The following is a 144179-nucleotide window of genomic DNA, read 5'->3' as shown; positions in this document are numbered from 1 at the left end:
TAGAAGAATTTGGCCATTTTTGAAAAATTTCATGACCCCGGACCTGCAAAAAAGTTCAAAAAAGATGAAATTTTTCAAAAAAAATTTTCTACTCGAAACATTCTAGAAAGTCTTAATACACGCTCCGAACAACATTTTGGGTGGTTTCGTTGAATTTCAGACTGTTATTTTGAAAATAAGGACTTAGCCATTTTTGAAAAATTTCATGACCCCGGACCTACAAAAAAGTTCAAAAAACTTGAAATTTTAAAAAAAATTTTTTTTAGTCAAAAGAACCTAGAAAGTCTTAATACACGTATCGAACAACATTTCGGGTGGTTTCGTTGAATTTCAGACTCTTATTTTGAAAATAAGGACTTAGCCATTTTTTAAAAATTTCATGACCCTGGACCTACAAAAAAGTTCAAAAAAGTTGAAATTTCTCAAAAATTTTTTTTTACTCGAAACAACCTAGAAAGTCTTAATACACGTTCCGAACAACATTTCGGGTGGTTTCGTTGAATTTCAGACACTTATTTTGATAATAAGGACTTAGCCATTTTTGAAAAATTTCATGACCCCGGACCTGCAAAAAAGTTCAAAAACTCTTATTTTGATAATAAGGACTTAGCCATTTTTGAAAAATTTCATGACACCGGACCTGCAAAAAAGTTCGAAAAAGATGAAATTTTTCAAAATAATTTTTCTACTCGAAACAACCTAGAAAGTCTTAATACACTGTCAAAACAACATTTTGGGTGGTTTCGTTGAATTTCAGACTCTTATTTTGAAAATAAGGACTTGGCCATTTTGGAAAAATTTCATGAAAAATTTTAATGAATTTTAGGCTTTTTTTTTGATGAGAAGAATTTGGCCATTTTTGAAAAATTTCATGACCCTGGACCTGCAAAAAAGTTCAAAAAATTTGAAATTTTTCAAAAAATGTATTTTAGTCAAAACAACCTAGAAGGTCTTAATACACGTTCCGAACAACATTTCGGGTGGTTTCGTTGAATTTCAGACTCTTATTTTGAAAATAAGGACTTAGCCATTTTTGAAAAATTTCATGACCCCGGACCTACAAAAAAGTTCAAAAAAGTTGAAATTTTTCAAAAACTTTTTTTTACTCGAAACAATCTAGAAAGTCTTAATACACGTTCCGAACAACATTTCGGCTGGTTTCGTTGAATTTCAGACACTTATTTTGATAATAAGGACTTAGCCATTTTTGAAAAATTTCATGACCCCGGTCCTGCAAAAAAGTTCAAAAACTCTTATTTTGAAAATAAGGACTTAGCCATTTTTGAAAAATGTCATGACCCCGGACCTACAAAAAAGTTCAAAAAAGTTGAAATTTCTCAAAAATTTTTTTTTACTCGAAACAAACTAGAAAGTCTTAATACACGTTCCGAACAACATTTCGGGTGGTTTCGTTGAATTTCAGACTCTTATTTTGATAATAAGGACTTAGCCATTTTTGAAAAATTTCATGACACCGGACCTGCAAAAAAGTTCAAAAAAGTTGAAAATTTTCAAAAAATTGTTTCTGCTCGAAACAACCTAGAAAGTCTTAATACACGTTCCGAACAACATTTCGGGTAGTTTCGATGAATTTTAGGCTTTTATCTTGATTAGAAGAATTTGGCCATTTTTGAAAAATTTGATGACCCCGGACCTGCAAAAAAGTTCAAAAACGATGAAATTTTTCAAAAAAAATTTTCTACTCGAAACATTCTAGAAAGTCTTAATACACGCTCCGAACAACATTTTGGGTGGATTCGTTGAATTTCAGACTCTTATTTTGAAAATAAGGACTTAGCCATTTTTGAAAAATTTCATGACCCCGGACCTACAAAAAAGTTCAAAAAAGTTGAAATTTTTCAAAAATTTTTTTTTACTCGAAACAATCTAGAAAGTCTTAATACACGTTCCGAACAACATTTCGGGTGGTTTCGTTGAATTTCAGACTCTTATTTTGAAAATAAGGATTTAGCCATTTTTGAAAAATTTCATGACCCCGGACCTACAAAAAAGTTGAAATTTTTCAAAAAAATTTTTTTACTCGAAACAACCTAGAAAGTCTTAATACACGTTCCGAACAACATTTCGGGTAGTTTCGATGAATTTTAGGCTTTTATTTTGATTAGAAGAATTTGGCCATTTTTGAAAAATTTCATGACCCCGGACCTGCAAAAAAGTTCAAAAAAGTTGAAATTTTTCAAAAAATTGTTTCTACTCGAAACATTCTAGAAAGTCTTAATACACGCTCCGAACAACATTTCGGGTGGTTTCGTTGAATTTCAGACTCTTATTTTGAAAATAAGGACTTAGCCATTTGTTAAAAATTTCATGACCCCGGACCTACAAAAAAGTTCAAAAAAGTTGAAATTTCTCAAAAATTTTTTTTTACTCGAAACAACCTAGAAAGTCTTAATACACGTTCCGAACAACATTTCGGGTGGTTTCGTTGAATTTCAGACACTTATTTTGATAATAAGGACTTAGCCATTTTTGAAAAATTTCATGACCCCGGACCTACAAAAAAGTTCAAAAAAGTTGAAATTTTTCAAAAACTTTTTTTTACTCAAAACAATCTAGAAAGTCTTAATACACGTTCCGAACAACATTTCGGGTGGTTTCGTTGAATTTCAGACACTTATTTTGATAATAAGGACTTAGCCATTTTTGAAAAATTTCATGACCCCGGTCCTGCAAAAAAGTTCAAAAACTCTTATTTTGAAAATAAGGACTTAGCCATTTTTGAAAAATTTCATGACCCCGGACCTACAAAAAAGTTCAAAAAAGTTGAAATTTCTCAAAAATTTTTTTTTACTCGAAACAAACTAGAAAGTCTTAATACACGTTCCGAACAACATTTCGGGTGGTTTCGTTGAATTTTAGACTCTTATTTTGATAATAAGGACTTAGCCATTTTTGAAAAATTTCATGACACCGGACCTGCAAAAAAGTTCAAAAAAGTTGAAAATTTTCAAAAAATTGTTTCTGCTCGAAACAACCTATAAAGTCTTAATACACGTTCCGAACAACATTTCGGGTAGTTTCGATGAATTTTAGGCTTTTATCTTGATTAGAAGAATTTGGCCATTTTTGAAAAATTTCATGACCCCGGACCTGCAAAAAAGTTCAAAAAAGATGAAATTTTTCAAAAAAAATTTTTCTACTCGAAACATTCTAGAAAGTCTTAATACACGCTCCGAACAACATTTTGGGTGGTTTCGTTGAATTTCAGACTCTTATTTTGAAAATAAGGACTTAGCCATTTTTGAAAAATTTCATGACCCCGGACCTACAAAAAAGTTCAAAAAAGTTGAAATTTTTCAAAAATTTTTTTTTACTCGAAACAATCTAGAAAGTCTTAATACACGTTCCGAACAACATTTCGGGTGGTTTCGTTGAATTTCAGACTCTTATTTTGAAAATAAGGACTTAGCCATTTTTGAAAAATTTCATGACCCCGGACCTACAAAAAAGTTCAAAAAAGTTGAAATTTTTCAAAAAATTTTTTTTACCTGAAACAACCTAGAAAGTCTTAATACACGTTCCGAACAACATTTCGGGTAGTTTCGATGAATTTTAGGCTTTTATTTTGATTAGAAGAATTTGGCCATTTTTGAAAAATTTCATGACCCCGGACCTGCAAAAAAGTTCAAAAAAGTTGAAATTTTTCAAAAAATTGTTTCTACTCGAAACAACCTAGAAAGTCTTAATACACGCTCAAAACAACATTTTGGGTGGTTTCGTTGAATTTCAGACTCTTATTTTGAAAATAAGGACTTTGCCATTTTGGAAAAATTTCATGAAAAATTTTAATGAATTTTAGGCTTTTTTTTTGATGAGAAGAATTTGGCCATTTTTGAAAAATTTCATGACCCTGGACCTGCAAAAAAGTTCAAAAAATTTGAAATTTTTCAAAAAATGTATTTTAGTCAAAACAACCTAGAAGGTCTTAATACACGTTCCGAACAACATTTCGGGTGGTTTCGTTGAATTTCAGACTCTTATTTTGAAAATAAGGACTTAGCCATTTTTGAAAAATTTCATGACCCCGGACCTACAAAAAAGTTCAAAAAAGTTGAAATTTTTCAAAAACTTTTTTTTACTCGAAACAATCTAGAAAGTCTTAATACACGTTCCGAACAACATTTCGGGTGGTTTCGTTGAATTTCAGACTCTTATTTTGAAAATAAGGACTTAGCCATTTTTGAAAAATTTCATGACCCCGGACCTGCAAAAAAGTTCAAAAAAGTTGAAATTTTTCAAAAAGTTTTTTTTACTCAAAACAACCTAGAAAGTCTTAGTACACGTTCCGAACAACATTTCGGGTGGTTTCGTTGAATTTCAGACTCTTTTTTTGAAAATAAGAACTTAGCCATTTTTGAAAAATTTCATGACCCCGGACCTGCAAAAAAGTTCAAAAAAGTTTAATTTTTTCAAAAAGTTTTTTTACTCAAAACAACCTAGAAAGTCTTAATAGCTGTTCCGAACAACATTTCGGGTAGTTTCGATGAATTTCAGGCTTTTATTTTGATTACAAGAATTTGGCCATTTTTGAAAAATTTCATGACCCCGGACCTGCAAAAAAGTTCAAAAAAGATGAAATTTTTCAAAAACTTTTTTTTACTCGAAACAATCTAGAAAGTCTTAATACACGTTCCGAACAACATTTCGGGTGGTTTCGTTGAATTTCAGACTCTTATTTTGAAAATAAGGACTTAGCCATTTTTGAAAAATTTCATGACCCCGGACCTGCAAAAAAGTTCAAAAAAGTTGAAATTTTTCAAAAAGTTTTTTTTACTCAAAACAACCTAGAAAGTCTTAGTACACGTTCCGAACAACATTTCGGGTGGTTTCGTTGAATTTCAGACTCTTATTTTGAAAATAAGAACTTAGCCATTTTTGAAAAATTTCATGACCCCGGACCTGCAAAAAAGTTCAAAAAAGTTTAATTTTTTCAAAAAGTTTTTTTACTCAAAACAACCTAGAAAGTCTTAATACCTGTTCCGAACAACATTTCGGGTAGTTTCGATGAATTTCAGGCTTTTATTTTGATTAGAAGAATTTGGCCATTTTTGAAAAATTTCATGACCCCGGACCTGGAAAAAAGTTCAAAAAAGATGAAATTTTTCAAAATAATTTTTCTACTCGAAACAACCTAGAAAGTCTTAATACACGCTCCGAACAACATTTTGGGTGGTTTCGTTGAATTTCAGACTCTTATTTTGAAAATAAGGACTTGGCCATTTTGGAAAAATTTCTTGAAAAATTTTAATGAGTTTTAGGCTTTTTTTTGATGAGAAGAATTTGGCCATTTTTGAAAAATTTCATGACCCTGGACCTGCAAAAAAGTTCAAAAAATTTGAAATTTTTCAAAAAATGTATTTTAGTCAAAACAACCTAGAAAGTCTTAATACACGTTCCGAACAACATTTCGGGTGGTTTTGTTGAATTTCAGACTCTTATTTTGAAAATAAGGACTTAGCCATTTTTGAAAAATTTCATGACCCCGGACCTGCAAAAAAGTTCAAAAAAGTTGAAATTTTTCAAAAAATTTTTTTTACTCGAAACAACCTAGAAAGTCTTTATACACGTTCCGAACACCATTTCGGGTGGTTTCGTTGAAATTTCAGACTCTTATTTTGAAAATAAGGACTTAGCCATTTTTGAAAAATTTCATGACCCCGGACCTGCAAAAAAGTTCAAAAAAGTTGAAATTTTTCAAAAAATTTTTTTTACTCGAAACAACCTAGAAAGTCTTAATACACGTTCCGAACAACATTTCTGCTAGATTCGTTGAATTTTAGGCTCTTTTTTTGATAACAAGAACTTGGCCATTTCTGTGGAGGACGAAATTCATTTTTTATTAGTTTGTCCCCTTTACGAGACTGCTAGGAATTCTATGTTATCTATGATTTATTCAAAATTTCCCAGAATATCATCCCTTGACCTTTGTGATAAGTTTATTTGGTTGATGAGTCAAGAAGATACGGATTGTCTGATATCGATAGCCAATTTTATATCGCTGGCTTTTGAGTCACGGGAATCTTTTGGGAAGTCCTCTACGTGCATATCCTCCTAACGTAAACTTTCCAGCTCGTCATCATTTTTTTATCTGTTTATCTTTGTATTAGCTGTTTGCTGTTTTCTGAGATTTATTGTTAATTTGTAATTATGTTAACTTTTAAGTATAGTAATTCTGTTTGCCGTTTTCTGAAATTTATTGTTTATTTGTACTTATGTTCTGAGATTTATTAGTAATTTGTAATTAGGTCAACTTGTATGTATGGTAATTGTGTTGGCGATGGGCCATTTCGGCCTACAAGCCTTATATAAAAAAAAAAAAAAAAAAAAAAATTTCTGAAAAATTTCATGACCCCGGACCTGCAAAAGAGTTGAAATTTTTCAAAAATATTTTTCTACTCTAAACAACCTAGAAAGTCTTAATATACGTTCCGAACAACATTTCGCGTAGTTTCGATGAATTTTAGGCTTTTATTTTGATGAGAAGAGTTTGACCATTTTTGAAAAATTTCATGACCCGGGACCTGCAAAAAAGGTCAAAAAATTTGAAATTTTTCAAAAAATTGTTTCTACTCGAAACGACCTAGAAAGTCTTAATACACGTTCCGAACAACATTTCGGGTAGTTTCGATGAATTTTAGGCTTTTATTTTGATTAGAAGAATTGGGCCATTTTTGAAAACTTTCATGACCCCGGACCTGCAAAAAAGTTGAAATTTTTAAAAAAATTTTTTTTACTCGAGACAACCTAGAAAGTATTAATACACGTTCCGAACAACATTTCGGGTGGTTTCGTTGAATTTCAGACTCTTATTTTGAAAATAAGGACTTAGCCATTTTTGAAAAATTTCATGACCCCGGACCTGCAAAAAAGTTCAAAAAAGTTGAAATTTTTCAAAAAGTTTTTTTTACTCAAAACAACCTAGAAAGTCTTAGTACACGTTCCGAACAACATTTCGGGTGGTTTCGTTGAATTTCAGACTCTTATTTTGAAAATAAGAACTTAGCCATTTTTGAAAAATTTCATGACCCCGGACCTGCAAAAAAGTTCAAAAAAGTTTAATTTTTTCAAAAAGTTTTTTTACTCAAAACAACCTAGAAAGTCTTAATACCTGTTCCGAACAACATTTCGGCTAGTTTCGATGAATTTCAGGCTTTTATTTTGATTAGAAGAATTTGGCCATTTTGGAAAAATTTCATGACCCCGGACCTGCAAAAAAGTTCAAAAAAGTTGAAATTTTTCAAAAAATTTTTTTTACTCGAAACAACCTAGAAAGTCTTAATACACGTTCCGAACAACATTTCGGGTAGTTTCGATGAATTTTAGGCTTTCATTTTGATTAGAAGAATTTGGCCATTTTTGAAAAATTTCATGACCCCAGACCTACAAAAAAGTTCAAAAAAGTTGAAATTTTGCAAAAAAATTTTTTTCTTGAATTAACATAGAAAGTCTTAATACACGTTCCGAACGACATTTCGGGTGGTTTTGTTGAATTTCAGACCCTTTTTTTGAAAAAAAGGATTTAGCCATTTTTGAAAAATTTCATGACCCTGGACCTGGAAAAAAGTTGAATTTTTTCAAAAAAATTTTTCTACTCTAAACAACCTAGGAAGTCTAAATACACGTTCCGAACACCATTTCGGGTGGTTTCGTTGAAATTTCAGACTCTTATTTTGATGAGAAGAATTTGAGTATTTTTGAAAAATTTCATGACCCCGGACCTGCAAAAAAGTTCAAAAAAGTTGAAATTTTTCAAAAAGTTTTTTTTACTCAAAACAACCTAGAAAGTCTTAGTACACGTTCCGAACAACATTTCGGGTGGTTTCGTTGAATTTCAGACTCTTATTTTGAAAATAAGAACTTAGCCATTTTTGAAAAATTTCATGACCCCGGACCTGCAAAAAAGTTCAAAAAAGTTTAATTTTTTCAAAAGGTTTTTTTACTCAAAACAACCTAGAAAGTCTTAATACCTGTTCCGAACAACATTTCGGGTAGTTTCGATGAATTTCAGGCTTTTATTTTGATTAGAAGAATTTGGCCATTTTGGAAAAATTTCATGACCCCGGACCTGCAAAAAAGTTCAAAAAAGTTGAAATTTTTCAAAAAATTTTTTTTACTCGAAACAACCTAGAAAGTCTTAATACACGTTCCGAACAACATTTCGGGTAGTTTCGATGAATTTTAGGCTTTCATTTTGATTAGAAGAATTTGGCCATTTTTGAAAAATTTCATGACCCCAGACCTACAAAAAAGTTCAAAAAAGTTGAAATTTTGCAAAAAAATTTTTTTCTTGAATTAACATAGAAAGTCTTAATACACGTTCCGAACGACATTTCGGGTGGTTTTGTTGAATTTCAGACCCTTTTTTTGAAAAAAAGGATTTAGCCATTTTTGAAAAATTTCATGACCCTGGACCTGCAAAAAAGTTGAATTTTTTCAAAAAAATTTTTCTACTCTAAACAACCTAGGAAGTCTAAATACACGTTCCCAACACCATTTCGGGTGGTTTCGTTGAAATTTCAGACTCTTATTTTGATGAGAAGAATTTGACCATTTTTGAAAAATTTCATGACCCCGGACCTGCAAAAAAGTTCAAAAAAGTTGAAATTTTTCAAAAAATTGTTTCTACTCGAAACGACCTAGAAAGTCTTAATACACGTTCCGAACAACATTTCGGGTAGTTTCGATGAATTTTAGGCTTTTATTTTGATTAGAAGATTTTGGCCTTTTTCGAAAAATTTCATGACCCTGGACCTGCAAAAAAGTTCAAAAAATTTGAAATTTTTCAAAAAATGTATTTTAGTCAAAACAACCTAGAAAGTCTTAATACACGTTCCGAAAAACATTTTGCGTAGTTTCGATGAATTTTAGGCTTTTATTTTGATGAGAAGAGTTTGACCATTTTTGAAAAATTTCATGACCCCGGACCTGCAAAAAAGTTCAAAAAAGTTGAAATTTTTAAAAAAATTTTTTTACTCGAAACAACCAAAAATGCTGAGAAAATACCTTTCTGAAATCTCTTGATGACATTTGGTTTAACTCCAAGTGATATCTGAAAAAAAGTAAGAAATAATATACCTAGAATGTTTAAGACTAAAACTTGAAAAAACACCAAAAGAGTTGAAATTTTTCAAAAAATGTATTTTAGTCAAAACAACCTAAAAAGTCTTAATACACGTGCCGAACAATATTTCGGCTAGTTTCGTTGAATTTTAGGCTCTTATTTTGATGAGAAGAATTTGACCATTTTTGAAAAATTTCATGACCCCGGACCTGCAAAAAAGTTCAAAAAAGTTGAAATTTTTAAAAAAATTTTTTTACTCGAAACAACCAAAAATGCTGAGAAAATACCTTTCTGAAATCTCTTGATGACATTTGGTTTAACTCCAAGTGATATCTGAAAAAAAGTAAGAAATAATATACCTAGAATGTTTAAGACTAAAACTTGAAAAAACACCAAAAGAGTTGAAATTTTTCAAAAAATGTATTTTAGTCAAAACAACCTAAAAAGTCTTAATACACGTGCCGAACAATATTTCGGCTAGTTTCGTTGAATTTTAGGCTCTTATTTTGATGAGAAGAATTTGACCATTTTTGAAAAATTTCATGACCCCGGACCTGCAAAAAAGTTCAAAAAAGTTGAAATTTTTAAAAAAATTTTTTTACTCGAAACAACCAAAAATGCTGAGAAAATACCTTTCTGAAATCTCTTGATGGCATTTGGTTTAACTCCAAATGATATCTGAAAAAAAGTAAGAAATAATATACCTAGAATGTTCAAGACCAAAACTTGAAAAAACACTTAAAAAGTTGAAATTTTTCAAAAAAAATATTTTTGTCAAAACAAGCTAGAAAGTCTTAATACACGTTCCGAACAACATTTCGGGAGGTTTCGATGAATTTCAGGCTTTTATTTTCATGTGAAGAACTTGGCCATTTTTGAAAAATTTCATGACCCCGGACCTGCAAAAAAGTTCCAAAAATTTGAAATTTTTGAACAACTTTTTTTTAGTCAAAACAACCTAGAAAGTCTTAATACACGTTCCGAACAACATTTCGGGTGGTTTCGTTGAATTTCAGACTCTTATTTTGAAAATAAGGACTTAGCCATTTTTGAAAAATTTCATGACCCCGGACCTGCAAAAAAGTTCAAAAAAGTTGAAATTTTTCAAAAAGTTTTTTTTACTCAAAACAACCTAGAAAGTCTTAATACACGTTCCGAACAACATTTTGGGTGGTTTCGTTGAATTTCAGACTCTTATTTTGAAAATAAGGACTTAGCCATTTTTGAAAAATTTCATGACCCCGGACCTGCAAAAAAGTTCAAAAAAGTGGAAATTTTTCAAAAAGTTTTTTTTACTCAAAACAACCTAGAAAGTCTTAATACACGTTCCGAACAACATTTCGGGTGGTTTCGATGAATTTTAGGCTTTTATTTTGATGAGAAGAATTTGGCCATTTTTGAAAAATTTCATGACCCCGGACCTGCAAAAAAGTTCAAAAAATTTGAAATTTTTCAAAAAATGTATTTTAGTCAAAACAACCTAGAAAGTCTTAACACACGTTTCAAACAACATTTCGGGTGGTTTCGTTGAATTCCAGACTCTTATTTTGAAAATAAGGACTTAGCCATTTTTGAAAAATTTCATGACCCCGGACCTGCAAAAAAGTTCAAAAAAGTTGAAATTTTTCAATAAATGTATTTTAGTCAAAACAACCTAGAAAGTCTTAATACACGTTCTAAACAACATTTCGGGTGGTTTCGTTGAATTTCAGACTCTTATTTTGATAACAAGAACTTGGCCATTTTTGAAAAATTTCATGACCCCGGACCTGCAAAAAAGTTCAAAAAAGTTGAAATTTTTCAAAAAGTTTTTTTACTCAAAACAACCTAGAAAGTCTTAATACACGTTCCGAACAACATTTCGGGTAGTTTCGATGAATTTTAGGCTTTTATTTTGATTAGAAGAATTTGGCCATTTTGGAAAAATTTCATGACCCCGGACCTGCAAAAAAGTTCAAAAAAGTTGAAATTTTTCAAAAATTTTTTTACTCAAAACAACCAAAAATGCTGAGAAAATACCTTTCTGAAATCTCTTCATGACATTTGGTTGAAACTCCAAGTGATATCTGAAAAAAAGTAAGAAATAATATACCTAGAATGTTTAAGACTAAAACTTGAAAAAACACTAAAAAAGTTGAAATTTTTCAAAAAAAATTTTTTAGTCAAAACAAGCTAGAAAGTCCTAATAGACGTTCCGAACAACATTTCGGGTGGTTTCGTTGAATTCCAGACTCTTAATTTGAAAATAAGGACTTAGCCATTTTTGAAAAATTTCATTACCCCGGACCTGCAAAAAAGTTCAAAAAAGTTGAAATTTTTCAAAAAGTTTTTTTTACTCAAAACAACCTAGAAAGTTTTAATACACGTTCCGAACAACATTTCGAGTGGTTTCGTTGAATTTCAGACTCTTATTTTGAAAAAAAGGACTTAGCCATTTTTGAAAAAATTCATGACCCCGGACCTGCAAAAAAGTTCAAAAAAGTTGAAATTTTTCAAAAAATATTTTTTACTCGAAACAACCTAGAAAGTTTAAATACACGTTCCGAACAACATTTCGGCTAGATTCGTTGAATTTCAGACTCTTATTTTGATAACAAGAACTTGGCCATTTTTGAAAAATTTCATGACCCCGGACCTGCAGAAAAGTTCAAAAAAGTTGAAATTTTTCAAAAAAAATTTTCTACTCGAAAAAACCTAGAACACGTTCCGCACAACATTTTGGGTGATTTCGTTGAATTTTAGGCTTTTATTTTGATCAGAAGAATTTGGCCATTTTTGAAAAATTTCATGACCCCGCACCTGCAAAAAAGTTCAAAAAAGTTGAGATTTTTCAAAAAATTGTTTCTACTCGAAACAACCTAGAAAGTCTTAATACACGTTCCGAACAACATTTTGGGTGGTTTCGTTGAATTTCAGACTCTTATTTTGAAAATAAGGACTTAGCCATTTTTGAAAAATTTCATGACCCCGGACCTGCAAAAAAGTTGAAATTTTTCAAAAAATTTGTTTTACTTGAAACAACCTAGAAAGTCTTATTACACGTGCCGAACAACATTTCGGCTAGTTTCGTTGAATTTTAGGCTCTTATTTTGATAAGAAGAATTTGACCATTTTTGAAAAATTTCATGACCCCGGTCCTGCAAAAAAGTTCAAAAAATTTGAAATTTTTCAAAAAATGGTTTTTAGTCAAAACAACCTAGAAAGTCTTAATACACGTTCCGAGCGACATTTTAGGTAGTTTCGATGAATTTTAGGCTTTTATTTTGATGAGAAGAATTTGGCCATTTTTGAAAAATTTCATGACCCCGGACCTGCAAAAAAGTTCAAAAAATTTGAAATTTTTCAAAAAATGTATTTTAGTCAAAACAACCTAGAAAGTCTTAACACACGTTTCAAACAACATTTCGGGTGGTTTTGTTGAATTTCAGACCCTTTTTTTGAAAAAAAGGATTTAGCCATTTTTGAAAAATTTCATGACCCTGGACCTGGAAAAAAGTTGAATTTTTTCAAAAAAATTTTTCTACTCTAAACAACCTAGGAAGTCTAAATACACGTTCCGAACACCATTTCGGGTGGTTTCGTTGAAATTTCAGACTCTTATTTTGATGAGAAGAATTTGAGTATTTTTGAAAAATTTCATGACCCCGGACCTGCAAAAAAGTTCAAAAAAGTTGAAATTTTTCAAAAAGTTTTTTTTACTCAAAACAACCTAGAAAGTCTTAGTACACGTTCCGAACAACATTTCGGGTGGTTTCGTTGAATTTCAGACTCTTATTTTGAAAATAAGAACTTAGCCATTTTTGAAAAATTTCATGACCCCGGACCTGCAAAAAAGTTCAAAAAAGTTTAATTTTTTCAAAAGGTTTTTTTACTCAAAACAACCTAGAAAGTCTTAATACCTGTTCCGAACAACATTTCGGGTAGTTTCGATGAATTTCAGGCTTTTATTTTGATTAGAAGAATTTGGCCATTTTGGAAAAATTTCATGACCCCGGACCTGCAAAAAAGTTCAAAAAAGTTGAAATTTTTCAAAAAATTTTTTTTACTCGAAACAACCTAGAAAGTCTTAATACACGTTCCGAACAACATTTCGGGTAGTTTCGATGAATTTTAGGCTTTCATTTTGATTAGAAGAATTTGGCCATTTTTGAAAAATTTCATGACCCCAGACCTACAAAAAAGTTCAAAAAAGTTGAAATTTTGCAAAAAAATTTTTTTCTTGAATTAACATAGAAAGTCTTAATACACGTTCCCAACGACATTTCGGGTGGTTTTGTTGAATTTCAGACCCTTTTTTTGAAAAAAAGGATTTAGCCATTTTTGAAAAATTTCATGACCCTGGACCTGCAAAAAAGTTGAATTTTTTCAAAAAAATTTTTCTACTCTAAACAACCTAGGAAGTCTAAATACACGTTCCGAACACCATTTCGGGTGGTTTCGTTGAAATTTCAGACTCTTATTTTGATGAGAAGAATTTGACCATTTTTGAAAAATTTCATGACCCCGGACCTGCAAAAAAGTTCAAAAAAGTTGAAATTTTTCAAAAAATTGTTTCTACTCGAAACGACCTAGAAAGTCTTAATACACGTTCCGAACAACATTTCGGGTAGTTTCGATGAATTTTAGGCTTTTATTTTGATTAGAAGATTTTGGCCTTTTTCGAAAAATTTCATGACCCTGGACCTGCAAAAAAGTTCAAAAAATTTGAAATTTTTCAAAAAATGTATTTTAGTCAAAACAACCTAGAAAGTCTTAATACACGTTCCGAAAAACATTTTGCGTAGTTTCGATGAATTTTAGGCTTTTATTTTGATGAGAAGAGTTTGACCATTTTTGAAAAATTTCATGACCCCGGACCTGCAAAAAAGTTCAAAAAAGTTGAAATTTTTAAAAAAATTTTTTTACTCGAAACAACCAAAAATGCTGAGAAAATACCTTTCTGAAATCTCTTGATGACATTTGGTTTAACTCCAAGTGATATCTGAAAAAAAGTAAGAAATAATATACCTAGAATGTTTAAGACTAAAACTTGAAAAAACACCAAAAGAGTTGAAATTTTTCAAAAAATGTATTTTAGTCAAAACAACCTAAAAAGTCTTAATACACGTGCCGAACAATATTTCGGCTAGTTTCGTTGAATTTTAGGCTCTTATTTTGATGAGAAGAATTTGACCATTTTTGAAAAATTTCATGACCCCGGACCTGCAAAAAAGTTCAAAAAAGTTGAAATTTTTAAAAAAATTTTTTTACTCGAAACAACCAAAAATGCTGAGAAAATACCTTTCTGAAATCTCTTGATGACATTTGGTTTAACTCCAAGTGATATCTGAAAAAAAGTAAGAAATAATATACCTAGAATGTTTAAGACTAAAACTTGAAAAAACACCAAAAGAGTTGAAATTTTTCAAAAAATGTATTTTAGTCAAAACAACCTAAAAAGTCTTAATACACGTGCCGAACAATATTTCGGCTAGTTTCGTTGAATTTTAGGCTCTTATTTTGATGAGAAGAATTTGACCATTTTTGAAAAATTTCATGACCCCGGACCTGCAAAAAAGTTCAAAAAAGTTGAAATTTTTAAAAAAATTTTTTTACTCGAAACAACCAAAAATGCTGAGAAAATACCTTTCTGAAATCTCTTGATGGCATTTGGTTTAACTCCAAATGATATCTGAAAAAAAGTAAGAAATAATATACCTAGAATGTTCAAGACCAAAACTTGAAAAAACACTTAAAAAGTTGAAATTTTTCAAAAAAAATATTTTTGTCAAAACAAGCTAGAAAGTCTTAATACACGTTCCGAACAACATTTCGGGAGGTTTCGATGAATTTTAGGCTTTTATTTTCATGTGAAGAACTTGGCCATTTTTGAAAAATTTCATGACCCCGGACCTGCAAAAAAGTTCCAAAAATTTGAAATTTTTCAACAACTTTTTTTTAGTCAAAACAACCTAGAAAGTCTTAATACACGTTCCGAACAACATTTCGGCTAGTTTCGTTGAATTTTAGGCTCTTATTTTGATGAGAAGAATTTGACCATTTTTGAAAAATTTCATGACCCCGGACCTGCAAAAAAGTTCAAAAAAGTTGAAATTTTTAAAAAAATTTTTTTACTCGAAACAACCAAAAATGCTGAGAAAATACCTTTCTGAAATCTCTTGATGGCATTTGGTTTAACTCCAAATGATATCTGAAAAAAAGTAAGAAATAATATACCTAAAATGTTCAAGACCAAAACTTGAAAAAACACTTAAAAAGTTGAAATTTTTCAAAAAAAATATTTTTGTCAAAACAAGCTAGAAAGTCTTAATACACGTTCCGAACAACATTTCGGGAGGTTTCGATGAATTTTAGGCTTTTATTTTCATGTGAAGAACTTGGCCATTTTTGAAAAATTTCATGACCCCGGACCTGCAAAAAAGTTCCAAAAATTTGAAATTTTTGAACAACTTTTTTTTAGTCAAAACAACCTAGAAAGTCTTAATACACGTTCCGAACAACATTTCGGGTGGTTTCGTTGAATTTCAGACTCTTATTTTGAAAATAAGGACTTAGCCATTTTTGAAAAATTTCATGACCCCGGACCTGCAAAAAAGTTCAAAAAAGTTGAAATTTTTCAAAAAGTTTTTTTTACTCAAAACAACCTAGAAAGTCTTAATACACGTTCCGAACAACATTTTGGGTAGTTTCGTTGAATTTCAGACTCTTATTTTGAAAATAAGGACTTAGCCATTTTTGAAAAATTTCATGACCCCGGACCTGCAAAAAAGTTCAAAAAAGTGGAAATTTTTCAAAAAGTTTTTTTTACTCAAAACAACCTAGAAAGTCTTAATACACGTTCCGAACAACATTTCGGGGGGTTTCGATGAATTTTAGGCTTTTATTTTGATGAGAAGAATTTGGCCATTTTTGAAAAATTTCATGACCCCGGACCTGCAAAAAAGTTCAAAAAATTTGAAATTTTTCAAAAAATGTATTTTAGTCAAAACAACCTAGAAAGTCTTAACACACGTTTCAAACAACATTTCGGGTGGTTTCGTTGAATTCCAGACTCTTATTTTGAAAATAAGGACTTAGCCATTTTTGAAAAATTTCATGACCCCGGACCTGCAAAAAAGTTCAAAAAAGTTGAAATTTTTCAATAAATGTATTTTAGTCAAAACAACCTAGAAAGTCTTAATTCACGTTCTAAACAACATTTCGGGTGGTTTCGTTGAATTTCAGACTCTTATTTTGATAACAAGAACTTGGCCATTTTTGAAAAATTTCATGACCCCGGACCTGCAAAAAAGTTCAAAAAAGTTGAAATTTTTCAAAAAGTTTTTTTACTCAAAACAACCTAGAAAGTCTTAATACACGTTCCGAACAACATTTCGGGTAGTTTCGATGAATTTTAGGCTTTTATTTTGATTAGAAGAATTTGGCCATTTTGGAAAAATTTCATGACCCCGGACCTGCAAAAAAGTTCAAAAAAGTTGAAATTTTTCAAAAATTTTTTTACTCAAAACAACCAAAAATGCTGAGAAAATACCTTTCTGAAATCTCTTCATGACATTTGGTTGAAACTCCAAGTGATATCTGAAAAAAAGTAAGAAATAATATACCTAGAATGTTTAAGACTAAAACTTGAAAAAACACTAAAAAAGTTGAAATTTTTCAAAAAAAATTTTTTAGTCAAAACAAGCTAGAAAGTCCTAATAGACGTTCCGAACAACATTTCGGGTGGTTTCGTTGAATTCCAGACTCTTAATTTGAAAATAAGGACTTAGCCATTTTTGAAAAATTTCATTACCCCGGACCTGCAAAAAAGTTCAAAAAAGTTGAAATTTTTCAAAAAGTTTTTTTTACTCAAAACAACCTAGAAAGTTTTAATACACGTTCCGAACAACATTTCGAGTGGTTTCGTTGAATTTCAGACTCTTATTTTGAAAAAAAGGACTTAGCCATTTTTGAAAAAATTCATGACCCCGGACCTGCAAAAAAGTTCAAAAAAGTTGAAATTTTTCAAAAAATATTTTTTACTCGAAACAACCTAGAAAGTTTAAATACACGTTCCGAACAACATTTCGGCTAGATTCGTTGAATTTCAGACTCTTATTTTGATAACAAGAACTTGGCCATTTTTGAAAAATTTCATGACCCCGGACCTGCAGAAAAGTTCAAAAAAGTTGAAATTTTTCAAAAAAAATTTTCTACTCGAAAAAACCTAGAACACGTTCCGAACTACATTTCGGGTAGTTTTGATGAATTTTAGGCTCTTATTTCATTAGAAGAATTTGGCCATTTTGGAAAAATTTCATGACCCTGGACCTGGAAAAAAGTTCAAAAAAGTTGAAATTTTTCAAAAAATTTTTTTACTGGAAACAACCAAAAATGCTGAGAAAATACTTTTCTGCAATCTCTTGATGACATTTGGTTGAAACTCCAAGTGATATCTGATAAAAGTAAGAAATAATATACCTAGAATGTTTAAGACTAAAACTTGAAAAAACACTAAAAAAGTTGAAATTTTTCAAAAAAAATATTTTAGTCAAAACAAGCTAGAAAGTCTTAATACACGTTCCGCACAACATTTTGGGTGATTTCGTTGAATTTTAGGCTTTTATTTTGATCAGAAGAATTTGGCCATTTTTGAAAAATTTCATGACCCCGCACCTGCAAAAAAGTTCAAAAAAGTTGAGATTTTTCAAAAAATTGTTTCTACTCGAAACAACCTAGAAAGTCTTAATACACGTTCCGAACAACATTTTGGGTGGTTTCGTTGAATTTCAGACTCTTATTTTGAAAATAAGGACTTAGCCATTTTTGAAAAATTTCATTACCCCGGACCTGCAAAAAAGTTCAAAAAAGTTGAAATTTTTCAAAAAGTTTTTTTTACTCAAAACAACCTAGAAAGTTTTAATACACGTTCCGAACAACATTTCGGGTGGTTTCGTTGAATTTCAGACTCTTATTTTGAAAAAAAGGACTTAGCCATTTTTGAAAAAATTCATGACCCCGGACCTGCAAAAAAGTTCAAAAAAGTTGAAATTTTTCAAAAAATATTTTTTACTCGAAACAACCTAGAAAGTTTAAATACACGTTCCGAACAACATTTCGGCTAGATTCGTTGAATTTCAGACTCTTATTTTGATAACAAGAACTTGGCCATTTTTGAAAAATTTCATGACCCCGGACCTGCAGAAAAGTTCAAAAAAGTTGAAATTTTTCAAAAAAAATTTTCTACTCGAAAAAACCTAGAACACGTTCCGAACTACATTTCGGGTAGTTTTGATGAATTTTAGGCTCTTATTTCATTAGAAGAATTTGGCCATTTTGGAAAAATTTCATGACCCTGGACCTGGAAAAAAGTTCAAAAAAGTTGAAATTTTTCAAAAAATTTTTTTACTGGAAACAACCAAAAATGCTGAGAAAATACTTTTCTGCAATCTCTTGATGACATTTGGTTGAAACTCCAAGTGATATCTGATAAAAGTAAGAAATAATACACCTAGAATGTTTAAGACTAAAACTTGAAAAAACACTAAAAAAGTTGAAATTTTTCAAAAAAAAATATTTTAGTCAAAACAAGCTAGAAAGTCTTAATACACGTTCCGCACAACATTTTGGGTGATTTCGTTGAATTTTAGGCTTTTATTTTGATCAGAAGAATTTGGCCATTTTTGAAAAATTTCATGACCCCGCACCTGCAAAAAAGTTCAAAAAAGTTGAGATTTTTCAAAAAATTGTTTCTACTCGAAACAACCTAGAAAGTCTTAATACACGTTCCGAACAACATTTTGGGTGGTTTCGTTGAATTTCAGACTCTTATTTTGAAAATAAGGACTTAGCCATTTTTGAAAAATTTCATGACCCCGGACCTGCAAAAAAGTTGAAATTTTTCAAAAAATTTGTTTTACTTGAAACAACCTAGAAAGTCTTATTACACGTGCCGAACAACATTTCGGCTAGTTTCGTTGAATTTTAGGCTCTTATTTTGATAAGAAGAATTTGACCATTTTTGAAAAATTTCATGACCCCGGTCCTGCAAAAAAGTTCAAAAAATTTGAAATTTTTCAAAAAATGGTTTTTAGTCAAAACAACCTAGAAAGTCTTAATACACGTTCCGAGCGACATTTTAGGTAGTTTCGATGAATTTTAGGCTTTTATTTTGATGAGAAGAATTTGGCCATTTTTGAAAAATTTCATGACCCCGGACCTGCAAAAAAGTTCAAAAAATTTGAAATTTTTCAAAAAATGTATTTTAGTCAAAACAACCTAGAAAGTCTTAACACACGTTTCAAACAACATTTCGGGTGGTTTCGTTGAATTCCAGACTCTTATTTTGAAAATAAGGACTTAGCCATTTTTGAAAAATTTCATGACCCCGGACCTGCAAAAAAGTTCAAAAAAGTTGAAATTTTTCAATAAATGTATTTTAGTCAAAACAACCTAGAAAGTCTTAATACACGTTCCGAACAACATTTCGGGTGGTTTCGTTGAATTTCAGACTCTTATTTTGATAACAAGAACTTGGCCATTTTTGAAAAATTTCATGACCCCGGACCTGCAAAAAAGTTCAAAAAAGTTGAAATTTTTCAAAAAGTTTTTTTACTCAAAACAACCTAGAAAGTCTTAATACACGTTCCGAACAACATTTCGGGTAGTTTCGATGAATTTTAGGCTTTTATTTTGATTAGAAGAATTTGGCCATTTTGGAAAAATTTCATGACCCCGGACCTGCAGAAAAGTTCAAAAAAGTTGAAATTTTTCAAAAATTTTTTTTACTCAAAACAACCAAAAATGCTGAGAAAATACCTTTCTGAAATCTCTTCATGACATTTGGTTGAAACTCCAAGTGATATCTGAAAAAAAGTAAGAAATAATATACCTAGAATGTTTAAGACTAAAACTTGAAAAAGCACTAAAAAAGTTGAAATTTTTCAAAAAAAATTTTTTAGTCAAAACAAGCTAGAAAGTCCTAATAGACGTTTCGAACAACATTTCGGGTGGTTTCGTTGAATTCCAGACTCTTAATTTGAAAATAAGGACTTAGCCATTTTTGAAAAATTTCATTACCCCGGACCTGCAAAAAAGTTCAAAAAAGTTGAAATTTTTCAAAAAGTTTTTTTTCACTCAAAACAACCTAGAAAGTCTTAATACACGTTCCGAACAACATTTCGGGTGGTTTCGTTGAATTTCAGACTCTTATTTTGAAAAAAAGGACTTAGCCATTTTTGAAAAAATTCATGACCCCGGACCTGCAAAAAAGTTCAAAAAAGTTGAAATTTTTCAAAAAATATTTTTTACTCGAAACAACCTAGAAAGTTTAAATACACGTTCCGAACAACATTTCGGGTGGTTTCGTTGAATTTCAGACTCTTATTTTGAAAATAAGGACTTAGCCATTTTTGAAAAATTTCATGACCCCGGACCTGCAAAAAAGTTCAAAAAAGTTGAAATTTTTCAAAAAATATTTTTTACTCGAAACAACCTAGAAAGTTTAAATACACGTTCCGAACAACATTTCGGCTAGATTCGTTGAATTTCAGACTCTTATTTTGATAACAAGAACTTGGCCATTTTTGGAAAATTTCATGACCCCGGACCTGCAAAAAAGTTCAAAAAAGTTGAAATTTATCAAAAAGTTTTTTTTACTCAAAACAACCTAGAAAGTCTTAATACACGTTCCGAACAACATTTCGGGTGGTTTCGTTGAATTTCAGACTCTTATTTTGAAAATAAGGACTTAGCCATTTTTGAAAAATTTCATGACCCCGGACCTGCAAAAAAATTCAAAATAGTTGAAATTTTTCAAAAAGTTTTTTTTACTCAAAACAACCTAGAAAGTCTTAATACACGTTCCAAACAACATTTCGGGTGGTTTCGTTGAATTTTAGGCTTTTATTTTGATTAGAAGAATTTGGCCATTTTGGAAAAATTTCATGACCCCGGACCTGCAAAAAAGTTCAAAAAAGTTGAAATTTTTCAAAAAATTTTTTTACTCGAAACAACCAAAAATGCTGAGAAAATACCTTTCTGAAATCTCTTGATGACATTTGGTTGAAACTCCAAGTGATATCTGAAAAAAAGTAAGAAATAATATACCTAGAATGTTTAAGACTAAAACTTGAAAAAACACTAAAAAAGTTGAAATTTTTCAAAAAAAATATTTTAGTCAAAACAAGCTAGAAAGTCTTAATACACGTTCCGAACAACATTTCGGGTAGTTTCGTTGAATTTCAGACTCTTATTTTGAAAATAAGGACTTAGCCATTTTTGAAAAATTTCATGACCCCGGACCTGCAAAAAAGTTAAAAAAAGTTGAAATTTTTCAAAAAGTTTTTTTTACTCAAAACAACCTAGAAAGTCTTAATACACGTTCCGAACAACATTTCGGGTGGTTTCGTTGAATTTCAGACTCTTATTTTGAAAATAAGGACTTAGCCATTTTTCAAAAATTTCATGACCCCGGACCTGCAAAAAAGTTCAAAAAAGTTGAAATTTTTCAAAAAGTTTTTTTTACTCGAAACAACCTAGAAAGTTTTAATACACGTTCCGAACAACATTTCGGCTAGATTCGTTGGATTTCAGACTCTTATTTTGATAACAAGAACTTGGCCATTTTTGAAAAATTTCATGACCCCGGACCTGCAAAAAAGTTCAAAAAAGTTGAAATTTATCAAAAAGTTTCTTTTACTCAAAACAACCTAGAAAGTCTTAATAAACGTTCCAAACAACATTTCGGGTGGTTTCGTTGCATTTTAGGCTTTTATTTTGATTAGAAGAATTTGGCCATTTTTGAAAAATTTCATGACCCCGGACCTGCAAAAAAGTTCAAAAAAGTTGAAATTTTTCAAAAAGTTTTTTTTACTCAAAACAACCTAGAAAGTCTTAATAAACGTTCCAAACAACATTTCGGGTGGTTTCGTTGAATTTTAGGCTTTTATTTTGATTAGAAGAATTTGGCCATTTTGGAAAAATTTCATGACCCCGGACCTGCAAAAAAGTTCAAAAAAGTTGAAATTTTTCAAAAAATTTTTTTTACTCGAAACAACCTAGAAAGTCTTAATACACGTTCCGAACAACATTTCGGGTAGTTTCGATGAATTTTAGGCTTTCATTTTGATTAGAAGAATTTGGCCATTTTTGAAAAATTTCATGACCCCGGACCTGCAAAAAAGTTGAAAAAAATTGAAATTTTTCAAAAAGTTTTTTTTACTCAAAACAACATAAAAAGTCTTAATACACGTTCCGAACAACATTTCGGGTGGTTTCGTTTAATTTCAGACTCTTATTTTGAAAATAAGGACTTAGCCATTTTTGAAAAATTTCATGACCCAGGACCTGCAAAAAAGTTCAAAAAAGTTGAAATTTTTCAAAAAGTTTTTTTTACTCAAAACAACCTAGAAAGTCTTAATACACGTTCCGAACAACATTTCGGGTGGTTTCGTTGAATTTCAGACTCTTATTTTGAAAATAAGAACTAAGCCATTTTTGAAAAATTTCATGACCCCGGACCTGCAAAAAGTTCAAAAAAGTTGAAATTTTTCAAAAAGTTTTTTTTACTCAAAACAACCTAGAAAGTCTTAATACACGTTCCGAACAACATTTCGGGTGGTTTCGTTGAATTTCAGACTCTTATTTTGAAAATAAGGACTTAGCCATTTTTGAAAAATTTCATGACCCCGACCCTGCAAAAAAGTTCAAAAAAGTTGAAATTTTTCAAAAAGTTTTTTTTACTCAAAACAACCTAGAAAGTCTTAATACACGTTCCAAACAACATTTCGGGTGGTTTCGTTGAATTTCAGACTCTTATTTTGAAAAAAAGGACTTAGCCATTTTTGAAAAATTTCATGACCCCGGACCTGCAAAAAAGTTCAAAAAAGTTGAAATTTTTCAAAAAATTTTTTTTACTCAAAACAACCTAGAAAGTCTTAATACACGTTCCGAACAACATTTCGGGTGGTTTCGTTGAATTTCAGACTCTTATTTCGAAAATAAGAACTTAGCCATTTTTGAAAAAATTCATGACCCCGGACCTGCAAAAAAGTTCAAAAAAGTTGAAATTTTTCAAAAAGTTTTTTTTACTCAAAACAACCTAGAAAGTCTTAATACACGTTCCGAACAACATTTCGGCTAGTTTCATTGAATTTTAGGCTCTTATTTTGAAAATAAGGACTTAGCCATTTTTGAAAAATTTCATGACCCCGGACCTACAAAAAAGTTCAAAAAAGTTGAAATTTTTCAAAAAAATTTTTTTACTCTAAACAACCTAGAAAGTCTTAATACACGTTCCGGGCAAGATTTCGGGTGGTTTCGTTGAATTTCAGACTCTTATTTTGAAAATAAGGATTTAGCTTTTTTGAAAAATTTCATGACCCCGGACCTGCAAAAAAGTTCAAAAAAGTTGAAATTTTTCAAAAAGTTTTTTTTACTCAAAACAACCTAGAAAGTCTTAATACACGTTCCGAACAACATTTCGGGTGGTTTCGTTGAATTTCAGACTCTTATTTTGAAAATAAGAACTTAGCCATTTTTGAAAAATTTCATGACCCCGGACCTGCAAAAAAGTTCAAAAAAGTTGCAATTTTTCAAAAAGTTTTTTTTACTCAAAACAACCTAGAAAGTCTTAATACACGTTCCGAACAACATTTCGGGTGGTTTCGTTGAATTTCAGACTCTTATTTTGAAAATAAGGACTTAGCCATTTTTGAAAAATTTCATGACCCCGACCCTTCAAAAAAGTTCAAAAAAGTGGAAATTTTTCAAAAAGTTTTTTTTACTCAAAACAACCTAGAAAGTCTTAATACACGTTCCGAACAACATTTCGGGTGGTTTCGTTGAATTTCAGACTCTTATTTTGAAAAAAAGGACTTAGCCATTTTTGAAAAATTTCATGACCCCGGACCTGCAAAAAAGTTCAAAAAAGTTGAAATTTTTCAAAAAGTTTTTTTTACTCAAAACAACCTAGAAAGTCTTAATACACGTTCTGAACAACATTTCGGGTGGTTTCGTTGAATTTCAGACTCTTATTTTGAAAATAAGAACTTAGCCATTTTTGAAAAAATTCATGACCCCGGACCTGCAAAAAACTTCAAAAAAGTTGAAATTTTTCAAAAAGTTTTTTTTACTCAAAACAACCTAGAAAGTCTTAATACACGTTCCGAACAACATTTCGGCTAGATTCGTTGGATTTCAGACTCTTATTTTGAAAATAAGGACTTAGCCATTTTTGAAAAAATTCATGACCCCGGGCCTGCAAAAAAGTTCAAAAAAGTTGAAATTTTTCAAAAAATTTTTTTTACTCGAAACAACCTAGAAAGTTTTAATACACGTTCCGAACAACATTTCGGCTAGATTCGTTGGATTTCAGACTCTTATTTTGATAACAAGAACTTGGCCATTTTTGAAAAATTTCATGACCCCGGACCTGCAAAAAAGTTCAAAAAAGTTGAAATTTATCAAAAAGGTTTTTTTTACTCAAAACAACCTAGAAAGTCTTAATAAACGTTCCAAACAACATTTCGTTTGGTTTCGTTGAATTTTAGGCTTTTATTTTGATTAGAAGAATTTGGCCATTTTTGAAAAATTTCATGACCCCGGACCTGCAAAAAAGTTCAAAAAAGTTGAAATTTTTCAAAAAGTTTTTTTTACTCGAAACAACTTAGAAAGTCTTAATACACGTTCCGAACAACATTTCGGGTAGTTTCGATGAATTTTAGGCTTTCATTTTGATTAGAAGAATTTGGCAATTTTTGAAAAATTTCATGACCCCGGACCTGCAAAAAAGTTCAAAAAAATTGAAATTTTTCAAAAAGTTTTTTTTACTCAAAACAACATAGAAAGTCTTAATACACGTTCCGAACAACATTTCGGGTGGTTTCGTTTAATTTCAGACTCTTATTTTGAAAATAAGGACTTAGCCATTTTTGAAAAATTTCATGACCCAGGACCTGCAAAAAAGTTCAAAAAAGTTGAAATTTTTCAAAAAGTTTTTTTTACTCAAAACAACCTAGAAAGTCTTAATACACGTTCCGAACAACATTTCGGGTGGTTTCGTTGAATTTCAGACTCTTATTTTGAAAATAAGAACTTAGCCATTTTTGAAAAATTTCATGACCCCGGACCTGCAAAAAAGTTCAAAAAAGTTGAAATTTTTCAAAAAGTTTTTTTTACTCAAAACAACCTAGAAAGTCTTAATACACGTTCCGAACAACATTTCGGGTAGTTTCGATGAATTTTAGGCTTTTATTTTGATTAGAAGAATTTGGCCATTTTTGAAAAATATCATGACCCCGGACCTACAAAAAAGTTCAAAAAAGTTGAAATTTTTCAAAAAAATTTTTTTACTCGAAACAACCTAGAAAGTTTTAATACACGTTCCGAACAACATTTCGGCTAGATTCGTTGAATTTCAGACTCTTATTTTGATAACAAGAACTTGGCCATTTTTGAAAAATTTCATGACCCCGGACCTGCAAAAAAGTTCAAAAAAGTTGAAATTTTTCAAAAAGTTTTTTTTACTCAAAACAACCTAGAAAGTCTTAATACACGTTCCGAACAACATTTCGGGTAGTTTCGATGAATTTTAGGCTTTCATTTTGATTAGAAGAATTTGGCCATTTTTGAAAAATTTCATGACCCCGGACCTGCAAAAAAGTTCAAAAAAATTGAAATTTTTCAAAAAGTTGTTTTTACTTAAAACAACATAGAAAGTCTTAATACACGTTCCGAACAACATTTTGGGTGGTTTCGTTGAATTTCAGACTCTTATTTAGAAAATAAGGACTTAGCCATTTTTGAAAAATTTCATGACCCCGGACCTGCAAAAAAGTTCAAAAAAGTTGAAATTTTTCAAAAAGTTTTTTTTACTCAAAACAACCTAGAAAGTCTTAATACACGTTCCGAACAACATTTCGGGTGGCTTTGTTGAATTTCAGACTCTTATTTTGAAAATAAGGACTTAGCTATTTTTGAAAAATTTCATGACCCCGGACCTGCAAAAAAGTTCAAAAAAGTTGAAATTTTTCAAAAAAATTTTTTTACTCGAAACAACCTAGAAAGTCTTAATACACGTTCCGAACAACATTTCGGGTAGTTTCGATGAATTTTAGGCTTTTATTTTGATTAGAAGAATTTGGCCATTTTTTAAAAATTTCATGACCCCGGACCTGCAAAAAGTTCAAAAAAGTTGAAATTTTTCAGAAAAATTGTTTCTACTCGAAACAACCTAGAAAGTCTTAATACACGTTCCGAACAACATTTTGGGTGGTTTCGTTGAATTTCAGACTCTTATTTAGAAAATAAGGATTTAGCCATTTTTGAAAAATTTCATGACCCCGGACCTGCAAAAAAGTTCAAAAAAGTTGAAATTTTTCAGAAAAATTGTTTCTACTCGAAACAACCTAGAAAGTCTTAATACACGTTCCGAACAACATTTTGGGTGGTTTCGTTGAATTTCAGACTCTTATTTAGAAAATAAGGATTTAGCCATTTTTGAAAAATTTCATGACCCCGACCCTGCAAAAAAGTTCAAAAAAGTTGAAATTTTTCAAAAAGTTTTTTTTACTCAAAACAACCTAGAAAGTTTTAATACACGTTCCGAACAACATTTCGGGTAGTTTCGATGAATTTTAGGCTTTCATTTTGATTAGAAGAATTTGGCCATTTTTGAAAAATTTCATGACCCCGGACCTGCAAAAAAGTTCAAAAAAGTTGAAATTTTTCAAAAAAATTTTTTTACTCGAAACAACCTAGAAAGTCTTAATACACGTTCCGAACAACATTTCGGGTAGTTTCGATGAATTTTAGGCTTTTATTTTGATTAGAAGAATTTGGCCATTTTTTAAAAATTTCATGACCCCGGACCTGCAAAAAAGTTCAAAAAAGTTGAAATTTTTCAGAAAAATTGTTTCTACTCGAAACAACCTAGAAAGTCTTAATACACGTTCCGAACAACATTTTGGGTGGTTTCGTTGAATTTCAGACTCTTATTTAGAAAATAAGGATTTAGCCATTTTTGAAAAATTTCATGACCCCGACCCTGCAAAAAAGTTCAAAAAAGTTGAAATTTTTCAAAAAGTTTTTTTTACTCAAAACAACCTAGAAAGTTTTAATACACGTTCCGAACAACATTTCGGGTGGCTTTGTTGAATTTCAGACTCTTATTTTGAAAATAAGGACTTAGCTATTTTTGAAAAATTTCATGACCCTGGACCTGCAAAAAAGTTCAAAAAAGTTGAAATTTTTCAAAAAAATTTTTTTACTCGAAACAACCTAGAAAGTCTTAATACACGTTCCGAACAACATTTCGGGTAGTTTCGATGAATTTTAGGCTTTCATTTTGATTAGAAGAATTTGGCCATTTTTGAAAAATTTCATGACCCCGGACCTGCAAAAAAGTTCAAAAAAATTGAAATTTTTCAAAAAGTTGTTTTTACTCAAAACAACATAGAAAGTCTTATTACACGTTCCGAACAACATTTTGGGTGGTTTCGTTGAATTTCAGACTCTTATTTTGAAAATAAGGACTTAGCTATTTTTGAAAAATTTCATGACCCCGGACCTGCAAAAAAGTTCAAAAAAGTTGAAATTTTTCAAAAAAATTTTTTTACTCGAAACAACCTAGAAAGTCTTAATACACGTTCCGAACAACATTTCGGGTAGTTTCGAAGAATTTTAGGCTTTTATTTTGATTAGAAGAATTCGGCCATTTTTGAAAAATTTCATGACCCCGGACCTGCAAAAAAGTTCAAAAAAGTTGAAATTTTTCAGAAAAATTGTTTCTACTCGAAACAACATAGAAAGTCTTAATACACGTTCCGAACAACATTTTGGGTGGTTTCCTTGAATTTCAGACTCTTATTTAGAAAATATGGATTTAGCCATTTTTGAAAAATTTCATGACCCCGACCCTGCAAAAAAGTTCAAAAAAGTTGAAATTTTTCAAAAAGTTCTTTTTACTCAAAACAACCTAGAAAGTTTTAATACACGTTCCGAACAACATTTCGGGTGGTTTCGTTGAATTTCAGACTCTTATTTTGAAAATAAGGACTTGGCCATTTTTGAAAAATTTCATGACCCCGGACCTGCAAAAAAGTTCAAAAAAGTTGAAATTTTTCAAAAAAATTTTTTTACTCGAAACAACCTAGAAAGTCTTAATACACGTTCCGAACAACATTTCGGGTAGTTTCGATGAATTTTAGGCTTTTATTTTGATAAGAAGAATTTGGCCATTTTTGAAAAATATCATGACCCCGGACCTACAAAAAAGTTCAAAAAAGTTGAAATTTTTCAAAAAAATTTTTTTACTCGAAACAACCTAGAAAGTTTTAATACACGTTCCGAACAACATTTCGGCTAGATTCGTTGAATTTCAGACTCTTATTTTGATAACAAGAACTTGGCCATTTTTGAAAAATTTCATGACCCCGGACCTGCAAAAAAGTTCAAAAAAGTTGAAATTTTTCAAAAAGTTTTTTTTACTCAAAACAACCTAGAAAGTCTTAATAAACGTTCCAAACAACATTTCGGGTGGTTTCGTTGAATTTTAGGCTTTTATTTTGATTAGAAGAATTTGGCCATTTTGGAAAAATTTCATGACCCCGGACCTGCAAAAAAGTTCAAAAAAGTTGAAATTTTTCAAAAAAATTTTTTTACTTGAAACAACCTAGAAAGTCTTAATACACGTTCCGAACAACATTTCGGGTAGTTTCGATGAATTTTAGGCTTTTATTTTGATTAGAAGAATTTGGCCATTTTTGAAAAATTTCATGACCCCGGACCTGCAAAAAAGTTGAAATTTTTCAAAAAAATTTTTCTACTCGAAACAACCTAGAAAGTCTTAATACACGTTCCGAAAAACATTTCGGGTAGTTTCGATGAATTTTAGGCTTTTATTTTGATGAGAAGAGTTTGGCCATTTTTGAAAAATTTCATGACCCCGGACCTGCAAAAATGTTCAAAAAAGTTGAAATTCTTTAAAAATTTTTTTTTACTCGAAACAACCTAGAAAGTCTTAATACACGTTCCGAACAACATTTCGGGTAGTTTCGATGAATTTTAGGCTTTTATTTTGATTAGAAGAATTTGGCCATTTTTGAAAAATTTCATGACCCCGGACCTGCAAAAAAGTTCAAAAAAATTGAAATTTTTCAAAAAGTTGTTTTTACTCAAAACAACATAGAAAGTCTTAATACACGTTCCGAACAACATTTCGGGTAGTTTCGATGAATTTTAGGCTTTTATTTTGATTAGAAGAATTTGGCCATTTTTTAAAAATTTCATGACCCCGGACCTGCAAAAAAGTTCAAAAAAGTTGAAATTTTTCAGAAAAATTGTTTCTACTCGAAACAACCTAGAAAGTCTTAATACACGTTCCGAACAACATTTTGGGTGGTTTCGTTGAATTTCAGACTCTTATTTAGAAAATAAGGATTTAGCCATTTTTGAAAAATTTCATGACCCCGACCCTGCAAAAAAGTTCAAAAAAGTTGAAATTTTTCAAAAAGTTTTTTTTACTCAAAACAACCTAGAAAGTTTTAATACACGTTCCGAACAACATTTCGGGTGGCTTTGTTGAATTTCAGACTCTTATTTTGAAAATAAGGACTTAGCTATTTTTGAAAAATTTCATGACCCCGGACCTGCAAAAAAGTTCAAAAAAGTTGAAATTTTTCAAAAAAATTTTTTTACTCGAAACAACCTAGAAAGTCTTAATACACGTTCCGAACAACATTTCGGGTAGTTTCGATGAATTTTAAGCTTTTATTTTGATTAGAAGAATTTGGCCATTTTTGAAAAATTTCATGACCCCGGACCTGCAAAAAAGTTCAAAAAAGTTGAAATTTTTCAAAAAAATTTTTTTACTCGAAACAACCTAGAAAGTCTTAATACACGTTCCGAACAACATTTCAGGTAGTTTCGATGAATTTTAGGCTTTTGTTTTGATTAGAAGAATTTGGCCATTTTTGAAAAATTTCATGACCCCGGACCTGCAAAAGAGTTCAAAAAAGTTGAAATTTTTCAAAAAAATTTTTTTACTTGAAACAAGCTAGAAAGTCTTAATACACGTTCCGAACAACATTTCGGGTGGTTTCGTTGAATTTCAGACTCTTATTTTGAAAATAACGACTTAGCTTTTTTTGAAAAATTTCATGACCCTGGACCTGCGAAAAAGTTCAAAAAAGTTGAAATTTTTCAAAAAGTTTTTTTTACTCAAAACAACCTAGAAAGTCTTAATACACGTTCCAAACAACATATCGGGTGGTTTCGTTGAATTTTAGGCTTTTATTTTAATTACAAGAATTTGGCCATTTTGGAAAAATTTCATGACCCCGGACCTGCCAAAAAGTTCAAAAAAGTTGAAATTTTTCAAAAAAATTTTTTTACTCGAAACAACCTAGGAAGTCTTAATACACGTTCCGAACAACATTTCGGGTAGTTTCGATGAATTTTAGGCTTTTATTTTGTTTAGAAGAATTTGGCCATTTTTGAAAAATTTCATGACCCCGGACCTACAAAAAAGTTCAAAAAAGTTGAAATTTTTCAAAAAGTTTTTTTTACTCAAAACAACCTAGAAAGTCTTAATACACGTTCCGAACAACATTTCGGGTGGTTTCGTTGAATTTCAGACTCTTATTTTGAAAATAAGGACTTAGCCATTTTTGAAAAATTTCATGACCCAGGACCTGCAAAAAAGTTCAAAAAAGTTGAAATTTTTCAAAAAGTTTTTTTTACTCGAAACAACCTAGAAAGTTTTAATACACGTTCCGAACAACATTTCGGGTGGTTTCGTTGAATTTCAGACTGTTATTTTGAAAATAAGGACTTAGCCATTTTTGAAAAATTTCATGACCCAGGACCTGCAAAAAAGTTCAAAAAAGTTGAAATTTTTCAAAAAGTTCTTTTTACTCGAAACAACCTAGAAAGTTTTAATACACGTTCCGAACAACATTTCGGGTGGTTTCGTTGAATTTTAGGCTTTTATTTTGATTAGAAGAATTTGGCCATTTTGGAAAAATTTCATGACCCCGGACCTGCAAAAAAGTTCAAAAAAGTTGAAATTTTTCAAAAAAATTTTTTTACTCGAAACAACCTAGAAAGTTTTAATACACGTTCCGAACAACATTTCGGCTAGATTCGTTGAATTTCAGACTCTTATTTTGATAACAAGAACTTGGCCATTTTTGAAAAATTTCATGACCCCAGACCTGCAAAAAAGTTCAAAAAAGTTGAAATTCTTCAAAAAGTTTTTTTTACTCAAAACAACCTAGAAAGTCTTAATAAACGTTCCAAACAACATTTCGGATGGTTTCGTTGAATTTTAGGCTTTTATTTTGATTAGAAGAATTTCGCCATTTTGGAAAAATTTCATGACCCCGGACCTGCAAAAAAGTTCAAAAAAGTTGAAATTTTTCAAAAAATTTTTTTACTCGAAACAACCAAAAATGCTGAGAAAATACCTTTCTGAAATCTCTTGATGACATTTGGTTGAAACTCCAAGTGATATCTGAAAAAAAGGAAGAAATAATATACCTAGAATGTTTAAGACTAAAACTTGAAAAAACACTAAAAAAGTTGAAATTTTTCAAAAAAAATATTTTAGTCAAAACAGGCTAGAAAGTCTTAATACACGTTCCGAACAACATTTCGGGTGCTTTCGTTGAATTTCAGACTCTTATTTTGAAAAAAAAGATTTAGCCATTTTTGAAAAATTTCATGACCCCGGACCTGCAAAAAAGTTGAAATTTTCAAAAAAATTTTTCTACTCGAAACAACCTAGAAAGTCTTAATACACGTTCCGAAAAACATTTCGGGTAGTTTCGATGAATTTTAGGCTTTTATTTTGATGAGAAGAGTTTGGCCATTTTTGAAAAATTTCATGACCCCGGACCTGCAAAAAAGTTCAAAAAAGTTGAAATTTTTCAAAAAAAATTTTTTACTCGAAACAACCTAGAAAGTCTTAATACACGTTTCGAACAACATTTCGGGTAGTTTCGATGAATTTTAGGCTTTTATTTTGATTAGAAGAATTTGGCCATTTTTGAAAAATTTCATGACCCTGGACCTGCAAAAAAGTTCAAAAAAGTTGAAATTTTTCAAAAAATTGTTTCTACTCGAAACAACCTAGAAAGTCTTAATACACGTTCCGAACAACATTTTGGGTAGTTTCGTTGAATTTCAGACTCTTATTTAGAAAATAAGGACTTAGCCATTTTTGAAAAATTTCATGACCCCGGACCTGCAAAAAAGTTCAAAAAAGTTGAAATTTTTCAAAAAGTTTTTTTTACTCAAAACAACCTAGAAAGTCTTAATACACGTTCCGAACAACATTTCGTGTGGTTTCGTTCAATTTCAGACTCTTATTTTGAAAATAAGGACTTAGCTATTTTTGAAAAATTTCATGACCTCGGACCTGCGAAAAAGTTCAAAAAAGTTGAAATTTTTCAAAAAGTTTTTTTTACTCAAAACAACCTAGAAAGTCTTAATACACGTTTCAAACAACATTTCGGGTGGTTTCGTTGAATTTTAGGCTTTTATTTTGATTAGAAGAATTTGGCCATTTTTGAAAAATTTCATGACCCTGGACCTGCAAAAAAGTTCAAAAAAGTTGAAATTTTTCAAAAAATTGTTTCTACTCGAAACAACCTAGAAAGTCTTAATACACGTTCCGAACAACATTTTGGGTAGTTTCGTTGAATTTCAGACTCTTATTTAGAAAATAAGGACTTAGCCATTTTTGAAAAATTTCATGACCCCAGACCTGCAAAAAAGTTCAAAAAAGTTGAAATTTTTCAAAAAGTTTTTTTTACTCAAAACAACCTAGAAAGTCTTAATACACGTTCCGAACAACATTTCGTGTGGTTTCGTTCAATTTCAGACTCTTATTTTGAAAATAAGGACTTAGCTATTTTTGAAAAATTTCATGACCTCGGACCTGCGAAAAAGTTCAAAAAAGTTGAAATTTTTCAAAAAGTTTTTTTTACTCAAAACAACCTAGAAAGTCTTAATACACGTTCCAAACAACATTTCGGGTGGTTTCGTTGAATTTTAGGCTTTTATTTTGATTAGAAGATTTTGGCCATTTTGGAAAAATTTCATGACCCCAGACCTGCAAAAAAGTTCAAAAAAGTTGAAATTTTTCAAAAAATTTTTTTACTCGAAACAACCAAAAATGCTGAGAAAATACCTTTCTGAAATCTCTTGATGACATTTGGTTGAAACTCCAAGTGATATCTGAAAAAAAGGAAGAAATAATATACCTAGAATGTTTAAGACTAAAACTTGAAAAAACACTAAAAAAGTTGAAATTTTTCAAAAAAAATATTTTAGTCAAAACAAGCTAGAAAGTCTTAGGACACGTTCCGAACAACAGTTCGGGTGCTTTCATTGAATTTCAGACTCTTATTTTGAAAAAAAAGATTTAGCCATTTTTGAAAAATTTCATGACCCCGGACATGCAAAAAAGTTGAAATTTTTCAGAAAAATTTTTCTACTCGAAACAACCTAGAAAGTCTTAATACATGTTCCGAAAAACATTTCGGGTAGTTTCGATGAATTTTAGGCTTTTATTTTGATGAGAAGAGTTTGGCCTTTTTTGAAAAATTTCATGACCCAGGACCTGCAAAAAAGTTCAAAAAAGTTGAAATTTTTCAAAAAAAATTTTTTACTCGAAACAACCTAGAAAGTCTTAATACACGTTTCGAACAACATTTCGGGTAGTTTCGATGAATTTTAGGCTTTTATTTTGATTAGAAGAATTTGGCCATTTTTGAAAAATTTCATGACCCTGGACCTGCAAAAAAGTTCAAAAAAGTTGAAATTTTTCAAAAAATTGTTTCTACTCGAAACAACCTAGAAAGTCTTAATACACGTTCCGAACAACATTTTGGGTGGTTTCGTTGAATTTCAGACTCTTATTTAGAAAATAAGGACTTAGCCATTTTTGAAAAATTTCATGACCCCGGACCTGCAAAAAAGTTCAAAAAAGTTGAAATTTTTCAAAAAGTTTTTTTTACTCGAAACAACCTAGAAAGTTTTAATACACGTTCCGAACAACATTTCGGGTAGTTTCGATGAATTTTAGGCTTTTATTTTGATGAGAAGAGTTTGGCCATTTTTGAAAAATTTCATGACCCCGGACCTGCGAAAAAGTTCAAAAAAGTTGAAATTTTTCAAAAAGTTTTTTTTACTCAAAACAACCTAGAAAGTCTTAATACACGTTCCAAACAACATTTCGGGTGGTTTCGTTGAATTTTAGGCTTTTATTTTGATTAGAAGAATTTGGCCATTTTGGAAAAATTTCATGACCCCGGACCTGCACAAAAGTTCAAAAAAGTTGAAATTTTTCAAAAAATTTTTTTACTCGAGACAACCAAAATTGCTGAGAAAATACCTTTCTGTAATCTCTTGATGACATTTGGTTGAAACTCCAAGTGATATCTGAAAAAAAGGAAGAAATAATATACCTAGAATGTTTAAGACTAAAACTTGAAAAAACACTAAAAAAGTTGAAATTTTTCAAAAAAAATATTTTAGTCAAAACAAGCTAGAAAGTCTTAGGACACGTTCCGAACAACAGTTCGGGTGCTTTCTTTGAATTTCAGACTCTTATTTTGAAAAAAAAGATTTAGCCATTTTTGAAAAATTTCATGACCCCGGACATGCAAAAAAGTTGAAATTTTTCAGAAAAATTTTTCTACTCGAAACAACCTAGAAAGTCTTAATACATGTTCCGAAAAACATTTCGGGTAGTTTCGATGAATTTTAGGCTTTTATTTTGATGAGAAGAGTTTGGCCTTTTTTGAAAAATTTCATGACCCAGGACCTGCAAAAAAGTTCAAAAAAGTTGAAATTTTTCAAAAAAAATTTTTTACTCGAAACAACCTAGAAAGTCTTAATACACGTTTCGAACAACATTTCGGGTAGTTTCGATGAATTTTAGGCTTTTATTTTGATTAGAAGAATTTGGCCATTTTTGAAAAATTTCATGACCCTGGACCTGCAAAAAAGTTCAAAAAAGTTGAAATTTTTCAAAAAATTGTTTCTACTCGAAACAACCTAGAAAGTCTTAATACACGTTCCGAACAACATTTTGGGTGGTTTTGTTGAATTTCAGACTCTTATTTAGAAAATAAGGACTTAGCCATTTTTGAAAAATTTCATGACCCCGGACCTGCAAAAAAGTTCAAAAAAGTTGAAATTTTTCAAAAAGTTTTTTTTACTCGAAACAACCTAGAAAGTTTTAATACACGTTCCGAACAACATTTCGGGTAGTTTCGATGAATTTTAGGCTTTTATTTTGATGAGAAGAGTTTGGCCATTTTTGAAAAATTTCATGACCCCGGACCTGCGAAAAAGTTCAAAAAAGTTGAAATTTTTCAAAAAGTTTTTTTTACTCAAAACAACCTAGAAAGTCTTAATACACGTTCCAAACAACATTTCGGGTGGTTTCGTTGAATTTTAGGCTTTTATTTTGATTAGAAGAATTTGGCCATTTTGGAAAAATTTCATGACCCCGGACCTGCACAAAAGTTCAAAAAAGTTGAAATTTTTCAAAAAATTTTTTTACTCGAGACAACCAAAATTGCTGAGAAAATACCTTTCTGTAATCTCTTGATGACATTTGGTTGAAACTCTAAGTGATATCTGAAAAAAGGAAGAAATAATATACCTAGAATGTTTAAGACTAAAACTTGAAAAAACACTAAAAAAGTTGAAATTTTTCAAAAAAAATATTTTAGTCAAAACAAGCTAGAAAGTCTTAACACACGTTTCAAACAACATTTCAGGTGGTTTCGTTGAATTCCAGACTCTTATTTTGAAAATAAGGACTTAGCCATTTTTGAAAAATTTCATGACCCCGGACCTGCAAAAAAGTTCAAAAAAGTTGAAATTTTTCAAAAAATTTTTTACTCGAAACAACCTAGAAAGTCTTAATACACGTTCCGAACAACATTTTGGGTGGTTTCGTTGAATTTCAGACTCTTATTTAGAAAATAAGGACTTAGCCATTTTTGAAAAATTTCATGACCCCGGACCTGCAGAAAAGTTCAAAAAAGTTGAAATTTTTCAAAAAGTTTTTTTTACTCAAAACAACCTAGAAAGTCTTAATACACGTTCCGAACAACATTTCGGATGGTTTCGTTCAATTTCAGACTCTTATTTTGAAAATAAGGACTTAGCTCTTTTTGAAAAATTTCATGACCCCGGACCTGCGAAAAAGTTCAAAAAAGTTTAAATTTTTCAAAAAATTTTTTTACTCGAAACAACCAAAAATGCTGAGAAAATACCTTTCTGAAATCTCTTGATGACATTTGGTTGAAACTCCAAGTGATATCTGAAAAAAAGGAAGAAATAATATACCTAGAATGTTTAAGACTAAAACTTGAAAAAACACTAAAAAAGTTGAAATTTTTCAAAAAAAATATTTTAGTCAAAACAAGCTAGAAAGTCTTAGGACACGTTCCGAACAACAGTTCGGGTGCTTTCATTGAATTTCAGACTCTTATTTTGAAAAAAAAGATTTAGCCATTTTTGAAAAATTTCATGACCCCGGACCTGCAAAAAAGTTGAAATTTTTCAGAAAAATTTTTCTACTCGAAACAACCTAGAAAGTCTTAATACATGTTCCGAAAAACATTTCGGGTAGTTTCGATGAATTTTAGGCTTTTATTTTGATGAGAAGAGTTTGGCCTTTTTTGAAAAATTTCATGCAAAAAAGTTCAAAAAAGTTGAAATTTTTCAAAAAAAATTTTTTACTCGAAACAACCTAGAAAGTCTTAATACACGTTCCGAACAACATTTCGGGAGGTTTCGATGAGTTTTAGGCTTTTATTTTGATTAGAAGAATTTGGCCATTTTTGAAAAATTTCATGACCCCCCCGGACCTGTAAAAAAGTTCAAAAAAGTTGAAATTTTTCAAAAAATTGTTTCTACTCGAAACAACCTAGAAAGTCTTAATACACGTTCCGAACAACATTTTGGGTGGTTTCGTTGAATTTCAGACTCTTATTTAGAAAATAAGGACTTAGCCATTTTTGAAAAATTTCATGACCCCGGACCTGCAAAAAAGTTCAAAAAAGTTGAAATTTTTCAAAAAGTTTTTTTTACTCAAAACAACCTAGAAAGTCTTAATACACGTTCCGAACAACATTTCGGATGGTTTCGTTCAATTTCAGACTCTTATTTTGAAAATAAGGACTTAGCTATTTTTGAAAAATTTCATGACCCCGGACCTGCAAAAAAGTTGAAATTTTTCAGAAAAATTTTTCTACTCGAAACAACCTAGAAAGTCTTAATACACGTTCCGAAAAACATTTCGGGTAGTTTCGATGAATTTTAGGCTTTTATTTTGATGAGAAGAGTTTGGCCATTTTTGAAAAATTTCATGACCCCGGACCTGCAAATAAGTTCAAAAAAGTTGAAATTTTTCAAAAAGTTTTTTTTACTCAAAACAACCTAGAAAGTCTTAATACACGTTCCGAACAACATTTCGGGTGGTTTCGTTCAATTTCAGACTCTTATTTTGAAAATAAGGACTTAGCTATTTTTGAAAAATTTCATGACCCCGGACCTGCGAAAAAGTTCAAAAAAGTTGAAATTTTTCAAAAAGTTTTTTTTACTCAAAACAACCTAGAAAGTCTTAATACACGTTCCAAACAACATTTCGGGTGGTTTCGTTGAAATTTAGGCTTTTATTTTGATTATAAGAATTTGGCCATTTTGGAAAAATTTCATGACCCCGGACCTGCAAAAAAGTTCAAAAAAGTTGAAATTTTTCAAAAAAAATTTTTTACTCGAAACAACCTAGAAAGTCTTAATACACGTTTCGAACAACATTTCGGGTAGTTTCGATGAATTTTCGGCTTTTATTTTGATTAGAAGAATTTGGCCATTTTTGAAAAATTTCATGACCCCGGACCTGCAAAAAAGTTCAAAAAAGTTGAAATTTTTCAAAAAATTGTTTCTACTCGAAACAACCTAGAAAGTCTTAATACACGTTCTGAACAACATTTCGGGTGGTTTCGTTGAATTTCAGACTCTTATTTAGAAAATAAGGACTTAGCCATTTTTGAAAAATTTCATGACCCCGGACCTGCAAAAAAGTTCAAAAAAGTTGAAATTTTTCAAAAAGTTTTTTTTACTCAAAACAACCTAGAAAGTCTTAATACACGTTCCGAACAACATTTCGGGTGGTTTCGTTCAATTTCAGACTCTTATTTTGAAAATAAGGACTTAGCTATTTTTGAAAAATTTCATGACCCCGGACCTGCAAAAAAGTTGAAATTTTTCAGAAAAATTTTTCTACTTGAAACAACCTAGAAAGTCTTAATACACGTTCCGAAAAACATTTCGGGTAGTTTCGATGAATTTTAGGCTTTTATTTTGATGAGAAGAGTTTGGCCATTTTTGAAAAATTTCATGACCCCGGACCTGCAAAAAAGTTCAAAAAAGTTGAAATTTTTCAAAAAAAATTTTTTACTCGAAACAACCTAGAAAGTCTTAATACACGTTTCGAACAACATTTCGGGTAGTTTCGATGAATTTTAGGCTTTTATTTTGATTAGAAGAATTTGGCCATTTTTGAAAAATTTCATGACCCCGGACCTGTAAAAAAGTTCAAAAAAGTTGAAATTTTTCAAAAAATTGTTTCTACTCGAAACAACCTAGAAAGTCTTAATACACGTTCCGAACAACATTTTGGGTGGTTTCGTTGAATTTCAGACTCTTATTTAGAAAATAAGGACTTAGCCATTTTTGAAAAATTTCATGACCCCAGACCTGCAAAAAAGTTGAAATTTTTCAAAAAGTTTTTTTTACTCAAAACAACCTAGAAAGTCTTAATACACGTTTCGAACAACATTTCGGGTAGTTTCGATGAATTTTAGGCTTTTATTTTGATTAGAAGAATTTGGCCATTTTTGAAAAATTTCATGACCCCGGACCTGCAAAAAAGTTCAAAAAAGTTGAAATTTTTCAAAAAATTGTTTCTACTCGAAACAACCTAGAAAGTCTTAATACACGTTCCGAACAACATTTTGGGTGGTTTCGTTGAATTTCAGACTCTTATTTAGAAAATAAGGACTTAGCCATTTTTGAAAAATTTCATGACCCCGGACCTGCAAAAAAGTTCAAAAAAGTTGAAATTTTTCAAAAAGTTTTTTTTACTCAAAACAACCTAGAAAGTCTTAATACACGTTCCGAACAACATTTCGGGTGGTTTCGTTCAATTTCAGACTCTTATTTTGAAAATAAGGACTTAGCTATTTTTGAAAAATTTCATGACCCCGGACCTGCGAAAAAGTTCAAAAAAGTTGAAATTTTTCAAAAAGTTTTTTTTACTCAAAACAACCTAGAAAGTCTTAATACACGTTCCAAACAACATTTCGGGTGGTTTCGTTGAATTTTAGGCTTTTATTTTGATTAGAAGAATTTGGCCATTTTGGAAAAATTTCATGACCCCGGACCTGCACAAAAGTTCAAAAAAGTTGAAATTTTTCAAAAAATTGTTTCTACTCGAAACAACCTAGAAAGTCTTAATACACGTTCCGAACAACATTTTGGGTGGTTTCGTTGAATTTCAGACTCTTATTTAGAAAATAAGGACTTAGCCATTTTTGAAAAATTTCATGACCCCGGACCTGCAAAAAAGTTCAAAAAATTTGAAATTTTTCAAAAAATGTATTTTAGTCAAAACAACCTAGAAAGTCTTAACACACGTTTCAAACAACATTTTGGGTGGTTTCGTTGAATTTCAGACTCTTATTTAGAAAATAAGGACTTAGCCATTTTTGAAAAATTTCATGACCCCGGACCTGCAAAAAAGTTCAAAAAAGTTGAAATTTTTCAAAAAGTTTTTTTTACTCAAAACAACCTAGAAAGTCTTAATACACGTTCCGAACAACATTTCGGGTGGTTTCGTTCAATTTCAGACTCTTATTTTGAAAATAAGGACTTAGCTATTTTTGAAAAATTTCATGACCCCGGACCTGCGAAAAAGTTCAAAAAAGTTGAAATTTTTCAAAAAGTTTTTTTTACTCAAAACAACCTAGAAAGTCTTAATACACGTTCCAAACAACATTTCGGGTGGTTTCGTTGAAATTTAGGCTTTTATTTTGATTATAAGAATTTGGCCATTTTGGAAAAATTTCATGACCCCGGACCTGCAAAAAAGTTCAAAAAAGTTGAAATTTTTCAAAAAAAATTTTTTACTCGAAACAACCTAGAAAGTCTTAATACACGTTTCGAACAACATTTCGGGTAGTTTCGATGAATTTTCGGCTTTTATTTTGATTAGAAGAATTTGGCCATTTTTGAAAAATTTCATGACCCCGGACCTGCAAAAAAGTTCAAAAAAGTTGAAATTTTTCAAAAAATTGTTTCTACTCGAAACAACCTAGAAAGTCTTAATACACGTTCTGAACAACATTTCGGGTGGTTTCGTTGAATTTCAGACTCTTATTTAGAAAATAAGGACTTAGCCATTTTTGAAAAATTTCATGACCCCGGACCTGCAAAAAAGTTCAAAAAAGTTGAAATTTTTCAAAAAGTTTTTTTTACTCAAAACAACCTAGAAAGTCTTAATACACGTTCCGAACAACATTTCGGGTGGTTTCGTTCAATTTCAGACTCTTATTTTGAAAATAAGGACTTAGCTATTTTTGAAAAATTTCATGACCCCGGACCTGCAAAAAAGTTGAAATTTTTCAGAAAAATTTTTCTACTCGAAACAACCTAGAAAGTCTTAATACACGTTCCGAAAAACATTTCGGGTAGTTTCGATGAATTTTAGGCTTTTATTTTGATGAGAAGAGTTTGGCCATTTTTGAAAAATTTCATGACCCCGGACCTGCAAAAAAGTTCAAAAAAGTTGAAATTTTTCAAAAAAAATTTTTTACTCGAAACAACCTAGAAAGTCTTAATACACGTTTCGAACAACATTTCGGGTAGTTTCGATGAATTTTAGGCTTTTATTTTGATTAGAAGAATCTGGCCATTTTTGAAAAATTTCATGACCCCGGACCTGCAAAAAAGTTGAAAAAAGTTGAAATTTTTCAAAAAATTTTTTTACTCGAAACAACCAAAAATGCTGAGAAAATACCTTTCTGAAATCTCTTCATGACATTTGGTTGAAACTCCAAGTGATATCTGAAAAAAAGTAAGAAATAATATACCTAGAATGTTTAAGACCAAAACTTGAAAAAACACTAAAAAAGTTGAAATTTTTCAAAAAAAATATTTTAGTCAAAACAAGCTAGAAAGTCTTAATACACGTTCCAAACAACATTTCGGGTGGTTTCGTTGAATTTTAGGCTTTTATTTTGATGAGAAGAATTTGGCCATTTTTGAAAAATTTCATGACCCCGGACCTGTAAAAAAGTTCAAAAAAGTTGAAATTTTTCAAAAAATTGTTTCTACTCGAAACAACCTAGAAAGTCTTAATACACGTTCCGAACAACATTTTGGGTGGTTTCGTTGAATTTCAGACTCTTATTTAGAAAATAAGGACTTAGCCATTTTTGAAAAATTTCATGACCCCAGACCTGCAAAAAAGTTCAAAAAAGTTGAAATTTTTCAAAAAGTTTTTTTTACTCAAAACAACCTAGAAAGTCTTAATACACGTTTCGAACAACATTTCGGGTAGTTTCGATGAATTTTAGGCTTTTATTTTGATTAGAAGAATTTGGCCATTTTTGAAAAATTTCATGACCCCGGACCTGCAAAAAAGTTCAAAAAAGTTGAAATTTTTCAAAAAATTGTTTCTACTCGAAACAACCTAGAAAGTCTTAATACACGTTCCGAACAACATTTTGGGTGGTTTCGTTGAATTTCAGACTCTTATTTAGAAAATAAGGACTTAGCCATTTTTGAAAAATTTCATGACCCCGGACCTGCAAAAAAGTTCAAAAAAGTTGAAATTTTTCAAAAAGTTTTTTTTACTCAAAACAACCTAGAAAGTCTTAATACACGTTCCGAACAACATTTCGGGTGGTTTCGTTCAATTTCAGACTCTTATTTTGAAAATAAGGACTTAGCTATTTTTGAAAAATTTCATGACCCCGGACCTGCGAAAAAGTTCAAAAAAGTTGAAATTTTTCAAAAAGTTTTTTTTACTCAAAACAACCTAGAAAGTCTTAATACACGTTCCAAACAACATTTCGGGTGGTTTCGTTGAATTTTAGGCTTTTATTTTGATTAGAAGAATTTGGCCATTTTGGAAAAATTTCATGACCCCGGACCTGCACAAAAGTTCAAAAAAGTTGAAATTTTTCAAAAAATTTTTTTACTCGAGACAACCAAAAATGCTGAGAAAATACCTTTCTGTAATCTCTTGATGACATTTGGTTGAAACTCTAAGTGATAGCTGAGAAAAGGAAGAAATAATAAACCTAGAATGTTTAAGTCTAAAACTTGAAAAAACACTGAAAAAGTTGAAATTTTTCAAAAAAAATATTTTAGTCAAAACAAGCTAGAAAGTCTTAATACACGTTCCGAACAACATTTCGGGTGCTTTCGTTGAATTTCAGACTCTTATTTTGAAAAAAAAGATTTAGCCATTTTTGAAAAATTTCATGACCCCGGACCTGCAAAAAAGTTCAAAAAAGTTGAAATTTTTCAAAAAATTGTTTCTACTCGAAACAACCTAGAAAGTCTTAATACACGTTCCGAACAACATTTTGGGTGGTTTCGTTGAATTTCAGACTCTTATTTTGAAAATAAGGACTTAGCCATTTTTGAAAAATTTCATGACCCCGGACCTGCAAAAAAGTTCAAAAATTTTGAAATTTTTCAAAAAATGGTTTTTAGTCAAAACAACCTAGAAAGTCTTAATACGCGTTCCGAACAACATTTCGGGTAGTTTCGATGAATTTTAGGCTTTTATTGTGATGAGAAGAATTTGGCCATTTTTGAAAAATTTCATGACCCCGGACCTGCAAAAAAGTTCAAAAAATTTGAAATTTTTCAAAAAATGTATTTTAGTCAAAACAACCTAGAAAGTCTTAACACACGTTTCAAACAACATTTCGGGTGGTTTCGTTGAATTTCAGACTCTTATTTTGAAAATAAGGACTTAGCCATTTTTGAAAAATTTCATGACCCCGGACCTGCAAAAAAGTTCAAAAAATTTGAAATTTTTCAAAAAATGGTTTTTAGTCAAAACAACCTAGAAAGTCTTAATACACGTTCCGAACAACATTTCGGGTAGTTTCGATGAATTTTAGGCTTTTATTTTGATGAGAAGAATTTGGCCATTTTTGAAAAATTTCATGACCCCGGACCTGCAAAAAAGTTGAAATTTTTCAAAAAATTGTTTCTACTCGAAACAACCTAGAAAGTCTTAATACACGTTCCGAACAACATTTTGGGTGGTTTCGTTGAATTTCAGACTCTTATTTAGAAAATAAGGACTTAGCCATTTTTGAAAAATTTCATGACCCCGCACCTGCAAAAAAGTTCAAAAAAGTTGAAATTTTTCAAAAAGTTTTTTTTACTCAAAACAACCTAGAAAGTCTTAATACACGTTCGGAACAACATTTCGGGTGGTTTCGTTGAATTTCAGACTCTTATTTTGAAAATAAGGACTTAGCTATTTTTGAAAAATTTCATGACCCCGGACCTGCGAAAAAGTTCAAAAAAGTTGAAATTTTTCAAAAAGTTTTTTTTACTCAAAACAACCTAGAAAGTCTTAATACACGTTCCAAACAACATTTCGAGTGGTTTCGTTGAATTTTAGGCTTTTATTTTGATTAGAAGAATTTGGCCATTTTGGAAAAATTTCATGACCCCGGACCTGCAAAAAAGTTCAAAAAAGTTGAAATTTTTCAAAAAGTTTTTTTTACTCAAAACAACCTAGATAGTCTTAATACACGTTCCGAACAACATTTCGGGTGGTTTCGTTGAATTGCAGACTCTTAATTTGCAAATAAGGACTTAGCCATTTTTGAAAAATTTCATGACCCCCGACCTGCAAAAAAGTTGAAAAAAGTTGAAATTTTTCAAAAAAAATTTTTTCCTCGAAACAACCTAGAAAGTCTTAATACACGTGCCGAACAACATTGCGGCTAGTTTTGATGAATTTTAGGCTTTTATTTTGATGAGAAGAATTTGGCCATTTTTGAAAAATTTCATGACCCCGGACCTGCAAAAAAGTTCAAAAAATTTGAAATTTTTCAAAAAATGTATTTTAGTCAAAACAACCTAGAAAGTCTTATCACACGTTTCAAACAACATTTCGGGTGGTTTCGTTGAATTTCAGACTCTTATTTTGAAAATAAGGACTTAGCCATTTTTGAAAAATTTCATGACCCCGGACCTGCAAAAAAGTTCAAAAAATTTGAAATTTTTCAAAAAATGGTTTTTAGTCAAAACAACCTAGAAAGTCTTAATACACGTTCCGAACAACATTTCGGGTAGTTTCGATGAATTTTAGGCTTTTATTTTGATTAGAAGAATTTGGCCATTTTTGAAAAATTTCATGACCCCGGACCTGCAAAAAAGTTCAAAAAAGTTGAAATTTTTCAAAAAATTGTTTCTACTCGAAACAACCTAGAAAGTCTTAATACACGTTCCGAACAACATTTTGGGTGGTTTCGTTGAATTTCAGACTCTTATTTAGAAAATAAGGACTTAGCCATTTTTGAAAAATTTCATGACCCTGGACCTGCAAAAAAGTTCAAAAAAGTTGAAATTTTTCAAAAAGTTTTTTTTACTCAAAACAACCTAGAAAGTCTTAATACACGTTCCGAACAACATTTCGGGTGGTTTCGTTCAATTTCAGACTCTCATTTTGAAAATAAGGACTTAGCTATTTTTGAAAAATTTCATGACCCCGGACCTGCGAAAAAGTTCAAAAAAGTTGAAATTTTTCAAAAAGTTTTTTTTACTCAAAACAACCTAGAAAGTCTTAATACACGTTCCAAACAACATTTCGGGTGGTTTCGTTGAATTTTAGGCTTTTATTTTGATTAGAAGAATTTGGCCATTTTGGAAAAATTTCATGACCCCGGACCTGCACAAAAGTTCAAAAAAGTTGAAATTTTTCAAAAAATTTTTTTACTCGAGACAACCAAAAATGCTGAGAAAATACCTTTCTGTAATCTCTTGATGACATTTGGTTGAAACTCTAAGTGATATCTGAGAAAAGGAAGAAATAATAAACCTAGAATGTTTGAGACTAAAACTTGAAAAAACACTAAAGAAGTTGAAATTTTTCAAAAAAAATATTTTAGTCAAAACAAGCTAGAAAGTCTTAATACACGTTCCGAACAACATTTCGGGTGCTTTCGTTGAATTTCAGACTCTTATTTTGAAAAAAAAGATTTAGCCATTTTTGAAAAATTTCATGACCCCGGACCTGCAAAAAAGTTCAAAAAAGTTGAAATTTTTCAAAAAATTGTTTCTACTCGAAACAACCTAGAAAGTCTTAATACACGTTCCGAACAACATTTTGGGTGGTTTCGTTGAATTTCAGACTCTTATTTTGAAAATAAGGACTTAGCCATTTTTGAAAAATTTCATGACCCCGGACCTGCAAAAAAGTTCAAAAATTTTGAAATTTTTCAAAAAATGGTTTTTAGTCAAAACAACCTAGAAAGTCTTAATACGCGTTCCGAACAACATTTCGGGTAGTTTCGATGAATTTTAGGCTTTTATTTTGATGAGAAGAATTTGGCCATTTTTGAAAAATTTCATGACCCCGGACCTGCAAAAAAGTTCAAAAAATTTGAAATTTTTCAAAAAATGTATTTAAGTCAAAACAACCTAGAAAGTCTTAACACACGTTTCAAACAACATTTCGGGTGGTTTCGTTGAATTTCAGACTCTTATTTTGAAAATAAGGACTTAGCCATTTTTGAAAAATTTCATGACCCCGGACCTGCAAAAAAGTTCAAAAAATTTGAAATTTTTCAAAAAATGGTTTTTAGTCAAAACAACCTAGAAAGTCTTAATACACGTTCCGAACAACATTTCGGGTAGTTTCGATGAATTTTAGGCTTTTATTTTGATGAGAAGAATTTGGCCATTTTTGAAAAATTTCATGACCCCGGACCTGCAAAAAAGTTCAAAAAATTTGAAATTTTTCAAAAAATGTATTTTAGTCAAAACAACCTAGAAAGTCTTAACACACGTTTCAAACAACATTTCAGGTGGTTTCGTTGAATTCCAGACTTTTATTTTGAAAATAAGGACTTAGCCATTTTTGAAAAATTTCATGACCCCGGACCTGCAAAAAAGTTCAAAAAAGTTGAAATTTTTCAAAAAATTGTTTCTACTCGAAACAACCTAGAAAGTCTTAATACACGTTCCGAACAACATTTTGGGTGGTTTCGATGAATTTTAGGCTTTTATTTTGATGAGAAGAGTTTGGCCATTTTTGAAAAATTTCATGACCCCGGACCTGCAAAAAAGTTCAAAAAAGTTGAAATTTTTCAAAAAAAATTTTTTACTCGAAACAACCTAGAAAGTCTTAATACACGTTTCGAACAACATTTCGGGTAGTTTCGATGAATTTTAGGCTTTTATTTTGATTAGAAGAATTTGGCCATTTTTGAAAAATTTCATGACCCCGGACCTGCAAAAAAGTTGAAATTTTTCAAAAAATTGTTTCTACTCGAAACAACCTAGAAAGTCTTAATACACGTTCCGAACAACATTTTGGGTGGTTTCGTTGAATTTCAGACTCTTATTTAGAAAATAAGGACTTAGCCATTTTTGAAAAATTTCATGACCCCGCACCTGCAAAAAAGTTCAAAAAAGTTGAAATTTTTCAAAAAGTTTTTTTTACTCAAAACAACCTAGAAAGTCTTAATACACGTTCGGAACAACATTTCGGGTGGTTTCGTTGAATTTCAGACTCTTATTTTGAAAATAAGGACTTAGCTATTTTTGAAAAATTTCATGACCCCGGACCTGCGAAAAAGTTCAAAAAAGTTGAAATTTTTCAAAAAGTTTTTTTTACTCAAAACAACCTAGAAAGTCTTAATACACGTTCCAAACAACATTTCGAGTGGTTTCGTTGAATTTTAGGCTTTTATTTTGATTAGAAGAATTTGGCCATTTTGGAAAAATTTCATGACCCCGGACCTGCAAAAAAGTTCAAAAAAGTTGAAATTTTTCAAAAAGTTTTTTTTACTCAAAACAACCTAGATAGTCTTAATACACGTTCCGAACAACATTTCGGGTGGTTTCGTTGAATTGCAGACTCTTAATTTGCAAATAAGGACTTAGCCATTTTTGAAAAATTTCATGACCCCCGACCTGCAAAAAAGTTGAAAAAAGTTGAAATTTTTCAAAAAAAATTTTTTCCTCGAAACAACCTAGAAAGTCTTAATACACGTGCCGAACAACATTGCGGCTAGTTTCGTTGAATTTTAGGCTCTTATTTTGATTAGAAGAATTTGGCTATTTTTGAAAAATTTCATGACCCCGGACCTTCAAAAAAGTTCAAAAAATTTGAAATTTTTCAAAAAATTGTTTCTACTCGAAACAACCTAGAAAGTCTTAATACACGTTCCAAACAACATTTCGGGTAGTTTCGATGAATTTTAGGCTTTTATTTTGATTAGAAGAATTTGGCCATTTTTGAAAAAATTCATGACCCCGGACCTGCAAAAAAGTTCAAAAAATTTGAAATTTTTCAAAAAATGGTTTTTAGTCAAAACAACCTAGAAAGTCTTAATACACGTTCCGAACAACATTTTGGGTGGTTTCGTTGAATTTCAGACTCTTATTTAGAAAATAAGGACTTAGCCATTTTTGAAAATTTCATGACCCTGGACCTGCAAAAAAGTTCAAAAAAGTTGAAATTTTTCAAAAAGTTTTTTTTACTCAAAACAACCTAGAAAGTCTTAATACACGTTCCGAACAACATTTCGGGTGGTTTCGTTCAATTTCAGACTCTTATTTTGAAAATAAGGACTTAGCTATTTTTGAAAAATTTCATGACCCCGGACCTGCGAAAAAGTTCAAAAAAGTTGAAATTTTTCAAAAAGTTTTTTTTACTCAAAACAACCTAGAAAGTCTTAATACACGTTCCAAACAACATTTCGGGTGGTTTCGTTGAATTTTAGGCTTTTATTTTGATTAGAAGAATTTGGCCATTTTGGAAAAATTTCATGACCCCGGACCTGAACAAAAGTTCAAAAAAGTTGAAATTTTTCAAAAAATTTTTTTACTCGAGACAACCAAAAATGCTGAGAAAATACCTTTCTGTAATCTCTTGATGACATTTGGTTGAAACTCTAAGTGATATCTGAAAAAAGGAAGAAATAATATACCTAGAATGTTTAAGACTAAAACTTGAAAAAACACTAAAAAAGTTGAAATTTTTCAAAAAAAATATTTTAGTCAAAACAAGCTAGAAAGTCTTAATACACGTTCCGAACAACATTTCGGGTGCTTTCGTTGAATTTCAGACTCTTATTTTGAAAAAAAAGATTTAGCCATTTTTGAAAAATTTCATGACCCCGGACCTGCAAAAAAGTTCAAAAAAGTTGAAATTTTTCAAAAAATGGTTTTTAGTCAAAACAACCTAGAAAGTCTTAATACGCGTTCCGAACAACATTTCGGGTAGTTTCGATGAATTTTAGGCTTTTATTTTGATGAGAAGAATTTGGCCATTTTTGAAAAATTTCATGACCCCGGACCTGCAAAAAAGTTCAAAAAATTTGAAATTTTTCAAAAAATGTATTTTAGTCAAAACAACCTAGAAAGTCTTAACACACAATTCAAACAACATTTCGGGTGGTTTCGTTGAATTTCAGACTCTTATTTTGAAAATAAGGACTTAGCCATTTTTGAAAAATTTCATGACCCCGGACCTGCAAAAAAGTTCAAAAAAGTTGAAATTTTTCAAAAAATTGTTTCTACTCGAAACAACCTAGAAAGTCTTAATACACGTTCCGAACAACATTTTGGGTGGTTTCGTTGAATTTCAGACTCTTATTTTGAAAATAAGGACTTAGCCATTTTTGAAAAATTTCATGACCCCGGACCTGCAAAAAAGTTCAAAAAAGTTGAAATTTTTCAAAAAGTTTTTTTTACTCAAAACAACCTAGAAAGTCTTAATACACGTTCCGAACAACATTTCGGGTGGTTTCGTTGAATTTCAGACTCTTATTTTGAAAATAAGGACTTAGCTCTTTTTGAAAAATTTCATGACCCCGGACCTGCGAAAAAGTTCAAAAAAGTTGAAATTTTTCAAAAAATTGTTTCTACTCGAAACAACCTAGAAAGTCTTAATACACGTGCCGAACAACATTGCGGCTAGTTTCGTTGAATTTTAGGCTCTTATTTTGATTAGAAGAATTTGGCTATTTTTGAAAAATTTCATGACCCCGGACCTTCAAAAAAGTTCAAAAAATTTGAAATTTTTCAAAAAATTGTTTCTACTCGAAACAACCTAGAAAGTCTTAATACACGTTCCAAACAACATTTCGGGTAGTTTCGATGAATTTTAGGCTTTTATTTTGATTAGAAGAATTTGGCCATTTTTGAAAAAATTCATGACCCCGGACCTGCAAAAAAGTTCAAAAAATTTGAAATTTTTCAAAAAATGGTTTTTAGTCAAAACAACCTAGAAAGTCTTAATACACGTTCCGAACAACATTTTGGGTGGTTTCGTTGAATTTCAGACTCTTATTTAGAAAATAAGGACTTAGCCATTTTTGAAAATTTCATGACCCTGGACCTGCAAAAAAGTTCAAAAAAGTTGAAGTTTTTCAAAAAGTTTTTTTTACTCAAAACAACCTAGAAAGTCTTAATACACGTTCCGAACAACATTTCGGGTGGTTTCGTTCAATTTCAGACTCTTATTTTGAAAATAAGGACTTAGCTATTTTTGAAAAATTTCATGACCCCGGACCTGCGAAAAAGTTCAAAAAAGTTGAAATTTTTCAAAAAGTTTTTTTTACTCAAAACAACCTAGAAAGTCTTAATACACGTTCCAAACAACATTTCGGGTGGTTTCGTTGAATTTTAGGCTTTTATTTTGATTAGAAGAATTTGGCCATTTTGGAAAAATTTCATGACCCCGGACCTGAACAAAAGTTCAAAAAAGTTGAAATTTTTCAAAAAATTTTTTTACTCGAGACAACCAAAAATGCTGAGAAAATACCTTTCTGTAATCTCTTGATGACATTTGGTTGAAACTCTAAGTGATATCTGAAAAAAGGAAGAAATAATATACCTAGAATGTTTAAGACTAAAACTTGAAAAAACACTAAAAAAGTTGAAATTTTTCAAAAAAAATATTTTAGTCAAAACAAGCTAGAAAGTCTTAATACACGTTCCGAACAACATTTCGGGTGCTTTCGTTGAATTTCAGACTCTTATTTTGAAAAAAAAGATTTAGCCATTTTTGAAAAATTTCATGACCCCGGACCTTCAAAAAAGTTCAAAAAATTTGAAATTTTTCAAAAAATTGTTTCTACTCGAAACAACCTAGAAAGTCTTAATACACGTTCCAAACAACATTTCGGGTAGTTTCGATGAATTTTAGGCTTTTATTTTGATTAGAAGAATTTGGCCATTTTTGAAAAAATTCATGACCCCGGACCTGCAAAAAAGTTCAAAAAATTTGAAATTTTTCAAAAAATGGTTTTTAGTCAAAACAACCTAGAAAGTCTTAATACACGTTCCGAACAACATTTTGGGTGGTTTCGTTGAATTTCAGACTCTTATTTAGAAAATAAGGACTTAGCCATTTTTGAAAATTTCATGACCCTGGACCTGCAAAAAAGTTCAAAAAAGTTGAAATTTTTCAAAAAGTTTTTTTTACTCAAAACAACCTAGAAAGTCTTAATACACGTTCCGAACAACATTTCGGGTGGTTTCGTTCAATTTCAGACTCTTATTTTGAAAATAAGGACTTAGCTATTTTTGAAAAATTTCATGACCCCGGACCTGCGAAAAAGTTCAAAAAAGTTGAAATTTTTCAAAAAGTTTTTTTTACTCAAAACAACCTAGAAAGTCTTAATACACGTTCCAAACAACATTTCGGGTGGTTTCGTTGAATTTTAGGCTTTTATTTTGATTAGAAGAATTTGGCCATTTTGGAAAAATTTCATGACCCCGGACCTGAACAAAAGTTCAAAAAAGTTGAAATTTTTCAAAAAATTTTTTTACTCGAGACAACCAAAAATGCTGAGAAAATACCTTTCTGTAATCTCTTGATGACATTTGGTTGAAACTCTAAGTGATATCTGAAAAAAGGAAGAAATAATATACCTAGAATGTTTAAGACTAAAACTTGAAAAAACACTAAAAAAGTTGAAATTTTTCAAAAAAAATATTTTAGTCAAAACAAGCTAGAAAGTCTTAATACACGTTCCGAACAACATTTCGGGTGCTTTCGTTGAATTTCAGACTCTTATTTTGAAAAAAAAGATTTAGACATTTTTGAAAAATTTCATGACCCCGGACCTGCAAAAAAGTTCAAAAAAGTTGAAATTTTTCAAAAAATGGTTTTTAGTCAAAACAACCTAGAAAGTCTTAATACGCGTTCCGAACAACATTTCGGGTAGTTTCGATGAATTTTAGGCTTTTATTTTGATGAGAAGAATTTGGCCATTTTTGAAAAATTTCATGACCCCGGACCTGCAAAAAAGTTCAAAAAATTTGAAATTTTTCAAAAAATGTATTTTAGTCAAAACAACCTAGAAAGTCTTAACACACGTTTCAAACAACATTTCGGGTGGTTTCGTTGAATTTCAGACTCTTATTTTGAAAATAAGGACTTAGCCATTTTTGAAAAATTTCATGACCCCGGACCTGCAAAAAAGTTCAAAAAAGTTGAAATTTTTCAAAAAATTGTTTCTACTCGAAACAACCTAGAAAGTCTTAATACACGTTCCGAACAACATTTTGGGTGGTTTCGTTGAATTTCAGACTCTTATTTTGAAAATAAGGACTTAGCCATTTTTGAAAAATTTCATGACCCCGGACCTGCAAAAAAGTTCAAAAAAGTTGAAATTTTTCAAAAAGTTTTTTTTACTCAAAACAACCTAGAAAGTCTTAATACACGTTCCGAACAACATTTCGGGTGGTTTCGTTGAATTTCAGACTCTTATTTTGAAAATAAGGACTTAGCTCTTTTTGAAAAATTTCATGACCCCGGACCTGCGAAAAGTTCAAAAAAGTTGAAATTTTTCAAAAAGTTTTTTTTACTCAAAACAACCTAGAAGGTCTTAATACACGTTCCAAACAACATTTCGGGTGGTTTCGTTGAATTTTAGGCTTTTATTTTGATTAGAAGAATTTGGCCATTTTGGAAAAATTTCATGACCCCGGACCTGCAAAAAAGTTCAAAAAAGTTGAAATTTTTCAAAAAATTTTTTTACTCGAAACAACCAAAAATGCTGAGAAAATACCTTTCTGAAATCTTTTGATGACATTTGGTTGAAACTCCAAGTGATATCTGAAAAAAAGGAAGAAATAATATACCTAGAATGTTTAAGACTAAAACTTGAAAAAACACTAAAAAAGTTGAAATTTTTCAAAAAAAATATTTTAGTCAAAACAAGCTAGAAAGTCTTAATACACGTTCCGAACAACATTTCGGCTAGTTTCGTTGAATTTTAGGCTCTTATTTTGAAAATAAGGAATTAGCCATTTTTGAAAAATTTCATGACCCCGGACCTACAAAAAAATTCAAAAAAGTTTTGTCAAAAAAATTTTTTTTACTCGAAACAACCTAGAAAGACTTAATACACGTTCCGAACAACATTTCGGGTGGTTTCGTTGAATTTCAGACTCTTATTTTGAAAATAAGGACTTAGCTTTTTTGAAAAATTTCATGACCCCGGACCTGCAAAAAAGTTGAAAAAAGTTGAAATTTTTCAAAAAGTTTTTTTTACTCAAAACAACCTAGAAAGTCTTAATACACGTTCCGAACAACATTTCGGGTGGTTTCGTTGAATTTCAGACTCTTAATTTGCAAATAAGGACTTAGCCATTTTTGAAAAATTTCATGACCCCGGACCTGCAAAAAAGTTGAAAAAAGTTGAAATTTTTCAAAAAAAAATTTTTCCTCGAAACAACCTAGAAAGTCTTAATACACGTGCCGAACAACATTGCGGCTAGTTTCGTTGAATTTTAGGCTCTTATTTTGATTAGAAGAATTTGGCTATTTTTGAAAAATTTCATGACCCCGGACCTTCAAAAAAGTTCAAAAAATTTGAAATTTTTCAAAAAATTGTTTCTACTCGAAACAACCTAGAAAGTCCTAATACACGTTCCGAACAACATTTCGGGTAGTTTCGATGAATTTCAGACTCTTATTTTGAAAATAAGGACTAAGCTTTTTTGAAAAATTTCATGACCCCGGACCTGCGAAAAAGTTCAAAAAAGTTGAAATTTTTCAAAAAGTTTTTTTTACTCAAAACAACCTAGAAGGTCTTAATACACGTTCCAAACAACATTTCGGGTGGTTTCGTTGAATTTTAGGCTTTTATTTTGATTAGAAGAATTTGGCCATTTTGGAAAAATTTCATGACCCCGGACCTGCAAAAAAGTTCAAAAAAGTTGAAATTTTTCAAAAAAATTTTTTACTCGAAACAACCAAAAATGCTGAGAAAATACCTTTCTGAAATCTTTTGATGACATTTGGTTGAAACTCCAAGTGATATCTGAAAAAAAGGAAGAAATAATATACCTAGAATGTTTAAGACTAAAACTTGAAAAAACACTAAAAAAGTTGAAATTTTTCAAAAAAAATATTTTAGTCAAAACAAGCTAGAAAGTCTTAATACACGTTCCGAACAACATTTCGGCTAGTTTCGTTGAATTTTAGGCTCTTATTTTGAAAATAAGGAATTAGCCATTTTTGAAAAATTTCATGACCCCGGACCTGCAAAAAAGTTCAAAAAAGTTGAAATTTTTCAAAAAGTTTTTTTTACTCAAAACAACCTAGAAAGTCTTAATACACGTTCCGAACAACATTTCGGGTGGTTTCGTTGAATTTCAGACTCTTATTTTGAAAATAAGGACTTAGCTCTTTTTGAAAAATTTCATGACCCCGGACCTGCGAAAAAGTTCAAAAAAGTTGAAATTTTTCAAAAAGTTTTTTTTACTCAAAACAACCTAGAAGGTCTTAATACACGTTCCAAACAACATTTCGGGTGGTTTCGTTGAATTTTAGGCTTTTATTTTGATTAGAAGAATTTGGCCATTTTGGAAAAATTTCATGACCCCGGACCTGCAAAAAAGTTCAAAAAAGTTGAAATTTTTCAAAAAATTGTTTCTACTCGAAACAACCTAGAAAGTCCTAATACACGTTCCGAACAACATTTCGGGTAGTTTCGATGAATTTTAGGCTTTTATTTTGATTAGAAGAATTTGGCCATTTTTGAAAAATTTCATGACCCCGGACCTGCAAAAAAGTTCAAAAAAGTTGAAATTTTTCAAAAAATTGTTTCTACTCGAAACAACCTAGAAAGTCTTAATACACGTTCCGAACAACATTTTGGGTGGTTTCGTTGAATTTCAGACTCTTATTTTGAAAATAAGGACTTAGCCATTTTTGAAAAATTTCATGACCCCGGACCTGCAAAAAAGTTCAAAAAAGTTGAAATTTTTCAAAAAATTTTTTTTACTCGAAACAACCTAGAAAGTCTTAATACACGTGCCAAACAACATTTCGGCTAGTTTCGTTGAATTTTAGGCTCTTATTTTGATAAGAAGAATTTGACCATTTTTGAAAAATTTCATGACCCCGGTCCTGCAAAAAAGTTCAAAAAATTTGAAATTTTTCAAAAAATGGTTTTTAGTCAAAACAACCTAGAAAGTCTTAATACACGTTCCGAACAACATTTCGGGTAGTTTCGATGAATTTTAGGCTTTTATTTTGATTAGAAGAATTTGGCCATTTTTGAAAAATTTCATGACCCCGGACCTGCAAAAAAGTTCAAAAAATTTGAAATTTTTCAAAAAATGTATTTTAGTCAAAACAACCTAGAAAGTCTGAACACACGTTTCAAACAACATTTCGGGTGGTTTCGTTGAATTCCAGACTCTTATTTTGAAAATAAGGACTTAGCCATTTTTGAAAAATTTCATGACCCCGGACCTGCAAAAAAGTTCAAAAAAGTTGAAATTTTTCAATAAATGTATTTTAGTCAAAACAACCTAGAAAGTCTTAATACACGTTCCGAACAACATTTCGGGTGGTTTCGTTGAATTCCAGACTCTTATTTTGATAACAAGAACTTGGCCATTTTTGAAAAATTTCATGATCCCGGACCTGCAAAAAAGTTCAAAAAATTTGAAATTTTTCAAAAAATTGTTTCTACTCGAAACAACCTAGAAAGTCTTAAGACACGTTCCGAACAACATTTCGGGTAGTTTCGATGAATTTTAGGCTTTTATTTTGATGAGAAGAATTTGGCCATTTTTGAAAAATTTCATGACCCTGGACCTGCAAAAAAGTTCAAAAAAGTTGAAATTTTTCAATAAATGTATTTTAGTCAAAACAACCAAGAAAGTCTTAATACACATTTCGAACAACATTTCGGGTGGTTTCGTTGAATTTCAGATTCTTATTTTGAAAATAAGGACTTAGCCATTTTTGAAAAATTTCATGACCCCGGACATGCAAAAAAGTTCAAAAAAGTTGAAATTTTTCAAAAAATTGTTTCTACTCGAAACAACCTAGAAAGTCTTAATACACGTTCCGAACAACATTTCGGGTAGTTTCGATGAATTTTAGGCTTTTATTTTGATGAGAAGAATTTGGCCATTTTTGAAAAATTTCATGACCCTGGACCTGCAAAAAAGTTCAAAAAATTTGAAATTTTTCAAAAAATGTATTTTAGTCAAAACAACCTAGAAAGTCTTAATACACGTTCCGAAAAACATTTTGCGTAGTTTCGATGAATTTTAGGCTTTTATTTTGATGAGAAGAGTTTGACCATTTTTGAAAAATTTCATGACCCCGGACCTGCAAAAAAGTTCAAAAAAGTTGAAATTTTTAAAAAAATTTTTTTACTCGAAACAACCAAAAATGCTGAGAAAATACCTTTCTGAAATCTCTTGATGACATTTGGTTTAACTCCAAGTGATATCTGAAAAAAAGTAAGAAATAATATACCTAGAATGTTCAAGACCAAAACTTGAAAAAAACTTAAAAAGTTGAAATTTTTCAAAAAAAATATTTTTGTCAAAACAAGCTAGAAAGTCTTAATACACGTTCCGAACAACATTTCGGGAGGTTTCGATGAATTTTAGGCTTTTATTTTCATGTGAAGAACTTGGCCATTTTTGAAAAATTTCATGACCCCGGACCTGCAAAAAAGTTCCAAAAATTTGAAATTTTTCAACAACTTTTTTTTAGTCAAAACAACCTAGAAAGTCTTAATACACGTTCCGAACAACATTTCGGGTGGTTTCGTTGAATTTCAGACTCTTATTTTGAAAAAAAGGACTTAGCCATTTTTGAAAAATTTCATGACCCCGGACCTGCAAAAAAGTTCAAAAAAGTTGAAATTTTTCAAAAAAAATTTTCTACTCGAAACAACTAGAACACGTTCCGAACAAAATTTCGGGTAGTTTTGATGAATTTTAGGCTCTTATTTCATTAAAAGAATTTGGCCATTTTGGAAAAATTTCATGACCCTGGACCTGCAAAAAAGTTCAAAAAAGTTGAGATTTTTCAAAAAATTTTTTTACTGGAAACAACCAAAAATGCTGAGAAAATACCTTTCTGCAATCTCTTGATGACATTTGGTTTAACTCCAAGTGTTATCTGAAAAAAAGTAAGAAATAATATACCTAGAATGTTTAAGACTAAAACTTGAAAAAACACCAAAAAAGTTGAAATTTTTCAAAAAACGTATTTTAGTCAAAACAACCTAGAGAGTCTTAATACACGTTCCAAACAACATTTCGGGAGGTTTCGATGAGTTTTAGGCTTTTATTTTGATGAGAAGAATTTGGCCATTTTTGAAAAATTTCATGACCCCGGACCTGCAAAAAAGTTCCAAAAATTTGAAATTTTTCAAAAAATTTTTTTTAGTCAAAACAACCTAGAAAGTCTTAATACACGTTCCGAACAACATTTCGGGTGGTTTCGTTGAATTTTAGGCTCTTATTTTGATAAGAAGAATTTGACCATTTTTGAAAAATTTCATGACCCCGGACCTGCAAAAAAGTTCAAAAAATTTGAAATTTTTCAACAACTTTTTTTTAGTCAAAACAACCTAGAAAGTCTTAATACACTTTCCGAACAACATTTCGGGTGGTTTCGCTGAATTTCAGACTCTTATTTTGAAATTAAGGACTTAGCCATTTTTGAAAAATTTCATGACCCCGGACCTGCAAAAAAGTTCAAAAAAGTTGAAATTTTTCAAAAAAAATTTTCTACTCGAAAAAACCTAGAACACGTTCCGAACTACATTTCGGGTAGTTTTGATGAATTTTAGGTTCTTATTTCATTAGAAGAATTTGGCCATTTTGGAAAAATTTCATGACCCTGGACCTGGAAAAAAGTTCAAAAAAGTTGAAATTTTTCAAAAAATTTTTTTACTGGAAACAACCAAAAATGCTGAGAAAATACTTTTCTGCAATCTCTTGATGACATTTGGTTGAAACTCCAAGTGATATCTGAAAAAAAGTAAGAAATAATATACCTAGAATGTTTAAGACTAAAACTTGAAAAAACACTAAAAAAGTTGAAATTTTTCAAAAAAAATATTTTAGTCAAAACAAGCTAGAAAGTCTTAATACACGTTCCGAACAACATTTTGGGTGATTTCGTTGAATTTTAGGCTTTTATTTTGATCAGAAGAATTTGGCCATTTTTGAAAAATTTCATGACCCCGCACCTGCAAAAAAGTTCAAAAAAGTTGAGATTTTTCAAAAAATTTTTTTACTGGAAACAACCAAAAATGCTGAGAAAATACCTTTCTGCAATCTCTTGATGACATTTGGTTTAACTCCAAGTGTTATCTGAAAAAAAGTAAGAAATAATATACCTAGAATGTTTAAGACTAAAACTTGAAAAAACACCAAAAAAGTTGAAATTTTTCAAAAAATGTATTTTAGTCAAAACAACCTAGAAAGTCTTAATACACGTTCCGAACAACATTTCGGGAGGTTTCGATGAGTTTTAGGCTTTTATTTTGATGAGAAGAATTTGGCCATTTTTGAAAAATTTCATGACCCCGGACCTGCAAAAAAGTTGAAATTTTTCAAAAAATGTATTTTAGTCAAAACAACCTAGAAAGTCTTAATACACGTTCCGAACAACATTTCGGGAGGTTTCGATGAGTTTTAGGCTTTTATTTTGATGAGAAGAATTTGGCCATTTTTGAAAAATTTCATGACCCCGGACCTGCAAAAAAGTTCCAAAAATTTGAAATTTTTCAAAAAATTTTTTTTAGTCAAAACAACCTAGAAAGTCTTAATACACGTTCCGAACAACATTTCGGGTGGTTTCGTTGAATTTCAGACTCTTATTTTGAAAAAAAGGATTTAGCCATTTTTGAAAAATTTCATGACCCCGGACCTGCAAAAAAGTTGAAATTTTTCAAAAAATGTATTTTAGTCAAAACAACCTAGAAAGTCTTAATACACGTTCCGAACAACATTTCGGGAGGTTTCGATGAGTTTTAGGCTTTTATTTTGATGAGAAGAATTTGGCCATTTTTGAAAAATTTCATGACCCCGGACCTGCAAAAAAGTTCCAAAAATTTGAAATTTTTCAAAAAATTTTTTTTAGTCAAAACAACCTAGAAAGTCTTAATACACGTTCCGAACAACAATTCGGGTGGTTTCGTTGAATTTCAGACTCTTATTTTGAAAAAAAGGATTTAGCCATTTTTGAAAAATTTCATGACCCCGGACCTGCAAAAAAGTTGAAATTTTTCAAAAAAATTTGTTTACTCGAAAGAACCTAGAAAGTCTTAATACACGTTCCGAACAACATTTCGGCTAGTTTCGTTGAATTTTAGGCTCTTATTTTGATAAGAAGAATTTGACCATTTTTGAAAAATTTCATGACCCCGGACCTGCAAAAAAGTTCAAAAAATTTGAAATTTTTCAACAACTTTTTTTTAGTCAAAACAACCTAGAAAGTCTTAATACACGTTTCGAACAACATTTCGGGTGGTTTCGCTGAATTTCAGACTCTTATTTTGAAAATAAGGACTTAGCCATTTTTGAAAAATTTCATGACCCCTGACCTGCAAAAAAGTTCAAAAAAGTTGAAATTTTTCAAAAAAAATTTTCTACTCGAAAAAACCTAGAACACGTTCCGAACTACATTTCGGGTAGTTTTGATGAATTTTAGGCTCTTATTTCATTAGAAGAATTTGGCCATTTTGGAAAAATTTCATGACCCTGGACCTGGAAAAAAGTTCAAAAAAGTTGAAATTTTTCAAAAATTTTTTTTACTGGAAACAACCAAAAATGCTGAGAAAATACTTTTCTGCAATCTCTTGATGACATTTGGTTGAAACTCCAAGTGATATCTGAAAAAAAGTAAGAAATAATATACCTAGAATGTTTAAGACTAAAACTTGAAAAAACACTAAAAAAGTTGAAATTTTTCAAAAAAAATATTTTAGTCAAAACAAGCTAGAAAGTCTTAATACACGTTCCGAACAACATTTTGGGTGATTTCGTTGAATTTTAGGCTTTTATTTTGATCAGAAGAATTTGGCCATTTTTGAAAAATTTCATGACCCCGCACCTGCAAAAAAGTTCAAAAAAGTTGAGATTTTTCAAAAAATTGTTTCTACTCGAAACAACCTAGAAAGTCTTAATACACGTTCCGAACAACATTTTGGGTGGTTTCGTTGAATTTCAGACTCTTATTTTGAAAATAAGGACTTAGCCATTTTTGAAAAATTTCATGACCCCGGACCTGCAAAAAAGTTCAAAAAAGTGGAAATTTTTCAAAAAGTTTTTTTTAAACACAACAACCTAGAAAGTCTTAATACACGTTCCGAACAACATTTCGGGTGGTTTCGTTGAATTTCAGATTCTTATTTTGAAAATAAGGACTTAGCCATTTTTGAAAAATTTCATGACCCCGGACCTGCAAAAAAGTTGAAATTTTTCAAAAAATTTTTTTTACTTGAAACAACCTAGAAAGTCTTAATACACGTGCCGAACAACATTTCGGCTAGTTTCGTTGAATTTTAGGCTCTTATTTTGATAAGAAGAATTTGACCATTTTTGAAAAATTTCATGACCCCGGTCCTGCAAAAAAGTTCAAAAAATTTGAAATTTTTCAAAGAATGGTTTTTAGTCAAAACAACCTAGAAAGTCTTAATACACGTTCCGAGCAACATTTCGGGTAGTTTCGATGAATTTTAGGCTTTTATTTTGATGAGAAGAATTTGGCCATTTTTGAAAAATTTCATGACCCTGGACATGCAAAAAAGTTCAAAAAATTTGAAATTTTTCAAAAAATGTATTTTAGTCAAAACAACCTAGAAAGTCTTAACACACGTTTCAAACAACATTTCGGGTGGTTTCGTTGAATTCCAGACTCTTATTTTGAAAATAAGGACTTGGCCATTTTTGAAAAATTTCATGACCCCGGACCTGCAAAAAAGTTCAAAAAAGTTGAAATTTTTCAAAAAGTTTTTTTTACTCAAAACAACCTAGAAAGTCTTAATACACGTTCCGAACAACATTTCGGGTGGTTTCGTTGAATTTCAGACTCTTATTTTGAAAATAAGAACTTAGCCATTTTTGAAAAATTTCATGACCCCGGACCTGCAAAAAAGTTCAAAAAAGTTGAAATTTTTCAAAAAAATTTTTTTACTCGAAACAACCTAGAAAGTCTTAATACACGTTCCGAACAACATTTTGGGTGGTTTCGTTGAATTTCAGACTCTTATTTAGAAAATAAGGATTTAGCCATTTTTGAAAAATTTCATGACCCCGACTCTGCAAAAAAGTTCAAAAAAGTTGAAATTTTTCAAAAAGTTTTTTTTACTCAAAACAACATAGAAAGTCTTAATACACGTTCCGAACAACATTTTGGGTGGTTTCGTTGAATTTCAGACTCTTATTTAGAAAATAAGGACTTAGCCATTTTTGAAAAATTTCATGACCCCGGACCTGCAAAAAAGTTCAAAAAAGTTGAAATTTTTCAAAAAGTTTTTTTTACTCAAAACAACCTAGAAAGTCTTAATACACGTTCCGAACAACATTTCGGGTGGCTTTGTTGAATTTCAGACTCTTATTTTGAAAATAAGGACTTAGCTATTTTTGAAAAATTTCATGACCCCGGACCTGCAAAAAAGTTCAAAAAAGTTGAAATTTTTCAAAAAAATTTTTTTACTCGAAACAACCTAGAAAGTCTTAATACACGTTCCGAACAACATTTCGGGTAGTTTCGATGAATTTTAGGCTTTTATTTTGATTAGAAGAATTTGGCCATTTTTGAAAAATATCATGACCCCGGACCTACAAAAAAGTTCAAAAAAGTTGAAATTTTTCAAAAAAATTTTTTTACTCGAAACAACCTAGAAAGTTTTAATACACGTTCCGAACAACATTTCGGCTAGATTCGTTGAATTTCAGACTCTTATTTTGATAACAAGAACTTGGCCATTTTTGAAAAATTTCATGACCCCGGACCTGCAAAAAAGTTCAAAAAAGTTGAAATTTTTCAAAAAGTTTTTTTTACTCAAAACAACCTAGAAAGTCTTAATACACGTTCCGAACAACATTTCGGGTAGTTTCGATGAATTTTAGGCTTTCATTTTGATTAGAAGAATTTGGCCATTTTTGAAAAATTTCATGACCCCGGACCTGCAAAAAAGTTCAAAAAAATTGAAATTTTTCAAAAAGTTTTTTTTACTCAAAACAACCTAGAAAGTCTTAATACACGTTCCGAACAACATTTCGGGTGGCTTTGTTGAAGTTCAGACTCTTATTTTGAAAATAAGGACTTAGCTATTTTTGAAAAATTTCATGACCCCGGACCTGCAAAAAAGTTCAAAAAAGTTGAAATTTTTCAAAAAAATTTTTTTACTCGAAACAACCCAGAAAGTCTTAATACACGTTCCGAACAACATTTTGGGTAGTTTCGATGAATTTTAGGCTTTTATTTTGATTAGAAGAATTTGGCCATTTTTGAAAAATTTCATGACCCCGGACCTGCAAAAAAGTTCAAAAAAGTTGAAATTTTTCAGAAAAATTGTTTCTACTCGAAACAACCTAGAAAGTCTTAATACACGTTCCGAACAACATTTTGGGTGGTTTCGTTGAATTTCAGACTCTTATTTAGAAAATAAGGATTTAGCCATTTTTGAAAAATTTCATGACCCCGACCCTGCAAAAAAGTTCAAAAAAGTTGAAATTTTTCAAAAAGTTTTTTTTACTCAAAACAACCTAGAAAGTTTTAATACACGTTCCGAACAACATTTCGGGTGGTTTCGTTGAATTTCAGACTCTTATTTTGAAAATGAGGACTTGGCCATTTTTGAAAAATTTCATGACCCCGGACCTGCAAAAAAGTTCAAAATAGTTGAAATTTTTCAAAAAGTTTTTTTTACTCAAAACAACCTAGAAAGTCTTAATACACGTTCCGAACAACATTTCGGCTAGATTCGTTGAATTTCAGACTCTTATTTTGATAACAAGAACTTGGCCATTTTTGAAAAATTTCATGACCCCGGACCTGCAAAAAAGTTCAAAAAAGTTGAAATTTTTCAAAAAGTTTTTTTTACTCAAAACAACCTAGAAAGTCTTAATACACGTTCCGAACAACATTTCGGGTAGTTTCGATGAATTTTAGGCTTTCATTTTGATTAGAAGAATTTGGCCATTTTTGAAAAATTTCATGACCCCGGACCTGCAAAAAAGTTCAAAAAAATTGAAATTTATCAAAAAGTTTTTTTTACTCAAAACAACCTAGAAAGTCTTAATACACGTTCCGAACAACATTTCGGGTGGCTTTGTTGAATTTCAGACTCTTATTTTGAAAATAAGGACTTAGCTATTTTTGAAAAATTTCATGACCCCGGACCTGCAAAAAAGTTCAAAAAAGCTGAAATTTTTCAAAAAAATTTTTTTACTCGAAACAACCTAGAAAGTCTTAATACACGTTCCGAACAACATTTCGGGTAGTTTCGATGAATTTTAGGCTTTTATTTTGATTAGAAGAATTTGGCCATTTTTGAAAAATATCATGACCCCGGACCTACAAAAAAGTTCAAAAAAGTTGAAATTTTTCAAAAAAATTTTTTTACTCGAAACAACCTAGAAAGTTTTAATACACGTTCCGAACAACATTTCGGCTAGATTCGTTGAATTTCAGACTCTTATTTTGATAACAAGAACTTGGCCATTTTTGAAAAATTTCATGACCCCGGACCTGCAAAAAAGTTCAAAAAAGTTGAAATTTTTCAAAAAGTTTTTTTTACTCAAAACAACCTAGAAAGTCTTAATAAACGTTCCGAACAACATTTCGGGTGGTTTCGTTGAATTTCAGACTCTTATTTTGAAAATGAGGACTTGGCCATTTTTGAAAAATTTCATGACCCCGGACCTGCAAAAAAGTTCAAAATAGTTGAAATTTTTCAAAAAGTTTTTTTTACTCAAAACAACCTAGAAAGTCTTAATACACGTTCCGAACAACATTTCGGCTAGATTCGTTGAATTTCAGACTCTTATTTTGATAACAAGAACTTGGCCATTTTTGAAAAATTTCATGACCCCGGACCTGCAAAAAAGTTCAAAAAAGTTGAAATTTTTCAAAAAGTTTTTTTTACTCAAAACAACCTAGAAAGTCTTAATACACGTTCCGAACAACATTTCGGGTAGTTTCGATGAATTTTAGGCTTTCATTTTGATTAGAAGAATTTGGCCATTTTTGAAAAATTTCATGACCCCGGACCTGCAAAAAAGTTCAAAAAAATTGAAATTTATCAAAAAGTTTTTTTTACTCAAAACAACCTAGAAAGTCTTAATACACGTTCCGAACAACATTTCGGGTGGCTTTGTTGAATTTCAGACTCTTATTTTGAAAATAAGGACTTAGCTATTTTTGAAAAATTTCATGACCCCGGACCTGCAAAAAAGTTCAAAAAAGCTGAAATTTTTCAAAAAAATTTTTTTACTCGAAACAACCTAGAAAGTCTTAATACACGTTCCGAACAACATTTCGGGTAGTTTCGATGAATTTTAGGCTTTTATTTTGATTAGAAGAATTTGGCCATTTTTGAAAAATATCATGACCCCGGACCTACAAAAAAGTTCAAAAAAGTTGAAATTTTTCAAAAAAATTTTTTTACTCGAAACAACCTAGAAAGTTTTAATACACGTTCCGAACAACATTTCGGCTAGATTCGTTGAATTTCAGACTCTTATTTTGATAACAAGAACTTGGCCATTTTTGAAAAATTTCATGACCCCGGACCTGCAAAAAAGTTCAAAAAAGTTGAAATTTTTCAAAAAGTTTTTTTTACTCAAAACAACCTAGAAAGTCTTAATAAACGTTCCAAACAACATTTCGGGTGGTTTCGTTGAATTTTAGGCTTTTATTTTGATTAGAAGAATTTGGCCATTTTTGAAAAATATCATGACCCCGGACCTACAAAAAAGTTCAAAAAAGTTGAAATTTTTCAAAAAAATTTTTTTACTCGAAACAACCTAGAAAGTCTTAATACACGTTCCGAACAACATTTCGGGTAGTTTCGATGAATTTTAGGCTTTTATTTTGATTAGAAGAATTTGGCCATTTTTGAAAAATTTCCTGACCCCGGACCTGCAAAAAAGTTGAAATTTTTCAAAAAAAATTTTTTACTCGAAACAACCTAGAAAGTCTTAATACACGTTCCGAACAACATTTCGGGTAGTTTGAATGAATTTTAGGCTTTTATTTTGATTAGAAGAATTTGGCCATTTTTGAAAAATTTCATGACCCCGGACCTGCAAAAAAGTTCAAAAAAGGTGAAATTTTTCAAAAAATTGTTTCTACTCGAAACAACCTAGAAAGTCTTAATACACGTTCCGAACAACATTTTGGGTGGTTTCGTTGAATTTCAGACTCTTATTTAGAAAATAAGGACTTAGCCATTTTTGAAAAATTTCATGACCCCGGACCTGCAAAAAAGTTGAAATTTTTCAAAAAAATTTTTCTACTCGAAACAACCTAGAAAGTCTTAATACACGTTCCGAAAAACATTTCGGGTAGTTTCGATGAATTTTAGGCTTTTATCTTGATGAGAAGAGTTTGGCCATTTTTGAAAAATTTCATGACCCCGGACCTGCAAAAATGTTCAAAAAAGTTGAAATTCTTTAAAAAATTTTTTTTACTCGAAACAACCTAGAAAGTCTTAATACACGTTCCGAACAACATTTCGGGTAGTTTCGATGAATTTTAGGCTTTTATTTTGATTAGAAGAATTTGGCCATTTTTGAAAAATTTCATGACCCTGGACCTGCAAAAAAGTTCAAAAAAGTTGAAATTTTTCAAAAAATTGTTTCTAGTCGAAACAACCTAGAAAGTCTTAATACACGTGCAGAACAACATTTCGGTTAGTTTCGTTGAATTTTAGGCTCTTATTTTGATAACAAGAACTTGGCCATTTTTGAAAAATTTCATGACCCCGGACCTGCAAAAGAGTTCAAAAAAGTTGAAATTTTTCAAAAAAATTTTTTTACTCGAAACAACCTAGAAAGTCTTAATACACGTTCCGAACAACATTTCGGGTGGTTTCGTTGAATTTCAGGCTCTTATTTTGAAAATAAGGACTTAGCTATTTTTGAAAAATTTCATGACCCTGGACCTGCGAAAAAGTTCAAAAAAGTTGAAATTTTTTAAAAAATTTTTTTTACTCGAAACAACCTAGAAAGTCTTAATACACGTTCCGAACAACATTTCGGGTAGTTTCGATGAATTTTAGGCTTTTATTTTGATTAGAAGAAGTTGGCAATTTTTGAAAAATTTCATGACCCTGGACCTGCAAAAAAGTTCAAAAAAGTTGAAATTTTTCAAAAAATTGTTTCTACTCGAAACAACCTAGAAAGTCTTAATACACGTTCCGAACAACATTTCGGGTAGTTTCGATGAATTTTAGGCTTTTATTTTGATTAGAAGAATTTGGCCATTTTTGAAAAATTTCATGACCCCGGACCTGCAAAAAAGTTCAAAAAAGTTGAAATTTTTCAAAAAATTGTTTCTACTCGAAACAACCTAGAAAGTCTTAATACACGTTCCGAACAACATTTCGGGTGGTTTCGTTGAATTTCAGACTCTTATTTTGAAAATAAGGACTTAGCCATTTTTGTAAAATTTCATGACCCCAGACCTGCAAAAAAGTTCAAAAAAGTTGAAATTTTTCAAAAAATTTTTTTTACTCGAAACAACCTAGAAAGTTTTAATACACGTTCCGAACAACATTTCGGCTAGATTCGTTGAATTTCAGACTCTTATTTTGATAACAAGAACTTGGCCATTTTTGAAAAATTTCATGACCCCGGACCTGCAAAAAAGTTCAAAAAACTTGAAATTTTTCAAAAAGTTTTTCTTACTCAAAACAACCTAGAAAGTCTTAATAAACGTTCCAAACAACGTTTCGGGTGGTTTGGTTGAATTTTAGGCTTTTATTTTGATTAGAAGAATTTGGCCATTTTGGAAAAATTTCATGACCCCGGACCTGCAAAAAAGTTCAAAAAAGTTGAAATTTTTCAAAAAATTTTTTTACTCGAAACAACCCAGAAAGTCTTAATACACATTCCGAACAACATTTCGGGTAGCTTCGATGAATTTTAGACTCTTATTTTGAAAATAAGGACTTAGCCATTTTTGAAAAATTTCATGACCCAGGACCTGCAAAAAAGTTCAAAAAAGTTGAAATTTTTCAAAAAGTTTTTTTTACTCAAAACAACCTAGAAAGTCTTAATACACGTTCCGAACAACATTTCGGGTGGTTTCGTTGAATTTCAGACTCTTATTTTGAAAATAAGGACTTAGCCATTTTTGAAAAATTTCATGAAAAATTTGAAAAAAGTTCAAAAAAGTTGAAATTTTTCAAAAAAATTTTTTTACTCGAAACAACCTAGAAAGTTTTAATACACGTTCCGAACAACATTTCGGCTAGATTCGTTGAATTTCAGACTCTTATTTTGATAACAAGAACTTGGCCATTTTTGAATAATTTCATGACCCCAGACCTGCAAAAAAGTTAAAAAAAGTTGAAATTCTTCAAAAAGTTTTTTTTACTCAAAACAACCTAAAAAGTCTTAATAAACGTTCCAAACAACATTTCGGGTGGTTTCGTTGAATTTTAGGCTTTTATTTTGATTATAAGAATTTGGCCATTTTGGAAAAATTTCATGACCCCGGACCTGCAAAAAAGTTCAAAAAAGTTGAAATTTTTCAAAAAAATTTTTTTACTCGAAACAACCTAGAAAGTCTTAATACACATTCCGAACAACATTTCGGGTAGCTTCGATGAATTTTAGGCTTTTATTTTGATTAGAAGAATTTGGACATTTTTGAAAAAATTCATGACCCCGGACCTGCAAAAAAGTTCAAAAAAGTTGAAATTTTTCAAAAAGTTTTTTTTACTCAAAACAACCTAGAAAGTCTTAATACACGTTGCGAACAACATTTCGGGTGGTTTCGTTGAATTTCAGACTCTTATTTTGAAAATAAGGACTTAGCTATTTTAGAAAAATTTCATGCCCCGGACCTGCGAAAAAGTTCAAAAAAGTTGAAATTTTTCAAAAAATTTTTTTTACTCGAAACAACCTAGAAAGTTTTAATACACGTTCCGAACAACATTTCGGCTAGATTCGTTGAATTTCAGACTCTTATTTTGATAACAAGAACTTGGCCATTTTTGAAAAATTTCATGACCCCGGACCTGCAAAAAAGTTCAAAAAACTTGAAATTTTTCAAAAAGTTTTTCTTACTCAAAACAACCTAGAAAGTCTTAATAAACGTTCCAAACAACGTTTCGGGTGGTTTGGTTGAATTTTAGGCTTTTATTTTGATTAGAAGAATTTGGCCATTTTGGAAAAATTTCATGACCCCGGACCTGCAAAAAAGTTCAAAAAAGTTGAAATTTTTCAAAAAATTTTTTTACTCGAAACAACCCAGAAAGTCTTAATACACATTCCGAACAACATTTCGGGTAGCTTCGATGAATTTTAGACTCTTATTTTGAAAATAAGGACTTAGCCATTTTTGAAAAATTTCATGACCCAGGACCTGCAAAAAAGTTCAAAAAAGTTGAAATTTTTCAAAAAGTTTTTTTTACTCAAAACAACCTAGAAAGTCTTAATACACGTTCCGAACAACATTTCGGGTGGTTTCGTTGAATTTCAGACTCTTATTTTGAAAATAAGGACTTAGCCATTTTTGAAAAATTTCATGAAAAATTTGAAAAAAGTTCAAAAAAGTTGAAATTTTTCAAAAAAATTTTTTTACTCGAAACAACCTAGAAAGTTTTAATACACGTTCCGAACAACATTTCGGCTAGATTCGTTGAATTTCAGACTCTTATTTTGATAACAAGAACTTGGCCATTTTTGAAAAATTTCATGACCCCGGACCTGCAAAAAAGTTCAAAAAAGTTGAAATTTTTCAAAAAGTTTTTTTTACTCAAAACAACCTAGAAAGTCTTAATAAACGTTCCAAACAACGTTTCGGGTGGTTTCGTTGAATTTTAGGCTTTTATTTTGATTAGAAGAATTTGGCCATTTTGGAAAAATTTCATGACCCCGGACCTGCAAAAAAGTTCAAAAAAGTTGAAATTTTTCAAAAAAATTTTTTTACTCGAAACAACCTAGAAAGTTTTAATACACGTTCCGAACAACATTTCGGCTAGATTCGTTGAATTTCAGACTCTTATTTTGATAACAAGAACTTGGCCATTTTTGAAAAATTTCATGACCCCAGACCTGCAAAAAAGTTCAAAAAAGTTGAAATTCTTCAAAAAGTTTTTTTTACTCAAAACAACCTAGAAAGTCTTAATAAACGTTCCAAACAACATTTCGGGTGGTTTTGTTGAATTTTAGGCTTTTATTTTGATTAGAAGAATTTGGCCATTTTGGAAAAATTTCATGACCCCGGACCTGCAAAAAAGTTCAAAAAAGTTGAAATTTTTCAAAAAAATTTTTTTACTCGAAACAACCTAGAAAGTCTTAATACACATTCCGAACAACATTTCGGGTAGCTTCGATGAATTTTAGGCTTTTATTTTGATTAGAAGAATTTGGCCATTTTTGAAAAAATTCATGACCCCGGACCTGCAAAAAAGTTCAAAAAAGTTGAAATTTTTCAAAAAGTTTTTTTTACTCAAAACAACCTAGAAAGTCTTAATACACGTTGCGAACAACATTTCGGATGGTTTCGTTGAATTTCAGACTCTTATTTTGAAAATAAGGACTTAGCTATTTTAGAAAAATTTCATGCCCCGGACCTGCGAAAAAGTTCAAAAAAGTTGAAATTTTTCAAAAAAATTTTTTTACTCGAAACAACCTAGAAAGTTTTAATACACGTTCCGAACAACATTTCGGGTAGCTTCGATGAATTTTAGGCTTTTATTTTGATTAGAAGAATTTGGCCATTTTTGAAAAAATTCATGACCCCGGACCTGCAAAAAAGTTCAAAAAAGTTGAAATTTTTCAAAAAGTTTTTTTTATTCAAAACAACCTAGAAAGTCGTAATACACGTTGCGAACAACATTTCGGGTGGTTTCGTTGAATTTCAGACTCTTATTTTGAAAATAAGGACTTAGCTATTTTAGAAAAATTTCATGCCCCAGACCTGCGAAAAAGTTCAAAAAAGTTGAAATTTTTCAAAAAGTTTTTTTTACTCAAAACAACCTAGAAAGTGATAATACACGTTCCAAACAACATTTCGGGTGGTTTCGTTGAATTTTAGGCTTTTATTTTGATTAGAAGAATCGGGTAGTTGAAATTTTTCAAAAAGTTTTTTTTACTCAAAACAACCTAGAAAGTCTTAATACACGTTCCAAACAATATTTCGGGTGGTTTCGTTGAATTTTAGGCTTTTATTTTGATTAGAAGAATTTGGCCATTTTGGAAAAATTTCATGACCCCGGACCTGCAAAAAAGTTCAAAAAAGTTGAAATTTTTCAAAAAATTTTTTTACTCGAAACAACCAAAAATGCTGAGAAAATACCTTTCTGAAATCTCTTGATGACATTTGGTTGAAACTCCAAGTGATATCTGAAAAAAAGGAAGAAATAATATACCTAGAATGTTTAAGACTAAAACTTGAAAAAACACTAAAAAAGATGAAATATTTCAAAAAGTTTTTTTTACTCAAAACAACCTAGAAAGTCTTAATACACGTTCCGAACAACATTTCGGGTGGTTTCGTTGAATTTCAGACTCTTAATTTGCAAATAAGGACTTAGCCATTTTTGAAAAATTTCATGACCCCGGACCTGCAAAAAAGTTGAAATTTTTCAAAAAAATTTTTCTACTCGAAACAACCTAGAAAGTCTTAATACACGTTCCAAACAACGTTTCGGGTGGTTTCGTTGAATTTTAGGCTTTTATTTTGATTAGAAGAATTTGGCCATTTTGGAAAAATTTCATGACCCCAGACCTGCAAAAAAGTTCAAAAAAGTTGAAATTTTTCAAAAAAATTTTTTTACTCGAAACAACCTAGAAAGTTTTAATACACGTTCCGAACAACATTTCGGCTAGATTCGTTGAATTTCAGACTCTTATTTTGATAACAAGAACTTGGCCATTTTTGAAAAATTTCATGACCCCAGACCTGCAAAAAAGTTCAAAAAAGTTGAAATTCTTCAAAAAGTTTTTTTTACTCAAAACAACCTAGAAAGTCTTAATAAACGTTCCAAACAACATTTCGGGTGGTTTCGTTGAATTTTAGGCTTTTATTTTGATTAGAAGAATATGGCCATTTTGGAAAAATTTCATGACCCCGGACCTGCAAAAAAGTTCAAAAAAGTTGAAATTTTTCAAAAAAATTTTTTTACTCGAAACAACCTAGAAAGTCTTAATACACATTCCGAACAACATTTCGGGTAGCTTCGATGAATTTTAGGCTTTTATTTTGATTAGAAGAATTTGGCCATTTTTGAAAAAATTCATGACCCCGGACCTGCAAAAAAGTTCAAAAAAGTTGAAATTTTTCAAAAAGTTTTTTTTACTCAAAACAACCTAGAAAGTCTTAATACACGTTGCGAACAACATTTCGGATGGTTTCGTTGAATTTCAGACTCTTATTTTGAAAATAAGGACTTAGCTATTTTAGAAAAATTTCATGCCCCGGACCTGCGAAAAAGTTCAAAAAAGTTGAAATTTTTCAAAAAAATTTTTTTACTCGAAACAACCTAGAAAGTTTTAATACACGTTCCGAACAACATTTCGGGTAGCTTCGATGAATTTTAGGCTTTTATTTTGATTAGAAGAATTTGGCCATTTTTGAAAAAATTCATGACCCCGGACCTGCAAAAAAGTTCAAAAAAGTTGAAATTTTTCAAAAAGTTTTTTTTACTCAAAACAACCTAGAAAGTCTTAATAAACGTTCCAAACAACGTTTCGGGTGGTTTCGTTGAATTTTAGGCATTTATTTTGATTAGAAGAATTTGGCCATTTTGGAAAAATTTCATGACCCCGGACCTGCAAAAAAGTTCAAAAAAGTTGAAATTTTTCAAAAAAATTTTTTTACTCGAAACAACCTAGAAAGTTTTAATACACGTTCCGAACAACATTTCGGCTAGATTCGTTGAATTTCAGACTCTTATTTTGATAACAAGAACTTGGCCATTTTTGAATAATTTCATGACCCCAGACCTGCAAAAAAGTTCAAAAAAGTTGAAATTCTTCAAAAAGTTTTTTTTACTCAAAACAACCTAGAAAGTCTTAATAAACGTTCCAAACAACATTTCGGGTGGTTTCGTTGAATTTTAGGCTTTTATTTTGATTATAAGAATTTGGCCATTTTGGAAAAATTTCATGACCCCGGACCTGCAAAAAAGTTCAAAAAAGTTGAAATTTTTCAAAAAAATTTTTTTACTCGAAACAACCTAGAAAGTCTTAATACACATTCCGAACAACATTTCGGGTAGCTTCGATGAATTTTAGGCTTTTATTTTGATTAGAAGAATTTGGACATTTTTGAAAAAATTCATGACCCCGGACCTGCAAAAAAGTTCAAAAAAGTTGAAATTTTTCAAAAAGTTTTTTTTACTCAAAACAACCTAGAAAGTCTTAATACACGTTGCGAACAACATTTCGGGTGGTTTCGTTGAATTTCAGACTCTTATTTTGAAAATAAGGACTTAGCTATTTTAGAAAAATTTCATGCCCCGGACCTGCGAAAAAGTTCAAAAAAGTTGAAATTTTTCAAAAAATTTGTTTTACTCGAAACAACCTAGAAAGTTTTGATACACGTTCCGAACAACATTTCGGCTAGATTCGTTGAATTTCAGACTCTTATTTTGATAACAAGAACTTGGCCATTTTTGAAAAATTTCATGACCCCGGACCTGCAAAAAAGTTCAAAAAACTTGAAATTTTTCAAAAAGTTTTTCTTACTCAAAACAACCTAGAAAGTCTTAATAAACGTTCCAAACAACGTTTCGGGTGGTTTGGTTGAATTTTAGGCTTTTATTTTGATTAGAAGAATTTGGCCATTTTGGAAAAATTTCATGACCCCGGACCTGCAAAAAAGTTCAAAAAAGTTGAAATTTTTCAAAAAATTTTTTTACTCGAAACAACCCAGAAAGTCTTAATACACATTCCAAACAACATTTCGGGTAGCTTCGATGAATTTTAGACTCTTATTTTGAAAATAAGGACTTAGCCATTTTTGAAAAATTTCATGACCCAGGACCTGCAAAAAAGTTCAAAAAAGTTGAAATTTTTCAAAAAGTTTTTCTTACTCAAAACAACCTAGAAAGTCTTAATACACGTCCCGAACAACATTTCGGGTGGTTTCGTTGAATTTCAGACTCTTATTTTGAAAATAAGGACTTAGCCATTTTTGAAAAATTTCATGAAAAATTTGAAAAAAGTTCAAAAAAGTTGAAATTTTTCAAAAAAATTTTTTTACTCGAAACAACCTAGAAAGTTTTAATACACGTTCCGAACAACATTTCGGCTAGATTCGTTGAATTTCAGACTCTTATTTTGATAACAAGAACTTGGCCATTTTTGAAAAATTTCATGACCCCGGACCTGCAAAAAAGTTCAAAAAAGTTGAAATTTTTCAAAAAGTTTTTTTTACTCAAAACAACCTAGAAAGTCTTAATAAACGTTCCAAACAACGTTTCGGGTGGTTTCGTTGAATTTTAGGCTTTTATTTTGATTAGAAGAATTTGGCCATTTTGGAAAAATTTCATGACCCCGGACCTGCAAAAAAGTTCAAAAAAGTTGAAATTTTTCAAAAAAATTTTTTTACTCGAAACAACCTAGAAAGTTTTAATACACGTTCCGAACAACATTTCGGCTAGATTCGTTGAATTTCAGACTCTTATTTTGATAACAAGAACTTGGCCATTTTTGAAAAATTTCATGACCCCAGACCTGCAAAAAAGTTCAAAAAAGTTGAAATTCTTCAAAAAGTTTTTTTTACTCAAAACAACCTAGAAAGTCTTAATAAACGTTCCAAACAACATTTCGGGTGGTTTCGTTGAATTTTAGGCTTTTATTTTGATTAGAAGAATTTGGCCATTTTGGAAAAATTTCATGACCCCGGACCTGCAAAAAAGTTCAAAAAAGTTGAAATTTTTCAAAAAAATTTTTTTACTCGAAACAACCTAGAAAGTCTTAATACACATTCCGAACAACATTTCGGGTAGCTTCGATGAATTTTAGGCTTTTATTTTGATTAGAAGAATTTGGCCATTTTTGAAAAAATTCATGACCCCGGACCTGCAAAAAAGTTCAAAAAAGTTGAAATTTTTCAAAAAGTTTTTTTTACTCAAAACAACCTAGAAAGTCTTAATACACGTTGCGAACAACATTTCGGATGGTTTCGTTGAATTTCAGACTCTTATTTTGAAAATAAGGACTTAGCTATTTTAGAAAAATTTCATGCCCTGGACCTGCGAAAAAGTTCAAAAAAGTTGAAATTTTTCAAAAAAAATTTTTTACTCGAAACAACCTAGAAAGTTTTAATACACGTTCCGAACAACATTTCGGGTGGTTTCGTTGAATTTTAGGCTTTTATTTTGATTAGAAGAATTTGGCCATTTTGGAAAAATTTCATGACCCCGGACCTGCAAAAAAGTTCAAAAAAGTTGAAATTTTTCAAAAAGTTTTTTTTACTCAAAACAACCTAGAAAGTCTTAATACACGTTCCGAACAACATTTCGGGTGGTTTCGTTCAATTTCAGACTCTTATTTTGAAAATAAGGACTTAGCTATTTTTGAAAAATTTCATGACCCCGGACCTGCGAAAAAGTTCAAAAAAGTTGAAATTTTTCAAAAAGTTTTTTTTACTCAAAACAACCTAGAAAGTCTTAATACACGTTCCAAACAACATTTCGGGTGGTTTCGTTGAAATTTAGGCTTTTATTTTGATTAGAAGAATTTGGCCATTTTTGAAAAATTTCATGACCCCGGACCTGCAAAAAAGTTCAAAAAAATTGAAATTTTTCAAAAAGTTGTTTTTACTTAAAACAACATAGAAAGTCTTAATACACGTTCCGAACAACATTTCGGGTGGCTTTGTTGAATTTCAGACTCTTATTTTGAAAATAAGGACTTAGCTATTTTTGAAAAATTTCATGACCCCGGACCTGCAAAAAAGTTCAAAAAAGTTGAAATTTTTCAAAAAAATTTTTTTACTCGAAACAACCTAGAAAGTCTTAATACACGTTCCGAACAACATTTCGGGTAGTTTCGATGAATTTTAGGCTTTTATTTTGATTAGAAGAATTTGGCCATTTTGGAAAAATTTCATGACCCCGGACCTGCAAAAAAGTTGAAATTTTTCAGAAAAATTTTTCTACTCGAAACAACCTAGAAAGTCTTAATACACGTTCCGAAAAACATTTCGGGTAGTTTCGATGAATTTTAGGCTTTTATTTTGATGAGAAGAGTTTGGCCATTTTTGTAAAATTTCATGACCCCGGACCTGCAAAAAAGTTCAAAAAAGTTGAAATTTTTCAAAAAAAATTTTTTACTCGAAACAACCTAGAAAGTCTTAATACACGTTTCGAACAACATTTCGGGTAGTTTCGATGAATTTTAGGCTTTTATTTTGATTAGAAGAATTTGGCCATTTTTGAAAAATTTCATGACCCCGGACCTGTAAAAAAGTTCAAAAAAGTTGAAATTTTTCAAAAAATTGTTTCTACTCGAAACAACCTAGAAAGTCTTAATACACGTTCCGAACAACATTTTGGGTGGTTTCGTTGAATTTCAGACTCTTATTTAGAAAATAAGGACTTAGCCATTTTTGAAAAATTTCATGACCCCGGACCTGCAAAAAAGTTCAAAAAAGTTGAAATTTTTCAAAAAGTTTTTTTTACTCAAAACAACCTAGAAAGTCTTAATACACGTTCCGAACAACATTTCGGGTGGTTTCGTTCAATTTCAGACTCTTATTTTGAAAATAAGGACTTAGCTATTTTTGAAAAATTTCATGACCCCGGACCTGCGAAAAAGTTCAAAAAAGTTGAAATTGTTCAAAAAGTTTTTTTTACTCAAAACAACCTAGAAAGTCTTAATACACGTTCCAAACAACATTTCGGGTGGTTTCGTTGAAATTTAGGCTTTTATTTTGATTAGAAGAATTTGGCCATTTTGGAAAAATTTCATGACCCCGGACCTGCAAAAAAGTTCAAAAAAGTTGAAATTTTTCAAAAAAACTTTTTTACTCGAAACAACCTAGAAAGTCTTAATACACGTTTCGAACAACATTTCGGGTAGTTTCGATGAATTTTCGGCTTTTATTTTGATTAGAAGAATTTGGCCATTTTTGAAAAATTTCATGACCCCGGACCTGCAAAAAAGTTCAAAATAGTTGAAATTTTTCAAAAAATTGTTTCTACTCGAAACAACCTAGAAAGTCTTAATACACGTTCCGAACAACATTTTGGGTGGTTTCGTTGAATTTCAGACTCTTATTTAGAAAATAAGGACTTAGCCATTTTTGAAAAATTTCATGACCCCGGACCTGCAAAAAAGTTCAAAAAAGTTGAAATTTTTCAGAAAAATTTTTCTACTCGAAACAACCTAGAAAGTCTTAATACACGTTCCGAAAAACATTTCGGGTAGTTTCGATGAATTTTAGGCTTTTATTTTGATGAGAAGAGTTTGGCCATTTTTGAAAAATTTCATGACCCAGGACCTGCAAAAAAGTTCAAAAAAGTTGAAATTTTTCAAAAAAAATTTTTTACTCGAAACAACCTAGAAAGTCTTAATACACGTTTCGAACAACATTTCGGGTAGTTTCGATGAATTTTAGGCTTTTATTTTGATTAGAAGAATTTGGCCATTTTTGAAAAATTTCATGACCCCGGACCTGTAAAAAAGTTCAAAAAAGTTGAAATTTTTCAAAAAATTGTTTCTACTCGAAACAACCTAGAAAGTCTTAATACACGTTCCGAACAACATTTTGGGTGGTTTCGTTGAATTTCAGACTCTTATTTAGAAAATAAGGACTTAGCCATTTTTGAAAAATTTCATGACCCCGGACCTGCAAAAAAGTTCAAAAAAGTTGAAATTTTTCAAAAAGTTTTTTTTACTCAAAACAACCTAGAAAGTCTTAATACACGTTCCGAACAACATTTCGGGTGGTTTCGTTCAATTTCAGACTCTTATTTTGAAAATAAGGACTTAGCTATTTTTGAAAAATTTCATGACCCCGGACCTGCGAAAAAGTTCAAAAAAGTTGAAATTGTTCAAAAAGTTTTTTTTACTCAAAACAACCTAGAAAGTCTTAATACACGTTCCAAACAACATTTCGGGTGGTTTCGTTGAAATTTAGGCTTTTATTTTGATTAGAAGAATTTGGCCATTTTGGAAAAATTTCATGACCCCGGACCTGCAAAAAAGTTCAAAAAAGTTGAAATTTTTCAAAAAAAGTTTTTTACTCGAAACAACCTAGAAAGTCTTAATACACGTTTCGAACAACATTTCGGGTAGTTTCGATGAATTTTCGGCTTTTATTTTGATTAGAAGAATTTGGCCATTTTTGAAAAATTTCATGACCCCGGACCTGCAAAAAAGTTCAAAAAAGTTGAAATTTTTCAAAAAATTGTTTCTACTCGAAACAACCTAGAAAGTCTTAATACACGTTCCGAAAAACATTTCGGGTAGTTTCGATGAATTTTAGGCTTTTATTTTGATGAGAAGAGTTTGGCCATTTTTGAAAAATTTCATGACCCCGGACCTGCAAAAAAGTTCAAAAAAGTTGAAATTTTTCAAAAAAAATTTTTCACTCGAAACAACCTAGAAAGTCTTAATACACGTTTCGAACAACATTTCGGGTAGTTTCGATGAATTTTAGGCTTTTAATTTGATTAGAAGAATTTGGCCATTTTTGAAAAATTTCATGACCCCGGACCTGTAAAAAAGTTCAAAAAAGTTGAAATTTTTCAAAAAATTGTTTCTACTCGAAACAACCTAGAAAGTCTTAATACACGTTCCGAACAACATTTTGGGTGGTTTCGTTGAATTTCAGACTCTTATTTAGAAAATAAGGACTTAGCCATTTTTGAAAAATTTCATGACCCCGGACCTGCAAAAAAGTTCAAAAAAGTTGAAATTTTTCAAAAAGTTTTTTTTACTCAAAACAACCTAGAAAGTCTTAATACACGTTCCGAACAACATTTCGGGTGGTTTCGTTCAATTTCAGACTCTTATTTTGAAAATAAGGACTTAGCTATTTTTGAAAAATTTCATGACCCCAGACCTGCGAAAAAGTTCAAAAAAGTTGAAATTTTTCAAAAAGTTTTTTTTACCCAAAACAACCTAGAAAGTCTTAATACACGTTTCGAACAACATTTCGGGTAGTTTCGATGAATTTTCGGCTTTTATTTTGATTAGAAGAATTTGGCCATTTTTGAAAAATTTCATGACCGGGGACCTGCAAAAAAGTTCAAAAAAGTTGAAATTTTTCAAAAAATTGTTTCTACTCGAAACAACCTAGAAAGTCTTAATACACGTTCCGAACAACATTTTGGGTGGTTTCGTTGAATTTCAGACTCTTATTTAGAAAATAAGGACTTAGCCATTTTTGAAAAATTTCATGACCCCGGACCTGCAAAAAAGTTCAAAAAAGTTGAAATTTTTCAAAAAGTTTTTTTTACTCAAAACAACCTAGAAAGTCTTAATACACGTTCCGAACAACATTTCGGGTGGTTTCGTTCAATTTCAGACTCTTATTTTGAAAATAAGGACTTAGCTATTTTTGAAAAATTTCATGACCCCGGACCTGCAAAAAAGTTGAAATTTTTCAGAAAAATTTTTCTACTCGAAACAACCTAGAAAGTCTTAATACACGTTCCGAAAAACATTTCGGGTAGTTTCGATGAATTTTAGGCTTTTATTTTGATGAGAAGAGTTTGGCCATTTTTGAAAAATTTCATGACCCCGGACCTGTAAAAAAGTTCAAAAAAGTTGAAATTTTTCAAAAAATTGTTTCTACTCGAAACAACCTACAAAGTCTTAATACACGTTCCGAACAACATTTTGGGTGGTTTCGTTGAATTTCAGACTCTTATTTAGAAAATAAGGACTTAGCCATTTTTGAAAAATTTCATGACCCCAGACCTGCAAAAAAGTTCAAAAAAGTTGAAATTTTTCAAAAAGTTTTTTTTACTCAAAACAACCTAGAAAGTCTTAATACACGTTTCGAACAACATTTCGGGTAGTTTCGATGAATTTTAGGCTTTTATTTTGATTAGAAGAATTTGGCCATTTTTGAAAAACTTCATGACCCCGGACCTGCAAAAAAGTTCAAAAAAGTTGAAATTTTTCAAAAAATTGTTTCTACTCGAAACAACCTAGAAAGTCTTGATACACGTTCCGAACAACATTTTGGGTGGTTTCGTTGAATTTCAGACTCTTATTTAGAAAATAAGGACTTAGCCATTTTTGAAAAATTTCATGACCCCGGACCTGCAAAAAAGTTCAAAAAAGTTGAAATTTTTCAAAAAGTTTTTTTTACTCAAAACAACCTAGAAAGTCTTAATACACGTTCCAAACAACATTTCGGGTGGTTTCGTTGAATTTTAGGCTTTTATTTTGATTAGAAGAATTTGGCCATTTTGGAAAAATTTCATGACCCCGGACCTGCAAAAAAGTTCAAAAAAGTTGAAATTTTTCAAAAAATTTTTTTACTCGAGACAACCAAAAATGCTGAGAAAATACCTTTCTGAAATCTCTTGATGACATTTGGTTGAAACTCCAAGTGATATATGAAAAAAAGGAAGAAATAAAATACCTAGAATGTTTAAGACTAAAACTTGAAAAAACACTAAAAAAGTTGAAATTTTTCAAAAAAAATATTTTAGTCAAAACAAGCTAGAAAGTCTTAATACACGTTCCGAACAACATTTCGGGTGCTTTCGTTGAATTTCAGACTCTTATTTTGAAAATAAGGACTTAGCTATTTTTGAAAAATTTCATGACCCCGGACCTGCGAAAAAGTTCAAAAAAGTTGAAATTTTTCAAAAAGTTTTTTTTACTCAAAACAACCTAGAAAGTCTTAATACACGTTCCGAACAACATTTCGGGTGGTTTCGTTCAATTTCAGACTCTTATTTTGAAAATAAGGACTTAGCTATTTTTGAAAAATTTCATGACCCCGGACCTGCAAAAAAGTTGAAATTTTTCAAAAAATTTTTCTACTCGAAACAGCCTAGAAAGTCTTAATACACGTTCCGAAAAACATTTCGGGTAGTTTCGATGAATTTTAGGCTTTTATTTTGATGAGAAGAGTTTGGCCATTTTTGAAAAATTTCATGACCCCGGACCTGCAAAAAAGTTCAAAAAATTTGAAATTTTTCAAAAAATGTATTTTAGTCAAAACAACCTAGAAAGTCTTAACACACGTTTCAAACAACATTTCGGGTGGTTTCGTTGAATTCCAGACTCTTATTTTGAAAATAAGGACTTAGCCATTTTTGAAAAATTTCATGACCCCGGACCTGCAAAAAAGTTCAAAAAAGTTGAAATTTTTCAAAAAATTGTTTCTACTCGAAACAACCTAGAAAGTCTTAATACACGTTCCGAACAACATTTTGGGTGGTTTCGTTGAATTTCAGACTCTTATTTAGAAAATAAGGACTTAGCCATTTTTGAAAAATTTCATGACCCCGGACCTGCAAAAAAGTTCAAAAAAGTTGAAATTTTTCAAAAAGTTTTTTTTACTCAAAACAACCTAGAAAGTCTTAATACACGTTCCGAACAACATTTCGGGTGGTTTCGTTGAATTTCAGACTCTTATTTTGAAAATAAGGACTTAGCTATTTTTGAAAAATTTCATGACCCCGGACCTGCGAAAAAGTTCAAAAAAGTTGAAATTTTTCAAAAAGTTTTTTTTACTCAAAACAACCTAGAAAGTCTTAATACACGTTCCAAACAACATTTCGGGTGGTTTCGTTGAATTTTAGGCTTTTATTTTGATTAGAAGAATTTGGCCATTTTGGAAAAATTTCATGACCACAGACCTGCAAAAAAGTTCAAAAAAGTTGAAATTTTTCAAAAAATTTTTTTACTCGAGACAACCAAAAATGCTGAGAAAATACCTTTCTGAAATCTCTTGATGACATTTGGTTGAAACTCCAAGTGATATCTGAAAAAAGGAAGAAATAATATACCTAGAATGTTTAAGACTAAAACTTGAAAAAACACTAAAAAAGTTGAAATTTTTCAAAAAAAATATTTTAGTCAAAACAAGCTAGAAAGTCTTAATACACGTTCCGAACAACATTTCGGGTGCTTTCGTTGAATTTCAGACTCTTATTTTGAAAAAAAAGATTTAGCCATTTTTGAAAAATTTCATGACCCCGGACCTGCAAAAAAGTTGAAATTTTTCAAAAAATTTTTCTACTCGAAACAACCTAGAAAGTCTTAATACACGTTCCGAAAAACATTTCGGGTAGTTTCGATGAATTTTAGGCTTTTATTTTGATGAGAAGAGTTTGGCCATTTTTGAAAAATTTCATGACCCCGGACCTGCAAAAAAGTTCAAAAAAGTTGAAATTTTTCAAAAAATTGTTTCTACTCGAAACAACCTAGAAAGTCTTAATACACGTTGCGAACAACATTTTGGGTGGTTTCGTTGAATTTCAGACTCTTATTTTGAAAATAGGGACTTAGCCATTTTTGAAAAATTTCATGACCCCGGACCTGCAAAAAAGTTCAAAAAGTTGAAATTTTTCAAAAAATTGTTTCTACTCGAAACAACCTAGAAAGTCTTAATACACGTTCCGAACAACATTTTGGGTGGTTTCGTTGAATTTCAGACTCTTATTTAGAAAATAAGGACTTAGCCATTTTTGAAAAATTTCATGACCCCGGACCTGCAAAAAAGTTCAAAAAAGTTGAAATTTTTCAAAAAGTTTTTTTTACTCAAAACAACCTAGAAAGTCTTAATACACGTTCCGAACAACATTTCGGGTGGTTTCGTTGAATTTCAGACTCTTATTTTGAAAATAAGGACTTAGCTATTTTTGAAAAATTTCATGACCCCGGACCTGCGAGAAAGTTCAAAAAAGTTGAAATTTTTCAAAAAGTTTTTTTTACTCAAAACAACCTAGAAGGTCTTAATACACGTTCCAAACAACATTTCGGGTGGTTTCGTTGAATTTTAGGCTTTTATTTTGATTAGAAGAATTTGGCCATTTTGGAAAAATTTCATGACCCCGGACCTGCAAAAAAGTTCAAAAAAGTTGAAATTTTTAAAAAAATTTTTTTACTCGAAACAACCAAAAATGCTGAGAAAATACCTTTCTGAAATCTCTTGATGACATTTGGTTGAGACTCCAAGTGATATCTGAAAAAAGGGAAGAAATAATATACCTAGAATGTTTAAGACTAAAACTTGAAAAAACACTAAAAAAGTTGAAATTTTTCAAAAAAAACATTTTAGTCAAAACAAGCTAGAAAGTCTTAATACACGTTCCGAACAACATTTCGGGTGCTTTCGTTGAATTTCAGACTCTTATTTTGAAAAAAAAGAATTAGCCATTTTTGAAAAATTTCATGACCCCGGACCTGCAAAAAAGTTGCAATTTTTCAAAAAATTTTTCTACTCGAAACAACCTAGAAAGTCTTAATACACGTTCCGAAAAACATTTCGGGTAGTTTCGATGAATTTTAGGCTTTTATTTTGATGAGAAGAGTTTGGCCATTTTTGAAAAATTTCATGACCCCGGACCTGCAAAAAAGTTCAAAAAAGTTGAAATTTTTCAAAAAAAATATTTTAGTCAAAACAAGCTAGAAAGTCTTAATACACGTTCCGAACAACATTTCGGGTGCTTTCGTTGAATTTCAGACTCTTATTTTGAAAAAAAAGATTTAGCCATTTTTGAAAAATTTCATGACCCCGGACCTGCAAAAAAGTTGAAATTTTTCAAAAAATTTTTCTACTCGAAACAACCTAGAAAGTCTTAATACACGTTCCGAAAAACATTTCGGGTAGTTTCGATGAATTTTAGGCTTTTATTTTGATGAGAAGAGTTTGGCCATTTTTGAAAAATTTCATGACCCCGGACCTGCAAAAAAGTTCAAAAAAGTTGAAATTTTTCAAAAAATTGTTTCTACTCGAAACAACCTAGAAAGTCTTAATACACGTTGCGAACAACATTTTGGGTGGTTTCGTTGAATTTCAGACTCTTATTTTGAAAATAGGGACTTAGCCATTTTTGAAAAATTTCATGACCCCGGACCTGCAAAAAAGTTCAAAAAAGTTGAAATTTTTCAAAAAATTGTTTCTACTCGAAACAACCTAGAAAGTCTTAATACACGTTGCGAACAACATTTTGGGTGGTTTCGTTGAATTTCAGACTCTTATTTTGAAAATAGGGACTTAGCCATTTTTGAAAAATTTCATGACCCCGGACCTGCAAAAAAGTTCAAAAAAGTTGAAATTTTTCAAAAAATTGTTTCTACTCGAAACAACCTAGAAAGTCTTAATACACGTTCCGAACAACATTTTGGGTGGTTTCGTTGAATTTCAGACTCTTATTTAGAAAATAAGGACTTAGCCATTTTTGAAAAATTTCATGACCCCGGACCTGCAAAAAAGTTCAAAAAAGTTGAAATTTTTCAAAAAGTTTTTTTTACTCAAAACAACCTAGAAAGTCTTAATACACGTTCCGAACAACATTTCGGGTGGTTTCGTTGAATTTCAGACTCTTATTTTGAAAATAAGGACTTAGCTATTTTTGAAAAATTTCATGACCCCGGACCTGCGAGAAAGTTCAAAAAAGTTGAAATTTTTCAAAAAGTTTTTTTTACTAAAAACAACCTAGAAGGTCTTAATACACGTTCCAAACAACATTTCGGGTGGTTTCGTTGAATTTTAGGCTTTTATTTTGATTAGAAGAATTTGGCCATTTTGGAAAAATTTCATGACCCCGGACCTGCAAAAAAGTTCAAAAAAGTTGAAATTTTTAAAAAAATTTTTTTACTCGAAACAACCAAAAATGCTGAGAAAATACCTTTCTGAAATCTCTTGATGACATTTGGTTGAGACTCCAAGTGATATCTGAAAAAAGGGAAGAAATAATATACCTAGAATGTTTAAGACTAAAACTTGAAAAAACACTAAAAAAGTTGAAATTTTTCAAAAAAAACATTTTAGTCAAAACAAGCTAGAAAGTCTTAATACACGTTCCGAACAACATTTCGGGTGCTTTCGTTGAATTTCAGACTCTTATTTTGAAAAAAAAGAATTAGCCATTTTTGAAAAATTTCATGACCCCGGACCTGCAAAAAAGTTGCAATTTTTCAAAAAATTTTTCTACTCGAAACAACCTAGAAAGTCTTAATACACGTTCCGAAAAACATTTCGGGTAGTTTCGATGAATTTTAGGCTTTTATTTTGATGAGAAGAGTTTGGCCATTTTTGAAAAATTTCATGACCCCGGACCTGCAAAAAAGTTCAAAAAAGTTGAAATTTTTCAAAAAAAATTTTTTACTCGAAACAACCTAGAAAGTCTTAATACACGTTTCGAACAACATTTTGGGTACTTTCGATGAATTTTAGGCTTTTATTTTGATTAGAAGAATTTGGCCATTTTTGAAAAATTTCATGACCCCGGACCTGCAAAAAAGTTCAAAAAAGTTGAAATTTTTCAAAAAATTGTTTCTACTCGAAACAACCTAGAAAGTCTTAATACACGTTCCGAACAACATTTTGGGTGGTTTCGTTGAATTTCAGACTCTTATTTAGAAAATAAGGACTTAGCCATTTTTGAAAAATTTCATGACCCCGGACCTGCAAAAAAGTTCAAAAAAGTTGAAATTTTTCAGAAAAATTTTTCTACTCGAAACAACCTAGAAAGTCTTAATACACGTTCCGAAAAACATTTCGGGTAGTTTCGATGAATTTTAGGCTTTTATTTTGATGAGAAGAGTTTGGCCATTTTTGAAAAATTTCATGACCCAGGACCTGCAAAAAAGTTCAAAAAAGTTGAAATTTTTCAAAAAAAATTTTTTACTCGAAACAACCTAGAAAGTCTTAATACACGTTTCGAACAACATTTCAGGTAGTTTCGATGAATTTTAGGCTTTTATTTTGATTAGAAGAATTTGGCCATTTTTGAAAAATTTCATGACCCCGGACCTGTAAAAAAGTTCAAAAAAGTTGAAATTTTTCAAAAAATTGTTTCTACTCGAAACAACCTAGAAAGTCTTAATACACGTTCCGAACAACATTTTGGGTGGTTTCGTTGAATTTCAGACTCTTATTTAGAAAATAAGGACTTAGCCATTTTTGAAAAATTTCATGACCCCGGACCTGCAAAAAAGTTCAAAAAAGTTGAAATTTTTCAAAAAGTTTTTTTTACTCAAAACAACCTAGAAAGTCTTAATACACGTTCCGAACAACATTTCGGGTGGTTTCGTTCAATTTCAGACTCTTATTTTGAAAATAAGGACTTAGCTATTTTTGAAAAATTTCATGACCCCGGACCTGCGAAAAAGTTCAAAAAAGTTGAAATTGTTCAAAAAGTTTTTTTTACTCAAAACAACCTAGAAAGTCTTAATACACGTTCCAAACAACATTTCGGGTGGTTTCGTTGAAATTTAGGCTTTTATTTTGATTAGAAGAATTTGGCCATTTTGGAAAAATTTCATGACCCCGGACCTGCAAAAAAGTTCAAAAAAGTTGAAATTTTTCAAAAAAACTTTTTTACTCGAAACAACCTAGAAAGTCTTAATACACGTTTCGAACAACATTTCGGGTAGTTTCGATGAATTTTCGGCTTTTATTTTGATTAGAAGAATTTGGCCATTTTTGAAAAATTTCATGACCCCGGACCTGCAAAAAAGTTCAAAAAAGTTGAAATTTTTCAAAAAGTTTTTTTTACTCAAAACAACCTAGAAAGTCTTAATACACGCTCCGAACAACATTTCGGGTGGTTTCGTTGAATTTCAGACTCTTATTTTGAAAATAAGGACTTAGCTATTTTTGAAAAATTTCATGACCCCGGACCTGCGAAAAAGTTCAAAAAAGTTGAAATTTTTCAAAAAGTTTTTTTTACTCAAAACAACCTAGAAAGTCTTAATACACGTTCCAAACAACATTTCGGGTGGTTTCGTTGAATTTTAGGCTTTTATTTTGATTAGAAGAATTTGGCCATTTTGGAAAAATTTCATGACCCCGGACCTGCAAAAAAGTTCAAAAAAGTTGAAATTTTTCAAAAAGTTTTTTTTACTCAAAACAACCTAGAAAGTCTTAATACACGTTCCGAACAACATTTCGGGTGGTTTCGTTGAATTGCAGACTCTTAATTTGCAAATAAGGACTTAGCCATTTTTGAAAAATTTCATGACCCCGGACCTGCAAAAAAGTTGAAAAAAGTTGAAATTTTTCAAAAAAAATTTTTTCCTCGAAACAACCTAGAAAGTTTTAATACACGTGCCAAACAACATTGCGGCTAGTTTCGTTGAATATTAGGCTCTTATTTTGATTAGAAGAATTTGGCTATTTTTGAAAAATTTCATGACCCCGGACCTTCAAAAAAGTTCAAAAAATTTGAAATTTTTCAAAAAATTGTTTCTACTCGAAACAACCTAGAAAGTCTTAATACACGTTCCAAACAACATTTCGGGTAGTTTCGATGAATTTTAGGCTTTTATTTTGATTAGAAGAATTTGGCCATTTTTGAAAAATTTCATGACCCCGGACCTGCAAAAAAGTTCAAAAAAGTTGAAATTTTTCAAAAAATTGTTTCTACTCGAAACAACCTAGAAAGTCTTAATACACGTTCCGAACAACATTTTGGGTGGTTTCGTTGAATTTCAGACTCTAATTTTGAAAATAAGGACTTAACCATTTTTGAAAAATTTCATGACCCCGGACCTGCAAAAAAGTTCAAAAAATTTGAAATTTTTCAAAAAATGGTTTTTAGTCAAAACAACCTAGAAAGTCTTAATACACGTTCCGAACAATATTTCGGGTAGTTTCGTTGAATTTCAGACTCTTATTTTGAAAATAAGGATTTAGCCATTTTTGAAAAATATCATGACCCCGGACCTGCAAAAAAGTTCAAAAAAGTTGAAATTTTTCAAAAAGTTTTTTTTACTCAAAACAACCTAGAAAGTCTTAATACACGTTCCGAACAACATTTCGGGTGGTTTCGTTGAATTGCAGACTCTTAATTTGCAAATAAGGACTTAGCCATTTTTGAAAAATTTCATGACCCCGGACCTGCAAAAAAGTTGAAAAAAGTTGAAATTTTTCAAAAAAAATTTTTTCCTCGAAACAACCTAGAAAGTCTTAATACACGTGCCAAACAACATTGCGGCTAGTTTCGTTGAATTTTAGGCTCTTATTTTGATTAGAAGAATTTGGCTATTTTTGAAAAATTTCATGACCCCGGACCTTCAAAAAAGTTCAAAAAATTTGAAATTTTTCGAAAAATTGTTTCTACTCGAAACAACCTAGAAAGTCTTAATACACGTTCCAAACAACATTTCGGGTAGTTTCGATGAATTTTAGGCTTTTATTTTGATTAGAAGAATTTGGCCATTTTTGAAAAATTTCATGACCCCGGTCCTGCAAAAAAGTTCAAAAAAGTTGAAATTTTTCAAAAAAAATTTTTTACTCGAAACAACCTAGAAAGTCTTAATACACGTTTCGAACAACATTTTGGGTACTTTCGATGAATTTTAGGCTTTTATTTTGATTAGAAGAATTTGGCCATTTTTGAAAAATTTCATGACCCCGGACCTGCAAAAAAGTTCAAAAAAGTTGAAATTTTTCAAAAAATTGTTTCTACTCGAAACAACCTAGAAAGTCTTAATACACGCTCCGAACAACATTTTGGGTGGTTTCGTTGAATTTCAGACTCTTATTTAGAAAATAAGGACTTAGCCATTTTTGAAAAATTTCATGACCCCGGACCTGCAAAAAAGTTCAAAAAAGTTGAAATTTTTCAAAAAGTTTTTTTTACTCAAAACAACCTAGAAAGTCTTAATACACGTTCCGAACAACATTTCGGGTGGTTTCTTTGAATTTCAGACTCTTATTTTGAAAATAAGGACTTAGCTATTTTCGAAAAATTTCATGACCCCGGACCTGCGAAAAAGTTCAAAAAAGTTGAAATTTTTCAAAAAGTTTTTTTTACTCAAAACAACCTAGAAAGTCTTAATACACGTTCCAAACAACATTTCGGGTGGTTTCGTTGAATTTTAGGCTTTTATTTTGATTAGAAGAATTTGGCCATTTTGGAAAAATTTCATGACCCCGGACCTGCAAAAAAGTTCAAAAAAGTTGAAATTTTTCAAAAAGTTTTTTTTACTCAAAACAACCTAGAAAGTCTTAATACACGTTCCGAACAACATTTCGGGTGGTTTCGTTGAATTGCAGACTCTTAATTTGCAAATAAGGACTTAGCCATTTTTGAAAAATTTCATGACCCCGGACCTGCAAAAAAGTTCAAAAAAGTTGAAATTTTTCAAAAAAAATTTTTTCCTCGAAACAACCTAGAAATTTTTAATACACGTGCCAAACAACATTGCCGCTAGTTTCGTTGAATTTTAGGCTCTTATTTTGATTAGAAGAATTTGGCTATTTTTGAAAAATTTCATGACCCCGGACCTTCAAAAAAGTTCAAAAAATTTGAAATTTTTCAAAAAATTGTTTCTACTCGAAACAACCTAGAAAGTCTTAATACACGTTCCAAACAACATTTCGGGTAGTTTCGATGAATTTTAGGCTTTTATTTTGATTAGAAGAATTTGGCCATTTTTGAAAAATTTCATGACCCCGGACCTGCAAAAAAGTTCAAAAAAGTTGAAATTTTTCAAAAAATTGTTTCTACTCGAAACAACCTAGAAAGTCTTAATACACGTTCCGAACAACATTTTGGGTGGTTTCGTTGAATTTCAGACTCTAATTTTGAAAATAAGGACTTAGCCATTTTTGAAAAATTTCATGACCCCGGACCTGCAAAAAAGTTCAAAAAATTTGAAATTTTTCAAAAAATGGTTTTTAGTCAAAACAACCTAGAAAGTCTTAATACACGTTCCGAACAACATTTCGGGTAGTTTCGTTGAATTTCAGACTCTTATTTTGAAAATAAGGATTTAGCCATTTTTGAAAAATATCATGACCCCGGACCTGCAAAAAAGTTCAAAAAAGTTGAAATTTTTCAAAAAGTTTTTTTTACTCAAAACAACCTAGAAAGTCTTAATACACGTTCCGAACAACATTTCGGGTGGTTTCGTTGAATTGCAGACTCTTAATTTGCAAATAAGGACTTAGCCATTTTTGAAAAATTTCATGACCCCGGACCTGCAAAAAAGTTGAAAAAAGTTGAAATTTTTCAAAAAAAATTTTTTCCTTGAAACAACCTAGAAAGTCTTAATACACGTGCCAAACAACATTGCCGCTAGTTTCGTTGAATTTTAGGCTCTTATTTTGATTAGAAGAATTTGGCTATTTTTGAAAAATTTCATGACCCCGGACCTTCAAAAAAGTTCAAAAAATTTGAAATTTTTCAAGAAATTGTTTCTACTCGAAACAACCTAGAAAGTCTTAATACACGTTCCGAACAACATTTTGGGTGGTTTCGTTGAATTTCAGACTCTAATTTTGAAAATAAGGACTTAGCCATTTTTGAAAAATTTCATGACCCCGGACCTGCAAAAAAGTTCAAAAAATTTGAAATTTTTCAAAAAATGGTTTTTAGTCAAAACAACCTAGAAAGTCTTAATACACGTTCCGAACAACATTTCGGGTAGTTTCGTTGAATTTCAGACTCTTATTTTGAAAATAAGGATTTAGCCATTTTTGAAAAATATCATGACCCCGGACCTGCAAAAAAGTTCAAAAAAGTTGAAATTTTTCAAAAAGTTTTTTTTACTCAAAACAACCTAGAAAGTCTTAATACACGTTCCGAACAACATTTCGGGTGGTTTCGTTGAATTGCAGACTCTTAATTTGCAAATAAGGACTTAGCCATTTTTGAAAAATTTCATGACCCCGGACCTGCAAAAAAGTTGAAAAAAGTTGAAATTTTTCAAAAAAAATTTTTTCCTCGAAACAACCTAGAAAGTCTTAATACACGTGCCAAACAACATTGCGGCTAGTTTCGTTGAATTTTAGGCTCTTATTTTGATTAGAAGAATTTGGCTATTTTTGAAAAATTTCATGACCCCGGACCTGCAAAAAAGTTCAAAAAAGTTGAAATTTTTCAAAAAAAATTTTTTCCTCGAAACAACCTAGAAATTTTTAATACACGTGCCAAACAACATTGCGGCTAGTTTCGTTGAATTTTAGGCTCTTATTTTGATTAGAAGAATTTGGCTATTTTTGAAAAATTTCATGACCCCGGACCTTCAAAAAAGTTCAAAAAATTTGAAATTTTTCAAAAAATTGTTTCTACTCGAAACAACCTAGAAAGTCTTAATACACGTTCCAAACAACATTTCGGGTAGTTTCGATGAATTTTAGGCTTTTATTTTGATTAGAAGAATTTGGCCATTTTTGAAAAATTTCATGACCCCGGACCTGCAAAAAAGTTCAAAAAAGTTGAAATTTTTCAAAAAATTGTTTCTACTCGAAACAACCTAGAAAGTCTTAATACACGTTCCGAACAACATTTTGGGTGGTTTCGTTGAATTTCAGACTCTAATTTTGAAAATAAGGACTTAGCCATTTTTGAAAAATTTCATGACCCCGGACCTGCAAAAAAGTTCAAAAAATTTGAAATTTTTCAAAAAATGGTTTTTAGTCAAAACAACCTAGAAAGTCTTAATACACGTTCCGAACAACATTTCGGGTAGTTTCGTTGAATTTCAGACTCTTATTTTGAAAATAAGGATTTAGCCATTTTTGAAAAATATCATGACCCCGGACCTGCAAAAAAGTTCAAAAAAGTTGAAATTTTTCAAAAAGTTTTTTTTACTCAAAACAACCTAGAAAGTCTTAATACACGTTCCGAACAACATTTCGGGTGGTTTCGTTGAATTGCAGACTCTTAATTTGCAAATAAGGACTTAGCCATTTTTGAAAAATTTCATGACCCCGGACCTGCAAAAAAGTTGAAAAAAGTTGAAATTTTTCAAAAAAAATTTTTTCCTTGAAACAACCTAGAAAGTCTTAATACACGTGCCAAACAACATTGCCGCTAGTTTCGTTGAATTTTAGGCTCTTATTTTGATTAGAAGAATTTGGCTATTTTTGAAAAATTTCATGACCCCGGACCTTCAAAAAAGTTCAAAAAATTTGAAATTTTTCAAAAAATTGTTTCTACTCGAAACAACCTAGAAAGTCTTAATACACGTTCCGAACAACATTTTGGGTGGTTTCGTTGAATTTCAGACTCTAATTTTGAAAATAAGGACTTAGCCATTTTTGAAAAATTTCATGACCCCGGACCTGCAAAAAAGTTCAAAAAATTTGAAATTTTTCAAAAAATGGTTTTTAGTCAAAACAACCTAGAAAGTCTTAATACACGTTCCGAACAACATTTCGGGTAGTTTCGTTGAATTTCAGACTCTTATTTTGAAAATAAGGATTTAGCCATTTTTGAAAAATATCATGACCCCGGACCTGCAAAAAAGTTCAAAAAAGTTGAAATTTTTCAAAAAGTTTTTTTTACTCAAAACAACCTAGAAAGTCTTAATACACGTTCCGAACAACATTTCGGGTGGTTTCGTTGAATTGCAGACTCTTAATTTGCAAATAAGGACTTAGCCATTTTTGAAAAATTTCATGACCCCGGACCTGCAAAAAAGTTGAAAAAAGTTGAAATTTTTCAAAAAAAATTTTTTCCTCGAAACAACCTAGAAAGTCTTAATACACGTGCCAAACAACATTGCGGCTAGTTTCGTTGAATTTTAGGCTCTTATTTTGATTAGAAGAATTTGGCTATTTTTGAAAAATTTCATGACCCCGGACCTTCAAAAAAGTTCAAAAAAGTTGAAATTTTTCAACAAATTGTTCCTACTCGAAACAACCTAGAAAGTCTTAATACACGTTCCGAACAAAATTTCGGGTAGTTTCGATGAATTTTAGGCTTTTATTTTGATAAGAAGAATTTGGCCATTTTTGAAAAATTTCATGACCCCGGACCTGCAAAAAAGTTCACAAAATTTGAAATTTTTCAAAAAATGTATTTCAGTCAAAACAACCTAGAAAGTCTTAATACACGTTCCGAACAACATTTCGGGTGGTTTCGTTGAATTTCAGACTCTTATTTTGAAAATAAGGACTTAGCCATTTTTGAAAAATTTCATGACCCCGGACCTGCAAAAAAGTTCAAAAAAGTTGAAATTTTTCAAAAAAATTTTTCTACTCGAAACAACCTAGAAAGTCTTAATACACGTTCCGAACAACATTTCGGGTAGTTTCGATGAATTTTAGGCTTTTATTTTGATTAGAAGAATTTGGCCATTTTTGAAAAATTTCATGACCCCGGACATGCAAAAAAGTTCAAAAAGTTGAAATTTTTCAAAAAATTGTTTCTACTCGAAACAACCGAGAAAGTCTTAATACACGTTCCGAACAACATTTTGGGTGGTTTCGTTGAATTTCAGACTCTTATTTTGAAAATAAGGACTTAGCCATTTTTGAAAAATTTCATGACCCCGGACCTGCAAAAAAGTTCAAAAAATTTCAAATTTTTCAAAAAATTTTTTTACTCAAAACAACCAAAAATGCTGAGAAAATACCTTTCTGAAATCTCTTGATGACATTTGGTTGAAACTCCAAATGATATCTGAAAAAAAGTAACAAATAATATACCTAGAATGTTTAAGACTAAAACTTGAAAAAACACTAAAAAAGGTTGAAATTTTTCAAAAAAAATATTTTAGTCAAAACAAGCTAGAAAGTCTTAATACACGTTCCGAACAACATTTCGGGTGGTTTCGTTGAATTTCAGACTCTTATTTTGAAAAAAAAGATTTAGCCATTTTTGAAAAATTTCATGACCCCGGACCTGCAAAAAAGTTGAAATTTTTCAAAAAAATTTTTCTACTCGAAACAACCTAGAAAGTCTTAATACACGTTCCGAAAAACATTTCGGGTAGTTTCGATCAATTTTAGGCTTTTATTTTGATGAGAAGAGTTTGGCCATTTTTGAAAAATTTCATGACCATGGACCTGCAAAAAAGTTCAAAAAAGTTGAAATTTTTCAAAAAAATTTTTTTACTCGAAACAACCTAGAAAGTCTTAATACACGTTCCGAACAACATTTCGGGTAGTTTCGATGGATTTTAGGCTTTTATTTTGATGAGAAGAATTTGGCCATTTTTGAAAAATTTCATGACCCCGGACCTGCAAAAAAGTTCAAAAAAGTTGAAATTTTTCAAAAAATTTTTTTACTCGAAACAACCAAAAATGCTGAGAAAATACCTTTCTGAAATCTCTTGATGACATTTGGTTTAACTCCAAGTGATATCTGAAAAAAAGTAAGAAAAAATATATCTAGAATGTTTAAGACCAAAACTTGAAAAAACACTAAAAAAGTTGAAATTTTTCAAAAAAAATATTTTAGTCAAAACAAGCTAGAAAGTCTTAATACACGTTCCGAACAACATCTCGGGTAGTTTCGATGAATTTTAGGCTTTTATTTTGATGAGAAGAATTTGGCCATTTTTGAAAAACTTCATGACCCCGGACCTACAAAAAAGTTCAAAAAAGTTGAAATTTTTCAAAAAAATTTTTTTACTCGAAACAACCTAGAAAGTCTTAATACACGTTCCGAATAACATTTCGGGTGGTTTCGTTGAATTTCAGAATCTTATTTTGAAAATAAGGACTTCGCCATTTTTGAAAAATTTCATGACCCCGGACCTGCAAAAAAGTTCAAAAAAGTTGAAATTTTTCAAAAAGTTTTTTTTACTCAAAACAACCTAGAAAGTCTTAATACACGTTCCGAACAACATTTCGGGTAGTTTCGATGGATTTTAGGCTTTTATTTTGATGAGAAGAATTTGGCCATTTTTGAAAAATTTCATGACCCCGGACCTGCAAAAAAGTTCAAAAAAGTTGAAATTTTTCAAAAAATTTTTTTACTCGAAACAACCAAAAATGCTGAGAAAATACCTTTCTGAAATCTCTTGATGAGATTTGGTTTAACTCCAAGTGATATCTGAAAAAAAGTAAGAAATAATATACCTAGAATGTTTAAGACCAAAACTTGAAAAAACACTAAAAAAGTTGAAATTTTTCAAAAAAAATTTTTTAGTCAAAACAAGCTAGAAAGTCTTAATACACGTTCCAAACAAAATTTCAGGTGGTTTCGTTGAATTTTAGGCTTTTATTTTGATTAGAAGAATTTGGCCATTTTGGAAAAATTTCATGACCCCGGACCTGCAAAAAAGTTTAAAAAAGTTGAAATTTTTCAAAAAATTTTTTTACTCGAAACAACCAAAAATGCTGAGAAAATACCTTTCTGAAATCTCTTCATGACATTTGGTTGAAACTCCAAGTGATATCTGAAAAAAGTAACAAATAATATACCTAGAATGTTTAAGACTAAAACTTGAAAAAACACGAAAAAAGGTTGAAATTTTTCAAAAAAAATATTTTAGTCAAAACAAGCTAGAAAGTCTTAATACACGTGCCGAACAACATTTCGGCTAGTTTCCTTGAATTTTAGGCTCTTATTTTGAAAAAGAGGATTTAGCCATTTTTGAAAAATTTCATGACCCCGGACCTACAAAAAAGTTCAAAAAAGTTGAAATTTTTCAAAAAAATTTTTTTACTCCAAACAACCTAGAAAGTCTTAATACACGTTCCGAACAACATTTCGGGTGGTTTCGTTGAATTTCAGACTCTTATTTTGAAAATAAGGACTTAGCCATTTTTGAAAAATTTCATGACCCCAGACCTGCAAAAAAGTTCAAAAAAGTTGAAATTTTTTAAAAAATTTGTTTTACTCAAAACAAGCTAGAAAGTCTTAATACACGTGCCGAACAACATTTCGGCTAGTTTCGTTGAATTTTAGCCTCTTATTTTGAAAAAAAGGATTTAGCCATTTTTGAAAAATTTCATGACCCCGGACCTGCAAAAAAGTTGAAATTTTTCAAAAAAATTTTTCTACTTGAAACAACCTAGAAAGTCTTAATACACGTTTCGAAAAACATTTCGGGTAGTTTCGATGAATTTTAGGCTTTTATTTTGATGAGAAGAGTTTGGCCATTTTTGAAAAATTTCATGACCCCGGACCTGCAAAAAAGTTTAAAAAATTTGAAATTTTTCAAAAAGTGTATTTTAGTCAAAACAACCTAGAAAGTCTTAATACACGTTCAGAACAACATTTCGGGTGGTTTCGTTGAATTTCAGACTCTTATTTTGAAAAAAAGGATTTAGCCATTTCTGAGAAATTTCATGACCCCGGACCTGCAAAAAAGTTGAAATATTTCAAAAAAATTTTTCTACTTGAAACAACCTAGAAAGTCTTAATACACGTTCCGAACAACATTTCGGGTGGTTTCGTTGAATTTCAGACTCTTATTTTGAAAATAAGGACTTAGCCATTTTTGAAAAATTTCATGACCCCGGACCTGCAAAAAAGTTCAAAAAAGTTGAAATTTTTCAAAAAATTGTTTCTACTCGAAACAACCTAGAAAGTCTTAATACACATTCCGAACAACATTTCGGGTAGTTTCGATGAATTTTAGGCCTTTTTTTTGATTAGAAGAATTTGGCCATTTTTGACAAATTTCATGACCCCGGACCTGCGAAAAAGTTCAAAAAAGTTGAAATTTTTCAAAAAATTTTTTTACTCGAAACAACCTAGAAAGTCTTAATACACGTTCCGAACAACATTTCGGGTAGTTTCGATGAATTTTAGGCCTTTTTTTTGATTAGAAGAATTTGGCCATTTTTGCAAAATTTCATGACCCTGGACCTGCAAAAAAGTTCAAAAAATTTGAAATTTTTCAAAAAATGTATTTTAGTCAAAACAACCTAGAAAGTCTTAATACACGTTCCGAACAACATTTTGGGTGGTTTCGTTGAATTTCAGACTCTTATTTTGAAAATAAGGACTTAGCCATTTTTGAAAAATTTCATTACCCCGGACCTACAAAAAAGTTCAAAAAAGTTGAAATTTTTCAAAAAAATTTTTTTACTCGAAACAACCTAGAAAGTCTTAATACACGTTCCGAACAACATTTCGGGTGGTTTCGTTGAATTTCAGACTCTTATTTTGAAAATAAGGACTTAGCCATTTTTGAAAAATTTCATGACCCCGGACCTGCAAAAAAGTTCAAAAAAGTTGAAATTTTTTAAAAAATTTTTTTTACTCGAAACAAGCTAGAAAGTCTTAATACACGTGCCGAACAACATTTCGGCTAGTTTCGTTGAATTTTAGCCTCTTATTTTGAAAAAAAGGATTTAGCCATTTTTGAAAAATTTCATGACCCCGGACCTGCAAAAAAGTTGAAATTTTTCAAAAAAATTTTTCTACTTGAAACAACCTAGAAAGTCTTAATACACGTTTCGAAAAACATTTCGGGTAGTTTCGATGAATTTTAGGCTTTTATTTTGATGAGAAGAGTTTGGCCATTTTTGAAAAATTTCATGACCCCGGACCTGCAAAAAAGTTTAAAAAATTTGAAATTTTTCAAAAAGTGTATTTTAGTCAAAACAACCTAGAAAGTCTTAATACACGTTCAGAACAACATTTTGGGTGGTTTCGTTGAATTTCAGACTCTTATTTTGAAAAAAAGGATTTAGCCATTGCTGAGAAATTTCATGACCCCGGACCTGCAAAAAAGTTGAAATTTTTCAAAAAAATTTTTCTACTTGAAACAACCTAGAAAGTCTTAATACACGTTTCGAAAAACATTTCGGGTGGTTTCGTTGAATTTCAGACTCTTATTTTGAAGATAAGGACTTAGCCATTTCTGAGAAATTTCATGACCCCGGACCTACAAAAAAGTTGAAATATTTCAAAAAAATTTTTCTACTTGAAACAACCTAGAAAGTCTTAATACACGTTCCGAACAACATTTTGGGTGGTTTCGTTGAATTTCAGACTCTTATTTTGAAAATAAGGACTTAGCCATTTTTGAAAAATTTCATGACCCCGGACCTGCAAAAAAGTTCAAAAAAGTTGAAATTTTTTAAAAAAATTTTTCTACTTGAAACAACCTAGAAAGTCTTAATACACGTTCCGAACAACATTTCGGGTGGTTTCGTTGAATTTCAGACCCTTATTTTGAAAATAAGGACTTAGCCATTTTTGAAAAATTTCATGACCCCGGACCTGCAAAAAAGTTCAAAAAAGTTGAAATTTTTCAAAAAATTGTTTCTACTCGAAACAACCTAGAAAGTCTTAATACACATTCCGAACAACATTTCGGGTGGTTTCGTTGAATTTCAGACTCTTATTTTGAAAAAAAGGATTTAGCCATTTCTGAGAAATTTCATGACCCCGGACCTGCAAAAAAGTTGAAATATTTCAAAAAAATTTTTCTACTTGAAACAACCTAGAAAGTCTTAATACACGTTCCGAACAACATTTCGGGTGGTTTCGTTGAATTTCAGACTCTTATTTTGAAAATAAGGACTTAGCCATTTTTGAAAAATTTCATGACCCCGGACCTGCAAAAAAGTTCAAAAAAGTTGAAATTTTTCAAAAAATTGTTTCTACTCGAAACAACCTAGAAAGTCTTAATACACATTCCGAACAACATTTCGGGTAGTTTCGATGAATTTTAGGCCTTTTTTTTGATTAGAAGAATTTGGCCATTTTTGACAAATTTCATGACCCCGGACCTGCGAAAAAGTTCAAAAAAGTTGAAATTTTTCAAAAAATTTTTTTACTCGAAACAACCTAGAAAGTCTTAATACACGTTCCGAACAACATTTCGGGTAGTTTCGATGAATTTTAGGCCTTTTTTTTGATTAGAAGAATTTGGCCATTTTTGCAAAATTTCATGACCCTGGACCTGCAAAAAAGTTCAAAAAATTTGAAATTTTTCAAAAAATGTATTTTAGTCAAAACAACCTAGAAAGTCTTAATACACGTTCCGAACAACATTTTGGGTGGTTTCGTTGAATTTCAGACTCTTATTTTGAAAATAAGGACTTAGCCATTTTTGAAAAATTTCATTACCCCGGACCTACAAAAAAGTTCAAAAAAGTTGAAATTTTTCAAAAAAATTTTTTTACTCGAAACAACCTAGAAAGTCTTAATACACGTTCCGAACAACATTTCGGGTGGTTTCGTTGAATTTCAGACTCTTATTTTGAAAATAAGGACTTAGCCATTTTTGAAAAATTTCATGACCCCGGACCTGCAAAAAAGTTCAAAAAAGTTGAAATTTTTTAAAAAATTTTTTTTACTCGAAACAAGCTAGAAAGTCTTAATACACGTGCCGAACAACATTTCGGCTAGTTTCGTTGAATTTTAGCCTCTTATTTTGAAAAAAAGGATTTAGCCATTTTTGAAAAATTTCATGACCCCGGACCTGCAAAAAAGTTGAAATTTTTCAAAAAAATTTTTCTACTTGAAACAACCTAGAAAGTCTTAATACACGTTTCGAAAAACATTTCGGGTAGTTTCGATGAATTTTAGGCTTTTATTTTGATGAGAAGAGTTTGGCCATTTTTGAAAAATTTCATGACCCCGGACCTGCAAAAAAGTTTAAAAAATTTGAAATTTTTCAAAAAGTGTATTTTAGTCAAAACAACCTAGAAAGTCTTAATACACGTTCAGAACAACATTTTGGGTGGTTTCGTTGAATTTCAGACTCTTATTTTGAAAAAAAGGATTTAGCCATTGCTGAGAAATTTCATGACCCCGGACCTGCAAAAAAGTTGAAATTTTTCAAAAAAATTTTTCTACTTGAAACAACCTAGAAAGTCTTAATACACGTTTCGAAAAACATTTCGGGTGGTTTCGTTGAATTTCAGACTCTTATTTTGAAGATAAGGACTTAGCCATTTCTGAGAAATTTCATGACCCCGGACCTACAAAAAAGTTGAAATATTTCAAAAAAATTTTTCTACTTGAAACAACCTAGAAAGTCTTAATACACGTTCCGAACAACATTTTGGGTGGTTTCGTTGAATTTCAGACTCTTATTTTGAAAATAAGGACTTAGCCATTTTTGAAAAATTTCATGACCCCGGACCTGCAAAAAAGTTCAAAAAAGTTGAAATTTTTTAAAAAAATTTTTCTACTTGAAACAACCTAGAAAGTCTTAATACACGTTCCGAACAACATTTCGGGTGGTTTCGTTGAATTTCAGACCCTTATTTTGAAAATAAGGACTTAGCCATTTTTGAAAAATTTCATGACCCCGGACCTGCAAAAAAGTTCAAAAAAGTTGAAATTTTTCAAAAAATTGTTTCTACTCGAAACAACCTAGAAAGTCTTAATACACATTCCGAACAACATTTCGGGTAGTTTCGATGAATTTTAGGCCTTTTTTTTGATTAGAAGAATTTGGCCATTTTTGACAAATTTCATGACCCCGGACCTGCGAAAAAGTTCAAAAAAGTTGAAATTTTTCAAAAAATTTTTTTACTCGAAACAACCTAGAAAGTCTTAATACACGTTCCGAACAACATTTCGGGTGGTTTCGTTGAATTTCAGACTCTTATTTTGAAAAAAAGGATTTAGCCATTTCTGAGAAATTTCATGACCCCGGACCTGCAAAAAAGTTGAAATATTTCAAAAAAATTTTTCTACTTGAAACAACCTAGAAAGTCTTAATACACGTTCCGAACAACATTTCGGGTGGTTTCGTTGAATTTCAGACTCTTATTTTGAAGATAAGGACTTAGCCATTTCTGAGAAATTTCATGACCCCGGACCTGCAAAAAAGTTGAAATATTTCAAAAAAATTTTTCTACTTGAAACAACCTAGAAAGTCTTAATACACGTTCCGAACAACATTTCGGGTGGTTTCGTTGAATTTCAGACTCTTATTTTGAAAATAAGGACTTAGCCATTTTTGAAAAATTTCATGACCCCGGACCTGCAAAAAAGTTCAAAAAAGTTTAAATTTTTTAAAAAATTTTTTTTACTCGAAACAAGCTAGAAAGTCTTAATACACGTGCCGAACAACATTTCGGCTAGTTTCGTTGAATTTTAGGCTCTTATTTTGAAAAAAAGGATTTAGCCATTTTTGAAAAATTTCATGACCCCGGACCTGCAAAAAAGTTGAAATTTTTCAAAAAAATTTTTCTACTTGAAACAACCTAGAAAGTCTTAATACACGTTCCGAACAACATTTCGGGTGGTTTCGTTGAATTTCAGACTCTTATTTTGAAGATAAGGACTTAGCCATTTCTGAGAAATTTCATGACCCCGGACCTGCAAAAAAGTTGAAATATTTCAAAAAAATTTTTCTACTTGAAACAACCTAGAAAGTCTTAATACACGTTCCGAACAACATTTCGGGTGGTTTCGTTGAATTTCAGACTCTTATTTTGAAAATAAGGACTTAGCCATTTTTGAAAAATTTCATGACCCCGGACCTGCAAAAAAGTTCAAAAAAGTTGAAATTTTTTAAAAAAATTTTTCTACTTGAAACAACCTAGAAAGTCTTAATACACGTTCCGAACAACATTTCGGGTGGTTTCGTTGAATTTCAGACTCTTATTTTGAAAATAAGGACTTAGCCATTTTTGAAAAATTTCATGACCCCGGACCTACAAAAAAGTTCAAAAAAGTTGAAATTTTTCAAAAAAATTTTTTTACTCAAAACAACCTAGAAAGTCTTAATACACGTTCCGAACAACATTTCGGCTAGTTTCGTTGAATTTTAGGCTCTTATTTTGATAATAAGAACTTGCCAATTTTTGAAAAATTTCATGACCCCGGACCTGCAAAAAAGTTCAAAAAAGTTGAAATTTTTTAAAAAAAATTTTTTACTCGAAACAAGCTAGAAAGTCTTAATACACGTGCCGAACAACATTTCGGCTAGTTTCGTTGAATTTTAGGCTCTTATTTTGAATAAAAGGATTTAGCCATTTTTGAAAAATTTCATGACCCCGGACCTACAAAAAAGTTCAAAAAAGTTGAAATTTTTCAAAATATGTTTTTTAGTCAAAACAGCCTAGAAAGTCTTAATACACGTTCCGAACAACATTTTGGGTGGTTTCATTGAATTTCAGACTCTTATTTTGAAAATAAGGACTTATCCATTTTTAAAAAATTTCATGACCCCGGAACTGCAAAAAAGTTCAAAAAATTTGAAATTTTTCAAAAAATGTATTTTAGTCAAAACAACCTAGAAAGTCTTAATACACGCTCCGAACAACATTTCGGGTGGTTTCGTTGAATTTCAGACTCTTATTTTGAATAAAAGGATTTAGCCATTTTTGAAAAATTTCATGACCCCGGAGCTGCAAAAAGTTTTAAAAAGTTGGAATTTTTCAAAAAAAATTTTAGTTGAAACGACCTAGATAGTCTTAATACACTTTCTGAACAACATTTCGGGTGGTTCCATTGAATTTTAGGCTCTTGTTTTGAAAATAAGGACTTAGCCATTTTTGAAAAATTTCATGATCCCGGACCTGTAAAAAACTTCAAAAATGTTGAATTTTTTTTTTCTTGAAACAACCAAGAAATTCTTAATACACGTTCCAAACACCATTTCGGGTAATTTTGGCGAATTTAAGGCTCATATTTTCAATTTAAGGATTCAGTCATTTTTGAAAAAATTCATGACCCTGGATCTGTAAAAAAATTCAAAAATTTTTAATATCTTAAACACTCGAAACAACCAAGAAAGTCTAATTCACCCTAAAAACCCCTGAACCTTCTGTATATAAAAATTTCAAAAATCTAAAGAAAAAATACTTGACTTTAAGTAACCAAAAAACTATTGAATACCTTTCTGCAATCATTTGAAGACATTGCTGTTACCTTCCAAGTGAAATCTGAAAGAAAAAACTTTTGAACATTAAAAGAACTACGACCCTCTACCTGCAAAGAGATTAAAAAAGTGGAAAGTTTGACAAAGATTAAATTTCATTCCAAACAACCTTAAATTCCATAAGAGATGTTCCGAAGACAATTATAAATGTTTTCCATCAACTTTTAGGCCATATTTACTAAAAAAAACTCAGTCAATTTACAAAAAATACCTGACTCTCAAAGAATTTCAAAACCTGAAAATTTTACGCCATTTTTTATGTCACTTGAAAGAACTTGAAATGCTTGAAAACAGGTTCCAAACACCATTAGAAGTATTTTTCATGAAATGTTAGTTCATATTTCAACGTTAAAAACAGATCTGGAAAATATCCGGCGGCGCCACCAGCAGTCAATGTGGTCAAAATTGAGCAGTTGATGCTTGTTGAAAACAAGAGAGACGTGGCAATAAAAAAGGTGTCATAAAAGCAACTATCTGTTTGTCCATTATTCTTTCAAATAGCTGAAAGACCGTGGACAGAACGCTTATTGGCCTGAAGTAAGTCTTGGTATTGGTTGAATGAATTGCTCCCATGGTTTAATATACACCACAGAGAATCTCTAAAACAAATGCAAGTATACTGGGCAAATGCAAGTGACGATGAGCGTGGTATTAAGTCTGGTCCAAAGTTTTTTGGCAGCGCAATCCGTACCTTTTTAAGACAGCATCTCTGAGTCCTGTGTATTGCACTTAAAATGATTTATGATCATATTTATAATAAATTCATGATATATTCTCATACGACATATGCAGCTAACTAATCAAATTGGTAATCTGTAATCGAGTTCTGCAATCATTCAAAAGCAGCCCAATCGAAATTTGTAAAGAAGATCTTGTTTCAAATACTGTAGAGAGATCTTGCATTTTAAAGATATGAGTTTACTTTTTTCTTAAGTTTTATTCATGTTCCTGTTTGCAGAGGTATGATTAGAATAAGAATGACCAAAATGATTTTAATCGTAACAAACTAGATTGTATACGAGATGTTTTACATTGATTTGGTAACTTCAGTTTCTAGAAAATAGTTTTTTTCCTAGCTGCTTACGTTGTGTAACACGTCACTTTCATTAGCAGGTACACAGACATATAAAAAATATTGTTAAACAATCAGCGCTTAATTTAATTTTCGCGGCTCATGGCGAACCCAACTAGAAGAGACAATATTTACTACTGAAACAATTATACCACTATCAGGTGCAAATCTAGCCAAAATATTGACTGGTTTCGGGCAGCTTTACGCCGTTACAGCCCTGTGTGTTATTGGTCCATAAATATTGCTTAATGTTGCTAATTAGGTTAGTAAAATGTGATTAATTTGCCTACACTTTATCTAAAATGTCGCATGGCCTTTGACCCTCTTCTTGCAACTTTGATTCTAATTTTCATGGCGCATAGATAGCATACTCCAAGCTGTAGCTTCGAGTGGCGACTGATTTCCTCCATTTTGAATTCCTCTGATACTTTGGGATAAAATAGGAATTAGGAAGCTGGGAACTCTGTCGGAATCTTGTGGGGGTTCAATTCAGTATGTAAACAAAGGAACTGTAGTGCTCTTAAAATTTGACCGGTTTTTTTAAACCTGTGCAACCGGTCTAGATCCGCGCCTGACTAAAATTTCCTAATACAAATTGGTGTTTGCCAGCAATGCATTGCGGGGGTGCAGGCTGCATTATGAAAGGCATTAATATTCGGAAGATTTGCTTGTACTAGCGAAAAGGCGGGAAGAAGGGCATTTTCAGAGGGCAAACGGTAATATTTCATCATGTTAATAGACATGCCAGTTTCCTTTTCAGACATACCAATAAACTTAAAAACGAACGAATGTCTTTTACGTCGAAAAGTGCCCACTGTAACATTTGGCTACGAACAATTGAAAACTCTAAGATGTCTCACAGCTCTTGACTATTCCTCAGCTGTCGAATTACCCCAGAAGACAGAGTTTCACCATATATCTCCTATGATTCTGTAACTCCTATAGATCATGCAGAAAGACCAAACACAAAGTGATCAGTCTAACATTTTTGAGCGTCTACGAAGTTAGGAAAAGGGGAAGAAACAACCAGTAAAACGGAGTGTCAAAACTGACCACTGTTATTTTGGTCTGGTCAAAAAATCCAAACAAAATTACGGTGAAGCTCTTTAAGTTTTTAAGAATCATAGTTCATACTTTTATCGTCAGCAAAGAGGTAGAACTTTAAACCTTTTGAGACAGTGGGCCTATCATTAATCTATGATGCAAAACTACAAACAAAATTGGATGTGCTATTATCATAAAACCGCATTTTGTGTTGTAAATATATTCCATAATACCACAATGTAAAACAAGCAAACTCACCATTATATTTATTGCCTGTTCAAATTCACAGCGGCTCCATACACACTGTCTGCTGTAATAATAATCATCATCATGACAATTTGATCTTCTCAGCAACCTACAAATGGATAGCAATTTATCATCAGTTTCCAATTTCAGCATTGTCTTTTTCAGTACAGATAGTTTACGATAATGATCCATCTGCATACTTTATTCCTTTCAATTTTCTTTACATTTCTGAATATTAGCACTGCTCAATGTCTAGTAACAAAATATTATTATTAAAATGCAGCAGCTATCCCAGAATTGTCAAGAATAATGGTTGACGAAACTTTCTTCAAAATCAGGCAAACATTTTTTCTCAATTTCACTGTTGCTAATGAAAATTTAAAAGAGGCGTTTATTACTAATTGAATTGCCAATAAAGTGAATGAGAGCTTTCTATCTTGATTTTGCTGCAAAAAAATTGTCAGGTCAATAATATAAATTAAGCATTTGTCAGATATCTTGGACTTCTCAGAGTTTTTTAACTTTTTGGATTGTCCCCGTTTTCCAAGGAAAAAAGGGTCTTTTGAAATTTTCCAACTTATTCTTTCTCTGACTTAAAGAATTTCTTCTATTTCTAAAAGAAAACTTAGACATTTGGAAACTCAAAAAATGGACTCCTCAGAAGAAATTGTCTGACTTTTGCTACCAATGAAGGAAAGTTTTCTAGAACAGGCTGTTCAAACATGTTCAAAGGGGATGTTTATGGATATTTCCTTAAGTCATTTTTCAGCCCTTTACACATATTAATCAGGTACTTTTATAGCTAGATAGATCCTCAAATTGTGGGACACTGCTGCTATCAAATGTTTCTAAAGTATTTCCTTGAAATTCTAATGCTGCAAATGTGGATTTAATTTCACTTTGTTAACAGGGCTCCAAATTGCTTATCAAAACATCAAACCAAGTAATAACTTTTTTGAATGACCTAAAAAATTTAAGCTGCAAAATCAACCTAGAATAGCTTCCCAAGTCTCAAAGATTGAGCCTAATGATGAAGGGATAGAAGGCATTTATTCACTGAAGCACAAATGAACTTCGTAACTTCACATTGTTTGCAAGGTGATCCCCTGTTTCTTCATGTGAGTCCATATGTTGCAGAGCATAGTTTATCTTGTTTGAAGTTGAAAAAATTACACTTTGCGTTCTATTCAACAACTAATCAAAACTGAGCCTTTGCTGTCACCATTAACTGGTTGAACATTTGATCCAGTTCCACTCCAAGTTTTATACAATTTAAGGGTCAACAAAAAAGCTAACCACAGTGCTATCACAAATTTCCTTTGTATGGTTATCTACTAATACTATCTAAACTAAAATCTAAACCAGGATATATAAGACTCATCAGAAGCAAATGTTGGTAAAGAATTAACAAATATTTCCATTCTGGAAAAAATATACAAAACCTAATGCAATCTAATGTGGCAGTATCAAGAAGGCGATCACAAATTATCACAAATGACAAGATAACCTTAATGACCTCAGTTGAACACTTTCACCTGGTAGCCAAAATGTTGAGCTCAAAGAAAATCAACTGATGGCTAAACAAAAAGGCAGTTTTATCCATAGAGATTTTCTAAAAGCTAAAAGGTGGTGAAAAATATTGTAAAGGGCTAAAAAATTAAAGGCAATATTGAAAGGGTCATGACTTTATCATGAATCTTAATAGTACAGCTTGTAATGTCAAGTCACTGTCCTAAGCAAGGCTGGTCAAGAGAGATTGGGTTGCCCATTGCTAACTAAACATCAATTTGAATAAATAAACAAGACTTTTCGGGAATCTACAGAATTTGACAAATACTCAAGCATCATTGGCAGTATTTTGGCTCTCCTTCTGACATTTTTGTTACGTTTATGTCAAACAAGATTTTTATGAGATGCCAGCAAAAACATTTGCGACTGCTTTCTTGGATATCAGATTGGAAACTTTTTTGTGCGCCCGACAATATATTGCCTGTGCACACATCTGCGCACTTTTGCATACAGACAACGTAAATTCCATTAACCATTATTAACTCTAAAAATAGCATAAAAATATGATTTCAGATGAGCAGTCTCAAATTCCAAAGCAAATTTGTCTGCCTAAGAAACAAAGTTTCCAGTCTGGCTTGGATATTTAAACTTTGTTAGAAAATGTGTGCAAGTCTTCCACCCTCAAATCTCAAATAATAAACTCTATTGATTCTGCTTGTACAAAATGCTTTGCAATTAACAAAAATTTACTCCATAAAGCTCCTTCAGTTGACCAAACAGTTTTAAATATGACTGACTGAGTAAAAATTTTAAGGGAGCTGTACCCTCACGTGTGTACCCTTGTTGCAACCTACTTAGAAATACTGACAGTTTTGCTCCAGCAAGTTATCAAAAAAGTAGGTCTAACTATAAGATCAGGGGGTCAAAAAAATCAAATCCAGGCATTTAAACAAAAGATGTGAATGACCCCATGCTAATTCATAATTCGAAAAGAAAATTTCGTGCACAAGAAATAAATGCTGTGCACATAGGTAGCTTGCTTCAAACTGAATAGTTTGCACACATTGCCAGCGCGCATATATTGCCCTTGCGTGCACACATGAGATCTTGTCAAGAACTGTCATGCTGTGTAGACTGGGTAAATTTGGTAATTCTCAACAACATCCCTTGAGGCGTTTTGGTTCAGACACGGCGTCAATCAATTTTGCTAACTGTTAATTGGTTAAGTGGCCAACTAGAAACTCCAAAGCAAAATATTCATGTGTGCATTTTTGCTGAACGTTCGAACATACTCTGTATATGTCATGCCCTACCCAAGTATCAAACTGTTAGATCCTTGTAGTGAATTCGCGAAAGGAAGATAAGGTTTAACGTAGAATTTACACAAAATCTTACCATAAACAATAAATCGTCCCATTGAGCTACGGCATTCCCACACCATCATCGTCTTCAGGACCGGAACCGACCACTCCATCTTTTGCCGCCATTTCATTCCATCTGAGTCGAAATCAACTCGAGGCACAATCTGGGCCTCTCCCTGATGTCGCCACTGGAAATCATCTATCACCTACTTATCAGTGAAATAATCGGACAAGATATATAGGAGCGTCCGGAGGCACCTTATTTGTAGCTTGGGTCATGCTGCACAGGGATCGCAAAAGCTGGGGGACTACGGGGGCTTTAGCCCCCTCCCTCCGAAAATTTCCAAAACATACTTATGATCTTACAAAAATTCGACCTGCTTTTGGTTTTTAGCATGTTCAGCCCCCCCCTAAAACGTTTTAGCCCCCTCAGTTTTTAACATACTCAGCGGTACTTTATACTGCTGACTGAGACAAATTTGTTTACCTTGGCCGAATTGAATAGTGGCAAAGAGCGAGCTGCAATGTGCGGTCCCCGTGTGACGCCATCGAAAATTGACCTACGATGTCAAAAATTTTGTCAAAAATTGGCCTACAATGGCAAAGATTTTGTCAAAAGTTGACCTACCATGGTTTCATCTCCTAGCCTCACATCTTTTCGGCCTCTAGCCCAGCAGTACCTAAAACGGCGGGTGATGGTGGTACATCTGTAAAAGAAAAGATTTTCACCTGTCTTTGGCCAGAAATATTGAGCAGCCTTCTGCACAACCTAAAATTTTAACTTAAAACACGTTATGTAATCAAGCTTCAAAAAGTTGGCATAACAGGTGTCCAACACTCACAGATACGCAGTAAGCAATTCTAATTTGGTTTACAAACGTCTCCACGTGGGAATAAACTCGAAATAGGTAAATACTAGGTTGTTCCGCGATTATCTCATTTTAGAAAACGAGGAACACTTTACATATCACTGTCCATCAGAATGTAGGTTATTTATTACAATTATTATTTTAAAACGGATTGAGTTTGTATCAGAAATACAATACCTTATCTAATTTCAAGTGTAATACAGCTAAAAAAATTCCAGCCTAAGTGTACGTAGCTATTTCGTTTATTACGTAGATTGTTAGGAAATCCCCCTTGTATGAAGTTAGATCCTGGACAAAAGTATCGAGTCGTTGTTTCGGCACCTCACCACTGTGTTTCGTGTATTCTATGAGTCCTTTTAGTCATTCGATGCACGCATTTTCAATCAAAACTTATTCATGAAATTTTTAATTCAAGTTTCAAAAATTGATTTCTCTTCCAGAAACACGTGCTTTTATATAAGCACGATGTATAGATAGGGCGCGACTTGGCCACCCCAGGAAAAACCTAGCCACCCCGCCACTGCATATAAATATACGTAGTAAGTGAGATTCGGAGAGATTCGAAGAGAGCTTCAGAAGGTATTAGACATGTAACGCTAAACACCAGGAGGTAGCTAACCGTTTCGCCCAAGAGGCTTGCGAAAGCTTTTGCGGCCCAGTTTGCATTTAGGACAGGCAGTGCTTGAGAAAGACTGCGCTGTGCCTCGTTTTACACTTCGTTGGATTGTTTTAAGTATAAGAGTTCGCGGAGAACCGTCGTCATTCATGTTAGCTGTGAAGATTAAAGTTTAGCCTTGGAATCGTTATAAGATGGACATGAAAAGAAAAGTATAGCCGCTCGCAGAAATTGTCATTCTTCAAAGTTTCAGTCTTCCGAGTATCTCTCTCGATTTTAACATCCATTTTACACAAGGAAATTTATCTAATTGCAATAACATATCTTACTTCAGTTTAAAAGAGCAACTTTTTTCTCTACTTATTCACTGTGCTCCTCGGTATCTGGGTAAATGGACCTGTCGGATTAGCAGAAGCCAAATAAGCAGGAGTTTATTTAAAAGACTACAGCTTTCTAATTATAAAGACGGCTGCGAGGTTCATTGCAAAGTAGCGTTGTGACCAGAGGCGGCGCCACAAGATGGACTGGGGAGGACATGTCCACGCCACTTTTTTTAAGATAAATCTTCTAATTTTCCAAAACTGGACTAAAAACATAAGAGGGGGATGTAATTTTTTTCTCTGGGATCGGAACTTTTTTCCGCTTTAATGGTCATTTACTGTTCTTCTTCAGGTCTTGGCTGACATAGAGTATGATGTATTTGATCATCAGTTCCATTAATAGTGAGAAACTAAAGTGAAGATAATTTATAAAACACAGATTTATCATGCTAACAGTTGGTTTTTAGTGTGTGGTTATTGCCTTCCTTCCTTTTTAAAGGTATTTAGCAATAGACAATTTTAAAACTTGTACCTAAACTTTTTTTGTACCCTTCTGGCTTGAATTTTAGCTAGAAAGTTCTGAGAGTTAAATATTCACTATTTTTATTTTACATTTGCGATACTTTGCCAGTTTAAACACCTATTGTATAGGTGATACTGTTATAAAACAGATTTTCTGATCTTTAACAGTTGAATGTACTGAACATCAACTCGGTGATAATGACTGACACACGCCACGCCACGAATTTCAGGGTGGAGGAGCCAAGTTCTATAAGACGGACTTGAATTTAGAGCTTCAAAACAGGGCCTCTTTGGATATTTTTTTATCAAAGAAATGGGGGGTCATGGCATCTCCGCCCCCCCCCCCCTCGATGGCATGGGCCCTGTGACAGTTGTGCTGGGCGTGAACGGGTTGATGTCGGTACTTTTTGTCCTTGGTCTCGGTTGTGACAATTATGTTGGAAAAAAACTGGAATCTTTTTCTAAATTTTTCTGTGTGTTTTTCCGGTGAAGCATCACCAACCTTTCCAATTTGATACATGAATTTTCTCTAGATGTTCTGGACATTGCAATAATCACCTTGCTATACTTTTTTATTGTTCAAAGAAGCGATAAGAAACTTTAATGTTTTCTCTAAAGGCTAATAGAAATTAGAGGTTAGTATAAAAGTGAAACAAGAAACAGACGTTGCTATTTATTTCTATTACTTGATTGCATTTCTTGATAACAAATTTATTTCAAAGAAAATTCAGCTATCAAAGAGCGATGAGCTGGAAAAGCAGCATGCCAAGGGAATGGTTCATAGTAACCCAAAACCATCGAAATCAACACGACTCGTAAAACTGTGGTGGTTTCTGCTTGAAGGTTTGTGTCTCATAGACCCATAAGGTTGTGACCCATAAAGTAACGATTTGGCAATGCATTGGCACTAGATAAAGACAAATAATTATGATAATGATGATAACAAAAACAATATCATTGTGAATATGGCTAACAAAAGTTTTTGGAACTAATTAATGAATAATATTTGCAAATATCAGATTCCTATACTGTAGGGTGTCCAAGAGGCTTTTTTGTGTTGGGGTGCAAATCATAAAACTTCTTATCTTCTAAAACTTAACCAACTTCTTATAACAGTTATTAGCTCGTGTAAAGCTTTTCTGAAAACCTTTAAGAACAGTGGTCAGTGGGGTCAGTGGTGTCACCAGCCCGGAAAAACTATGGGAACATTTCGAGGCAGTACTAGCAACAGCGAAAGTAAGCTCTAGTACCTTTGCTCCAATCACCTCGAGGAATAGCTTGTACTTGCACCAAAAGCATGCACTTACATAAAGCATTATCAGTATTCTCCTTCCATGAACAGACTTAACAACAGGTACATCTTTATTCGTCGATCGTTACAAAAAGTACACTCTTTATTAAAAGAATACAATAAATTTTGTCCTACCTCGACATTCTTAAGACATTTTCTGGCTTAACTATGAACATATTCTTAACATTCTTTTCACCCAGCCTCAAATAGAAACTACACTTTTTTAAAAACATGTTATCCGGTAATTGAAAGCTGCGTTACGAACATCACGAAATAGGCAACTGCTGGAAAATGAGACAGAAATATGCAAGTTGAGGCTGAGCAATTTTCTATAATATTCATAAAGCTTGGATGATTCTGAGCCTCAATATTCTTACAAATAGGGTGTATTTAAAAGATCTTTTAAAATTTCCTTATCTTAAACAAATATGTATCTAGATTTGTCTTAAATCTCGAGAACATCAACAATTCAACGTTATTCTCTCGAAATTCATTTACTAATGGTTTACAACCAACACAACATCGTTAGCATTTCGACTTGTAACGTAAAAATGAAAATATATTCGTGGTTTGATTCAGCCTACGATATTGATAAAAGAATTATACATTTTTAAAGCTTTGAGAAGAACTTCACACTTTTTCATAAGTTTGAATTTTTTCGATTCTTTTGAAAAAAAAACCAGTTTTTAACCAAAAAAGTTTGTAAGATGTGAGTTCTTTTCGATTTGAAGCATTGAGAACAGTAACACCTTTCAAATCAGAACAGCTAACAGATAACAAAAACAAGGGAATGTATTGCCCATAAAGAATGCAGTTATTATTACAAGAAAAAAAGCCAAGAGTAGCACACAAGACCCAGACCAGATCGATCCAAAAGTATCCGGATACTTGATCGGAACCGTTTACACGGGTTCGGAGCCAGATGAGATCTACAGAAAACGCACATGCGCTTTTCAAAAATGGCGTGCATCAAACGTTTATTATGGAAACTGAGATTGAAACAAACAGTAACAAACTGAAATAAACAAACAAACAAAATGAAACAAACTGAATATGGGGGAGGTAAAGCAACTCACAGTTCAACCAAAAAGAGCTGTTTACAAAAGACAGACTCACAGCGAAAATTAAAATAAAGAGCATCCAATAAACATTAGTCTAAGACTCTGGATTCATCTTATCGTACGAATTTTTCAGTAAAGTAGTAAGTCAACTTCCTGTTTGGTTTCTTGACGCCAAACTCACAGAATACATGTTCAAATTACTTCGAATTGGCCATTATTCTATTTCACTTTAAAAAAAACCGTAAACGGATCCGATCTAGACCAGATCCAACCGTTTACACGGGATCCGGTCCGGGTCGGATCCATACGGGATCGCCTTTAAAGGATCCAGAAGTATATGGATCCTCCAGATCCCGTGTAAACGCAGATCCTGTGTAGACATATTTTTGGATCCGATCCGGATCGGACCCACTCTCATATAAACGGGGTCTAAAATATGAAGTTAACTTATCTCGGGAAGAGTACGACAATTTCCGGAACACAACGATGTGTGAAAACACAGACTTGTTTATAATGCGAGCTGGCTAGAATGAAAAGAATTCGCAACAAAGTTTCCTCATCTCATATTTAACGGCAAGAAAGTTCAGAGCCTCGTCCTGATGTTAGCTGTTCATTGAACACAGCACCAACTCATATTGAAATACCCGCAAAGTTTATGACCAACGCGAACACCAGCTTTCACGAATGAATATGTAGTTAGTATGCGACTAGAATAACTTGCTCTTTATAGTGATTGTAGAAAGGAAACTTCATTTTAACTAGGCATTAAATTTAATTAACAACAAACATAGAAAAAAGAACTTTGAAAAGTTTATCGCTAGAGTTGTCTTGCACATGTGGATCGTAGCCTGGTATCTGTTGCAAGCAAACAATAAACCACGTAATTGAGGCAGTGACAATGTGAATGGGAGAAATTGGGCTGGAGAAAAAAGTTTCTGGAAAATGACAAGATTTGTCAACACATTTTGAGAGTGAAATCACATACTGTTAAGGTGGAGTGATTGGATAAGGAGCTAAGGACACATCAGTGCTAATCATGGCAAAACTTTCTTTTATATACAAGAATGTTATCGCATGGATAGGAATATTGTTACAATTGCAAAATCTAGTTACAGCATTGCCTTTGCTTTTACAAAGAAGAGACACATTCAGTATGCAACAAGGCCTAGATTATGGTTTGTAGCTGTAGCATCTTATTAATTGTTGTGATTGCTCTTTGCCATTCATTCGACATAATGATCAAGAATTTTCTAGTTTTCTCGAGATGTTCGTTCACTTCTATTTCGTTATCAAGGTCAAGCGCTTTCCTGGCAATACCAATCGTTAGTCATATTGGCGGCAAAACGCCATATTGCTCTAAACGATCGAAAGTTACTTGTTCTAGAATCTATATACCATCTTCCTTTTATTCTTTAAATATACCTTTCAGTTTCGATCCAATAACTATAGCAAATCATATGCTACGAAATGCAAACGACTCAGTAATTGTATTTTTACCAATCTTTTGTTATTTTGGAGTTTATAAATTTATATCAATTTCTGACTAATTGTCAACTGCTTACAGTTAGAGGCGTAGGGATACCATATCTTTGCAAAGCACTTCTCAGCTTGAACGTGCCAGATGTTTCTGGAGACTCAGAGTCACCAATAGGAAAATTTGGTTACACGATATCAAAGTGAGTATTCTGAAAATCTTAGTTTTAAAAGCAATCGTTCTTTGAAACATCAGAAGCTGAGACATGTAGCAAAAACTATGACAATGTTGAAATGATAAACCATCGTTTTTATCTAAAATATTTAAGAGTAAACATTTGAAGGCTACAACGCTCCTTTATAATGAAGGTGACTTAATCATAGAATAACGAAAAGCCATAAGCTCAAAAGATATCATAACATGAAATATTTGAAAAATAAATCCAAATAGGGTTAATTTGAAAGTGGCTATCCTTAACAATATATAACATGAAAACTTATACAGCAGTATATACCAAGGAATAAGAGCATTGGGCTGAGCCCCCTTGTAAATACCAAGAGCATAATTCATATCAACACATCCCTGAGATAAAGTAATAAGAAATCTTACCAAAGTAATAGCGGGTTTAACATAGAGAGTGAAACGAGGCCAAATGAAATTTTATTTTTAGTCGTAACATTACACATGCACTAAAGTTCCAACAATTTTTTTAAATTTAATCTTACATCTTCTTTTTTAGCGTTTCGTTGTATAATGTAGCAATTCCAAAATCAAATCTGACTGTAAGTCGATCAAGGGGACTGACCATTAGTGCAATAAATGCTACGCTGTCCATCCATGCGAACTGGAAATACAAACAGTTTGGATGGTATGAAATTTGTTTTTTGTCATTCTTCTTTGTGATAATGATATGATTATGTATGATGATAACATATGATGGTTGACTTAAGACCATTGATGTTGATCGACAATGAAGATGATTATAAACTTGATGAGTGAAGACGATGCTGATGATTTTTATAAAGACAGTTATGATTATGATGATGATTAGAGTGGTCGTGATTTTGATGATGATGACAACGACTTTGTTTTAAAGTTTTCTACAGTTCTATGATGAAGAAATTTTGAACAGTAACTCAAAAATGTGTAATTCTGTGCTTCTAGGCCCTATATTAGTGACAGTGGTTCGTGCAATTTGGAAATGAAGAATATCCTTCTAGGCATCACGCTGAATGTTGGTACGTTACGCTTACTGATATCAGGGCGAAATGCCTCCTATTATAAACATATATCAACATTTGCCAATAAAGAAAGTACCACCACTAAAAACTACTATACTTCGATAACTTCTTTCTGTATGAAGAAAGGGCACTTTTCGTCCCGATTGCAAAATTAAAATAACAAACTTCATAACTACAGTTATATCATTTGATATCATAAAAAAGTAGCACCAATGTTTCATTCAGTACTAGTATAAGAATGTAATCCAAATCCTAAAATCTATTAGCACGTTCAAAAGCCTACTTTTTTAGGAGAGAATAAGACTGTTCTTGGAACTGTCTTTAGGTTGCAGGGTCATAAGTTCTTATTGAAAATGTGTTTTATGCTGCCTGTGGCTGTAAAGACATGACAATAGGGAAATCTTGTTGAAATAGACAATTTAGGGGAAAATAACCATTTTGAATAAAAGCCTTTTGAAGGTTTCTCATCACATTGTGCAGAAAAAGAAAGCATGTGGGTTCTGAAACGCCTTGGTTCCTTTTTGCCCGTATTTACTAAAGAGAATTATAGCTGAGATTCTTCAAAATGTAACTGGAAACTGCTTTTGCAGATACAAAGGACGAGTCTAAGCCAAAGGTTCGCACAAACGATGCAGTCTTGAAAATAGGAAAAATGAAGATAAAATTCTTCGGTGGCGCAAGGTAACGAAATTCTTTCAAAATTTCTGCTTTTCTAGCTTTTTTTAATGCACTTATCTTACATGCATGCATCCAAGTAAGACCTAAAGCTCTTGCCATTCCTGCATTCGAAAATTCTTTATGAAAAGTGGACAAAGTGAAAATAGGTCACTTCCTTATTACCTATATGCCATTTTTGTTTCTTGCATGTATAGTGCTCGTCCCCTAGTGTATGCACAAAATCTCTGCATTATCTTTTCGAGAAAACTGACTCAGAAAAAATTCCAGGGAATATACCTGAAAAAACCTATAAAGCCTGCATATCGCTTTAGAAATTGTACACGATTTTCGTAAGTTGATTTAGGAAAACATCAACTAGATTTACAAAATGATTTATAAATCAGTATACTTTGCATCACAGATTGTGTTTTCTCTTCTAGCTGGTTGTATAATATTTTTGCTGATTCAATAACAAAGGACGTCCGAGGCACGTTTGAACGCTTGGTACGTGACGCAATTTAACCTGAGCTCTAGCGCTCTAGCCACCAAACCCAAAGTCCAGGCTAGATGCAATAACGATGATTATTATTATTATTACTTGACCGCCCTGCTTTGTTATAAAGTTCTAAAGTGAGAGGTCAAAAAACCTCTAATTTCAAACCTTTTACTTTTGACCACATCACCGTAAAAATACCAATTGATACTTAAATACTTCTTAAAAATACAACAATGATTTTGACATGTTTCAAACTGACTGAGATATCGCAAGTGAAAGAGATTGCTGTAGGATTACTGTTGTTTGGGCCTTGTTCAGAGATTTTAAAGCAAAGACTGAGTTAGATTAATTTGCTTAATGGTTAAAGTTGCAACTGCAGCTACTAATGTGGCAACTTCTAAACCCTTCGCATTCTTCTTTTTAAACATCCGTAAATTGTGGAACGCTCAACCCTCACCAAGACTCTAAAACAAAAGCTAAAATGAACAAGCTCCCTCTCTTCCAAACCCCTCCCTTAGTAGGGATTCGCTATAGGCTCCCTGGCCTTTCCCTTACATCTCCAACTAATAGTCAGGCTAAAGTCAGCCAATTTGTAACGCATATAATCGATTTTTAAATTGAGAAATATAGTATAATGCTCCTGCAGGTAATGTGGTCAAAATTATAAAAAAGGATATTCACGACATAACCACTGAAAAAATTTATGGTTGCTTTGAAAAAGCAATTTCTGACCCATTTTTGGCAGATGATCTGCTCACTTTAAACGATACTGAAGCCAGGGTTAAACGGGAGAATCTTCTCAAGAAAACATTGCCCTTTGAATACATCCACGCTAAACAACATGCCCCGCCAAATGATAGGAAAAGAAAAGCTTGGTTTATCATCAGTTGCAGAATTGGCTTTGAAAAAAGCAAACATTTTGACTGAAGCATTTCGTCTGCCACTGCCAGAAGCATAAAACGTCAGAATATCCACCAAAATTATAGTGTAGATGGTCCCAATACTCTGTTACATGCTAGATTATAATATTCCGACTCCTTTTTGATAAACACAAACCTTCATCTTATCCAGCATTACTAAAACCAAATTTGATATGACAGGAAGCTTGCATGTCACACAGTTATATGATATATACATGCAAACATGAAGGATGCAGGCAAACTGATGTTGGTTTGTTATTCAACAGGTAGTGAATGAAGTCGTGTCTCTAATCAACAAGGAGGGAAACAAATACCTGGCAATTTTCCCCGATGTGATAAAAAGCATACAGACGCATTTAAGAGAAGAACATCGGGAGGAAATACATGACCAAGAAACTTGAGTTGAAATATTGGATTTATCGAGTTGATAATTCGAGTCAGATTTGCTACAGGGTAAATAACATACCTTGTTTAGACATGGTCATTCTTCTTTCCAGTATATATCGTTTTGTACATCAGTGTAATTTATTTAGGATATCAAAAGTATTAGCTTGAATTAGTTGAAACAATATCAGCAAGTTAGGAAATCTAATGTTCCGTGAGATACCAAATATCTGGCTGGCGCTGAATAATAAAGTTCAACAGAAGAAAGTTGTTATTATCAGTATTAGAATTTTTCAAGAAATAACGGACAACGAAAAACTAGCCATTTTCACAATTCAATATATTCAGCATTTTGATTACACTTTTACATTAAACGAAGGTGTCTATTAAATACGAGTCAACGCTTATTCAAATATAAGAAAATACTGTTCGGCGGCATCTTAGCAAACTGGCCAAGGCAAGGCAAATGCATTGGGAATGCCGAATAGAAGCGGTCTTTTGCTTAAGAGGTTTGATGCAAAGATCGCAGCTGCTAAATATTATATCGTTTTATGAACATCATTAATGAAACATTAACAAACACGATTCTTCGCGTCGGAAGAGTCAAATGCAAGATCTGCAATGTCCTCTTTTTAACTCTATGAGAATCTTGAGTTACGTATATTACAATAAACACTTTCAATAACCAGATGAAACGCTGCATTCATTCCTCTGTTTTGTCTAGTCAGATTCAGAGTCTTGTTTGTTGGTAGCAGTCAAGCACGAGAAGACAGATCCTTATGGCTAGATTATAAAAATTATTAATATTTTGGTATGAGAACACATGGTTTTCATCCATCTATGATCAACTTTCTCTTATAAGAACATGACAAACGACGATAAACGCTTCTCTTCTTCACAGAAAAAGAACGATAAAAAACTTAGGCAGGAGACAAAGTCGTGTTGTCATCGATCGTGCTATGCACTGTCCTAAACCATGGACCACAGCATCTTTTCTGGATGTTGGTTACTCCTTCTATTGAATAGGTCAAAAATCAAGTGCTTGGATCGTTCCACAACGCTCTGTTTTGCAAGAAGAACATATTATTTTGGCAGGGAAGGAATAATCGCTTTCTCTCTATATTTATATACCTTGTCTGACAAGCCACATCCTTTTGCCAAAACAACGGTACAATATTATGAAAAAAAGAAGAAAGCAGGCAAGAGATACGCCAATAGTAAACAGGATTACTTGATTATCCTGGATGAACAAGACCACGGCTTAATCGCAGCTCAGTATCTCAGTCCAAAATTGCAACTTAGTCCTATCACAAAACATCTGCAATTCTAAATTGATAACACACTTATCTAACATATGCACACAGCTTACAGGCTTTGCGGGTCGCCTAGGTTCCCTTCACCTCGATTCAATCACATACTGCTTGTAACGATCGAGTCCTGTGAAGCGATATCTATGTTTTCTGGTACTCTCAACCTCTACAGAAAATTCTTATTTACTAGTCAATTTCTTGAGATTTTTTGTATGAATAAAGGGTATATATTGTCAAAATTGTGTTTCCAATTGACTGAAAAACATCTGTTGTAAAATCTGGCCCTTTTTTGGCGAACATTTGATGCTTGCTACGTGCAACCCAACAGGAATGTTTCTTCCAATACAGAAAATGTGGATATTGAATAAGACATGACTGATATCGATAACATGCCTGGATAGCCGCTGCTAACTTCAGATTCACGCCAGTTCTAAAGGCTTAGGCCAACAAAAGATCAAAGCTTTGCAACAGTATACCAAAGTTTTATTTGCCTCGACTTTCTTTGAGGGTATCGAGGCTAACATCTCCTGCTGCGACGTGTATCATTACACTTCATTCCAACATCATAGCACGCGATATTTGTAGAAATCAACGATCCCTTGCGTAATATTCCATGATAATGAAAGAGACAATATGTAGACAAAGACCAAAGCGACGAAAGGATATAGAATAACAGCCGTATTCCGCAGAAAAGGTAGCGCTAAAATCGAAAAAGTTTAGATAAAAAAATCATATCTATTTTAAATCTACCACATCACGTTACAAAGATCGTTATCATTACTTCCAACTTTAAGTGTGTCAGCCCAAGAAATTTATTGATGTTTTACTGTCTGAAATTTGTTGAAACCTTCCCTTTTTATTTCATAGTGTACTCGTATTAAAGTGTACTTTTATTGGATAGGTTAATCAATGTTTTGTTTCTATCAACTGTACCTTGTGGCCAGTGGTCGTTTAGTAATAATTTTTTCCATTCTGATATCTTTAGAATAATAACGCAAAACCCACAAAGCACAAACATTTATAAATAAATATATATATGAAAGATTAATAAATTAAATAGATAATCGTGCTTTCCAAAATTACGAGGAAACCTTGACAGAAAGAGTTACAAGATGTTCAAAACTACACTCTATCGTAAAAGGAATCATTTTTATAAAAAATCTTGAACAATTCTTGAAGCCACTCTAATGACTATGCGGATAAACAAATAAACAATCCTATAAGCGAGTCAAAGGAGCTTCAAAAACAGAATCTTTAGCTCAAACCCTCTAGTACTCTCTTTGAAAATGTCAACTCTACGGCTAAGCACAGTAATTGCAGAAACAAATATATAAATATATGACATAAGACATAGAGAAGCAAAACATACACAAAACTTACCGCTGTAACCAAGGAATGTAATGTATATGTAATATGTAAGCGCAATCAGCCATGACGTGTTTCCAAAGAAACGGGCAATGAACATGCTTGGATCAACTGGAAAGAAGCGAAAGCGAAATCTTGAAGAAAACACCTCTCAGTGCGTAAAAAAGAAACCAAAAACTAGTTGTCAGCTCAAATTTGGCTATTGCAATCATGGACTAAAAGCGGTACACACGGAGTGGTCAAGAAAAAAATTCCGTCCGCTAATAAGACACCAACCCTTAAAAAAGTGCTTCTAAGAAACACCAAAATTTTCGCTCACCAATTGGTGACAGCCCTTCGATCTACTTAAAGTAGATAAAGAAACTGATTATGTTGATTATTTATGACCAAATACTGTCAAACCTTTGTTTTTCGTTTTCTTTTAGTAACTACAATGCCTGCCAAAAGTACTTGTAACACCCAGCAATTTACGCTGAATTTGATATCTTTCATCCCTTTCATGAGAAAAATTGCTTCTTCCGCCCCCTTCCCCCTAAAGCAATGTTGATGATTTAGAGAAATATCATAAAAGAAGCGCAAAAGAAAGTGCTTCCTAAAATCCTAACCCGTTTGATAGTAAACCAACATTGTTCTGTAGGGGAGAGGGGGGATGATTGATTTTGACCTTGGAAATTGATGTCAGTGTTCCAAGACTTTTGGCAGGCATTGTACCTAAAATATCTTGAAAATATGATCATGGGAAAAACACCTTCCTCTTATACATAGAACTTCTCCTTTTACCAAAAAATAAAATCTTATAAACTTTCCTGCATTTAAAAGTGGAAGGATTTTACTTATATAGGCAGTAAATATTTAGGATGAGTGGTGACTTGAAACCGCTTGGAGGCATAAGGGTTATAGCAAAAAGAACAACATGTCACTATAAGTGCTGGCTTAAGAAGACAACAACCCCATGAGGTATTCAGCAATTTGGTTGAAAAATAAGATTATTTTCAATTCAGAGCTAGCAAGACTGTTTTCCAGTTATAGTTTTATGTTTTAACTTAGAATAAATGAAAGAAAATTGTACTTACAAAGCAAGCCAATAAGCTGCACCACATGTAGAACAATTAGTAGAGGGAGGAAGGCATTCAAATGAACATCAAAAGAGTACCCAAATTCAACCACATGCTCAATGTTACTGCTTCCAGGAATTCGCAGGTACTTGTTAGTTATAAGCCTGCAATGAAGGCAAGTTGATAACAGATTGCATTAAAAAAAATAAAGCTTTTCTATTTTATAAAATGATTCTGAGGTAAAAGTTATTTTCAAGAACATGGAAGAACTAATATGGCAAAGAACAGGTGTTCTGTTGATTTCACCTCGGCAAAATTCCAAAAATATGTCAAAACCTAGTACAAAGTTTGTTTACCTTAAAAATGGAAAGTGAAAATTCAGCCTAAGTTAGTTCAAGCTGCAATTATACAATATGATTTTTTCTAATTAGAACTTTTAAATCCATTTTCGCTTCAGGCTTATCTAATTCAATTTTCATTCAAACAAAGTTTAACAGTATATCAAATTCCAATTTGAGAAAACTAAATTTCATCCATCTGGCCATGCAAACAAGGCTTTCAATATTTGTAAATACGATTTAGTTGTAGATATAGCCAAATAATACTGGGTAAAGGAAGAGAATTTGAAAGCATATATATAGTTACCAGAGAAAACCTGCAATGACCAGCCCAACTCCAATGCAATCAACAAAAACAACCCAGAGCAGAAACTTGATGAAGCCAACCATACCAAGGTGCAATGAAACAGCAAAGATTACTGAAGACACTGAAAAGAAGAGCAACAATTTGAAAAGGAAACACAAGAGCTAGCAACAATCTTGTCTGTCCAATCTTTAAAAAAGTTAAAGCAAAATTCATCTATGTTTCAGTGGATGAAAAATATTATTTTAACGGAAATCTTGGAAATCTTTGTCAAAAATTAAATCTGATGCATAGATATTTCAAAAAATGATGCATAGTTCTTTTGATAAAAACCATTTCAAGGATCACAAATATTGTAAAGTACCTACATGAGCATAAAAATTAGAGAATCCTGGACAGTAGGTTGCAAAAGAGAATTTACCTAATAGCCAGAAGCTTAGCAAAACAAGAAATGCAGGATCATCCCTTGCCCATTGATGCTTGGCTTCTGAAAGTGAAAAGAAGGTCATTTCCAAATGGCTGTTACTGGAACCAATTGCAGAAGCAGAATAAAAATGTCATAACTAGCGAATTTTCACAATATATTTTTAGAAATAGGATAAACAAAAGAATTATGTGCTCACTATTCTTTGTACTTACCTTTGTGATAATGAAAGTTTCTGTACCTAAAAAATAATGAAACATCATTCAATCAGAGCATACCGATCTCCAGGATGTTTAAAAGATAAAGCAATTTAATAAGCCCCTGTAAATTTAATCAACTACTAGGTTCTCAATAAAGATAGACATGAATTTATGCTATGTAAAAAAATCAGATAACAACAAAGGCAGGATTTAAATAAGGATCAGGAAACATCTATATAACAAAACAACCTAAACATAAAACAAGTATTTCTTATTCTAGACAATGAGTAATAAATATAAGAAGATCCTCCAGGCTAAAATATATACTTTTAATAACTGGCAATGAAGCAACTGACAAAAATGAAAAGCGCCAAAAATGATTTCAACAATCTACCTAGAAGTGGACATTTGAAAATTGATGTCATATTTGGATGAAACTTAAAAGGGCTGTGTCACATGGGTCATCTTGTTCGGCAAGAGGTCAGTTGTAGGAAAGTTGTTTGGGTGAAACAATATGAGATTAAATAGTTTTTTACATTCTGTGCTCATCATTTGAAGCTTTTGCATTTTTGCATGTTTTATGGAAAGAAACAAGTAAGGCTCTTTCTTCATTCTTCACTCTTCAGTATTTCTATATTCGGTAAGCCTATTGAAGCACTGGAGCAGCATCCCCAGCCTTCTCCGGCAAAAAAACAATGCGCGGCTACAAAAAGCCCTTGCCATATTGGCTGCTTGGGCTATTTAGCCCTTGCAGAACTGTTGTTAATTTTTTTATATTTGAGTATTTACAAAAGTACATTACCTTGCCAATTCTTTAAATACTATTCACCTTAAGAAGGTTTTTTTGTGAATTACTACCTTTAAATTTTGTATTACCACTCCTTAAAATGAGACAAAAGAGGAACATAACTTTTTTGAACATAGCAAAATTTTGTTTGGTTTTGTCGGTCAAATGTGGCTCTTTTGGGAATGGTGAGTTTATATGTTGCGACTTGAAAAGAAATTGTTTCGTACTTGACAGCATAGTGTGACGTTTAATCTTGCTAAATGTTATTCCTTTCATGTGATCACACTTCCAATTTCATTGCAAGCTTTAGCAGATAAAACCATAGTTTGTTAACATGCTAAATAAGGAAACGGAACTCTCCTATTTATAACGCCATTTGATAAACACATAGACGTGTAAGACCTTTTTCTCTACATTTGCTAACACCCTGATATTGAGCAGTAAGTAGCACAAACATTGGGAAGCCAAAATGTGTGGATTAAATGAGAATGTTAGTTTGAAAAACTGTGCGGGTAGAAAAAAGCCTTCATAAATTTATTTTGCGCTAGATTTGCATGGGTGTGGGCTATAGCCTGCGTTGCCGGGAAAGGCCTGCATCCCCCATTATCCTAATATGCAAATTAGGCTAAAAACCCACAATGTCCCTTGATTTGATTGGTTTACAAAACCGTGACACAGCTCCTTTAAATTTACATAACAACTAAGTCAGCCTGCCCAAAAAACAATGACAAAATCTTGCATTTATCAGTTTCTATATGGATTTTATCTTGAATCATTAATTAGCTTTGAGATCCATCTTGCTTAAATAGCTTTAAAATCTGCTCACAAAAATTAGTCATTGGCAAAATAAATTTTAAAATAAAAAGGTTAGTCATAGGCCACTTAAATCAATTTGTTTACTTCACCCCTTGTTAATTAACAAAAAGGTTAAACTAGATCATGAAATTTTTTGCCATCCTGTTCAATAAAATTGTGTTTTTTCATCATATACAGTGTTGTAAAGCCTGGCACTGTATTTGTTTTGGCTATTCGTAGTTTTGAGTTAGCATTTCAATTTTTTATCTTCATATTTGCCAATAACGGAACATTTGATCTTCAAAATGTAGCAGCTCATGACTGAACAGTGCAATTAACATTAAATCTTCAAATTAAGCTCATTTTAATATGAACATTTCAAATCTGAGGACCATTTTAAACAAAGTTTTGCAAAAAGCAAATGCAAAATTAATTGAAGCCTTATCTAGAGAAAATATACATCAAGGTTTGTTTATTTGCTTTCAAAAACTACTCTTGATTTTGTTGCAATGATGGTAAAAAATTGATCATCATCAAATCTTATAACCATTTTTTCTGATTGATTTTGAAATGCTGATTGGCTGATTAAAATGCCGATTTTTCTAGTATTCTATCCATATCTTTGATCTGAAAATGCAACTTTATAATCAAGCATGACAACAAACAGGAGTTATATTGCAATTGTCCTTAGGTAACCTGACAATAAGTGAGGCTATTTCCAGCATTCTTTGCTGAAATTTAGTCACTAACAAGGGCAGGATTTTCATATATACTCACACTCTTCTTGGTGCACAACAAAGATAAACCATTTGCCACAATGCGAATTCAAAATCCATTTGTCTCCATTTAAAAATCCTTTTCACATATTTATACCGCTTTGAAGTTGACAAGTCCATGAATAAGTTTTTTGATCTAGGTGAAGTAGCTGGCTGTGGTAACATCGTATTTCTATTCGAAGTCAGGAACTTACACGATCCAATGACTTGTGCATATGCCTAGGGTAAGGCAAACCACGGTGGGCCTAGCTTACAAATGTACGATGATCCAAAGCAAAACAGCTCCTTGCTGATAATCACTTGTAAATATAGTAGAATAACTAGCTATATTGCATCCATAAATACTCCTGTTCTTGATACAAGTATCTGCTTGGCAAAACAGAGCCCGATTTTTAAATGAAGTCAACGAGCAAAATGCCTCCCAACGGCCTATGAAAATCTCTAGCCACGTACAGAACACAGGGGCTAGAGGGATTCAAAATGGAAAGCCGTTTTGGATTTGCTTGCAGCTTTCGCATCTGATAAATGAATGTCAGATGAATCGATTTTATTTGCAAAAAAAGCTTTTTAATGCATTACCAAAATAAATTGTTTAATTTCAAGAGCCGTTAACAACTTACAGCGCGTGTTCGCTCAGTAAAAATATTCATGTAAAATATTATGAAAGGATCTAGCATTAAACCTCTTCGCACAAACATATTTTTTGTTGTGAAAATCATTTTCTCTTCTTACTTATCGCACTCTGTATTATGATTTATTTTAATTGCAAATATTATGTTATTACCGGCTAATTTGATGCCGGTCATTTCATGATGAAAAATTATGAGTTGTACGAGGGCATCATGTTGTGCAAGATCAGAATGTTGCGATAATATCATTTAAAATGCGGCAATAATTTTCTCAGCGACGAAATTTAATTTCTTAGAATGGCAAATAATTTAGGGCAGAAGTTATGAAATAAAGATATCGATAACAGTCTACTTAAAATTGAAGAAATCCAGATTTCCCTTTCAAACCACGCCTTGCTGCACGGAAGTGATAGAAAAACAGTAGCTTGCGTCATAGACCATAGCCGAGGAGAGACGCAGGCTAGAAAAACTTTTGTTTTTTACAAAGCGTCTTGTGTCGGCAGGAAAATCTGGCGACTTGTTTTCGGAAAAAAATTCCTGTCCACTAATCTTACGAATCTCTCTGCCTCTTTCAAAGAGAGTTTTCAAAAGCCCTTAAGATTCAAAAGTTTCATCAAAAATTTGATAGATATTTAAATAAGACTCCTTAAACACACCTGCAAATTTCCTGAAGTGCGTGCAATTATTCATTCTCATTCTTTCATGTCGTTTTTAATAAAATTGCTAATAGATAGAAAATATCAAGCAATTTTCTGAAATAAAATTGAGATATATATTAATCAAATTATGCTTTGCGGCAATAGATTTGCTTATCTTGTTTACCCTACTGTTGTGCCTATGGTAGATACTTACTATAGCAGGGCAATCAACAAAAAAAGGATCGAGTCCTTACGAGTCCTTTCTGACAGAAAATTTTAGCACCTGTTCATTATACATTACATTAGCAAAACATAGATTCTTTGCTTTGCGTCAAGGAAAAAGGTTGTCAATCCTCGATTAAATAACTACTTTTATTTGCACCATTCATTTACCCGCTCTTTGTCAAGGATGAGAACGAGGACATTGACATGGAGTTGCTTAGTGTAAAAATCTTGAATGAAGAACTTTCACAAGTGTGGAAAGTGCTTCTAACAGAATTTTTGACATGCAAAAGTTGACAAAAGAAAAACTTGAACATTTTTACTAAATTGTAGTTTTAAGAAATTCTCATTCTATTAAGCCACACCCTTGAATAAGTACGCAGTAAAAAATCCGAAACTCTTAATCGAGAGCATGAAAGATGGAGCTTCATTGCTCTACCTATCGTTGTAGAACTCAGATTTAAAAATCCACCAGTTTTCCTGGTATGAGCAAAGGATCTTGAAGTTATTCCTAACAAAGAAAGATTATCTCAAAGCTTGGTTGAATAACCTTCTTCATTTTTAGGCTTTTTTAAAAGTTTGGTTTTAAAGCGTTTTTATCTTCTGACTGTTGTACAAAGGAAGTTAATTTCGTTCTCTAAAAACTCTCGGGCAAATTGTATTGGTATGTTCTCTGCGCTTCGCGTTGAAATGAAGAAGTCATCAAATTAATGCTAAATGCTGTCCCAGCGTCCCAGCCATGAAAATATCATTTGCATACCAGGAATAAGGTTGCAAAGAGTAACAATGTTAGATTATAAAATAGTTCATGAAATTCTCTTGAAACAATCGCGCGTAAATATACAAAAATCGTGCAGCCTTTAATTGGCACGTAGTTTTTTCCAAAGTAGAATTATTGTATGTTAAGATGAGCTTTAGAAATGTTAAGATGGCTGTAGAGGAAACTGACAGTTTGACTTGGTTTATCATAGTTTTTCTCCACAGCTATTGAGCCTTGAGATGTAGTCATATGAAATCGAATCTCGTGAATGTATTTGATAGAATTTTTGCAATTGATAGAATTGAGATCACAGTTTGTTGACAATAATTTACAAGTTACCCTTGCCTTAGTGTCATTACTTTTTCACGTAGCTGCTACCAGATATTTGTACTTGTTATTGACACCAAGGTGGGGCAAAGATTCCTTCCACCATATATTGAAGAATTCTCGGACACCTTCAAAACACATTTTTCATACTTTTTGTACAGATGTATCTTTCTCTTACTTAACTTCTTAGTCTTGTCAACTTACAGTTCACTTTTACAACTAGTCGGCTTGAAATTACGATACACGATATCATGATTCGTTACGGTCAGCGCTTATTACAGATGAGTTGTTTGATTCGATACCTGCCTTGGTGTAACAATGTCCTCCTCGGTGACCTTGCTCGATGATCCTGACTGTCCATTTCTTACACGCCTCGTCACACGTTCACAACTGCATTTCGAAATGAAGAAGTATACCGTTGGATCTGCCATTGTTTTTATTGCAAAAAACGTCGCGAAAAGTGTCGACCAGTGCCGAAGCTTGTTATTCTCTATGACGCTTACTGCAAATGGGAATGCGAGTAGGATAAAAACCAAGGTGACTCCAAATGAGTTGAAGAAAAGCCTAAAGCTGAGAATGGACCGTTGATCGGCGTTTGAAGATTCAAACCTGAATCTCTTTAAATGAAGCAGTCGGTACAGCATTGCAATGTAACACATTAGAAGGACTATCCCAGTCAACAATGTGGCATATGCAATGGGAGGAAAACTTGGCAGGTCGAGGTTGGCGTTGGTTATTGGCAGCATAACGCATACTAAAAACAGGATGGAAACAATCCACACAGCAACCAGTAGGATTGCAGCCATTTTTGGCGTGAAAAGAACCTTGAATCTCAATGGAAATAGCACAGCAGTCAATCTTTGAATGGCAATGAACACAAGATGGAAGATCGATACTGACAGTACGCATTCCTTGACATACCAAAGAGCCATGAAGAAGCTATCATTTTCATACTTAGATACCATTAAAAACCCAGCAGTTGAGAAAATCAAGCCAATTAGCATGTTAGCGATACCAAGGCTGGCCATGGTTTTATTAAAAGTTGACTCACTTCTTTTATCACGTCGCAACACGATGAGCATTGCTATGTTGACAAGGAATCCTCCTAGTCCGAACAAAGCATAACTGTACGTTATGTATAAATTAAATGCTTCGGTTTGGAGTATCAATGGAGGTGGCTCGTCCATGTTTCTCTACGACCTCTTGCCTTCAATATTGACACTGATGTTTCAGGAGCTGCAACCTGCCTAGATATGACCGATTGTTGTGACGTTATATGTCGTTTCTACAGGCAACGCCGCAGCCCACTAAAGATGTAAACTTGATCACTTTCCGACTGCCAAACACTGTTCTTATGAGCTGTCTATTTTTGTAGTCGCTTTGATTATTGGGAGTGTTGGGATTTTGGTGTTTGGTAAAGCGTTAGAAGACTAAGTAGAGCACCTAACATGAATCTATACAGGTAAATATGTAGCACAATTTTCTTTCATGGGGAAGTGCACGGCCTAAGTACATTCACGTTACACTTGAATCTAAGATTAAACGGTTGGCTAGTGATCTTTTTTATATGTATCCATTAAAAAGTTACAATACATAAATACAAGCTACGCTACTTACAAATTTACTTTACAATACTACTCGGACGATACCCCGAGGAGCAAAAGACTATGACTACCCCGGGGCCATAGACACATAGTGATCTCAGGACGTTGGCCATAGACACATAGTGATCATAGACACATAGTGATCTAGGCTAGTGATCTCGGGACGTTGGTCATAAATATATTGGACCAGTTTGTCTTCATTGACCTGGTTTGTCATCGTTTTCCTCAATAGCTATTGAGACTTGAGGTGTTGTTACATTCAAAATGAACTTTTATCTAATGAATGCAATTCATAGAATTAATGCAACAGATATTTTTGCATTTGATAGAATAGAGATTACAGCTCGTTGGCGTTTAAATACAAGTTACTCTGAGTGTCACAATTTTCATACGCAGTTGCCATCAGATATTTGTACTTGTTATTGACATCAAAGTTTGGGCAAAAATTTCCTCGTCTACTATTATACTGAGTGCCTTTTGAAAAAGAAGCTTAACAACAGCGTCTAAAGAATAAAAGAAAGAAAAAATACATAACACAGGTACATATATATACGACAGAAGGACAAGAAAGAAAGCAGGCAGCACCCCCAACCGCAAACAGTCAGCCACTGCCTCCTGCCCCAATTGCTGCCCCAGCAACAACCCAAGACAGAAGAAATGTCCAAACAACCAATAAAGCAGCTATCAAAACGATGAAAATACAACAGAGTTCCAAACTTCTATTGAACTAGAGGTGCCAATGGTGCTACAATATTGGTAGTGATTGGGAAAACTCCTTCCACAATATATTGATGAAATTTTCGACATCTCCCGAACTCATTTCATACTTTCTGTGCAGATAAACCTTTATCTCTTGCAGTTTACTTTTACAACTAGTCGGCTTGAAATTACGATACACGATATCATGATTCGTTACGGTCAGCGCTTATTACAGATGAGTTGTTTGATTCAATACCTGCCTTGGTGTAACAATGTCCTCCTCGGTGACCTTGCTCGATGATCCTGACTGTCCATGTCTTACACGCCTCGTCACACGTTCACAACTGCATTTCGAAATGAAGAAGTATACCGTTGGATCTGCCATTGTTTTTATTGCAAAAGACATCGCGAAAGGTTCCGACCAATGCCGAAGCTTCTTATTCTCTATGACGCTTACTGCAAATGGGAATGCAAGTAGGATAAAAACCAAGGTGACTCCAAACGAGTTGAAGAAAAGCCTAAAGCTGAGAATGGACCGTTGATCAGCGTTTGAAGATTCAGACCTGAATCTCTTTAAATGAAGCAGTCGGTACAGCATTGCAATGTAACACATTAGAAGGACTATCCCAGTCAACAATGTGGCATATGCAATGGGAGGAAAGTATGGCCGGTTGAGTTTGGCGTTGGTTATTGGCAGCATAACGCATACTAAGAACAGGATGGAAACAATCCAGACAGCAACCAGTAGGATTGCAGCCATTTTTGGCGTGAAAAAAACCTTGAATCTCAATGGAAATAGCACAGCAGCCAATCTTTGAATGGCAATGAACACAAGATGGAAGATCGATGCTGACAGTACGCACTCCTTGGCATACCAAAGAGCCATGAGGAAGATATCATTTTCATACTTGGACACGATCAAAAACCCAGCAGTTGAGAAAATCAAGCCCATCAACATGTTAGCGATACCAAGGCTGGCCATAGTTTTATTAAAAGTTGATTCACTTCTTTTATCACGTCGTAACACGATGAGCATTGCTATGTTGACAAGGAATCCTCCAAGTCCGAACAAAGCATAACTGTACGTTATGTATAAGTTAAATGCTTCGGTTTGGATTATCAATGGAGGTGGCTTGTTCATGTTTCTCTACGTCCTCTTGCCTTCAATATTGACACTGAGCGTTTACACGATACCGGATTCAATTCATATCGGATTCGCTGCACCGTATCGGATTGGTTTTATACCAGACAGGGCTCCTGTTTACACGATAGAAGTAACTCCGCACTGCGGGGTGTAGTGTTTTGTTTAGGGGCCTCTGCGTTGGTATTTGAGTCGCGCCAAAATATTACCTGCCACCTGGGCACTGAAGAGAGTCACTGAAACAGAAAAATGGCGGGAGCAGGGAAGAAACTTAAGGAAGAAATTTTTCCTGGACTGAGCAAGAAATTGAGCTGTTGCTAGAGACCGTGAAATCGCATGCAGCGAGTTTTCAATTCAAGGGGAAAGAATGGGGAAGTGTGAAGTCTTCTTAAAGATAAGAAATATCTTGAAAAAAGATCCATGAGATGGCTTTTTCTCTGAAAAGTGTGTGCAAGACCAATCACTGTGGTAAAGAACAATTTCTCTTTATCAGCATTCATCTTGTTTTCTTACTAATGAAACTACAATTTGTTAAAAAACGTGCCAAACGTGGAGTTGAGGCCACAGGGATTGTAACTGAGGTTGCGGAGCAAATTGATACCGGATTCGAGCGTTTACACGAGCACTTTACCGAATCCGGTACATATCGGATTGGTTTCATACCAATTTCGTAGCGGAGTGATTTCACTCCACAAAAGCCGAACGATAGCCTATCGGATTGCGTCCTCATCGTGCAAACAGAAGGCCTATCTGGTATGAAACGAATCCGATATGAAGCGAGTCTGGTATCGTGTAAACGGGGCTGATATTTCAGGAGCTGCCACCTGTCTAAATATGACCGATTGTTGTGAGGTTATAGGTCATTTCCAGAGGCAACGCCGCAGCTCACGAAAGATGTAAACTTGATAACTTTCCGACTGCCAAACACAGTTCTTATGAGATGTCTATTTTTGTACTCGCTTTGATTGTTGTGGGTATTAAGATTTTGGTATTTGGTAAAGTGCTATATGTATGTAACACAATTTTTTTGCATGGAGAAATGCACGCCCTAAGTATATTCACGTGGTACCTTATACGGTTGGTTAGCAACCTTATACCTAGCGGTAACCGGTTAGAAAAGACAGGTACTAGTCTTCCGATCATTTATTTTCAGGTGTGTTTTTCACAGTATGTAATTCTTAGAAATGAAAACACCAGTAATACTGTACGCGCTGCAAGAATGTTATGTTAACGCTTCGCTGAACTGTATCGCAGAAAATACATAAAAACCAAGATGAAGCAAAGTAGAAAGTGAAGTTGTAGAAGGAAGACAAAGCGGTGTAAGACAGTCAAATAACACGCATATCACACTCGTCCTATAAAAGAATGCACATATAAGAATCAAGAAAATTTCACACCAGCGTTTGCATCTTTTGTCTCTATTCTTCGGCACCAATACACCTGTATAGGAAGAACTCTAGTCCCTTACCCTTATAAAAATAAAACAAAGCAAAATTCGCAACAAACTGAATGATTGTGGTTGTGAGTTCCCGACAAGCATACATTTGACTTCTACACTTTTACTCTTCTCACTAATTCATAAGTACATCTGTTCTTAAACATAAATTTTACAGATAGTTGGATCCGATAAATTTCATACCTGGCATGATGCATCATGTGACCTCTAAGGCACAGGGGCTTACGTGTAAGATACCTACAAAAGCATACAAGGCAGTTTACAGTATTCTCTCCAATTAACCGACACTCTAAGAGGCGGACACCTCTGATTTGATGAAAACATAAAAATTTTAGATGGAAATAAAAAGAACAAAATGAGTTACAGAGAGATTTCTAAAATATACAATATTGGGAAGAGAAGCAGCCAACGTTTTGCAAGATGAGAAAAAGTGCAGAGCTTTCACGGCAAGGGTTTCAAACATGTTAACAGAGAAGCCATCAAAAGTTCAAAGCAATCAATGAAATTCTTTACTTTTGGTTAAAAAATGTGAGGCATCTGGTATCTATGTAATTAGGCATATACTCAAAGAAGAAGCAATGAATATCAAAAAATCTTTGAACCGTCCAGGACTGGATGGTTTCAAGGCATCAGAGGGCTGGCTTGATAAATGGAAATTGAGTCATGGTATAAAGGAAAAACAAATCTCTGGTGAGTCTCTCGATGTCTCTACGATTACAATTGAATCTTGGATGGAAAGAGTACAAGACCTCTGCAAAGGATATGAGGATAAAGATATAATAAATATGGATGAGACTGGGTGTTTTTTTTAAAGCTTTGCCTACCAAAGGTTTGGCTCAGAAAGGAAACAAAAGCAAAGGCGGAAACAAATCGTAGTTATGAAAAAAATACGCTTTTACTTTGTATTATGTATTCTTGATGAGTTACATATTTTCTTCTTTCAAACAGGGTCCTTATTGACAACAATACCCCGTAGTATTGACAAGGCTCTACCCTGTATAAATATTCCTCTTATTATTATTATTATTATTATTATTATGACTTTCTAGCATCAGAAATTACAAACAAAATTGATGTTTTACAAGCCATTGAAAGGGTGGCTAATGCTTGGGAAGAGGTTACTGTTGAAAAAATCAAAAACTGCTTTGCTAAATGTGGTTTTAATAAGGAATCCTGTGAAATTGAAGATGATATTGTCAATGATGAATTCAAAGAGCTTTTCAAAGAACTTACAGAATCTGAAATAACTGCTGAAGAGTATATTGATGTCGAAATGTGCACTTCTGTTTTTGAAATCAACTCTGATAAAGTAGGTTGGAGAGCAAATTCAGTAGAAAATAAGTTGGTGAATATCTCCGGAAAGAATCTGGAGTAGAAGAGGTAGAAGAGGTTTCGTCTGATGACAGTGACAAAGATGAGGAAAGCATTGACAATGATTGATAAATTGATAAACTTGAAAGATCTCAATAGTGAGGAAAGAGCTTCTTTGTCCTCACTTAAAGAGAGACTAGAAATTATTCGTGTCAACAACAAAGAACAGCAATCAATTAACGACTCTTTTAAGCAAAAACATACAGTATGGTAAATAAACATTTACTTGCAAATTTTGCCCTCGTTAGTTGATATTACATATGATGCTGATATATATTCTTGTTGAAAATATCATTTTGGTTATTTTTTCTTTTTTTAGAGTCTAAGTTAAACCCAATAGCTACTAATTACCCAGATTACACCCAGAGGTGGCGCAAGAAATCTTCCGACAGAGGGGCTAAAATGACTAAAATATGCAGTTTCCGACAATAACCCAAAATCTCCTCCGATGGGGGGCTAGATGCTTCCGACGGAGGGGCTGTAGCCCCCCTCCCTAGCCCTCTCCTGGCGCCACCACTGATTACACCCTTTATATGCAAAGCTCGGGTCATTTTTCAAATTTGAGACTTACATTGCAAAAATTTCAAAAAGGTGGACACTTCCAATTAGCTGACACCTTGCTCTTGCCCGGACGGTGTCCGCTAATTGGAGAGAATACTGTATTCGCATTTCTTAAAACCTGGCTTATCAACAATTTAAGGAAGATGTCTTTATGTCACTGGCCACCCTAGCACGATGGCTTTTGATGGCTTTACAGCATTAGCTGACATGAAAATAGCAGTCTTGCGCTTTCTCTAGTAGTATAAACTTTTTGAAAGTTTTTTTATTTTTCCTCTCCCAAATGGCAGCCAGGAAGATCGCTCTTTGTCATTTGTCATTCTGTAATAGGTGCACATTTATGAGACAACAATAGTTTTATCCAATTAGGTTTATGTGCCTACTGTTATTGCAAAACAGGACCTCGTTTGATTGTTATAATATTATGATGGAACTTAGAAATCCGAAATAACTGATGACTACGAAAAGCTATCGTGGATTTTCTTTTCTTGTATCGTTTGTCCATGAATGTATAGTGCTTTAGAGACTGTTGGGGATTTCTTTGTGTAAAGTGCAATGCATTAGAAGAAAGCTTTGTGAAGTTATCACAGTAAAAAATTGATCGACCTTTCATATTTTAAGAAAACTAAAAAGTAACTATAGAAATTGTTGCGAAACAGTACAGTTGTAGTTAACAGTTTTCATAAAAACAATGCGGAGAAAAATGGCAGAAAATACTTAATTTTTGTAGAATAAAGATATTTTTGAAAGCAATTGCCTCAAACAATTCGATATAAAGTTAAGCAATGAGATGGACAAATATTTCGGTAAATGGGACAATCGAATTTATGAATGGAAAAAATAGCATGCATTAAATACCTGCTCTAACAATACTAATATTTGTACGTTTAACTGCAAAAAATTAATGCTTTTAGTCATGCGAACATTTCTGGTCGCTCAAAATTCTGTTCTATTTGAAATAGAGGGTCGCTTCAGTGAAAATAAAGTTTCATTTAATTTTCACATTGGCCCAAGGCCGGTCACGGTTTGCCACACGTACATTCAAAATCTGGCCTGTAATGGAAGTCAAGAATGAGATAAGAAGCAACCTATTTTTCTCCCGCTTGAGCATGAAATTGCCAGGGGGTGTCTTAAGGTAAAAATGCAATCATGTCTAATATGACACGTTATGTATCTTCCATACTTGCAGGATGCAATACGAGCGTACTACGGCGGTATAGACGAAGCGCAATTAGATATAGGTTAATCAGGACATGAACCATAATTATTAGGTTAATCATAATATGGCCACTGCATTTTACCTTTGTGATGTTTGTGTCGCGTTTCTCGCGTGCTTCCTAACTCAAGAGCGACTCCAAGCATTGCCAGGTATAAACTGGTTTGCAAGACAAGAAAAACAGTCTTTGTACATAATCCACAAATACATTTACGAATTCATATTACCGGCAGTGACATCTTCCAAGTTATAAAATTCTGGAATCATCAACCATAACTACAAACTACAGTGACGGACGAGAAAAATATTCTGTTCTTAACAGAAGATAGGTTTTTAAGAAATTTCCAAAGAAAAACAAGATCCATTCGACGAAGCTGATGATAACGACTGCAAACTGCACGATAACGAACTCGTTAACTCTCCAGGAATTCCACGCGGATCGTTTTCACCTCGCACTGTCAACTTTGCTGTCTTTGCTGTCAGGTTTGGAGCAGACATTGATTTATGAAATCCTTTATCAAGTCTTTGCTTACCGTTAAATAAACTCTGCACAATTATATTTTTCAAAATTGGGTGTAGGACGCTTCTAGTCTCATTCTGACTTTCGCGAAGCTCTGTAAGTCTTTGCTTTGCTTCTTCGTCGCCAAAATCTGCTGCTTTTTCATACCAATACATAGCCTTCCAGCGACTTTTTGTAAATTCTAAAAGTTATAAAGTAACTCAGTTACAAATGGGTGATCAACAAGGATAGAAAGAAGCGATCGGCACTTTAAAACATGCCTTGTAAACGTTGCTAACTGCCATATATTTTGCACAAAGTATACTAAAACTACAGTTACTGACGTTATCCTATGAGATAGAAACCCACAAAAGCAAGAATATAAACACAGAAATGGCACAATATCAGCGAAAAGTGGATTCGCTATGGAAATTTTTCCCTTCATAACAATCTTGAAACCTTATCAAAAACTTTGGGAAGAATATTTCAGTTTAAGATCTGAATATATTGCAAAAGAATTTCACCTCCAAGACCCTTTTCGTAAAAAACTGCAACATTGAACATCGATGAAATATGACCGCAATCGGCTGCTTTTTTATATAACTTCCCGGCCTAGTAAAAAAAATAAAATGTTTAGTTATGAATAATACCGCCTGAAAGTAGACTACAAATGTGTAAAGATTTCCCAGCTTAAAGCTGGAGGCTGGGTTTCTTTAAAAGAAGAAAAACACCTAAGAGACGTAAAGTGAAGGTAAGGCAGGATAGGTCTCTCGGCGGCAAATATAATAGAGGCCTTCCAAGTGGTTAGTTGAGATCGTCGAAATTCATCCAAGTCGCGATTCGTAAATGGGTCTCAGATTTAATTTTAAATCATTTCTGGCAGCTTAATCTTACAAGCAGCATTAGCAAAGTTAATATGTACGGCTAGCCTTTGTGAGATCCAAAACTTGATCAGATCTCACCCAAAGAAGCCAATAGGCTGTCTGCTGCTGCATCACCGTTGTATTATCTTGAAAACAACGAATGGAAATGAAAGCACGCCAGTCAAACCTTTTACTTATCATCATTGACCCATGGATAAACAGAGGTACTTCGGAAATGGGTGCTCAAGCAACCGGTTACCCTGGTTAAATCGGACTTTCAATAAGTCGGACTGACTTTTACTTACAATTGCAAATTCTTACCTTGTTCAAGTCGAAAGAAGTACCCCGGCTAGGTCTGATCATTTTCTTAATCCCTTTAAAGTTCCACATGACAGCAGTCAACTGTATGTTCAAAAATGGTTCCACAACAGAATAACATTCCCTTCTTTAAACACAATGGCGTCTGTTATAGGCCGACTAGAAACGTTGGATATCCTGCAGTAATTACTACAGTTTGTAGCCAATCTTAAATATCTAAAGTCAAATTTGAGCGACTCAAACTCTCTAGGACATTGACAAAATGTTCAAAATACGATATGTTTGATTTACACAGATTCGAATTTTAGAGGTTTATTTTAAAGGGACCTGAAAATTTTGTTCGAATTAGTCAAAGCTCGAATAACACGAGTTAGAGTTGGACAGAGCGGACTGTACTTCTGGTTATTTGTAAGTTTGGTGCTTAGTTTTTACAAATAGGAACATTAAGAGACGTTCATTGGTCTACTTCTGATTACCTTGATCACGTCTTTCGCCACTCCCCAGCCATGTTCTAGACAAATTGCATAATGATACATCCCAACAATATCCTGGAAAGTAGCAAAAACGAATTGTACAAAGATGACAAACACAGCAATATACTTACTGCGGCATAATCATTTTCAGTCAATGCCAAACTTCCCTGTTTCATATTCTCGTTAACGCTTTAAAACTACGCATACGATAATCAATTTAATTTTAGTTCATATTTTCACTCATTGCCCATTTAACTGATTTTGCTACTATGATTAATGTCACAAAGGTTCAATTCAATAGAAAGCGCTTCAATCACTTATGAATTTCCAAGCAAACATATAGGGATATTCATTTTCACCATGACACAGTTGCAAACTCAACAATTTCTTTACAAAGTGACACTCAATAGACATCGTTTTAGTACTGCAGCAAGAAACAAAGTATTTGATGCCTAATAAGATAGGTTGGTATCTTCATTGTAAAATTACAATCACACACAAAGTTGCAAGGATAAATACCATAATGCATTAGTAAGCTTACCTGTTGATTCGACGCCAAAGAAAAGTAATTGGCAGACTTTTCCTGGTCATTTTCTTTTGCGAAATGAAATCCCATGCATACCTGTGCCTAATGAACAAACTGTTTTAAAGTATTTGGGCAGCTAGAAGATGGAAGATCTAAAAATAGTGAGTCATTGAGGATTATACTATTTGTAGGGGATGATTTTCTGCCGCAAAGAGACGCCTAATCTGATTGTGCTGTTTGCTTACTTCGCAGGATAGATTGCACTTTGATTGTTAAACTGCGCTCCTATTGGATGACTGGCTTGATCTATATTTAGATTTTTTGACTCGTTCGACAAAAGCATACATTTATCCTTGCAAAAAATCTTTAATAGAAATTGCTCAAAAAAAACAAATGAAGAGTGAAAAATCATTATAAATGCACTCATTACACTCAAGAAAATGGCAAACTTATTAAAGGTAAATGCTTTCTGAAAGCACTCAGTAAATTTCAATTTCTGTAGAATTATATTTTATTAACAATAATGAAAACCGGGGCAACTAAAATAGGTCGTCCGCTCTAGTTCGCTTAAGATCAAACGACGAACATTTTAGATCATGCATGATCACAAACGTGTTTTGATCACTGTTTCCATAACTACATAAATAGGAATATTTTTTTGGGTCAATCTAATTGCAGGTCAATCGTTTTGCAAGCAAATTAATATAAACTGACTCCAAAAACATTCTCAAATGGGAATAAACGGACTAGGGGTAAAGTGAGAAACCGAATTTAGGAGGTGAAAAATTTACAAGCAATTAGGCGTTGTTTATTTGTATGAAAAGCGGGAAAGGCGGTAGGACAAGAAGATGAATACATTATTTAACAATCAAACTAATTGCATTCCTAAACTAATTGAAGAGGAAAACTAATTGGAACTCCAACAAAACCACAATAAAGTGAATGGCTATAAAAAATTTATGACATTCTAGTTGTGTTAGCAGTGGGAAGGCTCAAGTGAGCAAATTCATCAATAGAGTTTTAATTTTTGCTCACTTAAGTTAACTCTCAAAAAAAAGTTTTGTTAGCCATTCTTTTTACCCGATCGCTCAGCTTGTTGTCTCACCCTCAAAGACACAGCTATAAAAGGCCCCGAAAGAAGGTAATGTAGAGTTTGAGGTATGAAGTGCGGCGATTCAGTGGAGAAGGACATCGAAAAACTAACCTTTGCAATGCCATTGTCAGCTGCTCTTTGGAACCAATGAATTGCTGTTTCGTAATCCTGCGTTAATCCCCCAGCCCCTATAGAAAAAATTATCGTAAAAAATATCAACCGTTAAAATTCTTGGAAATACATTATTTGACAGGGTAGCTAAATAGTACAATTGAGCCATGGAGACAGAAAAACAATTAATAACATGATTGGTCTGGTTTTGTCGGAAATTGAATGCAGGAATAACAGATATACGTAAACATGAAGTATTGATTTGAAGACTAAAGAACTGGAGATTGGTTTTGAGTGTTCTTGTAACATAGAAAAAAAGTATTTTCTTAAAATAAGGCCAATTTTAAGAGAAAATGCCATGAGTGTATGTTGACATTAACTAAAGATCATGATTTTAGATCTTGTAATAAACACTTTGAGCATGTTAAGAACAAAAATTACCTAGATCTAGCAATTTTTTATTAAAAAGGCTTGATAAAAATTCAAGACACAAACCTTCAGCATAGAAAGTAGCAAGATTGTATTGTGCCTTGGGGTGTCCCCTGGCAGCAGCAACTTCGTAGAGTTCAGCAGCCTGTAAACATGAGTGGTTACATTTTTTATTCAAGGGTGTTAAATAGCTGAAAGATCACAGTTAACAGCACATCAAATTTTTCTGTTTCTTCGTTCCTGATCAGATGTTGTTTACAAGATTTTTAATGAAAACTATTTACAATATTGTTCACAAGATCAAGATAATTAAAAGGTCTCTAATTTCGATTATCAATTGTTTTTGTGTATCTAGGGGGATTTATCAACCAAAATCATTCCTTCCCTTCCTTGAATAGGAAGCAAAATAAATCTTGAGCAGTAGATGAACAATCTTTGATTGAACCAGTTGTTGTCTCAATTAAAAATTTTCATTCTCTGAAATACAAGACTAAACTTGAATAAATAAATATTATGACAAAAATTGACAATTGCTACGAAAATCTTAATAAACTAGTCTAATTCTGCTTTTTATCCTGTTTCCCACTTTCTTCAGTTAAAAAGATTAATATAAATTATATCACACATGAAAACTTCAAAGAGTTTTTTCAATCACCTTGCAATGGTCTTCCAGAACACCTCTGCCATGCTCAAAACAGAGCCCCATGTTATATATTGCAGATGCATTGCCAGCTTGGCCAGCCTTTTCAAGCAAAAAAATAGCCTTGAAAAAAATAAGAGAAGAAATACATACAGCAAAGGTCGGGAGCTGTTATATACGATTTAACATAGATGTTGGAATTACACAGAGGGAGTAAAGAACATGTTTTTACTTTGTGAGCAATCATCAAAAAGGGGAGTCTTAATCACAGTGTCAAAGAAGCAACTTTCAAAATAGAATGCAAGTTAAAAAATTACTTGGATCTGTTGAAAGTTGGCTGTAATATTGCCAGGCTTTAACCTGAAGCTTTGGTCATAAAATTTAGCACCAACACCATATTACAGTGACATGACAGGAAAGGGGCCCTTGCCTGGTTACATCTCAATCAGGGATACCATGGAGGTGAGCATCTTTATAAAATTCAAAGGGTTTTGGGGGGCTCATCCCTTCCTCCCTTCAACAAGCAAGAAAATGTTTGGTTGGAAAAATTCTGAGTTGGCAACTCATTATTATGCTATAGACTTTCTGTGAATGATCAATTTCATATCAGCCTTTTTAAATTAGTGGATAGTTAGAATCATTTCATATACACAACAGAGAATTCTCAACACAAATAGAAGCATATTTGGCATGGTCATGGGTGTAGTCTTGTCGGTGATTTCTAAGGCTTGCCTACAGCACACCCCTCTTTAAATTTTTAGGACAGCAACCCTGATCTCAACCAAATTGAAAAAGCTCAACTATTTTTCAGATAAAGGACAACTTTAAAACTTTTTACAGATAAAATAAGACTAAGTTATACTAGAAATATATCATTGAATAATCTAGATATTTGTACAAAAAAAATTTCAACCCAATATAACTCATGGTAAATTATTTCCAGTCTGTTTTTTAGAAAAGCACCTTTTCCTTTTTTGAAACAATTTTTGAATTTTTTAACAGGCAAAACTTATAATCTTTTAAAATAGTAAACATACTTGTGATTCCTGCTTTGAATTAATCAATTGAATCCCAAGCTTATTCAAGATGCTTGCTGTACACTCATCAGCCTTCACTTTGAAGTCTTTTGCAGCTTGGTCAATTAGACACTCCTTCTAAGAAAAGACTGCTAGTTCAGTTTCAGGATAATGAAAAATATCTTCATCCTGTACTGAGAAACATCATCTGGCTCAAAATACCACAAGTTACAAATCAATAATCTGTATTACTGCAAATTCTACTTAAAGGCATCACTTCATTGTAAATAGGCCTTTTCTATAGAAGTCATTTGGTTTCGGCGTGATAGCTGCTTTTTTATGTGATAGAGGCATCTGTTGTTGACAACTTGATAATGATGAAAACTGTTTTGCTAATCAGTACGAGGTGAGTTCATGTGACCAGTTTAAGGTCAACCAATAGCATTGCTGTCATGAAAATCATGACTCAGAGGATTTTGGCACTTTGGGTATACCCAATCCATTTTATCATGACTCAATGCCTTTAAGTTCAATTTCTATTTAAAACAATCTTCTTTAAAGTTTCCATTACATTTGGTTTGCACAATAATTAACTAGCATTGGGTGAAGCATAATATCGCACAAAGTACTGAATTGTTCTGAGTAATAAAAGAGAAATTTATACAAGGTTACATTTATAGCATCACTCTGGGACAAAACATTTAGTATCTTTGTTTCATTGCTAAACATTTTGCAGGAAAGAAAAGAAAGGAAAAATGGTAGTTGTACATGAAGAGGGATTGAGTTTCTTTTATTATTTTCTATGTTCAAGTATATTTGAATTTCAGATTCAGCAAGTATTAATAAATTCAAAAATTGATTCAATTATTTCCCTGAGTAAGTGTCCAAAAATAGGTACCTCAGATTTTTCTATCTTTTCATCAGTGGCTTTCACAGACAGAACTATCAGATCCCTTGGAACACCCCAAAAATGTCCTTGGAGGGCCTGTTGTATTACTTTTGCATCAAACCATCGAGGAGCCTTGTTTATAAAATCATCCTTCAGAAACCACTTTTGGCACAATAAGGCACTTGTTAATGCTAGGACTCCTGAGCACCACTAAAACAGTAAAGTATAAATAGAAATGAATTTGGTGCATCAAAGAAGGCATTTTCAAGCCTATACTCAGAGTTTCACAGTTTGACTAAATGCAGAATGCGAGACCTGTTGACAATAGACAGGTTAAAAGTAAGTTGTATCAAGTGGTCAGGCATAGACCAAAAGGACTGGAAGGAAAGGTTACAATGAGGCAAATAAAGAAAAAATTAGAAAACCACAAAAAATATCAAGGAAAACCTTCAAAAATTTGTCTTGATAAAGGTATAAAAAAATAAATAAAAAGTAATCAAATTTAGCATTGCCTTGAATTTTGTCATGTAAAGTAAAATACATATACAAATGGGTTTGTGAAAATCAAACATTAGAGGAATTATAAAGATTTAAAGTTGTAGTATGTCATAAAATGTTTGCTTTGAAAGTTTTGCTATTTTGAAAGCCATTTTTGAATTTTAAAATAATTAAATACAAATAAAGTTTATAAATACCTTTCATACACAGCATCTACTAGAAATTATAAATTCTAACATGGAAAATAGCTTGTTCTATCTACTTTATGTTTTTATTGAAGATAAATATGTTTAGACATGTTAGGATATACTGATACTAACCAAGTACAGTCTTTTTCCCAATGCAGTTCCATATGCCTTTTCTTGATTTTCTCTCAGAAACTCTAGGAAGCCTTCAATGTGCTCATTTCTAGGAGCTCTTTTAGTTTCAATAAGGCTGATGATAAGGTTTTCAGCACATTTCAACTCAGTACTCTCAGCTTGGCACTTGATGCTAGCAGCAGAGTAGACAGGGATCAAAGGTAACTTGGAGAGCTTTCCTTTATTGCCATCTGGTGGTGAAACTGAGGCCTGGGCAACTGCTTGGCAAGACCTCACATTCTGTCCAAGGAGCTGATACCCTGGTAATGGTTTGAATATGTTTAAATTCTTAAATCAAGCAAGAGAAAAAATTAGAACTGATCACATCTCATATATATATGAAATAGGACACAATCATATAATTTTGAATTTTTGTTATTGAGCATATTTTTCATTGTCGCTTATAAGCTTGTTCTTAGGGTGTTATTGGGGTGTTTTTTGGATGTTCAGCCTGTTCTTGGAGTGTTTAATCTTTTAGAAACAACGGTCACTCAAACCATTTGGTCTGCAAGTTTATGATCCATTGTCCTTATACCAACTTTCCATTTTTGGTTTCGAGTTGATGTCATCTTCTTTGGATCTCACTATCTACAGACCTTAGATTTGCAACTTCATGTTGAAACAAGTCTATACTGAAAACTTCTTGTCATTTGGGACTGTTTGACTGCGAGTTATTACGTTTTGAATTTTTAGAATCCTACTTTGAATTCCTAAAGATTTGATCGGAAATTTCAGTTCCAATGAAATGTAAAGGAAGAGCCAAGTTTCAAAAACGACATAATTGGCAGCCTGACTGTCCAGACAACATGAAATGTTTGAAACAGACAAAATTCTACAGAAAAACTCGACTTCTATGATCCAGTTTTAGCTTATATGAAGACAAAAAATTGACAATGCTAACTCGAAACCAAGAATATCTTACTCCTGTAGATGTTGAAAACAATGGTAATTATATTGTTTTGAAGGTTTACCTACTTTTACAACAACCCCTGATCATTAAATTTTTGAGCCTGCCATGAACCCATGTTTATATCAAATTGTTAGCCCCCAGCATATGTTCCATGCCGTGGAGTACCTGCGGGGTAGGGTTTGCATGGCTTGCACCCTGGCCAGAGCAATGCCTTTTACCCTTATAAACAGATACGTTTTCTATTCTAAATATAGGCCTAGCAATTTCTTGTGGTTCACTTTTCTTTCACAACTAGAAGAAAATAAACTTGAAGCTCGGCATACCTCTTGGGGTAAAGCTGATAAACTTCCTCAGCATATTTTTTTCTTTACTGTGCTTCTGATTTGGTTGCAAAGATCACCAGGACCTTTGCTACATGCTGCTTTTACATCTTCTTTTCCCTTCAGCACAAACAGGATGGGGACTGGGGATAGTCTACAGCATTAGGATGACATCATTGTCTTAAAATGTGACGGTTGGGGCTTCCCCACTATGCTTCCCTGACTAGATTTCTTTCAACGAAAAACTGTTTCTAGATGCCGTAGGGGTTGTACCTGTATGAAGGCTTGACAATGGTTTCAGAAATGGGCTCAAAATGCGGGACCAAGCAGGGTAAAAGAATTCTAAAGTTCACTAGTAGTGTAAACAGGGCTTATGGTAGCCATTTGGCCGCATAGGCGGGGCCACGGGGAGGACTGGAGAGAAAGTTTCCTCCCCAATATTTGCCAAGAATTCTTATTTGCATAAATCCGTATAAAATACGAGAGGATGTAGGGTGACAGACAATAAAAAAATCATTTCACTCACATTAGGAAATTTTTTTCCACTTTTTCCAAAAGCTCTCTAGAAAAAATCTATAAAATTTCCTCAATCCAAATATTTCTGTAATATGAAGCATTGTTCTTACGGGGTCGACTTTTGGTTCCTTGCTTTG

The 144179-nt window shown here is 32.3% G+C and overlaps 3 protein-coding genes and 1 long non-coding RNA gene across 11 annotated transcripts; 1 reads left to right on the top strand and 3 right to left on the bottom strand.

The window, feature by feature from the left end:
* Positions 1 to 51234: 51234 nt before the first annotated feature.
* On the bottom strand, positions 51235 to 109398 carry LOC135686649 (uncharacterized). Of its 6 annotated transcripts, XR_016143847.1 has the most exons (5): positions 106791 to 109398; positions 103899 to 103995; positions 101482 to 101528; positions 94071 to 94117; positions 93748 to 93771 (listed from the first exon to the last, which is right to left on the bottom strand). It is a non-coding gene; the product is annotated as an uncharacterized LOC135686649 (long non-coding RNA). The 6 variants fall into 6 exon arrangements; XR_016143850.1 differs by lacking the exons at positions 93748 to 93771; positions 94071 to 94117 and adding an exon at positions 51235 to 51270 and having other exon boundaries at positions 106791 to 109383; XR_016143848.1 differs by lacking the exons at positions 93748 to 93771; positions 94071 to 94117 and adding an exon at positions 80732 to 80789 and having other exon boundaries at positions 106791 to 109382.
* A 2719-nt stretch (positions 109399 to 112117) lies between these two features.
* LOC135686675 (bactericidal permeability-increasing protein) lies at positions 112118 to 119382 on the top strand. The gene is made up of 7 exons (XM_065202956.2): positions 112118 to 112610; positions 113000 to 113111; positions 113649 to 113777; positions 114074 to 114147; positions 114741 to 114831; positions 115248 to 115311; positions 116490 to 119382. The coding sequence occupies exons 1-7, from the start codon at positions 112472 to 112474 to the stop codon at positions 116622 to 116624; spliced, it is 744 nt and encodes a 247-aa protein (XP_065059028.2). The 5' UTR covers positions 112118 to 112471; the 3' UTR covers positions 116625 to 119382.
* LOC135686674 (protein unc-50 homolog A) lies at positions 117826 to 134622 on the bottom strand. Of its 2 annotated transcripts, XM_065202955.2 has the most exons (7): positions 123963 to 124395; positions 121619 to 121644; positions 121401 to 121466; positions 120983 to 121103; positions 120356 to 120501; positions 119298 to 119393; positions 117826 to 118617 (listed from the first exon to the last, which is right to left on the bottom strand). In XM_065202955.2, exons 1-7 carry the CDS (start codon positions 124124 to 124126, stop codon positions 118481 to 118483), a joined length of 756 nt encoding a protein of 251 aa, XP_065059027.1. In that variant the 5' UTR covers positions 124127 to 124395; the 3' UTR covers positions 117826 to 118480. The 2 variants fall into 2 exon arrangements, 1 of the variants encoding a protein (XP_065059027.1); XR_010516094.2 differs by lacking the exons at positions 117826 to 118617; positions 119298 to 119393; positions 120356 to 120501; positions 120983 to 121103; positions 121401 to 121466 and having other exon boundaries at positions 123963 to 134622.
* A 146-nt stretch (positions 134623 to 134768) lies between these two features.
* Positions 134769 to 143687, bottom strand: LOC135686669 (uncharacterized). Of its 2 annotated transcripts, none has more exons than XM_065202948.2 (11): positions 143530 to 143687; positions 142258 to 142556; positions 141449 to 141649; positions 140572 to 140688; positions 139550 to 139657; positions 138961 to 139039; positions 138466 to 138542; positions 137277 to 137363; positions 136739 to 136810; positions 135606 to 135693; positions 134769 to 135283 (listed from the first exon to the last, which is right to left on the bottom strand). In XM_065202948.2, exons 1-11 carry the CDS (start codon positions 143561 to 143563, stop codon positions 134916 to 134918), a joined length of 1530 nt encoding a protein of 509 aa, XP_065059020.1. In that variant the 5' UTR covers positions 143564 to 143687; the 3' UTR covers positions 134769 to 134915. The 2 variants fall into 2 exon arrangements, with proteins under 2 accessions (XP_065059020.1, XP_065059021.1); XM_065202949.2 differs by having other exon boundaries at positions 140572 to 140685.
* Between the last annotated feature and the right edge of the window lie 492 nt (positions 143688 to 144179).

Source organism: Rhopilema esculentum, chromosome 6 (genome assembly GCF_057945365.1).
Source record: "Rhopilema esculentum isolate cy_ngs chromosome 6, ASM5794536v1, whole genome shotgun sequence".
NCBI lineage: Eukaryota > Metazoa > Cnidaria > Scyphozoa > Rhizostomeae > Rhizostomatidae > Rhopilema > Rhopilema esculentum.
This window is presented reverse-complemented; position numbering and strand designations above follow the sequence as displayed.

What these genes read in the sequence shown, in the direction of transcription:
- LOC135686675 (XM_065202956.2), top strand. Translation starts at nt 112,472, where the DNA reads ATGGCAAAACTTTCTTTTATATACAAGAATGTTATCGCATGGATAGGA. An exon ending in GCAACAAGGCCTAGATTATG is followed by an intron (nt 112,611 to 112,999) that starts GTTTGTAGCTGT and finishes AACTGCTTACAG; the next exon opens with TTAGAGGCGTAGGGATACCA. An exon ending in TTTGGTTACACGATATCAAA is followed by an intron (nt 113,112 to 113,648) that starts GTGAGTATTCTG and finishes CTTCTTTTTTAG; the next exon opens with CGTTTCGTTGTATAATGTAG.
- LOC135686674 (XM_065202955.2), bottom strand. Translation starts at nt 124,126, where the DNA reads ATGTTACCACAGCCAGCTACTTCACCTAGATCAAAAAACTTATTCATG. An exon ending in TGTTGTGCACCAAGAAGAGT is followed by an intron (nt 121,645 to 123,962) that starts GTGAGTATATAT and finishes ATTATTTTTTAG; the next exon opens with GTACAGAAACTTTCATTATC. An exon ending in GTCATTGCAGGTTTTCTCTG is followed by an intron (nt 120,502 to 120,982) that starts GTAACTATATAT and finishes CCTTCATTGCAG; the next exon opens with GCTTATAACTAACAAGTACC.
- LOC135686669 (XM_065202948.2), bottom strand. Translation starts at nt 143,563, where the DNA reads ATGCTGAGGAAGTTTATCAGCTTTACCCCAAGAG. An exon ending in TGGGAAAAAGACTGTACTTG is followed by an intron (nt 141,650 to 142,257) that starts GTTAGTATCAGT and finishes TTACTGTTTTAG; the next exon opens with TGGTGCTCAGGAGTCCTAGC. An exon ending in TGGCGAAAGACGTGATCAAG is followed by an intron (nt 135,694 to 136,738) that starts GTAATCAGAAGT and finishes TTTTTTTACTAG; the next exon opens with GCCGGGAAGTTATATAAAAA.